Source organism: Ascidiella aspersa, chromosome 8 (genome assembly GCF_963924565.1).
Source record: "Ascidiella aspersa chromosome 8, kaAscAspe10.2, whole genome shotgun sequence".
NCBI lineage: Eukaryota > Metazoa > Chordata > Ascidiacea > Phlebobranchia > Ascidiidae > Ascidiella > Ascidiella aspersa.
This window is the reverse complement of record NC_139454.1, coordinates 19,288,503-19,416,572: the sequence shown is the minus strand read 5'-3', so window position 1 is coordinate 19,416,572 and position 128,070 is coordinate 19,288,503. Positions and strand designations below refer to the sequence as shown.

The 128,070-nt window shown below is 37.9% G+C and overlaps 1 protein-coding gene across 3 annotated transcripts; it reads left to right on the top strand.

The window, feature by feature from the left end:
* The first annotated feature begins 31,715 nt into the window (after positions 1 to 31,715).
* Positions 31,716 to 90,296, top strand: LOC146136728 (uncharacterized). 3 transcript variants are annotated; one of them, XM_083395046.1, is made up of 16 exons: positions 31,716 to 31,935; positions 32,994 to 33,084; positions 49,636 to 49,723; positions 50,724 to 50,836; positions 51,544 to 51,660; positions 59,492 to 59,575; positions 65,573 to 65,675; positions 66,183 to 66,286; positions 72,656 to 72,809; positions 76,381 to 76,507; positions 78,418 to 78,522; positions 80,786 to 80,911; positions 83,722 to 83,844; positions 85,571 to 85,747; positions 86,375 to 86,502; positions 87,553 to 90,296. In XM_083395046.1, the coding sequence occupies exons 1-16, from the start codon at positions 31,863 to 31,865 to the stop codon at positions 87,742 to 87,744; spliced, it is 1,905 nt and encodes a 634-aa protein (XP_083251172.1). In that variant the 5' UTR covers positions 31,716 to 31,862; the 3' UTR covers positions 87,745 to 90,296. The 3 variants fall into 3 exon arrangements, with proteins under 3 accessions (XP_083251172.1, XP_083251171.1, XP_083251170.1); XM_083395045.1 differs by having other exon boundaries at positions 78,394 to 78,522; positions 86,375 to 86,487; XM_083395044.1 differs by having other exon boundaries at positions 78,394 to 78,522.
* Positions 90,297 to 128,070: the final 37,774 nt, after the last annotated feature.

Genomic DNA, 128,070 nt, shown 5'->3' with positions numbered 1-128,070 from the left:
ACATGGCTGTGTTGAAGCGCAAATCATGGCTTAAAAGCCCATACCAAATCAATATCAGACAAGTACCGATACTACAACTTGACATCGGGCTTCGACTCAAACTCATATTATCGGGCGATACTACAACTTGGTATCGGGTATCGGGTATCGTCTCCGATCCGATATTATCGTACATTCCTAACATTTTTTTATTTTTTTTTTATTTTTTATTTTTTGTTTTTTTGTTTTTGCTAGCTAAAAGAAAGCAAAGAAAGTAAAGGCAAAGTAAAAGGTAAAGGGGTAGTGGCTTCTTCTTCCCATTGGCCAAAAAGGAGGCCGGGAATGTCTGAAATGTCAATAATGGTTCAGGCCCTCCTCCGGACAACCATTCCCAAAGGGAGATGGTGCCGCCACAGGGAGGTAGGCCCGAGTTATAACTGCGCATTGGCAGAAGGTCAACTTTCCGCCTTTTTGTTTCGGTGTAGGTAAAGTGTAATATAAATATAGTATCAGTAGTAGTAATAATTTTTAATATTTTACTGGCCAAAAAAAAACCCGGTTTTACCCAGGAAAAAAATGCCAGGACACAAACCCCACAGTGATACGGTTAAAGACCACCGTCAGTTGGCATAGGGTATCGTCTCTGATTCGATACAGTCGGACATCCCTAACAATTACCGAAATGTGGTGAGCTGAGTCGAATTAAGCCGAGCACAGTTGAAGGTAGAACCAAGGCGCCCACCAAAAGGTCGGAAACAGCCAGGCAGAATTGGTAGATGAACTGGCTGTGCTGTAGCGAGGGACGCAGGGCTATCACGAGGATCACGAGCAGGTTCACGAGGGTGATCGTGATGGCGAGGATCACGCAGACCGCCATGATGATGTTAACGTTGGTTTTGCACCTTTTAAGCAGAAACATTAAATGCAAATCTTGAATAACAAACTGGATGTGTGAATCAAGAAGATATCTCCTCGCCCTTGTAAGTGACGAAGAACAACTGCTGGTTTAATTCTTTAGTTACAGAGGCCACTATGGATTACAATTTATCATCTAAATACGCACAAACATGGCAAACTAAATGAGTAAAATTAAAAGATATATCTTTGCCTTTACACGTAAATGATGATATGAATCCAAATGGGAGCAAATATTCTATCGACTTTCCTGTCTTGGTCAAAGTCAGTCATTAATAAGTTCTAGAATTTAGTCCAATGACAAACTAAAAGTGTAAAATATGAAGATATCCCCTCGCCCTTTCATTTAAATGACGACAATGGCTTCAAGTGAGAGCAAAGATTCAGATTATCATATCTTTTCAGTGTTTTATAATAGAAATATGTTTTGCCACAAACTAATGCATTATTAGTCTCTAGAAAAACAACAGCAAAACCATGAAAACACGTAAACTGGTTGGTAGCAATTAAAACTAAAACCAAACCTGACAGCACAATCAAAAGCAAATACGTCACTAGGACAATTAATAACTGACTTTGATCAATACAGAGCCACCAATGTAGCTCTTGGCTCTACTGTCATTTTAACTTTTAATCTGATGATGCCTTTTTTTTACAACTGAAGGTTTTTTGTCGCTTCTTAACATAAAAGCACGTTTTAGCTTAATGACCTAAAAAATAATTACTAATTAACGTTCAAATTTCAATTATTTGGCTTGTTTAAACATAATAATGACGTCATTCAGTATTGGATCGGATCGCGATACTTTTGTCCGGAGTACCGTTATCGGAATAAAATATCCAGTATCAGACATCCCTAACAAGTTCTGTCTTAACGAGTTGCTACAGCGCTGTGTCAAAACTTAAGTAAATTGGATACAGTGAAATACTATTGAAATTGAAAGAGAGTGAGATAAATTGAAAGAGAGTGAGATAAATTGAAAGAGAGTGAGATAAATTGAAAGAGAGTGAGATAAATTGAAAGGGAGTGAGATAAATTGAAAGGGAGTGAGATAAATTGAAAGGGAGTAAGATAAATTGAAAGAGAGTGAGATAAATTGAAAGAGAGTGGAATAAATTGAAAGAGAGTGAGATAAATTGAAAGAGAGTGAGATAAATTAAAAAAGAGTGGGATAAATTGAAAGGGAGTAAGATAAATTGAAAGAGAGTGAGGTAAATTAAAAAAGAGTGAGATAAGTTGAACGAGAGTGGGATAATTGAAAGAGAGTGGAACCAAAGTCGTTAAAGCGCTGTGTCTTACCTCGGAGACATACAAGTCCACGCCGAAATGTCCTTGTGGTTGGTGACCGAAGTATCAAAGCCGCACCAAACAACTTCACAAAACGGAATGTCGGTGAACACAAGCTCATGATAGTTCTCTGAATCCGTGGGGTCAAACTGCGCCATCTGTACACAAGGTTCCGAGGCCCATTTTCCAGGCAACTTCTTCATTCTTAGTTGGCCGGAAAGCTTAATCCATTCCTCCAAGGCTGCTACATGCTCGGTTCTGTTTGTATTTCGAGATCTGAGGCGCTTAAATGTCGGTCGATGGAAGTCTACCTCTCCGGAGCCTTCGTCGGCATCTTTAATAGCTTCCTTCGCCTTTAAGGTGCACTTCTCTAAGAGAGCTTCCGTCTCACAGAACAGGTCGTATACCAGAGAGGGGAATTCGCCGACTGCGAAGTGCCTCTCCTGACATTCAGTGTGGAGCTCTGGACAACTAAGAACACTGACGGTTGCCAGATGACTGGTAAGGTCAGCCCAGCCACTGGACCAGTCCTTGTGATACCTGTAGAAAACGTAAATATACCAGGAAACGTTAAAAAAATGGTTTCTATTCGATAATGTTCAGTGCAACTGACTGTATCTGGCTTGCGCAAAGTGTACAGCTTTTTAGAGCAAAAAAAGTGACTTTCCAGAAAGTTCTAAACTTGAAAAGGTTCATGTTAGAACTATAGTTAACTTTGTAAATGAACTTAAAACGTTTGATACAAGTTATATCTTTACTTGATGATAAGTGGTAAATACTCGTCCGATACTCGGGAGGTAGCGGTGCCCATTTTTTTAGAACATATACATTTTCCTAAATTTTTTTAGAAGATTTACGATAACCAGTTTCAAATAACTCAACTTGACTTAAGTCTTTCGGGCGAATGACTTGGGTTCATTTTAAGTATTATTTTACGAATAACTTGACATAGACTTTATTTCAAAAATGACTTGTTATTTCAAACGGACTCGTTTACAACAGTAGTATTTTGTTACCGGCACAGGAAATACGTAATTAGGTATCGGAATGAAACGCGTTTCGGACAACATTAAAACGCCGTCAGTACCTCGTTGGGATTTACTTGTTTCACAAATGACTTTACTAGGACTTAGTCTATTTGAAAATGTCTTGCTTACAACAGCAGTATTTTGTCACAGCAATGAACAGAATATATATTGGAATAAACACGAAGTTTCGAGCATCAATAAAACGCCAGCAGTCCATCGTTTTAATTTAGTTATTTCACAAATGACTTGACTTCAACTTTATTTCAAAGTGACTAGCTTACTAAGTACTTTATTACAGTAAGACGGATTTATATATTTGGATAAACACGAAGTACCGAGCATTACTAAAATGCCGGCAGTCGATCGTTTAAAATTAAGTATTATACAAATTACTTGACTTGGACATATCACAACAAAACACAAAGTAGAGAATATCCCCCAAACGCCGAAAGTACCTCGTTTCAATTTCCACACAGCACTCCTGGTCGCTTTGGAAGTCGTGTGGTTCCAAATCGAGCAGATCCTGGCACAATCGGGCGCCTGTGATTTCTATGTTCTCGCTTTCGCTACGGTTGAGTGACCAGTGCTCCGCGGCGTTCCACTCGACCGATTCGCACGTGACCAGCCAAGCGAAAAACACCGCGATAACGCACCTGGATCCCGACGTTTTATACATGCCTTGGATTTACTAAAAATTTCAAAATTTCAGGTTGCCTTTATTTTCCCTAAAACAATAAAATACAAAATTTAAAAGCTTTAATCCGTTTTTACTACGTTTTTGTCCGTTTTAAGAAAATCTTTTCAGCCAAAGGCGCTATGCATTTTATAGCGTACTTACAAATTCCTCTTTTTATCAATTACTGCTAAATTGTATTTTAAACGCTGTTATTTCGAGGGATTATTTTCAAAATTTTAAGTAGTTTTTATTAGTTGTTTTGTGACATTGCGGTTTGACGTAACTTTGTGACGTCGCTTTTGAAACCATAAGATTCATTCGACTTAGGAAAAACAATTACCATTTTATGGCGAAACATATTTATTTTAATGATGAATTGCAAAGCTAAAAAGGTTGAGTAGATTAACATCATCTTGATTATTGAGACGTTTCGATACGAGCTTGTATCATCTTCAGCTAATGTGACTGAGAATTTAGGTAAATATTTATTTTTAGTTTATTATAAAATGGCTGGTTTCAGTCTTGATTTTCTACTTTAATCTTCTGAGTCCGAGTTTTGTTTATAAAAAACAACGAAAATTCGACTTAGGAGCAAACACTACTATTTATAATTTCACCATAGTTAAGGGCGACCAACTAACTTAGGATATTATTTTGTCGGTCGGTCACAAAAATAACTTTAATTTGCATTCCTTGAACTTTATAATATCACATCGCCAGATTAAAAAGTTATTGCCGACTATTTTAATAGTAAAACTGGGTTTCTGCAGAAAACTCTGAAAAAGCCCTATTCTTTAATTTAGCAAATTGTATTCCTGAAAGTACAATAAGTATTTCTTTTCTTTTTCTCTTTACTTCCAATCTAACTGAAATTGCAGTTACGTTTATTTTAATAATTTTAAACATATTCAACTTATGTAACCTCAAGTAATGGCAACTAGTCTTGCATCTGAAGCAATCTTATGACGACAATCCTTCAGACGCCGCTTTAATTTTCCTAATATCTTTTCATGACAACATTGACTAGCGTCACGTTATGTAGGAAAAGGAATATAAAGAAGCGCTAAATTAGGAAACATGTTCTGTCTTGTCTTACGAGCATACGAGCCCTTACTCATCTTTGCTACTGTACTGCATATATACTCCGTGTCTGCTTTTAAATACCCATTAAAACGGATGCATAGTACATCGAGGCAGTTGCGAATCTTTTAATACTTTAGTTCGGCCGAATTTAAATCTTAAGTTACATAAGTTAAACCAGAACACGTGTTTTAACCACAGCGCTATAAACGTCGTTTACTAATTGAATTAGGCTTTTAAATGAAATGACCACGACAAACAATTTAGTGCTGACTTATTCGTGTCCCCTTTCTGCAGAAAACATGATCATAATGCCTAGCGATGTAAAATACCTGACTTTGTATTTCGATACCGATATCCAATATTTTTGACAAAAAATTTCGCGATTTGTTTCGATGCCAAATGACGATATAACTATTCTCAAAAAGGCCATTTGGATGAGATAGAAACCTTCAAAGGCAAAGTTTTTCAACGTTTTTAGGCCTAAATTTTTTTTAGATTTAAAAGTTTGGTTTGGTTGTTTCGACACCGGTACCACTGTGGTGTCGGACGAGTACCGATACTACCACTCAGGATCGGGTATCGCCTCCAATACGACATTATCGGACATTCCTAATTACGTCTATGATGCTTTACGTTACATTTTTCAAAATATATTTTTTTAATTTATCAATAATAATGTGATATTAATTTGAGCTAAACTTTTCACCGCTAATTCACACATTTTTACGTAATAATCTGGAAAACAAAAGCAGTACAACAGCAGTTCGGCATCTCGACTTTATTCAAATGCTAAATAACACAAAAATATGATTCATTGGTACACTATACGCTGTAATGAAGCTTGATAATGAATTGCATAGCCAAAAAGGTCGAGTAGGTCGACATCATCTTGATTAAGAAAATTGACAATTGCTTCCCACTTTTGTGAAGTGATGCTTTGATTTACTTCTCAGTCACATTGACTGAAGATGATACAAGTTTGTATCGAAACGTCTTAATTAAGATGATGTTGATTTTCTTAACTTTTTGGCTTTGCAATTCATTATCAAGATATCAAAACGTCTTTATAAAGATGATGTCGATTTACCCGACCTTTTTGGGCAAATGTGCTAAATCAAGTCTACATACCTACGTTTTATCTAGAGCGAAACAAGCCCTCTGGCCACACGATTTGCTCAAATCAAAAAAATTGCATTTAATCAGTTTTTTAATTCGGTAAAAAAATATAACTAATTTGGTGTAATTTAAAAAAAAATGCTTTGATTTTCACGTCTAGTGATGTATCACGGGATACTTTTTATACCATTACCTAATTTAAAAAAAATTAAGACGATTTAAATCTTCATCTTTCCTCATCTTTGTTTCTCGCATCTCACAATCCTCCTCAGAGTCTCGCGAAACAATTGGCTCCTGGCGTTATAGATGAAGAAGTTCCAGAGGCTGTTGCAAGCCAGGAAGAGGAGCAACACGACCTCGGCAAGAGCGAATCCCAGTGCTCTTCCAACATTCAGCTCCTCCGGGAGCGAATAAACGATACCGCTCACAACCATCTCGGAGGCGAGGAGGCAGATAGCTGGAAGCATACTCAGTGTGAATGCGCTCGTCATGAGAAACAGCGTCTTCGCGAGGCGTCCATCCACCGAGATCTTCCCATCAGGAGCGGAAGAGCTCCTCCTGATTCTCGGATCCGCTCCGGAGTTTGTTGTGTAGTAGAAAGTGGCAGCATTCGCCGCCCAAGTGATGCAGAGTGGAAGAATAAAGATGACGCAATACATCACCAGGACCGCCGCTCCTCCAGGACTTGCGTAGAAGGAGGCGATCACGATGTACTCAAGAGGAGTTGGAAGCAATGGCAGGGCTGAGAGGAGAGCGGAGAGCGCCCATACGACCAGAGCGTACTTCACAGCCCGGCTCTTGGCTTGATGGTGCTCGTAGATGAGCGGACTCCTTGTGGCGTAAACCCGGTCAAATCCGGCCACTGCTAAAGTGTAGACCGAAGTTGCGATGGAAAGGGTCGTAATGAAGCCGACAGAGTTGATGTAATGACTTTGCAGTGACCGCTCCTTGATTTCTTCTAAGTTTTGCGCAGTGTACAATCCATTTACAGATAAGCCTCCTTCGGGAAATGGGATGTTCGTTTCCATGATGATTGTAACCGCGAATGTTGGGAATACAACAACTCCGACAAGCAGATCTGCAAAGGCAAGGGATAGCCTGTAGATTCCCTGGCTGTGTCGCAGTCTCCGGTTTGCGAACAGTACAATTATAACGAGACTGTTGACAGTTGTTGTGATCAAGCCGAGAAGAACGCACACCGAAGCCAACGCTATCACTTTCGCTTTGCAGCTGCAAAGAAAAGGCCCAATTGTAAACAACATGGAAACATAATGGTTGGAGATTGTAGTATGACGTAGTAAGAATTTTAAAGCCCATACAGAAGTAGGAAGCATTTTGAACGATTCGGATAATTCTTTAAAGAGTACTTCTGGGCTTTGATATTCTTACAACGTAAAACATTGTTTTATGGAGTTTAGGATAGGTACAAGAAAGGCGTATGTATAACGATGTCCGATACTTGACACTTTCTTCCGATATCGATACTCGATATTTTGAAAAAAGGCATCGTGATCCGATCCGATATTAAATGACGTCATTGCTATGCACAAGTTATTAACAGTTGTTACTAAGTTTTGAGAAAAATTACATTTTAAGAAGAATCGAAAATTATGGCTGGAACTACTTTAATAATTCTGTTTGGCACGGATAGCACCCCAGTATCGGACGAGTACCGATACTACAACTTCGGGCTTCGACTCAAACTCATATTATCGGACGATACTACAACGTGGCATCGGTTATCGTCTCCGATCCGATATTATCGGACATCCCTGATTACGTGTATGATGTTTTACGTATAGGTTTTCAAAGAAATTTTATCTACATACGTAAGTTTTTTCAAATAGTGTGTTAACAGATTGAGATGAACTTAGTACCACTAAAGCACACATTTTTTAGGTAATAATCTGAAAAAAAAATACATTTAAACGTTTCATTCCTATATTATTTGACACCACTAGCCGTAGGGACCTCTGACTTCCTACCTTTTCGAAATGCAGTCCCACATGGTAGTCCGTAGTGCTCCTATGGTGGTCGTGTCCAGTCCACACCAAGGAACCTCGTGGCAGAACGAAAGCGGGTCTGTGTGAAGCTCAACAAACGAGCTGTCGTCTGATCTTGCCGCATACAAAGCAAGCTGAATACAGGGTTCTGCTGCCTGGGGCTTCGTAACACCTTGTTCATTCAGTTTTACGGCAGTTTTTAACCAAATTTCAATTAAAATCGGTTTAAATTTTCCGTGGAAAACTCCGCATTGGGTAGACCGGTTGATACTTGCTTCTCCACCTCTAAAGTTTACAATCGCGTTCACCATGGGGTAGCATTTTTCCACTGCGCAGTCAGGGTTACAGAGGTAGTCGTACACAAGCATTGGAAAGGCGCTGAAGGCGAAAGTTCTCGTCTTGCATTGGTCTTCAAACTGGGGACAGTTGAGCGCCTTAAGGGTGCTGAGGTACTTTGAGATGGACATGCTCCGGTAAAACCACTTGTGGCTGAACTGCTTTATAATTTCGTCGCAAACAGATTGGTTTTCGAGTTTTGTGCTTAGTTTTCTTGTGGCCGTGTCTTGTGTGGAAATTGTGACTGCAAAATTCTCAGGAATGAACGCTTTGGTCTTGTTTGTTTCGTTAGAGTTCGCGCGGTAAACGGACACGAACAACAGAATGAAGAGCAGTAAACGGGATTTCCTGTCCATGCTATCGTCGATGGAAACCTATTATCCGTAACCTGTGTGTAAGCATCGAAAGTAATAATGTCAATTAGTAACACTTGTAAATTTAACTTACTGCCCAACAATAGTCTATTCACAGTTTCAAATCATCCTCGACTTTATGCTAGCTTTGGTAACTGTGATTTTTTGTTGCACTTAAATTGTACTATTTTTAAATACCAAATCCCAACGACACACTCAAGGCAAGCATATTTCTTTATACTCAAAACACACTCAAGACAAGTATATTTCTTTATACTTAAAACACACGCAAGACAAGTATATTTCTTTACATTTACGACAAGCATATTTCTTTATACTCAAAACACACTCAAAGCAAGTAGGCCTATATTTCTTTATACTTAAAACACACTCAACTCAAGTATATATATTTTTATATAGTCAAGACAAGCGTAATACTGTGCCTTTTGACTACAGGGCGCGAAGCCAGATTTTAATTTTTAATGAGAATAAAGCCTAATTGGTCCTTCTATATTCAGCAGCACGCGCCTTCGCCAAGATTTCACTCAACCTGTCTGCATATGTTTACCTTTCAAGGTCTTTGCAACACGATTTTCAAACGTGTCACCATGCCCGGTGTAGCCCCATTTCACAAAACGTGCTCAAAAATAAAAAGTCGGCCATTTGTTGAGGCACTTGTTTCTAATGAAGTAGAAAAAAGCGTTATTTTTGTGGTTCATGCGCAATAACCCCCCCTTTTCTGACAAAAATGAACTATAAAGATTAACAGTGTTGTAAACAATATAATTTATCTTTATTGAGTGCCACCTGATTAGGCCTACCCTATTTGTTGTAAACACGTCAAACCGACAAAATCTTTCGATTATGAGCAATTTAACTTATTTCAAACATAGTTCCTGTATTAACCGGGTTTGTCATCTGTTAAGACTAAAAACCAAGCTCGTTAAAATTTTGGTGACGTAATAGTATACCTCCCCTAATAATTTAATGTAAGCCTTCAGATAATTTATCTGGCGAAGTTCTTTGTTTGACAAAAATCCCGAACTGCCTACCTATAGGTTTTAAATAAGGCTTTACACTACAGTCATTATTACACAGAATCAAGAAAAACAGTTAACGACCTTCATCAAACTAACCACTGTAGTCACTGTATGCACACAACTCGTAAATAAGCACGTTTTTCAGCAATAAGTAATATTGACACTGTACTGAAAATAGGCACTAATCTTTGAAATAAGTACCGAATGGTAACCCTAATAAAAACTACCGTATTGTTCAACACTCACAATGCCGTTTTTATACCTCCACTATAATATTTTACTTTTCGGCCCCAAATTTATCGAACCCTTTCAAAACATTGTTTGTAAATCGGCGTATTTGTCTAATTCTAACAAGTAAAACTCATAGTTAAAAACATGAGTAAAAACAGGATCAGACGTTTTGTTTAAAGGAAATTTTTTTCCTTTAAACAAAACGTCTTCCTTTAAACAAAACGTCTGATCCTGTTTTTACTCATGTTTTTAACTATGAGTTTTACTTGTTAATATACGCGTCAGCGGAGCAGTGATCGACTGGCTAAAACCTGCCGCCGATGGTTTTCGATTCTATAAAGATACACCCTATTGTCTAATTCTAAATAGGGCATTTAGGTGGCACTATATATAAAGACAAATGGTATTGAATTCTCGCCAAGCTTTCTCACAACCGTGCTTTCATCAGGCAAAGTAAAGCTTTTCTACTTTACCCTGATGACGCACGGATGTGTGAAAGTATAATACAATTTTTGTTATATAGTCTCACCTCATTACCCTTGCAAAACATTGATGAACCCTATAAATAACAATTCGACTATTACCGCAACACAAACATCGTCCCATACGCTCAATATACGACAACAAATGTTTGCCCTAAGGCCCCGTACCAAGCCTAGTTTTAGCTATTACGAACATGATTACTAGCTAACCACCGTGGCCTGTAATGCACCTCTTTGGTTTCACGAGTCACTGAGTGTTAGAGGGTGAAGTAAGGGCGTGATTCGGAAAAAACGTGATCTTGATAAAAAACGTGAATTTTTTAAATCGCCATACGCTAAAAGTACCATATTTTTGACAAACACCTTCTTAATGGATATAAAGTTGCTGTCGCGCATTGAATTACAATGACCATCAGTGATTATTTTAACAAACATTTTTAGTATACATGAATATTAAACCGTTGCTGCCAGGCATTGTATAGAACAGGGGTCGGCAACCTACGACCCGCGGGCCGGATCCGGCCCGTCGGTGCAATTCATCCGGCCCGCTGCCTCTTTGACAAATTAGATACGAGTCCACATACTTTTTGACTATTTTAACTACGTAAGTGCAAAAAATTTTCGCGCTCCGCGCAAATCAGCGTTCTATATATACGGTTTGTTTACGATTTGATGCGGTGTTTACACCTAGATCAGCGCTTCTTTACCGTTGCGCCGTGGAAGGCAGCCAAGTGCGTCACGGAAAAACGGAAAACGTGTGCAAAATATTGGACATATATTTTTTAACATTTTTTTTATTTTCGGCATTGTAATAAAAACTTGCAAGAAATTGAAAATAAATATCGGTATACCCCCAAAAAATCGCGTGATTCGTACATTTTTATGTTTTGGTTAAAGTTAAGGTGTAGGTCAAAGAAAAAGCCATTTTGCGCCTTTTATTGCGATTAATACTAATTTCCAGAAAATTTAACACTAATTTCCAGATATTTCGTACATTTTAATAGGTTTTATTTCTACTTGACCTGATAAAGCACGGTTGTGCGAAAAGCTTGTCAAGATTTTAATAGGATTTGTCGTTCAAAAGTTCCACCTGATTTCGACATAAGGTTTTGTTTTGTTGCAATATACAAGGGATTTCCAACCTGTGAGCCATAAGCCTTTTCCAAGGGGCCATGAAAAAACTGTACGGTAGCCTACTGTATAAACCATTTTTAAAAATTAAAATGACGTTTCTTAATTTTTTCAAAATGTTGAAACAAGTAGAGGGGGGCCATTGGTTTCTCAAAATTTTTAAAGGGGGACACGGTGTAAAAAAAGTTGGGAACCCCTGCAATATACCAAGTAACATATTTTTACTTTGCCTTAATACTTTTATTTAGGGTGGCGGTAGCACTTCGGTTGACTCTATTCCACGAAAAATCTTTGACGCCTCAGGCCCGTCTATAGGAGGTGAGATTAATTGCGCAAAGCAACGGAACTCACGTCACTACAGTGGCTTACAGAATGTGGTAGAACTCTGACCCTTCCTTACAGCTAATGCTAAGAGGCGTGAGTATACGACAGAAAATTACCATTCTTGAAGTTACCAAGGATATAAGCGTATGTGAGTTGTAAAGTCTTTAGGGCAGTAATTCTTAAACTGTTTGACTTAAGAGATTTCTAAGTTTGCAGGGAAAATCTTCTTATTTAGGAAAAAACAACTATGTTGCTCTTGGGCACGCAAACAAATTCCGGCATACCAAAGCCTTGTAGGTTACATATTTGGGCCACGTTTGTTGGAGATATGTCATCTTTCATAAATGATTATATAGAATGCATTATGATGCGTTTGTAACTTTCTAGATTCTTATAGATGCAGCTATGAAACCGTCCCACAAAACTGCTTGTAATGGTGTGAGTTACATAACGAGTTGTTCCGAGTATCAAAACTAAGCTGTTTCTATATGCTATGTTTATGCATGAAAGATATAGTATACGTTAATACCAATAGATGTTACTATATAGATGGGATGCAACACAGTATATAGAAAACATGTAGTAAATATCACTTTGCTCACGAACAAAGGCAAGTATAGTAGGAATATCAAAGCCCATGTTATAGAAGTTTACCTACGTATTTGTCGATGGGCTTTGATATTCCAACTCTCCGTCTAAATAAAACAACCAGCCATTATGTTCTAAAGTAAGCCATGTGAGAACAGAAGTGTTTCGCTTATAAGAGTTGTTCGTTGACAAAGGTCGTTCATTCTGCGACAGTGCTACTTTTCGATGACTTAAAGCAAAAAAAGGCCCCAAGAAAACCATATTGAGCTACATTAACGCTTTCCTTTATTTAAAAAAAAGGAATAGCTGATAAAAAAGTGACCAAAAACCAAGTGTTAGATTTCGTTATTTTATTTTTTTGTTTTAAATGATTTTTGTTATGCTATTTTTATAGATTTGAACCCCCAGGAATATTAGAGTCTTTTACCAATGGGTAAACTGAACGATAAGTTGAAACGCTAGTGTTCAGGATATATGCAAACAACGTTAACAAAGTACGAGCTATAAGCTGTTTTCACCTCGATAAAACAACTTTCTGTATTCAGCAAACTGTATTTCTTTCGAGGGCGGAAATTTTAACACAGTTATTGGTCTTTTATCAGTCGGGTGTCCAAGATGTTAGATTGGTGCTTTGATGCAATCTAACTAAAAGCCTACAATAAAAATCGGCACAACTGCCTTTATTGGTTGTCTACGTTCGTTGGACTGGTTGCATTCCTTTTAATATCGCATTTATAACTTTAAATTACTCTTCCGCTTTCTAAAATCTGGATTTTTCAGTAGTCTTTGTAGCAATTATAGTTAGAACATCTGAAAGTATATGCATTTCATCTAACATCTAATTCTAACAGAACAAAGATAGGCGCCGTTGAATTCTATTAACTGTCAACCAAGTATTTTAGGAACAAAAATGATACATGCTGGTCTTAAGCATTAAAAATCCACATTTTCGAGCTCAGTTTTAAAATGCAAGCATGGCAAGTAGTGTTGTTGCTTGCTTTCACAGCATTTTGCCGCCAAAGCGTCAAGGCCGAACGGGGCGCTTTTATCCAAGCGATCCGGAACCTTTTGCACAGGCACGAAACAGCAGAAGAGCGACAATTCAACTTCAGCGCCACCGCAAACCGCAGTGACGTATGCAATGACGTCATCAGCGCCTTCGAGAACAAGTGGTCGCGCTACCGGGTCTCGATCGCAAAGCTGCTGTCCACCCTTAAGGCTTTAAACTGCAGCGAATTTCAAGCGCAGTGTCAAAAGCGAAGCTTCGCAGTCAGCCAGTACCCGGCTCTGGTGTACGATTACTTCTGTCAGCCGGAATGTGCGTTTGCAAAGTGCTATCGTAGGTTGGAAACCCTGATTTCCAGTCGCCAGCAAAACGGGCCTCGAAACAACTCCCGCACTCCTGCCGTTCCATCGTCGCAACAAAACGACTCCTGCACTCGCGCGCTTCCCGCGTTTAAAAGCGCTTGCCCCCTGAATAACTCCATCTCTATTGACAAGCACCTAAACAGCTGCTGGGACCGCCTAGCCGCCCGGGTTAAAGGTCAAACACTGGACAGAGACCAGGTGACCGATCCTTGTGTCCAGTTGGCCGCCTTTTCAACGCGTACAATCGGTTCTGTCCACGTGGAAGGCCACTCTTCCGATTTTCCGATTTGCTTTGAGGTGCCCTGGTGTGGACTGGAAAGCTCGCATATCAGAGGACTGACGTTGTGGGATTGCATGTCAACGAGGTTTGACTCCGTAGTTCTTAACTTAACGGGCTTAAGGTCCCAACCTTTTATTCGCGATGGACATGGGCGGTTTTTAGATGGGTCATGTAGAAATGCCCCCAAAACTGTATATTTTGCCTATCTTAACTGCATATGTTTAAATACCATTTCAATCGCTTAAATCAATATCTAAACACTGGCCCCACAGCAAGTTTTAATGTTATTGATAATAATATTTGTATAATTGTTGTGAAGGAACGTCAGTTTGTAAATGTCCGTATTTGTCCAATACTAAATAGGATAATTAGGTGATCCTATAACCAGGTCAATATGAAGAATCAACACGATTTCTCTTAATATAGTGCCACCTGATTATTCAGTTTCAATTATTATCAAAGAACGCTAAAAGTGATTAATTGGCGGAAAGATCAATAGAAATTAAAGGCTGGAAATCGTGAAACATGTGACTGGGCTATAAACCAATGGTTATCAACTCCTAAGGATGATAGTAGTGATGTCCGATAATGACGGATCGGGGCCGATACCCGATGCCGAGTGGTAGTATCGGTAGTCGTCCGATACTAAGGTGGTATCGGCGCCGATCCGATACCAAATTAAATTTGTGCATTTTTGTGCTTATTATTTTTCAGTTTGGCTAACGTGTCACAATAATGACGTCATTTGGTATCAGCTGTTATTGGCCGTATAGTTTTCGCCTAAAATATCCCTAAATGTTTCAAGAAAAGCGGCAAGTGTAATAAAACAAATTCAAAAAATAAATATACAATAAACGTGCTCTGTAGAATAATTCTGAAGTGCGTATAAATGTAAAAATCTTGTACAAAACTCTCAACCTTGTTATAACAAGAAAACAGCTTTATCTTGATAATGAATTGCAAAGCCAAAAGAAGTCAAGAATGACATTAACTGAAGATGACACAAGCTCATATCGAAACGTTTCAATCGAGATGATGTCGATTAACTTTTTAACTTTGCAATTCATTATCAAGCTACATTACAGATCCGTAAATAGCGTACCCAAAACTTTATCTGTATTGACAAATTTGCGTCCTATAAGAATGAAAAGATCATAGCTGAAAACTGCACTAAAACAGAAAAGTTTTGTTTTTTCAGCTGTCGCAAGTCGGTGACGATTTTACGGGCGGTCTGTGTCTTCCTGGGCCTGCTCACGACCACAGTTAACGGCCTGGTCATCCTTGTGCTGGCCAAAAACCCGAAGCTACGTCACAGCCAGGGGATTTACCGGCTCTCGTTGGGCGTGGCCGATCTCCTCGTGGGCGTGGTCGTGTTCCCGAGCTACGCTGCAAACCTCAGCCTGGCAGCGGCCAGTCAATTCCTGCCGCAAGACCTTGGCAGCAGCTTGACTTACGAAAACGCGACGACCGACGTGTACACCCCTGGTGTCTTACAGTCGCTCAGGCGTCAAAATTTGAACAGTCTCCGGCCTTACCTTGACTTTGTGGGCTTCCTAACCAACCTAGTGCTCTTCATATCTGGTATCACGCTCACAGTGGCTGGATTCGACCGGCTTTCAGCCACCAGAAAGCCGCTACTCTACCAGCAGCACACCGCCAAGCAACACGCCGTGAAGATATGCCTCCTGCTGTGGCTCGTTTTCGCAGCTGTAGCCTTGCTACCAGTCGTAGTACCTCTCAGCACACGCTACACCTCAACATCATCCTTCTACATTTCAGCACAAGACGAGTTACTGCTGCTTCCGTTTGTCACAACAGCAGCGGTTGGCGTGGCTATCGTGCTGAACTTATTCGTGAACTTGGCCACTTTCTGGCACATGCGGCGCTCGCAAAAGTGCGCCGAGGGCGTCAGCGACCGCGAGAAGTTTGAGCGGCGACTTTGGATCACCCTCTTCCTTATGACACTCGCCTACACGACCAGTAACCTTCCGATCGTGGTCGTGTCCTTTATCGAGCTGTTCGAGCCCGGAATCGACCTGAAAAAGCCCGACGAGCTGGACTTGGCCAAAGCTCATCGCCTCCACGCCTTAGAGGTGGCTGCCATATGCCTGGTGACTTGCAACAGCCTCTGGAACTTTTTCATCTACAACGTGCGCAGCCATATGTTTCGGAAGACTCTGCATAGTTTGCTAAAAAGTCTCTGTCGTTGTTTGTGGTCTGACAAAGAGAAAACTGAAAATAGGGCCTGAGTTAAACAAAGGCCTGTAAGTAATTTAGCAAACCTACTCTAACTTTTTTCTTCTCTGTGGTATCCAATCGGCGTTGTTAATGAAGTTGGTTTAACTGTGTTTACGAAACTAATTTACGGTCTGCTAGCTTATCGTGTTGCTGCATTTAAATCATGAAGTTTGTTTTAAAGTTGGCCATGTACTAAAAATTTATCTTAAAGCATTTCAATTTGAATGCAAATTATTTATTCGACTGATAATGACAACAATCGTCATAAGATCTGTCTTAAACTTTTTTAACGGGCCCCTAAAAACTATTTTTGGTTTGCGGGACCATCGAATTTGTCAAAATAGACGTTATAAATAAGTATAGACCCATGAAACCTGCTGTTTTCGACCCAACAAAATAAAAAACTGAAATGAAGTCTAATTACATTCAATGAGAAGGCGGCAAAACGTTTTTTGTTATTTAACATTATTCATTAACAAATTAATACAATTTTCAGGTAATAGTGTTCTACAGATTTTAATTAGGCATTTAAAGACTCCCTAAAGCAGGGGTGGGCAATTATTTTCAACCGCGAGCTGTATGACAAAATTCAAACTTGTAGCGGGCCGGGCCAATAACCAGATCTCAAATACACGCAAATATGCTAACGATCTGGTTATTGCGTTAGGAGTTGTGCGTAAATATGCAATTTAAGTCGAATTTAAAAGAAAGAAAAAATGGCTATTTGTTTTAAAAAGTAAACTTTTCTAGACATAGAGGGGGGTGACGCATTGAGTACAAATAAAAAGACCGGCTTGTGCTTTAAACCTGTTTATATTAAACAAAGCATTCGGCTGATTTCAAAAAGTAAAATTATTATTTATGATTGTCTGCGGAAGATTCCTTAATGAACGACAGAGTTTCAGCTAAATAATGATTCAACAGAATTTCATTTTAGTTTTGTTGTATGCATGTGTACGAGTAATGGCAATTAATTTAACACTTTTGGATCCTTTGATAAAAGCATATACATTATACAGGCTTTTATGGTACACTTTCCTAAAAGATTTTGTGACGTATTATTTAAAAAAAAAGAACAAAACAACAAAGCAAGTTCTGTAAAAAAGAACAAAGTAATAGAATAAAACATTGCCAGAAGTATAGGTAACATGTTATGAACGTTTCTAAATAATCCTAATTTATTTTCAAACGTTCATATTTCAAGTTCATCTAAAAGTTCAGCATTTTATGTCGACTAAAAACTACAACCTCAAGCCATTATTACCTTATATTAATTCGAAACGCTAAAAATGCTACCTACTGATGTATGATCTACAATATTCGCCGCACGTCTAACTACACTTACAGCCTCATTTTCCCCGTAATCAGTTAATTGTTATGTAATTTTTAAAACAATATACTTTTAAACACCTCCAAAACAAATAAAAAACCCTTTTCAAAATCGAATTAGACTATCAAACAATCACAGACGCCTACATGATACGTGAAAATCTGACATTTTGTCATAACAGGAACTGCAGTGACGAGGCTAAAACATACTCTCGAGAAATTAGTCACTAGCACTGTTCGGGTAACAGACTACTAGCCAGCTGTACTACGTAGTCAGCCGAGATATTAAAGACTTTAAATACGGAAAGCTTTTAAACAGAGGCTTTTAGTGAAGTCACGAAAAATACAACTGTGCCTTGGTTTAAAGAAAGTATAGTCCTTTATTGACAGCGATTGCGTTTTTAAATTTATTTCACGTTTAAATATTTCGACACTTTGAATAAAGTTTTAAAGCGATTTCAGTAATTTGTTGTGTTTTGTTGATTGTTAGTGACGTTTTTGTGATACAGTTTACTCTTTGCCCTTGAACAAACCTCAAAACTAGAATATATAGGCTACGGTACAACAATGCTTCTTAGTTGATCAGCTTCAACAATTTTAACTGTGTGTGTTTATGTAGGCCAAGGTTTTTATAGCATTTTACTGTCGAACACCAATTTACTTGCAAATTTTCTAAATTATAAGATCGAGCGTCGCTTCAATCATGTAACGAATCTATCAATATTTTATTTGAATTAAAAAAGTACTCCGACAATGCTTTTTATATCCTCAAAACAGTTATCTTTCATGTTGTACTGCAAGTCACTCGCTTAAGTTAACTGGGTTTGACATCATTCAACAAAAGCAATATTTAAAACATTGCCTGTGCTTAGCATCCAATCTAATTTTCTTTAAATTGAACTATAAATGCCGTTATTTGGAGCAATTTGCGAACCTCTGTTATGTGCCGGATGTGCCCCACGTATTCTTTTCAATTAAATTTTTTTGCTAATTTCATGAAATAGATGCTATATTTTTTCATGCATCGCGCATTTAAACTGGTTTTGAGCTGCATGTTTGTACACTGTTTCGCTTAAAAACAGCTTATCTATGTAACACTGTCAGAGTAAGAAAAGCAGATATGTGCCCCCGCAAGTTGAACTTTCACATTTCTCTCATGTATTTGAAAATATTTGGGGCCTTTGGCGCACCTCTGAGTTATAATTTTTGCCTACCCATGGCAGAATATGCTCCGATTCCACATTATTTAGAGCAAAGATTTTTAACTGAGTGATCAACAAATCTCAGAAAATGTACGATAATTTTTAAGAGTTTTGTAATAACTTCACTCAATTACGTGACTTAAGTGCCCCAATTACGTGACTTAAGTGCCCTTAAGTAACTGATTTTGAATAATTTAACATAACTTAGGAATTTTGGGCAAAATTATTTGTCTTGATTTTCAGCACTGTATATAGGTAAATGTTGTTCTTTCTTTTAAGATGTCCGTTTTCAGGTCGTCTACTCTACTAATGTTACAACAAACCAACCGAAAAGTAAACGCAAAGCATTAAGCAACATTGTGACAACTGGTAATTTGCAAAAAAGTGTTGTCTTTGTAATTGGACTTACATCATTTCAATCCAGCAAACTGGGCTTTCGCTGGACAACTTTTTTAAGCAAGAAAAAATGTGGTCTCGTTACAAAAAAGAATGGCAAACACTCAACTTTGTTGGTATTTGTTAAATATCTGTACGAAAAGCCCACATAAAATGTCGCCGCAAAATCTCGCCGTCTGTTTGGTGTTAACAGCCGCGGCAACGTCTAAGATGGCATTTTGTCGCAAAAACGAAGCGACGTCGTGGGCCGAAGGACTCCGAATTTCAAGCGCGCCCATGCGTGACGAAACGGCAGGAAACGTCACAAAGTTTTGCTCCTACGTCGACCAAGAGTTCAAGTCAAAATGGACGACGTACAGATTCTCAATTTCAAAGTTTCTCGCCACTTTAAAGGCGCATAACTGCCCGGAGTTCGACCAGCACTGCAAAAAACGAACGTTCGCATTCGAAGGCTACCCAGCGCTGATCTACGATTACTTTTGCAGGCCAGAATGTGCCGTTCATTCGTGCTATCCAATCCTGAGCAGGAAATACCTAAAAATACAATCTAACCTTACAATGGTCAACAGCATGCTCGGAAACGACGTTTGTGGAAAAACCAAAAGCAATTTTCACCGCGAGTTACAGCACGCTTGGCACAGTTTAGCCAGCAAAGTGTCAAACAGCTCAGACATGCTTACCAGAGCGCAGCTCCATGATCACTGCGTGCAACTTGCAATGTACACTTTAGCACAGGCCAGAAACAACTCAGATTACGTAGAACTCCACTCTAGAGGCTTTCCTATATGCCTGGAGTCGCCCTGGTGTGGTTTGGACTCTGCGAACATTGAACGGTTGGCTCTAACCATGTGGGATTGCATTTCATCAAGGTAAGGGTTATTTCGAGGCGTATTTCAGCCTTGAGCAGAATAAGTGTAAGATGTTTCGTCGCTATATTTTTTGTCGACACCTGACACTACACGCAAAAATACGGGCGTCCAACAACGAAAAATACGCTTTTGAATTTATATGTTTTTTAGGCTAACAAACTTTGAAAAAATTTTTGTTTTCAGAGCGAAGTAAAAGTATAAGGCTGAAAGATATTTCGCTACCTTATACGAAAAACACGTTCCAAAACCTAACAATTCAGTCAAATTTCTAGTTTTAAACACGAAAAAAAAATCGAATGCGTATAAATTTTTATCCCTTTGTATTGGTTCGTATTCTAGAGTTTCCATCTATTGCAGTCGTTGGACAAAACTAATGCATTCTGAGTTTTACAAAATAACGGTTAATATATATTTAACAACCGTGTGTTGCAATCGCAAAAAATCACTTCATACTGACAGCACAATAAACTAAGCCTTGTTCCTTGCAGTTGCAAAGCGAAGGTGATAGCCCTAGCTTCGGTCTGCATTTTCCTGGCCTTGGTCACAACAGCACTCAACAGTCTCGTACTTCTAGTACTGCTGCTGAATCCCAGGCTACTGCACAGCCAGGGTGTCTATCGCTTTTCGCTGGCCCTTGCGGACCTGCTGGTCGGCGTATTGGTCTTCCCATCGCACGCAGTTATTCTCCTGATAACTGCCAACGCGCCTTACGCCCCACACAACCTCGGTAGCACTGTAAGTTTGCGCTGGAACTCAACCAAAGGCGCCTATTACACTCGAGAAATTTTAGGCTCGTTACAATCCCAGTTCCCCTCGCAACATCTTGTCAATTTGTGCGGGATCTCGGCGACTCTTGTCCTGGGCTGCTCGGCCTACTGTCTCACCGCTGCTGGTTTTGACCGGCTCTACGCACTCGGGTTCCCGCTGCGCTACGAAAGGCACCGCGCCATAAAACTGGCCAAGCTCTCATGTCTCGTTATTCTGCTAGCGATGTGCCTCATTGCCAGTTTTCCGCTATTTATACCGGGCTGGAAGTACACGGTCAAGTCAGCGTTTTACGTGTCGGGAGAAAGCGACGACCTGCTCTCCCTGTACCTGTACATCATCTGCCTCGGCGTTCCGCTTATGATCATTCTACCGGTCAACCTAGCAACGTTTCTTCATATAGTGCGATCCAGGCTGAACAACTGCGACGTCCCAAACGCGGCAGAACGTCTTCAAACGGAGCGCGAGCTTGCGAGGACCCTTTTTCTTATCACAGCAGCCTTCGGACTTAGCGTTTTGCCTGTCCTGGTCATACTTATTGTCCAACTGGCAGATAGGGACACTTTCGTAAGCAGAAACCATATGCGATCCAACGCAGCGCGTATTCTTTCAGTAGAGATGGTTGAGGTTATCAGTTTGGTCGTGCTGTCCAGTAACAGCCTCTGGAACTTTTTCATCTACAACCTGAGATCGGAAATGTTTCGCAACACGCTTAAGCGGCTGCTGAAAGAAAGGTTGACTTTTAAAAAAGGCACGCTCAGTGGTTCTTAAGCTGTCGAAAGTCATACCAGGGCAGTGGTATAACCAGGATGGGGGTGCAAGACCGTGGACCTCTCCAATTTATGTTTTTCCTATTTTACCAGCATAAACGCAAACTTTTTTGAAGCGGGACAAGAATATTTTGTAACTTTTATGATGTCATCACGTTGTGACGTCATTTAGAAAGACTTCCCCTACCCCCTACAACGCAAAAATTCTTGAACCGCCCTTGACCCATGGATATCTCCAAACTTTTTGCCCACTTTACGCAAACTTTTTTGTGCTGGAACGGAAAGGGTCTTCAGGTTCATGTATGATGTCATCGCGTTGTGACGTCATCTAGGAAAAAATGTCCTTATCCCTTACAACACAAAAATTCTAGATCCGCCCCTGTCCAAGGATTCTTATTTTTTCCATCTTCGGCCGCCCCTTTAAATGACAGAAAAAGGGGGGGTTCAGCTTCTCGATTAAAGTTTAATATTAAACTTATTAATTTTTTATATTTAAAAAAGGTATTGATCAGGAAAAATGTATGTTTTGTTTTGGTATTCAATTACGGTTCAAGTGTAAATTTTCGGTCTTGGTCAGTAGTATTTTTGCCATTAAAGGTGAAGCAATACAATCTGTCACAACTTCAAAATTCGTACTTGTAACAAAATAGCAACTATATATGCGTAATTAACTGTTGAAAGCACTTAACTTTGTGTCGATGTGCTGTTTTTTTTAAATAGAGCAAATTGGCGTAAAATACAATATTTTATATTTTTAGAATTTGTTTGATGAAAAACCTCAATTGTTAAGCAATTCTAATCACACTTGTTCCAATGTTCGCATTTGCTACCTCCGTTCGTATCAGACTTGAAACCAGGACTGCGGATTCGGTTAAATATAACCCGAGTCCGAGTCCGACTCTAACCAAATGTGCGATTTCGTCGAGTCTCGAGTCCGGCTCTGACTCTACAACCAGCATTTCACCCATTTACGTGACTAAAATAGTGTGGATAATGACCAATCCACTCGTAGAGGTGTAATATAACAAATTTACCCACACTACACGTGTGGAAAATATTTCATCTTATGCTTATTCACCTTTACAAAGACTCCGACTCCGTCGAGTCCCGAGGCCGATTCCGCAGCCCTGCCTAAAACTATGGATAATGCTATTTCTTTAGTTCGACCTACAAGGAACTTATTCTAGCAATTCGACTAAATCTTGTTGGAATCTAATTTCCATTTTTTAAATCGTACTTTGGCCAACGGCGCTTTCAGTTTCTCAACCGAAATAATTTTTAAAAGACTGGTTAATACTCTAAATACAGTTTAAAATTTGCCCATCGAGCAATGTGCCACGAAATGAACCTTCTTGCAATGTATTTTGCTAGCATTTTTTGTTTTTTAAGTTTTGTTTTTTGTTATTATAAAGTTCGGCTTATTTAGTTTGTAGAACTAACAATAAACGTCGATGAAACAAATGTTGTGTGCATAAATGGGGACTAAATTTCAAAATCGCAGCTTCTTTTTGTGTCTAGATGGCATGTAACTTAGCTATAAGTATAGCAGTTTTGTAATGACTTAAGCCATCGACTTGACTTACGTGCACTTAAGTCACTGTTTTTAAATGACTTGTCTTTTCAGCAAACTATCTTAACTTGACTCAAGTCTTTTCGAACGAATGATTTTCAAGTCTTTCGAAGGAATGTAGGGTTGAAATAAATTGCATTTTATTTATCAAATTTTTATGTACAATTGGGTTTTTATCTTAAGTATTGCATAGAAAACAATTTGCTTGCTATATGATGCGTTTTGGGTATTTTTTGATTGAGTGATTGGCAATCACTGATTGCTCATAATCGGACGAGTTTACCTATTTGAATAGTTTACGTTTGACACGGACTTGATTTGAGGTTGCCTTGCTCTTCTTAAGACTGACTTGACTTGTCATTTTAAAAAAAAAGTGATTTTAACTTAAGTTATTTTTCAAATTACTTGACTTGGACTTGTGTCATTTAAAAATGTCTTGCTTATAACACTGGTGCTATTCAATCAACGTCTGATTACCTTTAGCAGGGAACGAATCGGCAATTTTGCACCTGCCGGTAAAAGGCCAGCTGCTGTTGAAGGTTAGATGCTCTGGCAACCGATGCTCGCTCATTTCCGTCGCCCGTGTTTTGCGTCCGCTTTGGTTTTGACGTGTGACTCATTGCCTTTATCGATTTCGGTTGCGTAATTTTTAAGGTTGCGCAGCCGTTTCTTCCCCGGATTAGTGTGGTGCAGGCGGAACACGTCAAACAGAGCCACTTTTCTTTTGTTTTTTATCGTCAATCGAACGCGGGTTGGTGAAACTTGCCGATTTTGGAGACTGCGAAAAAAAGCCTCGTGCTAATTGCGTGAGGACTGATGGCCGACTTGAAGCGTCATCGGACGAGAAAAGTACAAATAGCGGCGAACGGATGAGATCTGTGTATTTCTGTTGTCAGGATTGCGAATCGGATTTAATCCATATTAACGATTTCGGCCTAAAAGGCGAATTAAGTAGATAGTAATCAGAAAGAAACAGCTAATAGCTAAGAAAATGGCTAATGGTATAGCAAATCGTAACTGCTAAATATGTATATGAAATCAAATTTAAGGTTGCTACAACCTGGACTAGTTATACAGGGTCGCTAAAGGCCTAGTAAAAATCTTAGTGTGTTATTTTAAAATGGTATAAATAGTTCAAATAGTGTTTAATAGAAAAAACGCTTTGTCGCCATCTCCTTTAATGTATTTCGACTTTATTTTTTTATTTTAGTTTCATATTTGGTTGACTCAAAACATATATCAGAGTTCAAATTTCCTACATTTAAAATTTTTTGGGTACTTTGTCGAGGAAATAAATACCGGTCTTGTTGCTGACTTTTAGTTTGTTCTTCAGGGTTGTCACAAAGTCTATAAAGTTTTAATAGTTTTTTTTTAAAGAAAAGCTTTGTCCATCGGGTTAGCATGGCTGTTAAGGGGTTAATAATATATTCATTGACATGTACAAATATAGTCTAAAAGATAGGTCGAGTATTAATATTTTTCATCCAGAGTTGAAATTTGTACAAAAAAATGTTTGCGTGTTTTAGAAATAGCTGGTCAGGGCCTTCAATGAAAAACCTAGACGAAAAAACGCTGGAACATGATTGATATTTATTCCAGGGTAGGAATTGGTACAATAAAACAATGGGTTGTAGATGAGTTCGGTCTAACTATTTTTAAGTTTGGAAAATAATGAATGATGTGAGTTTTCTAATAAAGTGAAAACAACTAGTCATATTCTTTATGCCAGGATTGCAATTTGTGCTATAGAATCCAGTAGTTATCGCTAAACTCGTATGGGATTTCAATCCGAAGTTGTGTTGCAATTTTCAATCGATTGTTTGAAAAGTTTGAATATAGTATACTTAGATACGCGTATACCGCCAAGAATCCGAACCGGATCTTTTCGGAACTGGTTTTAGACTAATTTTACCCGAACCTGAAACTTTTGGGTATGCAATAAGAAAAGGTTAATTGGAACTGAAACCAATATTTTTGGTTTACCAAATTTTATTAGTTTATGATTGGACTAGTATACCATTTTTTTTATAAAGACTAGACTTAAAATTTACTTGCAATAATAAAGACTTCACTGGGACTTTATTTTTAAATGAATTGTTTATAACATTGCACTTAAGTTGCAAAATGACTTGACTTGCATCTTTTGGAAAAAATTACTTGATTTGACTTGAGTCTTTTATTAACTTTGCACACATAAAACAATTCGCTTATTATTGGTTTGCACCGTGTAACAATCTGCGAGCAGCCGGGATTTTCTGAGCGAACGTCCCGCGGGATGTTTCGAGAACCACTTGGGAAAATTCGCGCGACATGGACTTAAAAGAATTGATGGTGCCGCTGATAATGCGGTCCGCTGCGGGCCCGGTAAATTCGCCCGGCCCTCTTATCTTCCGCTAAGGCTTAAGGGCGGTTGATTACGTTTGGGCTCAACTCAAGGGTATAGTGGCACTTAGGTTTGTCCGATAATATCGGATCGGAGCCGATACCCGATGTATAGTATTTGTAATCAACATCAGCTATTTTACTTTGATTCTACTCGTATTTTTTCTTTATAGTAGGCTAACAGCTGTTGCTATAGGCATATTTGTGCTTAGCAAATTGTAGCCTAAAATCCTTGAAAACATTCTTTGAACGTTGAAATTGTATGTTGTTTTCTTGTTTGAGTATATTAATGACGACATTAAGTATCGGATCGCGTTACTTTTTGACCAAAATATCGGGTATCGGTTTATATTCGTGGGGTCGCAATGTGTTTCAGATATCATTTTTCCCGCCAAAATGGCATCAGAGATAACTGCGTGTTGTCCATAAACGACAAGGTCGATCTCAGGGCGTTTTTTCGCGCTTGCTAATTCGTTTGGCAGATGTCAAGATATTGATTTTCATTCAGGGCCAAAAACAGCAAGTTGTTTCAACCAAGATTCCCAACGGGCGGAATGAGATTTGTGGCAAACTGACAAGACTTCCAGCAAACTTGCTTTTACCTAGTAAATAAGGCCGTCGTGTTTTGTGTTATTAAAGAAACATGATTCTACTGTTTAAATAGAAAAAATTATATATTATTGGATGCGACATGTTTTACGTTTTAGAACAGTCCCTTGCTAAGGTTAAACATTTTCACGACAAATGACGTCACGTTATGAAAAATAAATGTCTTGAGTCTGCCGCCCATTTAGCCCATAGATATTTTATTAAATCAAATAAAGATTAATCCGCACGATTGGGCTAGAGAAAGCTAAAAATCCGCTCTATCCGCGAAGTGAGTCAACAACAATGTGATTGAGATAAATAAAACAAACTTATTAATGATTACCAGTCGTACGCTATTAAATTGATTTTTGGCAACTGTTCTGAAAAAAATGAACTTTTCGATTTTTTCTTGAAAAATTCGCATTTTGAAACGTCAATCTTGTGTATGCAATAATTAAATATTATGTTAGTTTTAGGCTGACGGTATTTTTAATTGGCTGAAGTTAGCCGAGGTTACTGTTTTCCAAAAAAATATTTTGTGCCATTTTACCAAATAACTCTTAGTAGGGACATTCAATATTAACGGATCGTGGCGGATACCCGATGCCGAGTGGTAGTATCGGTAGTCGTCCGATACTAAGGTGGTATCGGTGCTGATCCGATGCCAAATTAAATTATCTATTTTAGCCATGATTTGTCACCAAACGTTTGAAATTAGCAATGACGTCGTTGGTATCGGATTGCGATACTTTTTATATAAACTATCGGGTATTAGTATCGGATTAGAACAGGGGTTTTTAAACTTTTTTTACCGCAGACCCCTAATTTTTTATTTTTTGCTTTGCATGGACCCCGGTAGACAAGAAATGCTCCAAAATGACGTCATAAATTGATGTCACAAATCACAATACAAATAGACTTCATGACTCTGTTATTTCGGTCCGAAAAGTGTGAAGTTAAATGGAGTCTAACTATACATTTAGTACAAAACCGTTTAATTTTCAATTAAAGTGTTTTCTTTTAAAAATTAACAACTTTAAGTATACCGTACACTAGTTCTTTAGTTAGGCCTTCATGGACCCCTAAAACTAGTTCACGGACCCCCAAGGGGTCCATGGACGCCAGTTTAAGAACCCCTGCTGGATTAGAACGTCAAGTATCGGACATCCCTGTTAGGTGCTTTGCTGAAATTGCTTTAAATTGAATGAGTTTGGCTTGAATATGTTTTAAAGCGCTTAACTTGGATTTAATAATTTGTTGTTGAGTTGGATTGTTCTGTAAACAATGACTGAAATTAGAGGTACCTATTTTGCTATTTGTTAATTATAGATGACATCTATTTGGACCTTAAAACAAAAAAAAGTAATTCCACTTGTGTCATAAACGAAGTTCAATTGGTATAAACTGAAGGGCTTCTTTTTATTATAACTTTTTGGTAAAATTGGACTATTCATCACAATTTTTGCGCGTCAAACAGTTTGCTGACTGTATGATACGTTTTTATTGCTTGACATTTGAATAATTGCTCAGGTTTGAGCGATTTTCCCCATATTAGTGTTTTAAAAGTTCAATTTGGTGCTAAAGACTTAATTAACGTTGTATGACAGTGTCTTGGACTAGGTAAATTGTTCAAAATAAAACACTTCATTAATTTAATCAAAATTAAGTTAATTTCTTTTACTTACGAAAAGCTCAACAATACAAGATTTTGCTTTGGGTTGTATTTTATAAGTTTCTATTAATAAAAAAAAACATCCTGTCCATTTGGAAAATCAGAGTCGCAGGCCATGCAATCGTGAGTTAACAAGCAGCCAGTAGGCTACATTGAAAATCTTAAAAGGAAAAGGCAAATAACCGCGTTACTTTAATGGACAAAGTCACCATTTGACCAAGTTTTTTTTTATAAATTACTCGGCTTGGAATTGGATTGATTTTAAACGTCTTTTTTTCAACACTGGCAACGATAAGTACGTGATCGTTGGGCGGCAAAATGCCTCGCAAACAAATACCAGCACCAGGTAACTTTAAAAGCGACGTATGACTCACAACTGGCAAAGGCCTTGCGTCAGTAAAGCAAAGTATCCAAGTCACGTTATTTCAACACGAGCGCCTGGCGTTTCTGGCTTTCCTGTTTGCACGTCCACTTCAGCGAGTTATTTTTACTCGCCATGTTTGCTTGTGGTCAACTGGTGGTATGTAGTGAACGGTCATGAAACTGTTACAAACGCAGCAGAACAAGTTCGACAATTCGAACTGGCCTACTGTCGTAATGACTTTAGTCAATAAAGGCACTAAGTAAGTCACTGTTCTCAAATAACTTGACTTGAGTCGTTTTGGTAAAATGACTTGACTTGACTTGAGTATTTTGACCAAATGACTTAACTTAGACTTAATTCATTCAGTCAAGTGAATTGGGTTGAAATTAAGTGTTTTCATTCAACGTTTTATAAATTATTATTATCTCAAAGTTTTGCACGTAAAAACGATTAGATTGCTACATTTGTTTTTCTTTTTTACCTCAGTTATTGTTCATAATCGGACGAGTTTACCAATTTTATTTGATCATCGTTTTATTTTTATATCAGTGATTTGACTTGGAGATGAATTGCATAATGACTGCCTACTGTTGAGTGTTGACGGTGTACCAAAATAGTCTGTATATAACTTTCTCTGACAAAGCAGAAGGACATAAGTAGGCCTATGAGTTTCCTTATGATGATAATAAATCGATCATGGCATCAAAGCCCAAGCACACTTCTATTTTGGTCGAAGCTTTTGCCAAATATTTATGTTACCTTTGAGGCAGTGGTGAAAGTAGAATTTTTTTTCTTATTAGACCGCTGAAAAATTATCTTCTGCACAAGATGTTACAAAGTTACATCGTAACCTAAAGGGACATCTAAAACTTGTAAACTTAGGAAACCCGAGGGTATCGTTCGAACTAATTACACAAATAAGAAACTAAAATGTAAGTTCAACTAGTTTACAAGGAGATGATGGGATAGCCTGGTAAAAAAGAACATTTTCTTACCCGTATGAAAAATACTTTACCGTTCCTTTTTGGCAACATTGTTGTACGTTTCGAATATTCATCAAAAAGTTTTCTTCGAATATGAAATCAAAAGTTACCTACTACTGTATGGGCTTTGAATCAGTAGTTCGATCGGAAACAGAGTTAGTTCTACGCGGGCTGGATTAGAGCGAAAACAATCAGCCAACGAAACGAAACTCTCCGTTGTCCCTTCACCTATATTCGAGCGCCGACCAACTAGCACATTCAGCACCAACGTCAGCATCCAGCAGTTGCCTTTTTCTCACCAGGCGAGCTTGCGTGCTTGCGAAAGAAGAAGGCCGTTCGTCCGCCCGCGGTCAACCCACCGACGCCAGGCCTTTTGCGTGGGGTGTGCGCCGCACGTCGTGCCTTGCGTTGCGTGTGTGTGCCAAACGCAGGCGGCGTAGCGGCAGGCTGCGAGCGTGGGCGGCCAGTCGCGTCATTTAGCGGGCGCGCAGTTCCGCAAAACGCTACGTTTTTCTTTGCCTGCTTGTGTACGGTCAACGTGAGAGACGGTACACTGCTGGAAATGGCTCGTTTTTGAACGTTCTAACACCGCCGTATTTATTGTGCTTGGACTTGAATCTTTTTCCGATTACTTAAGATTATCAGCTAGAGCAGCGTCCACTTTAAAGAGTGGTATTTAATTCAGCAACGCTCAATTTAGGGCGATGACGTCTGGAGTTTTAACAACAGCGTTACAGAGTTGGTAGAGAGTTAAGCCTAATCAGATTACTTTAGCTTTCTCGATACTACAGGCAGACCACCATTTGGTTTATGGTAGGTTTATCAGTTCAAATGGGCAAATTTTTATGGTTTTATGCGAGTTTGGATAACCTGCTGTACTGATAGCAGTAATAATGTATGCGGGTATATTTTGCTGAGATTTTTTAATAAAACCTAACAACTCCTAGTATTTTTTTACACTAAACTGTAAGGGTCAAAGTCGAAAATTTAAGTACAACAGTGAATTTCATGACATGCTTAAATAAACACAGACGTTTAACAGGGTATTTCAAGGCCGTTAAAAAAGTAGAATATTTCGGCCTTCAGTCTTAAACCTTGTCTGGAAATAATTAAAAAAAAGAAAACACAGCATTGTTAACTTTTGGTATACTACGTTGTGTTTTTTGGGGTGGCTTTTACGCCTAAATAAGACGAAAAGTGATATCAAACATGTCCGTCTCTGTTTTAAGCAGCGCGTTTTACAGCCGAAATACGTCATATCTGCCTACAGTGCCTCAAGTTAATGACATTACTCAACAAATTTGCCTTTAACATAGCCGCGAGAAGTAAATAAATGAAAAATCCCGCTCCGTCCCTTCGAAATGGTTTGCGTGGCAGATTAAAGGGGTTAATCAACTGGAATAGCATCGCATTTTTCGCGAATTGACCCTGATTATTCCGCATGTTCTCGTCTGTATTTTTCCTGTAGCCAGCAATGCCAAGAGCCAGATGTTTTGCCGCCTGTTTTTTTATGTCTTTCGTGCCGCTTTTTAATACTTTGAGGCACAGCCGTTTCCTAGACGTTGTAAATTCGTAGACAGCGGAAGCATGTTTTACCGCCACAAGATTCCAGGCCTGCAAGTTTGCTAGATGTAGTGGGCTTATGCAAATGTGCGCGGATATCATCTGGCGTACAGTTATACAGACATAAAAAAAGAATTCGTATTGTTTGCATTTGGACGTAGTAGGAAGTAAGAAATATTAAACCCATTTTTAACTAGGTAACCATTTATTTTTAGAATGTTTTTTTTTAGATCTGCTGTTAAAAATGAATAAAGAGTTACTGTATACAAAATGTACATACAAACGTTACATACTCGCTGTCCAAATAAGACCTCAAACCATTTATTCTCCAAATTTAACGACTTGTTTTTTTACCTTTGTATGTTTGACAATAATGGTAACTATTGCTGTGTTTCTCTTATAATTACAAAGACTACCATTAATGTATGGAAATCCATTACATCTAAAAATATGTATTTGGTAAATTAGACTAGTTTTGTATTGCACTGCAAAAACAAAAAATAGCCCAAATAGGACTGTTGTCTTAACTTGCTGCTTGTATAAAACAACACAAAATGTGTCAAATCAGTTTTTTACTGTTATTATAAAATTAACTAAATACTTACTAAATATTACAAAATTATTTAATTGATAATTGCAGAATTTATTTTGTTGAAAATTCTAAGTTTAAACTTTTTTTTTCAGGTTTCTGAATTGAATACAGATCTAGTTAAGCATTGAAGAGTATTATTTGAGTATTATATACCACTGTTTAGTTAAATGTCACAGGGTTTTCAAGATTTTGGAAATGTTTTTGTAGCAGGGTTTTAGCCTGTTGTAGGTCAGTTTGTTTCAAGCAAACCATCAGACCCTGGGATATATTTTATTTGCTTTGTTTGTGTGATCCGACACTATTAATGGAATAAAAAGCGGAAAAAGAAAAAAAGTAACAAAAAGTCTGTGAAACAATCATGGACAATTCTTCAAGTTCGCCAACTAATATCGTTGCTACGGCAATGTCTTCTGCAAATCTTGTATCGCCAGGTAAAAAAAAACTGTATTCGTTTTATGTATATTATAGATAAAGGCAACTTACTGTTTCTGTTGTGCATATATTATGTATGCAGAAAATTTGGGTATTTATACTTTAAATTGTTCTTGACAATATATCATGTATTTTTATTAACCCTTTTCATAAGTAGCTCAAAGGTTTAAAGTGATTTACATTTCTGTCATATACCTTGGTTCAAGTAGCAATAAGTCTACACACTTAAAGTTTACAATACTGATTGATATAGTATTATATCATGTACCTATTTTAAAATACTTACTTTGATATTTTCTGTACAGTAACGATAATGTGCTTCTAGTCTTAGGTTAAGTCAATCGGAATTACCCGAAAAATTTTTATTTGCATATTAGAATAGTGTTCCTTAAGGTTTCACAATTAAACTTGACATGATAGTTGATAGTTGTTCTTAGTTTTATGTTTGCGATCTATTTGTTTAAAGGAGTTTAAAGTCAGTGTATGTTTAATGTTTGTTTATAAACCCCCCTGATTTTTTTTTGAAAGGGAAAACCTTGTTTAAACATACCAAAAAATCTGTGCTTGAATAAACCATTTGTTATAACACCTAAAAATGAATCTTGAAATGATACTGGGTGACTAGGCATATCCGAAAATTAGTATTTGGAATACGGATAACCAATATTTTGGACAAAAAGTATCGTGATCTGTTCCATTACCAAATGATGTCACAACTATGGCCAAATAGGCAAAATTGATCAGATCAATAAGGACAATGGTACTGATTTCCATGGTATGTTTCGTTAGAAAGGCTGTTTATTTTTAATTTTTTTTTTGTAATATCTTTAAAATTTACCTTTTAAAGTAGAAAACTCTAGGTTAGATCTCAAAACGTGACTGTAATGCACAAGTTTATTTGGTATCGGTTGGGCACAGATACTACCCAAGTATCTGACGAGTACACAGATACTACCATTTGGCCTAGGGTATCAATAGCTACAATCTGAACGTATTCACATCTCTAATCCAGGCATTAATACTACCAATAAATTTTAAACGCTGTTACTTTTTTAAGAATCACCTCAAGTATCTGTAGCAAGTGCAGTTTCCGAAGTCAGTCAACGGATTACCATGTCTGGTTCTTCCTCACCACAGCATACAAGAATGTAAGACTTGAAAGTTAAATACGATATGGCACCTTTTAAGTTATTTTGGTGCAAACTAGGGATGATAACATAAATACACGTGTTGTCATTTTGCTAAGTCCAAAAAAGTTAGGTTGCAGCCGCGAATGCGTTCACCAATTCACTAAATAATTTTTGTTACAAGTGTGTCATAATGTTCACATGCAAACAGAACCATGTAGAGGATGTTTTAACAGACTTTCAGACAGACTAAGACCAGATAATGTTGAACAACTGTTTTTAAATCGAGGTTTACATTTATGGTGCAATTTGTAATAGTTAGTCCTGTTTAAAACATAGCATGTTCACTGTTCAGTTTTACTCAATTCCGACATTGTGGCACATTCGGGCTTTCCATAAGCCCATGACTATTAATTATGAATGAGGTTGATTTCTATTAGTGTTGTTTGACGTTGTCGCTGTCGAATGAAAAGCACATCATTTCCAGGAAGATTTTTCCTTTAATAGTACTTTGCTTGTCTGCTGTGTAGCCAATAGAAAAACTCAGCTGACTGTGAAAGGCTGAAAATTGCCATAGGAGCGCTGGGTTATTGATTATGTATTGTGGACTCAAGGCGTGTCTGGCCATTTGCTTTAGTTTCTTTGGTACCTACAGAGGGTTTTGAACTAATTTTTAAATTTAAATATAAATATATATATATATTCTGTTTACTTTGTTAAATTATTTTTTTACCTGTAGGACCTAGATTATATTTCACCAGAGCCTAGATTATACTGCACACAAACCACGGAACAGAGTTTTTTAATCCTGATAAAAGTGATTTGCTTTACTACATAAAAACTGTTGCTGCCAGGCATTTTTCAATAAATCTCTTTTGGTAATTTTTTTCTTGTCGAACATTTTGAAAAAAACGCATACGGTTTACGTTTTCATTCACCTTTAAGAAGGCAAACTATGTGAGCTGTCCAAGTGTTGAAGAACACAAATAATTACCCCACAGCATTTATTCGAGTATCACATAACATCCAGGTGTATTCTTAAAAGGGTCAGACCATAAGTAAATAGTTTACTTTGTAACTAACCATGTGCTCAGTTAACTATACACTATCATTTTTTATCTTGTTTCATTTAAAAGTGTTATTGTTACTTAGTGGTAAATATATAAAAACGTATATGATGATTGAAAAGTTGTATATACAATGTCCTATTGGTGTGCTACTCTTTTTGCTTTTTTAAGTAGTCTGTTGTTATTTGAAAACCACAAATTCTGTTATCGAAATAGTTGTGGCTATAACCTATCGGAAAATAACTTGCAAAATTTACTTATAAACACTTACAGCAGTGTTGGGCAAGCATAACCTGAGGGCTTGATCAAGCCCACCAATGAATATCATTAGGCCCGCCATCTCATTTACCAAATGTCTAAGAGGCCATTTCTCATATTTTGGGGCTATTTTAGCTAGTTAAATGCTATCTTTTTTCAGGCTAAAGGCGTAATGTCTACCCTGGATTGGAAATATCAACAATATGGAAGTTTTGCCAACTCATTGTATCTATGATAATTGTTAGTTAAAATGTATTACGGCCCTCAGAGACGTTTCTAAGATTAGTATTGGCCCGCGACTAGGAAAAGGTTTGCCATACCTGACCTACAGGTATATCAGTGCATTTTTTCTTGAACCAAATCCCCCCAAATGATTTTCAGCCAATCTATATTTCATCTCAGCCGTATTCCGTAAAGTTCCCAACAAGTAATTAGCCTACTCGGCAAAGTTTTTCACTCACTTATTCCCCCGTATTTACAACATTTAAAAAACGCGCTCGCATAAAGTTGCACGTGTGTCCTAAGGCCATACACTATACGTCTATATCCGTCCGCAGGCGGCATTCGCATCCTCGTGAAAAACCGACCCCAGTTCCAATTAAAACAAAATTAATGATCAAAAGTCCATACAGAAAACGAGCAAACAGACAAGATTTGGCCTACGTCGTTTGTGTAGAGAGCTATCAACACCTGCGGAATATTATATATAATGTATACAAGCGGCGAAAGCGACCCGAGAGGCGATCTTATCACGCAAAACGCTTGCAGTAAGACGTACAAACAACACCAAAGGGAAAGTCTTTTTTTTATAAAAGTCTGATGGCTGGATAACATACGCCGTATTAATTAATTTGTGGAAACTTTAAAAGAAAATCTTTGCTATCACTCGAGTTACGAAACTTTTGCGATTTAGCCCAATTTGAAATGTTCGGCAGTTGTGAATTTTTGAACGAATATTACCACCCATCCCCGAATAACTGTCGAGTCGTAGGTTCACCCTATGTAAGTCACTTTGGACAGTCTTACATTTTAAGGCCAAATATGACTGTTTTGGTATGTTTTTGTTTTTGATAAAAGTCTGATTGCTGGCTAACTTAGATTACTTTGATTATTGTGTACAAATTTCTTATCGGTATCTTGTTTACTACCGGAGATATGACATGGTGAAATTTCAAGATGCGTGCTTTTCTTTGGCCAAACAACAGGGTCGCATAGTACTGCTAAAACCGTTCGCAACCGAATCCCCTTGAGGAAATGAAACCTTGCAGCGATTAAGCTTGCGCATTTTGCGGAAAGGCCTTTCTATTCAAGCGATTGTCCCTTGAAGGGAATATAAAGACCTTTTCGCAAAATGCCGCAGCCCAATGCTGCTGTACCAGTGTCTCTTCACCTTTATTCGCGGTGACCGAAGTTCGGGCGACCCTATTCTATTCACTAACCTTTTTTTCCTGAGGCTATTCACCCGACGAACAAATTAATTTAAATCGATTTCCGAAAAAAAACATTGAACTTATGCAAAACTAGGAAAATTAAATCTGATGATACCACCACCCAAACCCAAACGCTAACTCAAAACTTAACTCAAGTCAATGAACAATCCTATATTGGTGCAAGCGTAAAAGGGCGATCCGGTTAAATAGCCACTGCCATAAATTTAATTATGCGAATTGCAGTCGGCGATCCAACCATATCCAAAGGCGACTTAATTTTGGGCCGCGACACATAGGTTGAGAAACACTGCACTATACCAAAGAAAATACCATACAATCCCTAATCAACAACACCTTTAACACTAAAAATTAATTGTTTTGGAACGTTTAGCTTTTAATCTTCCGATGAACCTATTTAACTCTGCAGCTTCGTGGCTTAAGGTTCTAATGTAGGCCGTATCATAACCAGCAATCCCTATACAGGACTTAGTAGCGTTTTGGTTACGAATAAATCTTAAGATAGATACTGAAAGTTGTAGATAGACTTAAAAAGGAATAATAAAGCCCATACAGAAGTAGCGTTTTGTGAAGGTTTCGATTTTTTTTTAACTTCTGCTTCCTACTTTTGACTTTAAATTCGGTGAAAAGTTTGAAAATGCAACTCATATAAACGAAACCACACACATACACACACGCGCACGCATACACACGCGCACGCGCACTCGCACACAGTGTTTCGTGCTGATTTCATCGAACGTAAAGCGCATAAGATTGAGCGTTAACGCTCCAACGCACTAACACCACGAATGGTTTCGTTTAACGCCGTGACTCACAAAAAGACAACGTCCCTCCACAAAAAAACCCAACGTCACGCCATTTGTGCGCTTGGCAGGCGGAGACGGCCAGTTCGATTCATTGCACGCAACTCAGTTTGTCACCAGAGCTGAAAAACTGGATAAAAATGTTACTTGTTAAAGAATTGGAGAGATTTGCCTAATTCTAATCTAATTTCCGAGCCCCGATATAAAAGTACATAACTTTTTGAGCGTTTCGGATATCTCGATATTATTTTTCAACGTCTATAAAAAAATGTTACTTCTTTTATATGGGCTTTGATATTCCTACTTCCTCTAACCAAAACGTCCAACCATTATGCTTCCCTCCGTTTTAAACAAAAACGCTTCTTTTCCGACGGCATTTTTCAGTTTGTCCGTCCAAACAAATTTTCAGCTGTTCAAGTATTTGGCCTGTGAAGTGCCAGTCCAGGTTGTCTAATCTTCAAAACCTTCATATATGTTAGAAGAAAATGGTAGAATTATTAAAAGTTAATTGTAAAAAGGGGCCAAACATGCAGATTCGAATAGGGCGGCTATTTTGCGGTTCCATCCAATTTTATAGCATTTCCACTTCCCTAACTTCAACCCTTGATTCAGCCCTAATTATAGAAAAATTGATTAAGTCTTTTTTCTCTTGTCCTTCAAAATCTTGCCCTGCAAATTTTGGCTGCCACTGCTTTTGCGTTTGTCCTATTTTTTTTGTCAAAACCTTGTTTCCACAATTTTTTTTCTCCAAATTTCATTCCTAGTTCAGAGTCAATGAAACATGCATAGACAATACTCATAGTACAACAACTGTGATAATATGGCCCTTAAGTCGTCTTTTGACCAACTATAACGACCCGTGGTTAATAGTATAACTACGCCCTGGAGCGTTTAATAGGTTACTAACCGAATCAGTACTTCGATTAGGCTATTTTAAAAGCGAATCTTGATTTTTTGGCGAATTTCGAGTTCATTGAATAGTGCCATTGGAGAATTTCCCTTTTTGTTTTGAATGGCTAGCTGTCGTTATCGGCTGATTTGGAACCAATGAAATTGGACCATAAATAGAATTACGAAGCCATTTTGCCTTAACCACATTCGAAAAGTCCCAGGCTTGTCTTACTGCATTTTTTCGTTTCAATTTCGACTAAAATAACTGTAAAAAAATGATTTCTAATCGCCAAAAAATTAGGTGTCCCTTTTGACTTAATGCTAACACTTTGAATGAATTTTCTTTGTATAGCCAAACAAAAAAAATAAATAAAAAAAAAATAAAAAAAAGTTTAGGGCTTTACAAAAAATACTACACAATAAAACGTTCACCGTATTTCCGGCTTCAGCTATATAAAAGACAGTATTTCAGCTATATAAAAGACAGTATTTCAGCTATATGAAATACAGTATTTCAGCTATATAAAAATCCGTGTCGGTACCGGGTATCTGTTGGCGAAAACGTTAAAAATCGGGAATCGGTAAAAAGTTATATCGACCGATCTCTAAAAATTTGGCCCGAAAAATGGGCCGAAAAATTGGAGCCGGCTCGGTGCCTGGAAATGGGCCAGAACATTGTGAATGTTGCCGGCGGGTCTTGCGAACCTTTGCACTTTTTCCTGTCGGGCGTGGGACAATCTTACTTCTGACGGACAATTTCCCGCGTCGCCATAGGTCGCCTAAAGCCAAGTTTAAGTTCGACAGACACTCGGGGACCGGCTGGGCGTTTTTTTCGGTTCTATATGTTGTTGGATTGGAAACATCACACATCGGTTGTCGACAGATTTACAACTGTATTATGGAGCACAATGGTTAGAGGTTGTAGTTGGACGTGGAATGAATATCAAAGCCCATACAAAAGTAGGTAGCATTTTGTGGATAATAACTCGTCAACAGATGTTGAAAATAAATAAAGACTTTTTTTTATCTTATGGCACCCCGGTTGGAAATCACTGACCTAACGCCATGTTTTTCAACATGTCCTGCTGTGGCACACCAGAGATTTTCAATTGTGCCGTAGAACAATTTTTTTATTTACAGGAATACATTCGTGTTGTAAAATGAAACACAAAAATGTTGCTCTTAGATGCACACTACCGGCTCAAAACTATTCATATCATGGGATTTCCAACACTGTTTGTCAAGGGTGGTTTCCAACATAGAGAAGTTGCGCACTGTGCAGTGTTTGTATACCTAATGCGCTGCTGGCAAAAAGTTTTGAGAATTATGGCCTCAGAAGACTGTAGTCAAACATAAATTTTGCGTAAGATATTTTTAGGGTTGAAAATGCAAAATCAACTAATATTTACGTTACGTCATGGTGTTAAAATAGACGTTGAAGAAATATACTAAACGCACCCGGGTGTGTAATTATGTTCGCGTATTTTCGATTCAAGGTTTAATTTTTTTAATAAATTTTCGTTTTTGATTTTTCTTGTACTTTTTTAGGACAGCGTACCCATCATGATATTTTCTTAATTTTTAAACTTTTATATTTAACGTCTCGTATTTTTGCTTCCATTATAGGGTTGCACACTCTTGCAACAAGTAAAATATCTTTCTGCATTTTTGTACTTCAAAGTAACGCAATTGATCCTTGGCAAATTTCCGAGAATAACATCCATTCTAATAGAATCTACTGTTGTTTTTTTGGGACACCATGGCATAGCTAAATTTGGAAGGCCGCAATTTTCTCCTTAATTTTTCGGGTCCTTGCAAAAAGGAATACATCGATCTTTCCTCGCGATAACAGTTAAATTTGTCCGACGTTGAGATTTTCCGTTTTGAAGCTATATTTAAACGCATGTAAACATTGTCGCTTTATGGCAAAACCGGATCTTCAATTGCGTGTGATTTTTTCCAATGGCATTTTTATCGTGCTTGTAAATGACGTATTTTAGCTTTTAAAACAAAACAGCTATTTTTACCTTGGTTAAAAAAAAAAAATTAGAGGGGAGTATGTTTGAGAGGGGATTAATTATGTTTGCCATGGAAATACATTATGTAAGCATTTTATTACCGCAATAGAGTTTAAATGCAAAACGGAATCATTGTGCGACACCATTTTGCTCCAATTCATTGCATTTTCTCCAATTTATTGCATTTTGCCCTAATTCATGCAGTTTTCTCAATTCATTGAATTTTTGCTCTAATTCATTGCATTAGAAAACTAGAATAACCTAGTTGTCCAAGTCTCTTGTGATAGGGCCACGTTGAAACGTGTCACTTCGCTTCCAAAAATACCTGGGCGCGAGAAAGACTAAAAGCAACGGAGGAAGGAAATTTGCCGAAGCGAGTAAACTTTTTGCGTCTTGAATTTCGCAGTCCGTATCTATAAAGGGAAACTTGGAGAGTTGGGTAATCTTAAAAAGAATCCTATGAAAGCCCCAAACGCACTAATGGGTTGCTAAAGCACTATTTTCAAAAAGTTTACGCGAATTTTGCATTTTCCTGAATGTATTTTTTTTTTGTCAACCACGCTTAGTGCGCAATACTGCTATACTCACTCTGTTAGTAAGGGAAAACCGAAGTTATTTAAGGTGTAGTTTATTTTGTTAAGGTGTAGTTTCTTTTTAAAAGGTCTGTGTTGGAAATTACGATTTCTTTATCGTTTATCTAACTTCACTAAAGAAGCTTGGATAAGGCTGTTATACTCGATATAATTAGTGTATTTAAAAAAAACGCAAACCATGCTATTGTTTGTATGCGTGAAAATCTAGAGCTAAGAGAAGTTTTCAAAACAGTAGAAAACTAAACTAAAAAAACAAAGATTCTACCTAAACATAGCCCAAAACAAGCTCAAAAAGGTAGCAAATTTAAATCAAAAGTAGCCCCTTGATTTTTTAAGTGTCAATAACTTTATCTGTAAAGCAAAAAAACATAAGGTATCTTTTGCTAAAACTCATTAAGACAGCTTTCCGTTGTGAAATTCACTCGCCCAAGTTCGGATTTAACCGTTTTTGCTGCCGTTTTGTGACCCGATGCGTGTCTTGAATAATTAACTCGGCGCCCCTGTCGCAATTTACCTCCCGCACGTCAACATACCAAGCTTGTAAATGGATTTCGAATTGGAATTGAAAACGTTTGACGCACTACTAAAGCCTTAAGCGGCGCTTGGCAGATCGCCACGAGAAATTTATCACCAAATGGGCTGCGGACTGTGGATTGACGTTTTTTCTGCGTCTCGCGCAAAACAATTAAGTGCTTCTGTTTGTCTCTTTAGTGAGAAACGCACTTTCGGATCGCTTTTTAACCACCCCTGGCGAAATTTCGCTAAACCGAACGTCGAAATTGCGTTCGATAAATCAATCTTATTTAGGTGTCGCGAAAACACAGTCAATTCACGCAAAAAATTATAGAATTCAACGAATAAACATTCTATCTGTTTTTAACATGATGTATGGAGGTTGCATTGAGGCGTAAAATGAATATCAAAGCCCGTACAGAACTAGGTTGCATTTTGTTGACGTTTCAAATAAATCTTTGGTTTGTGAGTATGACTGGAGGTTGTAGTTAAATGCTCACACTAAAGTGGAAAGCATTTTGTGAACGTTTCGAATAAATCTTTAGATAATGTTTGGAGAATGTAGTTCTACGTAGAATAAATATCAAAGTTCATACAGAAGCAAGTTGTATTTTGTGAATGTTTCAAATAACTATTTATCGTTTAAATTGAATAAAAATGTATTGGAAACGGCCACAAAATGCCACCTACTTCCGTATAAGATTCGATATTCATTCCAAGTCTAGCATCCGTATTGTTTTTACCAGTGCAGCGCGGCACATACAATTAAACCTGATTGTAGTAGGGTTCTTTCAGCGAGTGGGAACGTTATTTAGTTGCAGCTGCCATTCCAATACGTCCTACGTGCTATGTGCAAGTGCCGTTCTCAATTCAATACAGCGAAACGACTTGGCGCTCACGCTTTCTCTTGATTTCTCTCGCGCGTGTCTTTGTTTGTGCGTGCCCAAGACAGAGAGTTGCTGTTGTTGCCACGCACCACGCACAATACGACAACGTGTAAGGCCTGGACGAGATAAATCCAATTTTTTGCCGAAATACTATTGCAAATTTGAAGAGTTCTTAAGGCAATAGCTGGATGTTGTAGTTAGACGTGCGAATGAATATATCAAAGCCCATACAGAAGTAAGTAGCATTTTGTAAACGTTTCAAACAAATCTTAAGATTATACTTGGAGGTGGTAGTTAGACATGAAAAAATATCAAAAACAATACAGAAGAAGGTACCAAATTTTGAACTGTTCGACTAAATCTATATTCATCTTTATACTTTTTTAAGGAAAATCATAAGTCAAATACGCCACAACTACTTCTATAATAACTTTATTATTTATTAGACTACGAAAACAACATGTGTCCAAAAAAAAAAATTTTTTTTTCGTGCCACATAAAAACATTATCCGAAACTACTAAAGGAACGTTAACAGCCCGAAACTTGTCAGGTCGGGAGCACACCAGACTTCGCCCTCACACCTTGCCCAGCACATACACACACACGCACACACACTCATACATGCGCGCGCGCGTGTGTACGTGCACGTGTTAGATGTACAGGCGGGCGTGCGTAACACCAGCCTTCGATCAATACTATCGACAGGCAGCGATGTCCTTGCTTGCGCTCAACTCACACCCGGTCAAACGGCGTCGGGTCGGCCTTGACGTAAGCACCGCCATTCAGGGCGCCCATATTCGGTCAGGTGACCTTTCCAGGGGGGTTTGGCCGCCTTTGGGGAGGCTCGGACCGCCCCTGCATTATTTATGTCAATTCCCTGGCGACGCGCTTCGCCTAAGGTGCCTGTCGATTACTACGGACAGAGCTTGCGAGCCGCACTCAGTTCAGTTCGGCTGGTCGGTTTGCATAACAGGCGCGTTAAAAAGCAGGCCTCTGGCACTTTTTCGGCCAAAGTGTTGCGCCTATTTTTCTGGCCGCTTTTAAACGTGACACTTTATTTTTTTTGCTAAACTAAAGTTTTCGCCTTTTTGAAGCAAGCCGCTTTTTTACCTTTTTTTCTCACTCAAGCAAGGCCTTCAAATATTATGGTTTTTGTGCTTTTTTGGTTATATCGCCAATTCGCCACTGTCCTCATCTCATTCTTAAACATGTGTTATTTTAACACTCCGGCTTCATTTTAGTTGACCAGTTAAAATTACTAGGTACTTTTTCAGTACCAAGTCCTTGTGTCTATTTCTTAAACGGGTCGCTGTCTCAAACTCTTTTTTAATCATGTCTTATTTTTAACACTTTTGATTTTAGTTGATCAGTTGTACATACTTCTTAAACGGCAGCGTTGTATAGCGTCTTTTTAACCTAACCCCTTCTTTCATTTGTGCATGATTTTGGACTTGCTTAATTTGTCACCTTTTGATCGAAGTCTCCGAATCTACTTAGCCAGATTACTAGGACGCCTAATTCATAAGTTGGCCATCTTTCATCGCCAGCTTTTTGTGTCTATATGCTCAGCTATACATTTGCCCCTCCCTTTCTTTGCCTAACCAAGTGCGGCTTTTGTGTTTTCTCACTGGGCGTAAAACCGTTACCTTTGGCACAGTGTAGCGCGCCGTTTCATGCCCTTATCGCTTTCACGGTAGGAATTTTACCAAGGGAGTTGTACAAGCTTGCAGTTGGCCAAAACAACAACAAAAACTGCAAACCCAATCAAACGCTGGCCAGGGTCACTTTGCCTGTAAAAAACACATTTTTTGAGGTCGTTTTTTCAGCCTTACAGTTTTAGCTATTTTTTCCCCAAGTTGCTTCTAAAACCGATTTTTAAATCAACGCCTTGGTTTTGCAGTTGTTGTTTAAGATCAGGGGTCACCAAACCGAAGTTTCGTATAAAAAAATGTGTAGAACTTTTAAATAATTTTTTTATACGCACAGGACCCTAAGATACTTTACAAAGTATGCAGCAAAATTAGTAGAATTGTAAGTTTAAATCTAAATAAAATTTTACCATTTTTTATCTGTTTATAAACTATTTATCCGTGTTTTAAAGAGAGTCCTTGAACCATGCTGTAGTGACTGCTGTTCTAAATAAATATTTTTTTTCGTCACGGTTTAATTAAACATTATCTGGTTATTTTTGCAGATTCATAATATTTGGTTGATAAAAATGACATGGGGCACAACAAAGCTCGTTTACACTTTACTAAATAAAATTAGATACGTTTTTGTGTCATTAAAGTAATAGCATCGAATAAGTATTTCGAGTGTCGAAAATACAATCGCTAAATACTTAACGAGCGTTAGGCCTAAGGCTGAAAAAGAAACAAGTGCCCAGTTTTCCCACTCTTAATGTTTTCGTGCTTATCCTGTACATTTTTACGGCGTGTGGATTTTCAAAAAAAAAGCTTTCTCGCTTCTCCGTTATAAAAAAGACAGGAAAGAAATGAGTTGAACCAGCTGTGAGTTCGCCAAGGTTGCCGCCTTCTCGCCTTGAAAGTTTAACGAGAAAGCTCGTATTCGGGCAGAAATAACAACACGGTCTTGTCGGGTTGAAATCGCGAAAAACACACTCCCGCGCAAAAAACGACGCGAAACCGCACGAGGCATGAGAAAAAGGCGAAAGCGCCCGACAAACTTTATTTTCAACGTTTAATTTTGTTGAGAAGTTCCGAATTTACTTTTACAGCAGAAATGTGTCACTCTCCCAGGCAATTGTTCAGCCGATGCGATAAAATTGAGGGACAGCTTCAAGCTGGGTTAAAATCTTCCCAATATCGGCCTTCAAGCCGAGCAGTAGATATCTGCTGTTAAACTGGAAAATAACTTGAAACACTCAAAAAAATTTTTGATGGCTTCAAGCTGGGTTAAAATCTTTCTTCTTTAGCTGACCACGTTGAAAATGGATAAGTAGTTACTCCAGGCGTTTGAAATTTTACCTACTTGTGTTTGTATGGGCTTATATTCTTACTACTTCTTTAGCATTTATTTACAAAATGATTATGACTTACTGATTGATTGCAAAGGCACAGGTTTCGAAAACTTTGGTTAAACTCGTAAGAAATGGGTCTATGGAACCCCAATTTAAACCTCTGTAGCTCTACCATATCTTATAAAGAATTTAAGAAAAAATGTCTTTTTTAATTTAAGCGAACAATGGTTTGCTTGTTGGAACCAGGTGTTACGCATTCAGAGCGTTTAAAAAAACACTGGCATAGTAACGAGTTTAAGGGGTGGCGAATAAGTCCTATAATTTTTATACAAGTGTTACTGAATAAAATGGTTATTTTCGCCAAAACGTAATGTAATGCGAAACAAAATCCTTGAAATGCACATTACTTCAACAAATGCGTGCCAAAGCAGACAACGAGAAATGGTATGTTTTAAACTGTTAAATCTAGGGGCCGCGAAAAGTTTTATTATTTTTTTTTAACTATTTTTTTTAAATTAAAAGGGGTTGCAGACTGAAAGGTTTGTGAAGCCCTGGCATGCCGGATTATAAACATTATAGACTGCTAACAGTCCTCGCGCCCCTTTCAACGCCAGAGCAGACTCGGAGAATGCGGGGCAGCGCCGCGACGCCTATTATGACGTAACAGCGCGTCTGTTGTTGCGTGCCCGGGCCGGAGGTGCTGGCGTGCAGCGGCCGATGCTTCTCGCGGCTCTCTGTTTATCGACGCGCGCGCGCTTTGACGTAACAAGAGCGAGTGGCCCTGCGTCACAATAGAACAAGCAAGATGGAACAAGCCAACAGAGAGAGAGAGAGAGAGAGAAAAAAGATAAAAAAGTCGCGGCCTTTTTTTTCTCTCTCTCTGTTGTGTCTGTGTGTGTTTGCCCAGCGACCTCGAGCCAGTTCGGCTTTGTGTGTCTCCGGCGCCGTTTCAACGTTGCGTGGCAAGACCACGGGCGCTTAGAGGGGGGGGGGGCAAACATCGGCGTTTTTTCCTTTTCGCGCTGACGACTTTGCGCACACGAAAGCGCCAAAAGACGTCGCGCACTCCGAAACCCTTCCGAGAAATTGCCCAGCGCGTGCGCACACACACACGTGTACGGCGCGCGTGCGCACCGGTTCAGGTTTTTGGCGCGACGAGATCGGGAAACTTGTGCGGTCAGCTGCTTCTTGTTGTTGGCGTCTCTAATTTGCCTGACGTTTCTCGCGCCCAACCTGCTCTTGCTTTTCGCCTTCTGAAACCTTGCGCCAGCCGTGACGTCGTTGGTCTTGGAAACTAGTCCCTTTATTTTGAAATCGCTAAATTCCAGTGTTGTTAGCAAGTCATTTTGAAATGACTTCAGTCCAAGTCATTTTTTCTTCAGTCCAAGTCATTTTTTTCAAAGTATTTTGAAAGAATAACAAGTCGAGTTCCATTTTTAGAGCAAATCAATTCCAATTCAAGTCCTTGTCATAAAAATGTAACCCGCAACTATTAAAATTGGCAGACTTGTCCGATTATGGGTAATAACTCAACTAAATTAAATTGTTTTATATGTATAAGAAAATTAAGATAAATAACCTAATTTTACAAATAAAAATGCCTAATTAAACATATCATTTCAACCAAACAGACTTAAGTCAAGTCAGGTCATTTAAGTGTACTTAAGCCAAAAATAAAGTCATTACTAGAATCCCCCGGTCATATCGTTTAATAACCATTTTTTTGGTCATGTCAATTTCAACCATTTCACAGTCGCCATTGCAGTTCACTTCCACAGTAATTTGCATCAAACTAAAATGTAAAATTATTAGGATTGGTAAACTAGACCCATCTTGAGTTTAATTTTAATTAAGAAATAACAAAAAAACGTAACATTTAACTGGTGAAATATTAAAAAAAAAAATAATAAATGTATATAAAAGTATTCATTGCAAACTTAAGTCCAAGTAAAGTTTTTTGCCGCAGTTACTCAAATTCAAGTCAAAATAAAAATGTTAAGTCTATTTTAGAACCCTTACTTCGCTTGATTAAAAACGAAAAATGTTTTTGTGAATACCTTGAATACGAAAAACAGGCGAGACAGTTACTAGTTCGATGGTTCAAAGGGACGATTTGGAATTGTTTAGGCTTATTTAGACAATGATAAAATTTAGCTGAAAGTTAAACCAGCTTTTTTTAAATCTTTACATTTTCGCTGAAAAGTCGAATGCAAATCCGGTCGGCGATTCTATGCTGCATTTTTTTCTTGTTGGTAAGAAGGGAACAGAAAATACAACGAAAAAGTAAATTTTGCAACGCAAAGTAAAAAAGACCCAAGGATTTCTAATGACACAGCGCTGAACGACTTACGAAGAAATATTACAGGGTATTATCGAGTAGAACGTGGAATATTAAGCCTTATACTAATGCGTATGCTGACGATAGCGAAGGCGGTATTGTATTAGTACGACGTCGTGTACAGGCGGTTACATTGCCTTTATCCATAGATTGTGTAACTGTGATGGAAGTATGTAGGCAGCACTTTACTACCTCGAGACAAGTATGGGCGATATATATGTACAGTAAGATATCATTCTAATGTTACATGTCCATGGTCGACGGCCGTGAGTATATCCTACATACAAAAAAAGGGTAATAAATATCTTTAATGTCTTCTAAAGGTGTAGCGACGCCAGAAAGGTTAAGCGGGCCGCTGTAGAGGTGGCCCAGCGCCTCCGCCCAGTAAAACTAGCACGTTAACATCACCTACAAAGCCACCAGCTAATTTACGAGCGCCAATTCGCCGTACGACCGCGCTCTGTCCAGTCACCAAAGAGATAAGCTAACCCGGCTATTTAAGGCGTCCAAACAAGACCTATTCGCTGTTTCTTGGAGGAGTTATGCAACTCCACTGTTTGCTCGCGTTTAGAGACAACGCCTTGAGTTCCTCGTGACCCGTCGTGTGCGAACAAATACACGCCGGAGTCCGTAAACATCCCCTTCACCGAATAGCGAGTGTGCGTTTGTGTGTGGCGCGCGCGTGCGTGTGTGTGTTTGAGTGTCTTGGGCAAGTTTATTTAAACAAACATGCTTTAATATTTTTTTCTGCTTGTATGTTGTGACAACCTTGCCTAAAAATAATCTTTGCAAATCAAGTTATTTGTCTAAATGTAAATAGGGTTATCAGGTGGCACTATATAAAGACAAACTAGAAATACTTTTTATAGTGCCACCTGAATACCAAACTTCTTAAAATGGTTTATCTTCCAGTCACGCCTTTTGCTCTGCTTAAAACCTTAGGGTTCGATTTTTTTCTTATATTTTCGTTCAGTTTTCTACAACATCGAATTTGTCCTTTTTGGGATGTTTTAGGGTCGCCGAAACTTTGTCGGTGTCGAATTTTTAGATTTTGCTGAAACTACCAACAGGCCGATAAATGGCTTCGAATCAGAACCCGGAAAGTTGAGTCTGTCGCTTTAATGTGGCAATACGTAGTAAGAATATCAAAGGTCAAACTTAAGTAAGTATCACTTTGAACGGCTCAAATAAATCATACTTCATTCTCAACTTAGTGAGACGGTAGTCGAATTATAAGTGAACGGTATTTTACAGCTTTGGGCTTCAGAGGTTGAAAATGAACGAAGAGTTTCGAAACGTTCAAAATACTTTCCACTTCTGTATGAGATTTGATATTCATTCTACGCCTATCTATACAACCTCCAGCCATTATCTTAGTTTTTCGAAACGTTCACAAATTGCTTATTGCTTACCATTTTGTATGGGCTTTGATATTCTTACTACGTCTTACTACAACTGCCAACCGTTATGCTCCAATGTAGCAATACATATTGCCCTCGTTTTAAGGTTTGTCTTTGATGACGACTAGAAAAGTGTATGAGAACGTAACTATTTCAAAAGGAAGAGGATATTCACCCCTACATCAAAATGTAAAATTACAATACGAATTATTGCTAAAGCCGTTTACCGTTCTTTAAATTTCCACTACTGTAAACGACTTTAGCAATGAATCGTATTCTAATTATGCGGATCCGGTTACAGTAGTGCGGATTTTGAAATTCGGTAAATGAGCGGACCGGGCAAATAGCCTCTTACTTTAAATTAGGTATGTAGAAACTAAAGTAGCTGTAGTTACCAAAGTATAAGTGGAATATTGCGACAACGTAGGGTTTGTGGATACGTTTCGGTCTAAAAATGCTCAAAAAACACTGTGTACAGAATTTAATGATGCTATTTGGTATGGCACCTTATTAGGACGGAGCTCAGCAATGGTAAATAGCGATTTTCATGCTTCACATTTATCGACGTTTTGCGATGCTAAAAGAATTGGCGCGCGCGCGCGTGTGTGTGTGTGCGTGCAAGTGTATGTATATGTGTGTGTGTGCGTGCAAGTGTGTGTGTGTGCGTGTGTCCTGTCACTTTCCCTTCTCTTTGACGTGACAATACATCGTTGTCTCGCGCTTGAGTCATCTTCGGGCGTTTGCGCCGTTGTGACGACATAATAGACGCCGCGGGTCGCAGGCAAACATTTGCAGGAAACACACACAGCCGTGATCTATCGACAGGGGCCTGTCTATAGAAGGGGGTAAAGCAAGGGGGACAGGGCTAAAGACATCATTCGAGCCAAGTGGACCACCCACAAAAAAAGTTGTAAAAAAGTTGATTGTGGAGTTTTTTTAATAAAAAGTTGATTTTGGACGTAAAAAGTTGAAAAAAAGTTGATTGTGGACGTTTTTAGTGTCAACGAAATAGACTTGGTGGAAATGAATCACCCGATAAAAAGTGGATTTGAGACCTGCAGTCAGGTATTCGATAAACAGCACCTGATTGGCAATTTACTAATTCACATAAAAGAGAACAATATACGCGAAATCGGTTCTGTCATTTCGTGTTTCGGTTTATTATTTGGAGACGGCGTGATACTTTCGCAAAAGTTAGCTCCCCACGCCGTAATTCAGGGAACTATCGCACAGTGTTACTGAGGGCACATTTAGCTTTATCTTCAAGTTTTCTCGCATGCAACTTGGTCAAACTCGAGGGCGTCAAAAAACGATCTGCACACCCACGTTCGGCGCCAATACTCTTGCTCAAAATCTTTTCCTCTTGTTTTTGCAGCCAGCAAAGCGAATCGCGTTCAGACTCGATGGAGGTTTCCGAAACACCTTCTTCATCCAGAGGAGTTTTGCACAAGCAACCATCCCGGGTAAGTCGCGCGTGAAATTAAAGCCCCGGGTTCAAACCCCGCCCCTGCCTTCACTTACTAGAATAAAGGAAGGATGTTTTAGTTAGACGTAGTAGAGATATTAAAGCCCATATAGCAGTAGTTAACATTTTTGTACGCTACGAATAACCACATTATTCTTTTTCAACACTAGTTATTCGAAAGATATACAAATTTTACTGGATACTTGTTGTACATTTATTGCTTTGCGATTTTTTGTATTTACACATTAAAATACAGTGCCTTTTTACTGATATTAAATTAAGGTATTGATGGCTTTTTATTAAACGTTTTTATGTTTTTTGACAGTGCTTTAACGTCAGGTTGTTTAATTGTACATTTTGTTTTTTTATTTACGTATTATTGTTCATCGATATTTGCCATAACTGGGTTCATCCAATATTCAAAGTCTTTTAAACTTGTCTAATAACGCTTGTTCATTCAAAGCCGTTCGCGTTTCCCTGTTATTTCCGATAAGACTTACGCCGGTTAAATACCCATTTTGTTGTCTTGTCCATTTGCAGTCATGTCTTTGCATTAACGTTCAAAATAATTTCCAAATTCCAAATATGTTATGTCAAATATTTATATTTTGTTTTATCGAATATGCCACGCTTTTGGTTTTTCTCTTAAAGTCCAATTGTTGTCGTTATTCCGTTCTTTAAAAAAGTCTTATTATATATGTCACTCTTTATTTTTTCGCTTGAAGTCGAATCGTAGTCATGCCAGTCTCTCTTATTTCTTACTGTGTCATTACAGGACACCGATTCTCCTTTAAGAGTCATACTAAATATGCCAAGTTTTTGAATTTTCCCTTGAAGTCCATTCGTAGTCATGTCATTTTCTCTTATTCCTTACTGTGTCATTACTGGACACCGATTAGTTATATTAAGCATATCAAGCTTTTGAATTTAACCTTGGAAGTCCAATCGTAGTCATGCGAGTCTATCTTATTCCTTACTGTGTCACTGTGTCATTACAGGACACCGACTCCCCGCTGCACCAGCGCCAAATGGACACAGGTTCGGCGGTTGGTAGTCCTTATCAAAGTGAAGACCATGATCCGAAGACTATGGTAATACACAGCGAACCAAGGTAATTTGAAATGGTGTACCATTTGTTCAGAACCATTTCTTTCGTGTAGAAAATGACTAAATGTTATACCGATGCCTGATATTTTGGACAAAACATATCGCTATCCGAACTTATACCAAATGACGTCATTACTCTCCTCGGATAACCAAAATTAATAAATTTAAAACGTTAAGGCATTTTTTACAGGTTTTTCGGCGAACATTTTGTTGTTTTAAGAGGTCAGTTATACTTCCAGTTGTTAGTTATATTTTTTTTTGACAAATTGACGTTTTACGATAGAAATCACTGTGTGGTATCGCAAATTATGATTTAAATGCCTAAACCAGGGGTGTCCAACTCAATTTTTATTTTATACCTTCTTCCCGTGCCAAAGTTAAAAAAATGAAAACAGTATAATGTTATAATATCAGAAGTAATTGTTTGCTGTCCCAATTGCTGGGATTGTTTTGTATTGTGAATAAACAATGACAATTCACTGTATAACCAAAAGTTAGATTTTTTGACAATTGGCTGTATTTTTGGGGGGCTTGCGTGCAATTTTTTTTTTAGGTCGCGGGCCACATTTGGCACGCGTGCCTTATGTTGGACACCCCTGGCCTAAACCGATATCATCGTAGTATCGGACGAGTACCGATACTTCCATATCTTGTATCGGTTCCGATCCGATATTATCGGACGCCCCTATTAATGCCCCATGTTTTTTGCAGAAACGACGGCAAGGAGCACCACCTAGTGACGATAACACCCCCGACTTCTTTCCAGCAATCCATAAACGGGGATTCCCGGATGGCAGGTCTCATGTTGTACGCGCCGCCCGACGCAAGGTTAGTGAAACGAGGGAATTAATTTAAAATGAATTTGGCAAACTTTATTTATTAATAAGCAATAATTTAACTGAAACGCAAACAAATTGTCCAAAATTTAAAATAAATGCCCCAATTTTATTAAAAAAATGTTTAATGAACGTACTCGGTTTTAACCCAAGTTAAAGTTGACAAACATTTGTGCAAAAGACTCCCAGTCAAGTTATTTTTGTCACAGGGCTAATGTGAAGTCAAGTTTTAAAAACAGTTACTTAAGTGCACGCAAGCCAAGTCATTAACTAAGGCATCGCAACACTGGATTTTGCTGTACACTGCAACCGCACGCAAGACTGCGTGAGAATTCACTTAAACGTCACGAAAGTCACAGGACCGCGTTCACAAATTTAAATCACGCATTTTGACCGTCATTAAACGCTTCACTGCGCAAAACGACGCGCCTTTCACGCTTCGGTGAACGCACCCCATCACGCCTTGTCGAACGTGCGTGTACGCGGTGTGGCCACGGCGCCCTGCAGTCCCAACGTCACAACTTCCGCTGCGTTTCCACGAACATAGATGCGTGACGTTTTTACAAGCATCCCGCTAATTTCTACTGTTTTTTTAGCTTGATATTTTCACTAGCATATACGTTCCGGCTTTTTTGATTTTACTTGGGTCACTTTTTTCATATTTAAGATGGAAAAATCATAATCAATCAAAAAAGTTTTATATTAAAAGTGTCAACTGTTAAGAATATAATCGAACCAAATTATAGGAAAGGTTTAATATTTACACGATTCAAAACCCTCGTAAACACGAATCCTGTTCAGAGCCTTTATTCTCATCGCCTTCTTTTGTTTAACGTGGCGTCTGTAACCCACATATTAATAAAAAAACAAAAAGCAGAAGTCACAAAATCATTATAGACATAGATTTTTGGTGTACACTATGCACGGATCTGTAATGTAGCTTGATAATGAATTGCAAAGCCAAAAAGGTCGAGTAGATCGACATCATCTTAAATAAGACGTTTCGGTACGAGCTTGTATCATCTTCAGTTAAAGTGACTGAGAAGCAATTCAAGCATTAATTATAAAAGGTGGGACGCAATTGTTATCAGTGTGAGTTCCTATAGTTAGAGCATAGATTTTTGGATGTTAAGAAACCATTCGATTTTGTTATGTTTCATTCGCATTTAACAAAACAGCTTAACAAATGCAAAGACATTGACCTTCTGTTGTTTACATGACGAAACAAGGATTTTTTTACTGACAGTCAACGAAACCGCCACAAATACTTTATATACAAACAGTTTTTTGGAAGTTACGAAATTATTATTTTATGGAGCGATTTTTGCTTCCAGTTACCGAAACAGCTGTACAGCAATGCAAAGACATTGATGTTCTGTTATGTACATTACAAAACTAGTAAAATTTTGTTTTCACCTGCCAGTCAAAGGAAACCGCTGCAAATTATATTAAAATAATGAGCAAAAAAATGAAATTGAAAAGGAAATGCAGCAGCTGCTGCCAAGAATGCCTTTCATTTGAACCCGTTGTGTTCGTCCCCGTATTGAACCCTCGTCTTAACCGTTAATCACGCGTTTCTTATCGAATCGCGGGGCAAATAACATCGATGTTAGGCCGTAATTTTCTATGCAAATCGTCCGCGACGCAAAATCGTTAAGGCTCGGTAATTACCAAGTTGTTCTGGCTTCGGAAGCGATTAGACCAACGATTAAAACAAATTAATTCAGAAACTCTGGAAAAAAAACAATTTGGAATGGCTTACGCAACTTGGGATAATCGCAATTGCTTTCCGCTCCGGCTAAACATAGTTCATTCTGCATTTTATACAACGAAATGCTGACTTTATTCAAACGCCATTGACGATTGATATAATCTGGTTGAAGCTAGGCATCTAAAACTTTTCCCAGAATTTTTTTTTATTAAACTGTTTTCAGGTTATTTATTTATAATTTAAATATTTAAATGCACTTACCCAGTGCCCACACATAGGTATATTTGATAATATCGGATCGGAGGTGATACCCGATGTCAAGAGCTAGTATCGGCACTTTTCCGATAATACGCTGGTATCGGGGTTAATTTAATACAAAATTTCACCTGAATTAAAGTCAGGTTTTGTCTTTGTCCACCTTACAAAGAAGTATTTTCAGTAATATTCAATTATTAATAAAATCAAACTTTGCTTTGCCTCGTAAAAACCTTTACGTTGGTGATTTCATGAATTTTGTTGTTTTGTAGCAATAACAACGTAATTTGGTATCGGGTCGGAGCCGATACTAGGGTGTTATCTGTACCGTTTTGATACTAAATGATAATAAGTGTTTCAACTATAATTTGCGATCTATATCGATTTAAACCTCGAAAGGTAATAGTATAGTTAATAGTAGGTTAACAACTGGAGGTCACTGAACTCCTTAACACTAAAGAATATTTTGGCCGAATTCATTATTAGTGGTTTTCGCATTGCCAAAATGGGCAAGCCATCGAAATTAGCGTTATTAAAATAGGTTTGGGCCAACATAAATCGTCGATTAAACGAGCCTGTATACATTACGCGATTGGCAGTCTTTCACGTTTGACGGCAGTTTAATATTCCGTGCCACTATTTTCGTCATGCAAATCGCTTACTGACATATAACGCATAACATGCCCATTCGCTATTAATGCACTCTCTTAACCGACGGCTGTTTGTTTGCATTGTTCGGCATGGCGCAAAGCCGCGTTTTTTCGGGAAATGGACATAACAATTAAAATGTGTGATTCTGATTTGTCGTTTTGTGGTTTCAACGAAAGCGTTGGAAAGTGGTTAGCTACATCTAACTAAGAAATGGGTTATTAAACTTTTTTTTCGCGAAACCCTAAAAACTAATGAAGTTTTTTAGAAATGATGTCATAATATCTAGGTAGTCTTAAGACATCAGCTGTTTTCGATCGTACTTATTCTCAATTATTATACTTAAGTTGAGTCTAAATTCACTCGCTATCTGGTCGTTTACCAAACAGCAATCGAGATGAATTTTTCAATTTTAAACAGAGTTTAAAATAAAAGCACTTAATTTAAATATATTTAACTCAAATAACTAAAACCAAGTAAAGTCATTTGTCCAAAACACTTAAGTGAAGTCAAGTGATTTGTTGTAACATTAGCTTAAATGCACTTTTCAATGCCAAGTGGTATAGTATCGGTATTTGTACGATACTAGGCTTGTATCGGCACCGGTCCGATACCTAGTTTATTTGTGCAATCATGTTTTTTTCTCTAAAATGTAAATCTAGAAAAAATATTATAAGAAAAACCGAAGACAAATAGACTTCCTCACCCAAACTAAAATTTCGTCATAATACCCAAAAAATCATTATACTCACAATTATCAATTCGACCAACTTTGCTTACATGACCATACTAACGATCATTTAATATCGAATCGCTGTATTTTTGCACAAAATATCGGGTGTAAAGTATTTTTTGGACTTCCGTATTATTGAAAAACATAATTCTCGTTTGCTTTTTACGTTAAAGCTAAATGAAAACCACCCCGTCGTTATTTTAAATCCGGTGCTCTCATAGGCGCGTGCTCTGAACATCAAAAAGAAACAAAAAAACTCGCTTTTTTTTTGCCCTTTTTTTGTTGTCCTTTGCCGCGAGCGCCCTTCTAACCGCGCAGCCCGAAATAGAAGCGCAACTATGCGTGCTGTGACGTCATAGTGGACCGCGGCGCGCCGGAGTTAAACCGCCGCAACCTTTTCGAGGCTCGCGCAAATAACAGGCGCTCAGAAGTGGCGTAAAGTGGGTTTTTTCGACGCGCTGCGTTTTAAAAGTGTAGGTGCGCCTCGGTGGGATTCGAATCAGCGACCTTGGGGAAATGCGAAACAGCCTGTTTTGCCGCGAAGTTTAATTGAATGACTTCTTGTTTAGTAAACTCATCAGAGTTAGCTATTTTAAACAGTCAATAAAATACGCCGGCGTAAAGTATTGGAATTCCTGGAACCACCTGTTGATTATTAGCTCGACTGCCACGCCCTTTTTATCAACCACGCCCATTTTTTCTGTTTACTTGAAACGGCTATATGTCAGGTAAATGCGCTGACCCCGAGCCGGGGTCAAACTTGACATTACGTCACACAGCGAAAAAATAGGGATGTCCGATAATATTGGATCGAGCCGATACCCGATTCTCCAAGTGGTAGTATCGGTACTCTTTCCAAAACTAGGGGGTATCGGTGCCGATCCGATTTCAATCTATTATGGGCATTTCAGCTATGATTTGCAACTAAAAGTAAAGTTTTCTATTTTTAAATATGTTTTTTTATCTCAAAATGGTAAGTTAGCAACTCGAACTATTCCATCTAACGCAAAAGTGACCTTTAAACTTATGATGACAAAAAACGATATATTTTGCCCAAAATATCGGGTATCGGAATATGGTGTCAAGTATAAGGATGGTCGATACTTGACATTTCATTCCGTTTCCGATACCGATACCGATATCCGATATTTTAAACAAAAAGTATCGCTAACCGATCCCATACTAATTGACGTATATGCTCAAACAAGCAAATTAATTAAATTGAAAGTTCAAGGCGTTTTTTTTTCAGGTTTTTAGACCAAAATTTGCTTGAGCTATAACCGTTGGGTTTTCTGTCCAGTTGTCAACCTTTTCTGTTTGATAAATTACCCGTTCAAAATACGAATCTCCTCCTTGAACCTACATCAACCTTAGTATCAGAAAAAGTTCCGATATGCATCGGGTATCGGCCCCGATACGATATTATCGGACACCCCCCAAAAAGCCACAATGTCGTCCACGCCTAGCTAAACTCCGGAAGTCAGTCACGTATATAGAGGGAGATACGCCCGACGAAAAACCACTCACGCGGAGCATACAGGATGTTCACCGGCCATTCCGGCACTTGGCCTGCGTAGCTTAGATGCTTCTACACTGATTTCACGCTTGTTTTAAATCAGGGTTTCTTAAACTGGGGTACGTGGGCCGTCAAGGGTACATGGAATAGCTTTAGAGCAGGGGTTCCCAACCGGGGGTACTCGGTTTGGGGGTACGAAGAATCCTCTGGTCTGACAAAGGGGTACGAGCAGCAAAAAGGTTGGGAACCCCTGCTTTAGAGGGTTAATGTAAGCCTGATTATAATATTAGCAGCAGAATAATCTAGCAAACTAATACTGTTCGACCTGAATTACTAGCTTTGCTAGACTTTTCTTCTGTTACTAATCAGGAATTAAGGTCGGCATTTATCTTGTAAGGGTCAAGGTGATTTCCAATATCTCTTGTTCAGTGCAACATTAAAAGTGTATTATTCAAAAAGTGATAAAATTTTCAAACGAAAAGAGTTTAACAACAATAAAAAAAAAAAAAACGTTTTAGCACTGAGCGTAATCAGAATTCATTTTGGTTTCACATTTTTTGGCCTGAAAACAGCAGTTTTCCAAGGTTCACTTGTTTTATGACGTAAGCTTTAAAAAGTTTTATATCCACCCTGGCCCACGCAAAAACTTTTTTTCAAGGGAGCCGCGTTACCCCTTCTGGCTTATTTTGTAGGGTGTTTCCCATCTGACAAAGGCCTAGAGAAATATGTTTTACACTTTGGGTGATTTGGGGTAATTGTGTCAATGCTATGAGAAACTAGGTTTAAACCCTAAATAGCAAAAAGTATTATCAGCCCTATTTTACTAATTTGTTAGTCATCATTTTGTAGGCCATGCTGTTATTATTTTAAGGCGCATTTGACATACACGTTGCTATTTCAATGTCTTTGATGATTTTTACGTGTGAATTTCACTGCAGACCACGTTGTTTTGTTTACGTGATGTTTTTTGTTACAAACGAGCCTTTTTTGTGTAGTGACGTGTACCGCAATATTGGTGGTTGTGATACCACGAGTGACACATAAATAAAATAGCTTACATTTCGAACCCAAACAAAACTGTAGAATGTGGATCATAGATGCGAAACACTAAAGCAAGAGGTCGATTTTGTCCTGGTTGTTGTGGATTTTGAGTTTTTTTGAACCATTTCCTCTTTTAAAAGTGACCATTTCAAGGTGACCATTTTTAGAACCGGCCATTTTAAACTGACTTCTACGAAACGACCTTCATAAAGCAACGAATTGGGCTTACCGCCTTATACTGGCAATTTATGAATTTACCATGTAAACTGACCATTTTTAACCACAAACTTATGCGAACCGTCCATTCCCCAATCACAAGTACCAATTCATGTAAACCGACCATTTTACCTTAGCCACATCAACTTTGCATTAAAAATGAGACGCGCGAAAGAAACAGCATTCAAGCAACCTCGCAACATTGCTTTCCGGCAATCGCGCATCGCGCCCTGTATGCAAATACTTAAGCCTAGGGGGGGGAGCTTTGTATTTGTTGCCGCGGTCCGGGAGGATGCGCATACCACCGTGACGTCACTGTTGCGGTTTCTGTGACGCAACACTTGCCCCGATGCCCGAAGCGCGCTCGTGTGTTTGTGTGTGTCGTCTAATGTTACCGCATCCCGAGAGACGCTAAGACCGCTTTGTTGTTGACGTTGAAAACGCCTGATATGTTCTTGGAGCGGAAATACGGCAGAGTGCGAAGTTTTTTCGGTTTTTACAGCAAACAAGGCGTTTTTCTGAGACCATAGCATTGTTTTTTTCTTTTGAATTTTCGCTCTTTTCTGGTGTGGCAATTCACATGTGCACTTGAGTGAGAAAGCTGCTTTCTTTCCAAACCTAAAATCGGAGTATAATCGAAATAAGGATTCACTACAGACCTATAAATAGGCGTAATTACCTATGATACCACAGTATTAGGATCAACGTAGCTGCGAAAACTGGCATTTAGAGCGTGCTGAATCTGCCTAAAAACTTGGCCAGAAATGGAACCGGCCACTGGTGTGTACGGCCACATTCGTTGGCTAGTTGTAGCGGTTGCATAACGCCGGTTCCGCCCGTTAAATCAACACCGGATTACTTGGTGTCGCACTTAACGTCGTAAAACTGGAATTCTCGTCGCCTCTTTGTGTCAAGTCGCCTCTCTCTTCTATTTGTCCGAAAAAAGAAAGCGCCCTAGTCGAGTAATTTCTCCGTGAAACTGAAAAAAAGGCGCCTGTTATACGGTCAACGGACAAATATAGGCATTTCGCGTCGGCAACTTTTGAGTGTGGATTTTTCACGACGTGCTTTTTTGACCTTTTTCTCATTCATTTTGTTCAAAAGTTTTAACTGCATAATTTTTTAACGTATATTTCAACTTTTTTTGTTCTGACCCATTTTGTTCCCGCGAAAAAATAATGAGTCTACGAAATAAGCCTCATATACAGAGTAACGTTAAATTACCGTCGCAAGGTACTTATTTGTTTTTTGAGAAGTATATAGAAATTATATATCTTCAAATACAAAATTAGGCAGTGCCGCGTAAACGGTATTTACGCATGACTAATGCTTATCTGTGTATAAAAGCGTTCGTGACTTCAACGTTCTATGTTTGGCTTACATTTCGCACTTGATACCACTTCAATTAGTTTCGGCGCATCTAAACGTGTGTGTGATATTTTGAGCTCTTTCCGAAGCGCTGTGCTTCTCAATTTAAGTAAAAAAATTGACTGAAAAACAAGCCACTTCAAAATTGTAAAGTCATAAAAATTACGTCTATTATCTTGGAACAGCGAAATAATCTAGCAAAGCTAGCAATTCAGGTCAGACACATTAACCAGATCTTAAAAGATATATATATATTTTGCCAACTAAGACATCTTCAGTATATCTTATTCAAATAGATTCTATTTGAATACTCATCCGATTTTTGTTTGTATTAGGCAAGATCCAATGATCGGAGCGGGCATGAACATCCACCTGATGCCAAAGGATTACAAAAGTGACAGCCACACAGAACTCGAAAAGTAAGTACTTTCAACCAGGGTTGCAAAATAAAGTCGAGTACGAGGCCCGCGTCCAACTCTGTCCAGCAAAATAAAGTCGAGTCCAGAGTCCGACTCAAGCAAAACTCGAATCTGTCGAATCTGCAGCAAAATAAATAAACCGATTACGCCCTGCTTTGAACGCACATAAGTCACAAAAAATCTCTTAAACAAAATACTTGTTTAACCGTTTGTGTAAATCTTTGTAAATATCCGTATTTGTCTATTTGTCTAATTCTGAATAGGGTAATCAGGTGGCGCAATATAAAGACAAATTGTATTAAAATTTCGAGAAGCTTTCGCACAACCGTGCTTCATCAGGTCAAAGTAAAAAAACAAAGATAATAAAAAAAATGCTGCTTTGACCTGATGAAGCACGTTTGTGCGAAAGCTTGTCAAGAGTCAAGTCAATTTGTCTTTATAAAGTGATTACCCTGTTTGTGTTAAGATATCGCCTTGCCCGGTTTTTCTTTTCAATTATTTTCAAAATCCCGACTCCGATTACGCAGCTTTGCTGTTGTCATATGTATTTTTTGGAATTTCTACGAAAAGGATTTCTACGAACCTGTTTTTATGTTTCATCCTTTTTATGATTTTTTTGGAGACTGGTGATGCCAGTATAGTCAAGTATATTTGTCTTTTTCATTCAAGTATATTTGTCTTTTTCATTCAATAAAATAACTGAAATTTTTGCCAGACATTCTAAACAATGTTTCTTTTAAAGGTCAACTAATTTTCTTTGCATAGTCGAGCGTTTTGCAAAATGCCGTGCAAAAATGTATTTTAAGCTTTGCTTAATCTTCATGAATTTTTGCCTGCGGGCAAGTCGCTATCACTTACAGCTATAAATATATATATATTGAACGGCAAATAAGGCATATGTTTTTTATTTTTTCTTAAAACTAGTTCAAACTGGTCACAACTGGTGGAGCTTTATTCATTTTTATCTATAAAAACTCCCCCGTTTTAAAAGGCCCGCACAGAAGTAAATATTACACCATGTGAAAGATTGAATCCGTCCGTTTGTGTTCGATCACGTTAATTAGCGTTCACTTACGTCCGTTAGCGTCCGTTTACGCTCGTTTGCGTCCGTTCGCATTGGCTAGGTTCGTTTGCGTCCGTTCGCATTGGCTAGGTTCGTTTGCCTCCGTTCGCCTTGGCTTAGGTCCGGTCGCGTCCGTTTACGCCCGTTACCGTTCATTAACGTTCGTTTGCGTTCGTTTTGGTCCGTTTGCTTCCATTCGCGTCCGTTTGCGTAGGCTTAGATCAGTTTGCGTCCGTTTATCTCCGTCTGCTTCCAAAAGCTTACGTTTCTATGGGCTTTTTCCTATGTTCGCATTCTACTGTTAGTTTGCGTCTGTTTTTCTTTTTCTTTTACACTCGTAATACAATACAGCAAAAAATCAGCACAATACTAATTTTACACATCACGTATATCTTATAATTATTAAACTGAACTTTTTAACGTATCTCACATCCTAACGCAAATTAAAAAGATTATAGACAATTTAAGTCTAACGAATGCATTGCAGATTTGCCAGTAGCGTCTTTTGTATAAATAACTCACGCTATTGACAATGACCACACTAATCAGGTTCACAAGCGTCCGTGAAGTACGAATGACGTCAAGTGCGGTTGATAATGTAAACGCCCGGCTTTCGCTTCCTTGCGTGGAAAAGTAATTTTCTAGCTATCACCTAGAGCAGGGATGGCGAACCTTTTCATCGCGCGGGTCACAAACACGATCTCCACAAAATGCAACAGTGGGTCATATATTCAATTATATGCTAATTTTAGGCGAAACTTTGCTACTGTTTTGAGTTTAATTTTCTGTGTTGGTAATTTAAGGTTTTTAGACGATTTCCAAACTCTGATTCCCAAGAACCTAAATAGTTAGCAAATGCTGCAGTATGTTTTGAGGGGATTACAGAAATTCAGCAGAATGGTTTGCAGCAGGGTTTGTTTAACCAGGGTTTTTCCAATTTTCTGCGAGCTCTTAATTTCCCTTAAGGGGTCGCAACCCTTCACATTTTACAGCGATAAACAAAAAAACATTTCGGTATTTCTAGAGAGACAACTGGGTCATTCAAAATCTGAGGTGGGTTACTTTGTGACCCGCGGGTCAGTGGTTCGCCATCCCTGATCTAGAGCGCCAGTTAATTTATCACTCTGCAAAACGTTTAGCAGCAAAAGTAATTGCCAACCACCACAGTAAAGACGTTGGTGCAAACCGACTTGTACAAAAAACGATCATTCCTAATGACTTGGACAGGAAAGGCTGGGGCGACAAAAGGACTTGGGAGCAAAAAATACTCGTGGTCGACTGACTTTGGCATTAAAATACTGTTGTGAAAGACTTGCGTAAAAAGGATTTATGGAGTTTTGGCCGAAAAGACTTGCTAACAAAATGACTAAGAGCCAAAAAGAATTCAGAAAATAAAATACTTGTGGTCGGACATTGGCACCAAAACACTTAAAATATAATATGTTCCCGCAAAAAGCCGAATAGAGTTTCCAACAAAAAATGTTGCACAAAGGGACTTCGCTACGAACGAATTAACCTAAAAACTTAACGACTTGTGGTCGATATGACTTGTGGTCGATATGACTTGTGGTCGATATGACTTGTGGTCGATATGACTTGTGGTCAGTATGACTTGTGGTCAGTATGACTTGTGGTCGATATGACTTGTGGTCAATATCACATCACTTGTGGTCAACATCACTTGTGGTCAACATCACTTGTGGTCAACATCACTTGTGGTCAGTATGACTTGTGGTCAGTATGACTTGTGGTCGATATGACTTGTGGTCGATATGACTTGTGGTCAACATCACTTGTAGTCGATATGACTTGTGGTCAACATCACTTGTGGTCAACATCACTTGTGGTCAGTATGACTTGTGGTCAGTATGACTTGTGGTCAATATCACTTGTGGTCAATATGACTTGTGGTCAACATCACTTGTGTTCAACATTACTTGTGGTCAATATCACTTGTGGTCAGTATGACTTGTGGTCAGTATGACTTGTGGTCAATATCACTTGTGGTCAATATGACTTGTGGTCAACATCACTTGTGTTCAATATGACTTGTGGTCAATATCACTTGTGGTCAATATCACATCACTTGTGGTCAACATCACTTGTGGTCAACATCACTTGTGGTCAGTATGACTTGTGGTCAGTATGACTTGTGGTCAATATCACTTGTGGTCAATATGACTTGTGGTCAACATCACTTGTGGTCAATATCACATCACTTGTGGTCAACATCACTTGTGGTCAACATCACTTGTGGTCAGTATGACTTGTGGTCAGTATGACTTGTGGTCAGTATGACTTGTGGTCAATATCACTTGTGGTCAGTATGACTTGTGTTCAACATTACTTGTGGTCAACATCACTTGTGGTCAGTATGACTTGTGGTCAACATCACTTGTGTTCAATATCACTTGTGGTCAATATCACTTGTGGTCAATATCACATCACTTGTGGTCAACATCACTTGTGGTCAACATCACTTGTGGTCAGTATGACTTGTGGTCAGTATGACTTGTGGTCAATATCACTTGTGGTCAGTATGACTTGTGGTCAACATCACTTGTGTTCAATATCACTTGTGGTCAATATCACTTGTGGTCAATATCACATCACTTGTGGTCAGTATGACTTGTGGTCAGTATGACTTGTGGTCAACATCACTTGTGGTCAGTATGACTTGTGGTCAACATCACTTGTGGTCAGTATGACTTGTGGTCAGTATGACTTGTGGTCAATATCACTTGTGGTCAGTATGACTTGTGGTCAACATCACTTGTGGTCAACATCACTTGTGTTCAACATTACTTGTGGTCAACATCACTTGTGGTCAACATCACTTGTGGTCAACATCACTTGTGGTCAGTATGACTTGTGGTCAACATCACTTGTGGTCAACATCACTTGTGGTCAGTATGACTTGTGGTCAGTATGACTTGTGGTCAATATCACTTGTGGTCAATATGACTTGTGGTCAAAAGGACTTAAAGAACACTATGACCAAGGATGATTTATCCACAAACCGGGTTTTATATCCCAAACTGGAACAAGTCACGGTAACGCACACCAGCCAACTCCCAACGAAACTTGAAGCTGTGTTTGTCTGACGTCGCACGCCAACGCTCGGTTTCCTGCGTTCATTGTTTGTTCTCTGGCGGCGTTTGGACGTCTCGTTTGCCGCGAACAAACGTCGGAATCCCCCTCCCCCCCTTATTTGCGCTTGAACGCTAAAGAGCACCAACTGACGCGCTTTCTGTGTGCTCGACGCTCTTTCGAGTGGGGAGTTTTTTTGCGGCGTAAAATCTGTCGCCCCCCCCCCTTTTTTTTTCTTCGGGAGTTTTACCGTACTTTTCCCAATGTTTTTTTTTCTGTTCACCGAGTCAGCTTCGTTAGTTTGCAACACTTCCTTTCCTTGTTTACTTTTACCGCATCAACTAGTCATTGGTTTCGATTTGTTGATCATTCTTATAATAATGTATGAACGTAATTTAAATTTAGAAGTTCAGGTATTTTTGTAAAATACGGTCACACCAAAACTGCTTTATTCCAGTTACCGAGATTTAAAACGGAAACAGGAACACGCAATAAGACCTAAAAAGCAACAATACGTAAAGTAGAATATCTTTAATGCCAGATTAAATACCATAGTAAGAACTTAATCGTCTGAATGAGAAATAAACCGTTCGGAATATGTCCTAAATTCATCAAAAAGGCCTAAATGACCAAAATACCGCCTGAAACTGTAGGAAGAGGGTATAGGATGATCGGCGACCGTCCGTCTGGCATCGGCCGTTTTGGTGTCGACGTTTGGGCGCCCTAGTTTGAACGGCGCCGTTAGGGTGCCGCTGTTTTGGCACCGGTTTTTAGGCCCTGTTTGGGGTTATTTGTGGTTAATTGGTAGAGTTCAAAAATAGGTTAGGGTTGAATTTTAGGCTAGTTGGTTTTAGTTATGTACTGAGGGGTTGGGCTTAAGTAAAATATTGTATTGGCCTGATTCCGGGGTTTAAGACTTATCCGAACTGTGTTTTATTCCGACGTTGATGTTGTTCTTATTTTTGTGTTATGGCTCGAGTCCTTTCAAACCAAACTTTAGCTTCCCATTTTTAGGCCGCAAAATTCACAGGTGGCTTTTCCAAGGAGCCCTTGCTTCGCCCGACCTTTACAGGCAAGAAACCGCACGTGCCTAAGAAACCGCATGTATCACGATAACCTTCCTGTCTTTCCCGTGCACCTTTCAACGCCTATTGTACCTTTTTCGTATATCCCTGAACAGGAAACTGCAGCCTTGTTGTTTTGGGAGTGAATATTTTTGCCGTCAAACCACGTTATTTGTGTATACAGGACTTTGACGTTTGTTGTGAGGCGCCGCTTGCTTCCGTTACGGTGTTTTCTTTGAATTCTTGCACAAGAAACTGTAGCCCTGTTGTTTTAAATGATTATTTTGCCGCCAAGCTCCCTCATTTGTGCAAAGGTCGTGTGTTGTGAGTTCTCGTTTGCTTGCGCCGAAGAAATGGAAAACCCGTAAATAGTGTCACTGTCAAGTTTATTTTTTAGGCAATTATAGAAGTAAAAGTCAAGCTAGCAAAAGTTATGATTAGGGACGCCCGATACTTGACATTTGATTCCGATACCGATACCCGATATTTTGGACGTAAAGTGTCGCGATTCGATACTAAATGACGTCATTACTATGCTGAAACAAGCAAAAAAGATAAAATCTAAAACGTTACAAGCAAAAAAAAGATCTAGAATGTATTTTTTTCGGTTGTTATCTCAAAATTTGCTTTGTCGTTGAGATGTTTACAAAACTCATCCGTCGAAAGAAAAGCGAGTTGATTTCACTTTACCCTCAAAATTAAAAAAATAACTTTTTTTAAATATTTCGTTTAATAAAAAAAAATAAATAAATAAAACTGAAAGCTTTTTTTCTGTTTTAGGCCTAGCGAAGACACGTGTTACTCGATAACTTGTGGCAACAACAAGGCAGACCTGGTCTGGAAAAAGTTCATCTGTCCCGGCATCAACGCTAAATGCGTCAAGGTAATTTTGACGTCACTATGGTCGTCGCGCGACCCGCTTGCTGGCGCTTCGATTAAGCTGAATAAATTTCGTAATGTTTCTCTTTTTTGTGAATGAATTGATTTTCAAATTATAAGTAATTTTACTCGAGGAGTTTTGTGTGAAATATTATTTCGCGTGTGTTGATTTCTAGCTAACAAGTTCTTCTGCTTGTTAGAGTTGAAAATTTAGTTGTCTGAAGAAATCTTAGAGTTATTTCTTGAAAAAATAAACTTTTTAAGTATAGTGCGTCTTTCTATTTAAATAATGCCCGCAAGAAGTGTTTTTTTTTTAATTTAAAATCCGCCGTTAAAAGTTTGTAAAGGCTTTTCAACAAATCTATATCTTAAAGGGAATTGATTTGTAGCATTTGCGAAGAAAAGTCCACGTACTACACGATATTCATTTATTTTTGGTAATTTACCAAACAACAATAAATAAGGTGGCTCTTTGATAATACTTAGGTCTAACTTTTTTTTTTTTGTCAAGTGTGGAGAGTCGTGGTTCACTCCGAAGGAATTCGTCAACCATGCTGGAAAATCGACACTCAAAGACTGGAAGAGAGCTATTCGCATTAATGGGACTATGCTAAGGTAGATAAGAAACTTTTAATGTGGTGCCTAAAGGCTATGTATATGGCACTATTAGCAGTGTTTTGCATTACATGCTTCTGTATGGGCTTTTTGCTCTTCAGTCCTCGTCTACCTACATTTACAACCTTCAGCCTTTGTGTTAGGAATTATTAGCAACGTTTACAAAATGCTACCTGCTTCTGTATGGCCTTAATCTAGCTGATTCTCTGTGGGGAAAATTTTAGAGATTAAAGTATTCACTTGACAACGTCAACTTGAATTGCGCTTTTCCCAATCGACACATAACGCGTACTACACAACATATTTTTATTGAAGAAAAAAAAATTCATAAAATGTGCCCCATTCGCTGAAAAATCATCCTACCGAATATGCAAGTCCAAGTCAAGTCTTTGGGCAAAAATAAAAAGTCAGGGCTCAGCCCAGAGTTATCAGTTGCCCAATTCAAGTACGCAATATGCATCAAGCAAATTGTTGTATGTGCAAAAATTGGGATGAACAACTCCTTATTTGACACAATGCCTTAAGTGCAAGTCAAGGTATTTGTCCAAAAGACTTTAAGTAAAACAGTGATCTAAGTCAGCACAACATTGCCAATAATTGTTGGAGAATATAAGAATTGCTTCATATTGGGCTTTTAATATAACGTTAAACTGGTGTTTCCAAGAAAGTGTTTTAATCAAGAGAAGTTTTCTTTGCGTTTGGTAAATATCAAGCCCTTACAGAAAATCATTGTTCGCTCATTCCAATCGGACAATGTCTATTGTTGACGTCATAAGGGCTTGGCGTCAATGTGGAACGTGGCAACAATGTCATGAGCGTACAAACGTTTAAGGTTCCAACAAAACGTGAATTGTCATCGCCGTAGGGTTTGGAGTAAGAGTTTGAGTAAATGTCAAACCCCATACACAGGAGTGAGTTGGCTTTGTCTGAACGTTTTAAGCTAATGCTTCTGACATTCAATTATAGTATATTTGAACAATGTTGCTTCCACGTGTGCTGTAATTGTTAAAACACTAGTGTAGGTCATATGCTGGTTTTAATGTGTATTCTATGCACACTCTATAGTACTATTTCAGCGCCAATCATAATGTAAATATCGGTTTTGAAACTTCTAAAACTAGTGACACCTATCCTGAATGACATTTTCAAATATACAAAATCAAATATGCTCTAATGGTTAGCACTTTGCCACTATGGCCGTATGTGTAGCCTTAATAAATAATTAAAACACATGCTTTACGCAAAAATGTGTGTTAAGTGCAATTCGTTGTCATAACAAACGATAAAAGTTTTTCCGTTTATCTTTTTATTCCAAAAGATTTGTGAATGGATCAATAGTTCGATGTTTAAGTGCTGATTTTTTAAAATCTGTAATAGGGTTTGAAAATTTAAATTAACCCATTATTCCTTTATATTTCACACAACATAGGCGACCGCAAATTGAAGGAACGTTTCTAAAAGCAAACAATAAAAGTGATGCTTTTATATATTTATTTCGGCCGATTTGTTTTAATTCCAAAGACTTTTATGACTATAGGTCGGTGTTGACGTTTTTTTTTTTTAATTTATTAAAATATTTAATCGGGATTTTTAAACTAGTTACGATTTCATCCCAACTCAGAGTTTTCCAAAAAGGCCGAACGTTGCCCGAGCGCAGAGTGGCTTTTTGGCCTTTCGCCTGAAAGCGACTCGCGACACGCGTCATTCATTGTGTGTCGCGCGCGACAAGCGACATGAGTCACCAGGTCGCCGATCAAATGCACAGGATAAGGTCGAACGGTGTCGGACACAAATTCAATAGGCGTCGTTTGGCCATTTTCCAGGGTCGTTCCGAATAGCAGCCGGCTCCATTTTTTGCCAACTTTCATGGCCGATTAAAATCTTCCGTATATACTCCTTTTTTGCTAATCAGTGCAAAAAAGTCGTGCCGGGGTGAGAAAACGGGGCCGCCTAAATTTAGTGTTCTGTAAACTAGGTAACTTTGCCCAGTTGAGCTCCGCGTTTGGATCGCGCGCCCATTGTCTTGGCCATTGTTTCGAATTTTTACCAAAGCATGACGTCCATTTGTTAATGTAGAATTTAGGCGTAATGTATTCCACTGTTTTTTTTCTGTGTTATTCGCCGGGTCCGATATTTCGCGTTTTATCTCGATTCCTGATACTTTAGGGAAAAAACTTAACCGTCCGACCTTACACTATAATTATAATACATAGTAATCATGAGATATCGGCTAAATATGTAAAACTTTAACCCACACAGCTTTGACCAGCTTTGAAATGCATTATTTAGTCTGTAATTAAAACGGTAACGTTGATAAACAATACTACAACATGTTCATAAAATAATAATATTGTTATTATTTTTATTGTTTATATGGATTCAAGCCTGTTCCAACACTTTTAGTTGTTAATCTTTTATCTATATCGTAAGATCTAAATTCTAAACAGAACTACAAAAGGCATAAAAAATTCAAAATGAGCAGAATACTATAGTTATACGCAAAATGCGTAAGCAGTTACGCTTAAAAAATTGATTGAAAATAAAGTTTTGTTTTTTTACCCTTTGTGGTTTCTGTTTGGATCTTACTATAAGAAGATACGGAATACCGATATGTACGCACATCTGCCATCATTTTTTGTGCAAAGATAAAGTTTTTAAGGATTGTTTGGACAAATAGTAAGAGACCCAAAAACCCTACATGTCTGACAAATAAAAATCAACAAAAGTTTTAGACACGAATGGTATTGAATAACGACCTCAATTTTCCTCTTATACTGAGTTTTTACCAAAATGAAGATCACATTCAATTTAAAAGAAAAATCTTTCCTGGGAAACAAAAAGAAATATTTTCTCCTTACAGCCGAAAAATTGTATTCTGGTCCAATTTTTTTTCACGCATCCATAAATAATTCAAGAAATATGCGCCGGCAGCTAATTTTTTTTCCACGTGGTTCAAGGTCACTACAAGGTTTTTCATTAGTTTTTTTGACTCACTCTTAGCACCTAATCAAAAAAACACTCCTAACATCAATAAATATTGCATTAACTCTAAATTCGTACATTAAAACATATTGCATTAACTCTTTTTTAAATATTAACAACATCTCTTGGGCTTGACTCAGCTCGACTCGATGAAGGGGCAGCTCGACTCGATGACCGAATGGTCCTTTCGCTGTCCTTGTGTTATTATTTATGTTATTTTGTTTTTTCGATGTTTGCAAACATGCACAAAAATAAATTGAATCTGAATCTGAATCTTGCGATGTAGTCAAAAATTTCTGATGTTAAAAGATGTAAAAAATAACAGGCATACACCTAACTATTTCATAGGTGTGTCAATACGGTAAAAAACCCAAACTTTTAAACTTTCGATATTATTTTTGAAACTCTGACTCTTTTAAAGAATAATTTAAGATGCAAAATTTTGTAATTTTAAACATTTTTTGAAATATATGAAACTACAAAACCTTGTTATGTGGCCCGAAAAAAAAAAAATTTTTTTTGTTTTTTTTTGTCCGAATTATGTGGCCCGAAAAAAAAATTTTTTTTTTTTGGACACATGTTGTTTTTGTCTGAATTATTTTTTTTTTTTCAGTCAATTTTTTGTGGCATACTTTTGACAAGGAAAAAAACATAGTTGGAACATGAAAATTTCACAACTGTTAAATACCTTCCCAAAGTTGTTTCTAATATAAAACTTTTGTGCACAAGATCTAAGGGGAGGTTTTTAGGGGGGGCAAAACTGTCATTTTGTGTTAATTTTGGTTTTAAGCACTTTTCAGAGATAAAAAATGTAAAAAAATCTGATATATTTCTGGATCATGGATACATGACATATACAATGCTAAGTAACAAAATTTTAAACCTTACCCCTGAACTTTTCATCCGGGGGGTCAAAATGCACAACACTTTAGGAAATTTTAATGATATATTTACATTAGAAAAAAATGACATAAAAATCTGAAAATTTCACAAATGTTAGAGAACCATTTAAAGCTGATGTTAAAATAAACATTTTACCTCTTGAAAAAGGGAGTATTTTAGGGGGTAAAATTAAAATGCGGCCGTTTTTGTGTTTAGAGGTGTCTAAAAAACTAAAGAAAACATTGTTAATTAGTTTTCAATTATAAAGTCAAATTATAGGTTGCTTCACAGCAAAATTTTGACCGTCAACTCAAAATAATTAACCCATGGGGGAAGATAATTAACCAAAAATATAGACATTAAAGTGATTTTTTGATGGAATAAAAATTGCAAACATGCCTTTTCATTTAAACTTGCGGCGGTAAAATATGTTGTTTTGTAAGAGCAATAAGTTAATATACTAAGAGAAGCCTCTTTCTAAAAGGCAAGTCGCTCGCGCTTAGTTTCACTGAGACGAGACACTTTGCACGATGAATGTTGCACGCGCTGGACAAAATAAGCACAGCAGGGAACCAGCCGCTTCGCGGCCAGAATAAGGCAAGCGATATGAACAAATTCTGTATTGAAGATTTTCTGCCGCTAGATTGGAGTAGATAGCTGTTAAGAACTAAATCGTTTACGTCACACTACTAACTTTTGTCCCCATTGAGAGGCGTATAGGGGTGCAAGAAAAAAATGTCAAATATTTTTTAATTATAAAGACAAGTTATAGGTTTGCTTCGCAGCCAAATTTATATTAAGACCACTGGCAATCAATCTTGTAAAAGTGCACCATGTCCAACCTATACCACGCAACTTCGGGCCACATCCGCTTTTGCCTGCTAAAGCACCGAAACTGGAAGCACTACATTGGGAGTATATGGACACTGACAGATAAGACCCGTTGAAAGAATATAGAATAACCAAGGAATAACACCCTGGTAAAGTATAGTGGAACTGCGCTATATCCCCCCTGGTATAATATAATAGAACCGCGCTATAACCCCCTAGCAAAATATACAAAAACCGCACACCCTGTCTAGTTTAAAATTATTTTCGTTTGTTCCGGTGTTTGGGTTTTGGGTTGTGAAACATTTTGCATTGTTGTCATAATTTATTTTATACATACACTAATATTTGTTTTGCGTCTCTTAGATTACTATAGATACTTTCACAAACGCGGCGCATATTTATACAAATAATAATAAGTATTTTAACCCTTATTTATCCCTAAAAGTTATGCCATCCTGCCAGAGAAAATTGTTTGTTTTTTTTTCGATTTTTTTTTTCAATCAGTGATGCATGCTATACCGTGTCATGAGTAATGTCATTGGTATCTATTAAGCTGTCAGGATTTGAAATTCCACGAAATTCCTGTCTTAACAATTGAATACCGCCATTGATTATTTCGTCTAGCCTTTTTAAATCGATGCGCCGTTCCTTCAGCTTTTGGCGACTAACGTTATCGCGACCCTTTTAACAAAAAAAAAAAAATGATTTTATAGAAAATAGTCTCCAGGGCGACTGGATTACCATTTTAGAAACCTTGCCACTTCAGTCTAAACCCTTTTATTTTGGTTGTAGTGTTAATGTAGCCAGCCTTTGTAATTCTTGTACCATTTTCCCAGGGTGTTATACTGAATCACTATTTAGCCTTTATAAGTTTGTATTTTAAAGACGCCCTCAATAGCCTCTCCTCCTGCCGCTATATTATAAAAAAACGTAGAAAAAACCTAAATTGTTATTTAAGTCCACGTTTGAAAACTATACGCTTTCAAAAAAAACAAACGTGCTTCCAAATAAAGAAATAATTTTCGCCGTAGTTATACTTAAGAATGGAGTTACAGTTTACCTCTGCACTTGTTAAGTTTGCATTGAGATGTCCGGTACTTCGTTTTCAATTTCGACAAAATTTTACCATTGTTTCGTTTTATTCAAAGAATTTAATTGAGTTTAATAGGTTTAGTTTAATGTCGAAAACGCTGCATTGGGTCACAGACAATTGTTCAAACAGTTTTGGCATTCATTCAAGAAGTTTCGCCTGGGAGCAACAGGTGTTTTGAGATTATTTATTTTTTATGACGTAACGTTGGGACGTAAATTTTTGACGTCATCCTTGAAATTTTTGTAACCCCTGGAACAACCCACCCCCACCCCCCCAAAAAAAAATTCTTGCGCTTTAAAATTAGGGCTGCCATACTTTCGGATTTTCCCAGACATTTTTGGAACTTTAATGTGATATATTTGGCCAAGAGGTATTTTTACTTCGACCAATTCAGTTAAGTGGCAAAAATGTGCTGTTTTTTGGGAACAGTGCTATTTTTAATAAATTCAAGCAAAATATACATGCATAGTGCATTATAAGAGCCTAGACAGTTGGTTACCCGAACTGTGGTGAACGTGTCCGTGACTTTTGGAAAAAATACCAACCCCGTCTTAAATAGGTTGTCGCCGATTTTTGTACAGAAAGCTGATCGAAAACGGCGAGTTAAATTACTACGACCACGAGAACAACTGCTCGAACCAGTGTAGAAGCAACAAGAGTTCTTCATTCGACAGCTCGAACGACAAAACCTACTCGTTCGAAAACGACCCGAGAGAAATGGGCGCCCCGAGAGAGGTGAGCAACGCGCTGTAGTCTAGGATTTATTGTGCTTTCAAAAGCATACCCTGACTTTATTTTATCACTGTTTAAAAGTGTTTTAAAAGGCTAGCGCCAATTCAATTATTTTTATCGTACACGAATTTTCGAGAGAGGTGAGCGCCATAACGACACGTTGTAGTCGAGGATTTAATGTACTTTTGAAACACTTTTAAACAGCTTAAAATAATTTAAACAGTGTTTTAAAAGCTGTAGCGTCGATTAAATTATTTTTACCTTATTTATACCAAAACACGGATTTCGTTTAAAAAAACAGCCGTTTTAAAAAGAGTGAATCGAGTTTACTTATATTGATAATAATGAATAAAGAAATATTCTGAACGTTCAAAATGTTACCTACTTCTGTATGGGCTTTCTTATTCTTATTATACTCCCTTAAACGTCCCTTTTTTAAACCTCACAATTACTATACCTGCAGGCTGCAACGATCAATTGCAAATCGTTTTTTGTCGTTTTTTTAGTCTTAATTTACCCTTGTTCACATTGTACACGTTCGATTTTGAATTGTTTACGCTTGACATGTAAAACGGCCGTTGTTCTCTTGTTCTGACGTGACAATGGCCTTGTTATTGTTGCGTCATACCTGCAGCATCTGTATCTCGACGTTTTCCCTTGCCTATATTTGTTCAATAGGTTTTCTATTTCGAGACGAAAATCTGTGGGTAAATTTAATCAGTTTTAAATTTACAGTATAGCTACAAGTAATGTTTGACTTGCATCTAAGTTTGTTTAACGCACCGATGCTTTAATGACGACTACAAAACCATATTTTATCGAAAATTTTCGTCTAAAAACAGATTTATAAAAAACGTGCCAATGTGATAATTTAACTTTTTATGTTTATATACAGTAGAGCAGTTAAATTCAATTATCACAATGTGCACAATATAGTTTACAGGTCAATCAATTAATGATATGGAGTTTATAGCCAGGGGTTGTCAGACTGAGTTTCCTTTAAGGCATGTGCAATGAGTTTAGTTTAGAGCGTACATAAAGGCTGAAATCTTAGTGTAGTATTTAAAAAATGAAGTGCATTTTTATAGGAAAAATAGTTTAGTTGGGATCCGTAATGAGCTTGATAATGAAAAGCCCAAAAAACTCGAGTAAATGGACATCATCGACGTCAAGTTTAGTTAATAAAACGATTATTTTAAAGACCTTATGCGACAAGGTCGTTAAAAAGCTGTAAATTGTATTTTGAAAAAGTCTTACAACGTTTTCGAATAGTTTTTTTAAAAACGGCGACAGCCCTGCTGAGCAGCATTAAAGCCTAACTGAACGGTAGGAGAAAAAAAACGCTCGATATTAGGTGAAAAAAGCGACGCAGTGGTCCCTAATTACGCTCGCTCGCCTCTTATTGTTATTTAAGCGCTCGGCAGACGCGGAATGCTTTCTCCCAAACGTTTTGTGGCCCAGAAAAGCTTTTTATCGACTCATTTCAGCCTGTGGCGTTCAAATTCAGGTCAGGCGCTCTGCTCAGCTCAGCTTTTTTCCGGCCCGTTCTCCGTTAAATGAGTATCTTAGCCCGAACACAAGTTAGAAGTATACACAAGTAGGTAGCGTTCATTCAACGTTTCCAAAGCCTTATCGTTGAAATGGTTTAAATTGAATCAAGATTTTTCGAAACTTCTGTATTGGCTTTGATTTTCATTCTACGCCAAATCCGACCTCAAGCCATTATCATGAGATTTGTTTCAAAATAATTACAAAAAAATACCTGTGGGCTTTGATATTAATTCTACGTCTTCCTACAACCTCCAGCCGTTTTCTTAAATATTTATTTGAGACGTTCCAAAAATGCTACCTACTTCTGTATAGGTTTGATATTCATTCTACATCTAACTACAACCTCCAACCATTAACTAAGATTTATTCGAAACGTTCAAAATGCTACCTACTTCTGTGTGGGTTCGATATTCATACTTTGCAAAAATGCTACACAAAGTCTATTTCACCACCTTCGGTTGTATCTTTCACAAGCTCAAAACCAGAATAAACAGACGAAAGCAGCAAGCATTACTCATCGGCTATTTTTTTTTTTTAGTTGGCCTGCAGTTAGTTTTAAGTCGCCAAATTATCTCCACTCAAAACAAGGCACTCGCGTAATTGCACCAGCAGCCGTAGTACAACAACAACACAACATGTTCCTGAGTTTGCGAAGCCCAAGTACTCAGTGTTCTAATTATATTTTATTGCTTGTGCTTCTTTCGTGTTATTTCCCTTAAAAGGCGTTTTGGTGGTTTGTTTTGCGATAGTTTTGTTAATTATATGTAATGCAATATGCATACGCCGAATAATAAATGGTTCTGTAGAATCCAGCATTTTTTGTAATTTTGTTTGTTTAAACTGCAATTTATTCGCCATTCCAGTGATGTATATTCGTTAAAATTATTTGCAGCTTATGTTTTTCAAAAAAAAAAAACGGTTTAAGAGTTCATAAGCTGGTAATTAAATCCCATATTATGATTGTTAAGAGTAACGACCCAAATTGGATTAGAACCACTGGATTTAACCGAAAAAAAAAACAATAAACCGTCTTAAAACAGTATTAGCAGCAGTTGCCCAGACTAGCAAAAAATCAAAAAAAACAAAAAAATTAGAGATAACAACCAACATTAGATCTCGCGATTTTTGCGACGCAAGTGCGCGCGCACAGGGGTCACGGCTCTTAAGAGGGTTTCACGACCCCAGGGGGGGGTCGGTTCCGATTGACGCAGTTGGGCTGACTGGGGCGGCGCCGGTGACGACTTTCGGTCTCGCGTCTTCTATTTTCGGAACGGGCAATTTTCGCGGCGCTCGCCAATTTGCCTTGGCTCGGCCGATCGCCCTTTAACGGTAAACAGAACAATTTAAACTATTTTTACCCATTTCTTGCTCTAGGCTTGCGTCAAAGCCGCTCTTCCTCTGTTTATTCTGGCTATTTTAAGTCCAGCCTCTTTCGGCTTCGCGCGTCGGACGAAAGTATCGGACGTGATTGCGATTTTAACGGCGCTTCTTTTTCGAAGATAAATTTGTTTCGGTAAAACTTGACCTGTTTTTTTTTTAGTTTCGGGAGGAAACGCTGCGTTTTGCATTTTTGAATTATGGTTTTTAATAATTTATGTTTTTTCTATTTATGTTTCGATTCTCGAATCCCTGTACACTGTGAATTCAGTTTCCTTTAATTTCAATGTTACTTCACCTAAAAGTACTGAACAATAAAACAGCAGCACTTATACGTACTACTTGCTATTAGAGACTAAAATATTCCGTAGTAACAATTTAGGAAAATCGCCTTTTATCATTATCTTAATAAAAAATAGGTCGTTTTTCTGTACCCTATACTTGCTTCTCCTTGTTTAGAGTGTAAAAAATTCTGTAGTAACGATTTACGAAAATCGCCGTTTATCATTTTCTTAATCAAAAATATATCGATTTTGCGTAGCGCTTCATACGAACACCACACCATAATTTTTCGTGAGAAAAATGCAGATTTAAATTTGTTTTAAAGTTTGAATTTTTTTTCAGCGAATTTTTATTTTTTTCACAGAATCCTTACCGCGTGATGTCGCAGCAGTCTGGCGAGGGAATTCCCCCTAACCGATCGAGCTCCGAGGACCTCCCCTACCACGCTCCCTCCGCAAGCAAACGGCCCATTCTACACAAGTCCCAAGAAAGTAAGACTTTTAACCTGAGGAACAAATTCTAGGTGGGCGCTTTAACTCTGTAACACCACGAGTAGGAAATGCAAAACCAAAGAAAGAATGATTGTTACTGTGATGGGTTCACTTTTTGATTATCACTAAAACGTATTCAATTTTTAAAATTAATTTTTTTAAACAATAAAATATTATGTTTATTAGATTTTATGCCTATCCGAAAGCGTTTCTATGTTTTCGCAGTTTTCAGATTTATGTTTTTTTTTTTTTTTTGCTTTTTGTAATCGTAGCGTTACAGAGTTGTTAAAGTGTCCATCATAAAAATAAGCCCAATTTTTTGCTTTTTGTCTGGCTTTTGCGCTGTTCGCTACGGCACCTTTATCTGTGGTATTTGGCGACAACTAATTTTCCTTTTTTGTTGTTGAATTTTTTTTACTTTTTTATGTTTTCTTTCGTGGCTGCTCCGCCACTCAGCGATTTTTGCAGTTAACCTTCTTTTAACTAACTCGAAAAAGACTCATTCGGCGAATTTTGGAAACCTTTTGTTTAACTTTTGCTTGTCAGTGGTTTGGGTATGTTTCTGAAGTGTTAAATTTGAAATTTAAGTTTTGGTAATTCCAATACTACAATGTCGCGATTACGTCAGTTTGTCATCCAACGTGTCCAAATAAAATACTTTACATTTTTAAGTAACAATTTCACTTAACTAACCTTACCAGAACGACGCATGGCACACCTTATTTATTTGCCTAGTTTCGTTAGGCTCAAACCAAGCATTAATTTCACCGTTTAATGTTTGCAAGACCACGCTTTACCTTACATGCTGTCAGATTTTCACTTTGGATGTCGGAATAGTTGGTATTTAATTCCAAAACCCCGGCATATTTTATAATCGCGATCTGACTCGATAGCCGAAATACGTCATTACGTTGGTCCAATAAGTAAAAAACTATAAAATACAAACGTTTCGAGGTAATTTTTCGGGTTGTAACCCAAAATTTTCGATTCTGCGTTATTAAGTAAGAGTTCAATTGTCAGTCACTTTGTATATTAACTTGCTACTTTCGTTTTTACCAAGATAAATCCAAAGCATAGCTAAAATGTTAATATTTTATTATACCAGCACCGATACCAACCTAGTATCGGACGAGCTCCTATACTACCACTTGACCTGATATTATTGGACACCGCTAATTTTAACATAAAAAATCCCTTAATTGAACTCGCAAAGTAGAAAGGAAATTAAAATTAAAAACAGTCCAGGTCAGGTTCTACGTGTATTTCAACTGATAATTACATGCATGTGGAGGGCAAATGTGGCATTTTCCATGCTAGAGTTAGATTTAACTAAGAATTCGTAATTAGGTTTACGTTTTCCATATCTGCAGCAGTTTTCAACGTACAATTTAAACCGGTGGTTCTCAAACTTTTCTCGCCTGTGACACACCCAAAAAAAATAATTCAAATTTGAGTTTTATCACCCTTACTATTAAGTTTACACGGTAAATATAATATTATCAGTCATCCAATTAAAAAGATATAAAATTTAATAAAAATTTTAATATGGTGTTTAACAAAAAATATTATTTTTTAAATTAAAGAAGTTTTATTAATCACAAACTGCACCCATCACGATAACAACCTTTCTTGTTTTTTTGGCTCTTTTACTCGTACCGTTTTATAGTTAAAATGCCCACCCAATTCTTTATTTTCCAAAAAACGCGGCGCACTTGAGAATTTCTAAAGTCACACTCAATTTGCGAACCACTGATTTCAAACCTAACAAGTTCGCCCACAGTTTACCTATAACAAACTGCTTGCTTATCGCCCCACTAACCAAGCCACCACTACTAAACCACGCATCTCAGCTGCTAGCGCTTTTTTTTCTCGTTTCTGTTTTCCAGGTAACACAAGCCTGTCGATTACAGGGTCCCTGGAGCGTTCCAGTTCCGAGGATTCCGGCCTTGCCCCCTCACCCCACGTCGACACAATCATTATGCGGGAGACCGTCGCCACCGCCGAGAAATTACAAGGTAACTGCGACTTTTTATGTTTTTTGGGGAGTGTTTGGAGGTGTAGTTTGATGTAGAATGAATACCAAAATCCATACAAAAGTAAGTAACTTTTTAAACGTTTCGAATATGTCTTAAGATAATGGTTGTAGTTTGATGTAGAATGAATATCAAAGCCCATACAAAAGTAGGTGGCGGTTTGTGAACATTTCGAATGAAAATTAAGATAATGGCTAGAGGTTGTGGTTAGAGGCATGAAAGCCCATTGGGTTTTTGGGGGTCAGTTTGACATTGGCACTTTGTCTGTAGATTTATTTAAACACTTGTTATGAAAGTAAATTTTCATTGCATTTAGGACTGTTCAGTAATCGATTTACCTAATCGCTGTTTTTAAAATTGATGTAAGATATGTTTTGGCCACGTGTGTTTGATGTGCACTCTGGGAGTGATTTTGTTTGTCGAATATGAAACCGCCCGGCGCCTGTGTTGTTTCATACAAGAGGGCTTGGAATTTACACCTTTAACCAAAAAAACACGAAACTGAACAACGTTGTTGTGTCCTCGCGAAAACAACGAACCTAGTAAATTCCGAACTGTCCTCAGCCTGCTTTAATAGCTCGTTCGACGCATGCGTAAAGGTGCTTTTCTTGCGGTTTGCGTGCGCTTACGTGCGTAAAAAAGGTTATCCGTCCACTCTTTCACGCACTGGTTAAGCTGTGACGTTCGGCGTGTCTAAATGGGGATTCCTACATTCCATTGCGGTTTTCTCTGTTTCGCAGAGGGGGTTAGGGGCTAGGATAATCAGCTTTGGGGAAAACATTTGCTAGTTTTGAATGTTTCTCTGAAGTTTCTGTTTTTTCAAGTCCCTCTGAATATATTTTCTACCTTGTAACATGCAGCTCTTCGTTTTGCTTTCGATAAATGTGAGATCGATGAAGAATCACGAGATTCCTTTTTTGACCCTGGACGTATATGGAATTCAGGTTACAGCGCAGACGTTGGCAAACTAAGGCCCGCGAAGCAATTTAATCCGGCCAGCTAACTTTTTATAAAAAAACAAATTAAACTTGTAAAGCATCCCTCGCCTATTCCTACTCTCACCAGCTTGTCAAAACAAGGATATTTAACGATTGTTTAAAGTCAATCGCACTTAATATTATGAGTAGAGATCGACCGATGTAACTTTTTTGGACCGATACCCGATTTTTTACAATTTTGTTAACCGATACCCGATAGCGATTTTTTTTTATATACTTGGGAAATGTTCAAAACTTGAATTAATTGAAAATAAATTCCAAATATCGTTTTAGTTTATATACCTTAATTAATTATTAAACTATTATTTTGCATATTAACTTGGCGTGATGCTAAAACCCAATTGTTTCTGATCAAAAATGGGAAAGTTGTTTTTTGTGCAGGAAAAATTACATCATATTTTCATACTAAAATATCGGCCAAAGTATCGGCCTACATTCACCGATACCGATATATCGGTAGAAGCCAAATATCACCCGATATCGGTAAATCAATATATCGGTCTATCTCTAATTATGTGTATTTTAGATCCACTTTTTAATTCGCCCGGCCAAGACATTTTTTGTCTTTCATGCGGCTCTTTTTCAAAAATAATAATTGCTCACCCCTATCATAGCGAAACAATTCTTGCCTTTTTATTTGTTTTCGTGTGTAAAGTTTTCCTCCAAACCCCCAATGAATGTATCCTGAAAACGTTTTAACATGCTGCATTCGTTCGTTTATTAAATCCCTTCTACATTTTTTTAAAACGTTTGCAAAAAAACACTAAACACAAAGAAGTATTTTTATTTTTTAGGTTAATTTAACATTTTAGAAGAATTTGTTAGTTAAGAGATTACGGTATAATTTTACAAAAGGGGTAAATCGAATGGTAACAAGATGAACCGCTGACATAAACGACCTGGTCTTGATATAACTTCTTTCCAGTGCACACTATTGGTGTATTATGTGTTGTTACTGAGAACCGTTGGTTACTTGTTTAATTGGGGTCACGACAAAAGGTTTTCTTCAGTCGTACGACTGACACCTGATTGTCGTTAAATCATTTTTTTTTTAGTTTAATTATAAGAAAGCTAACCTCCCGTCTCCAAGTTACAACCTAACACATTTTAAGTTAAATATTCCTCTATCTTATGTCGGCTGTATTTGGACTTACAAATGTCAAAAAAAAACATGAGTTAGCAAAAAAAAGCTTTTTAAAAAATATGCGCTCCCGCCGCCACCTAACGGGCGATTTTTGTTTGTCCAGACCTGCAAAACTTCTGGAACGGAATCATCCGCTCGGATCTCTTCGATGACATCGTGCGTGACGTAGTGAGCCAGATTACGTCACTCCACAGCAAGACCAAGCACACCAACGTCGTTTCTGTGGAAGGTACGTAACTAGAGGTGTGATGTCATCACTATACGGCTTAAAACGATGTTTTTGAACCCATGAGTCGCGAATCCTAAATTGCGATTCTGACAATATTGAATAAATGGAAAACACATTTAGGCCCCTTTAAACACAAAACTGATCACAACTGATTTTTATCTTAGTGCTTATTTAAATCTTTTCGAATTTCAACCCATTGTTAATTTCTAGTATTGCGGTATACTTTTAGTCTTATAGCAGTAGTCCATAAGTGTGTCGCAAAAATGCACTTGCAGCAATGTTTCTTAATCCTTGGTTAGCCGTTTGATTTGCTTGGATCGCCGCACAGTAGTTTGTATTGTTAGATTTGTTGAGATTTCTCCGAAAAATTAAGAAAACTGCCGAAGCAAAACGAACACATTATATATCATGTCAATTAAATTCTGTTTTTTTTTACTTTGTTATATAATGTTACCGACCAGTATTTTTTCCAGTAAAACCAACCAGTAAGACCGAAAGTGCGTTATTTGCGAAATATATTTTTTAACGTCTTATAAAACGACTGACTTTAAATACCCAGAAGAGTTTAAAGAGTTAGTAAGAATAGCAAAGCCCATACAGAAGTAGGTAGCATTTTGAACGTTTCGAATAACTCTTTATTCATTTCAACCATTAAAAAAAGATTTATTCGAAGATAGAAATAATTCTGTATGGGGCTTTGATATTCTTACTACAACCTAAAGAACATAAGAATTAAGTAAAGCTAAAAAAAGCGTAACCAGTCGAACGACCCTGTCCCTTTACACATACAACCGCCCTATCCAGTATATTCTAGTGAGGTTTTACGCCTTTCAAGTTTCACGTGTTTTCCGAGCAAGATTGCGTGGGAGCAAGATTGCGTTTTTCGGCGACCCGAAAAAAAAAAACGAACGACGAGCAACAACGCGGCGCAATATTTGTCTCGTGTTACTTGGAACTGCAACCTGATCGCGCGGAAAAACACCGCATGTCGCTGACTTTAAACGGCTAATTTCGTTGTCTGCCTTGTCGGCCTGTTTTCGGGCTCCCGGGACCCGGCGCAGCGAAATGCCAATCGGGTCACTGCGGTCTGGTCGCCCTCGAAACCCCCTCCCTCCCCTTGGCGCAGTTCCTACTCCGTTTTATTTTTCTTTTGTTTTTGCCTGTTTGCGAAAATACCCCGATGCGACCTTTTTGCTGTCTTTGCGCTTGTTTCTGTTTGCGCTAGACGTGTGCGGATTCTAATGGCTGGAAATGACTTGTTTGTGGCACAAATTACTTAAATGGTAGTAGGAATATCGAAGCCCGTATAAGACTAGGTAAGATTTTTTGTTCATTTCCAGTAACGTTTGAGTTATTAGAACCTATTAAGTTTGTTTGCAAACTGCACCTTTTGGAAAAATATTTAAAAGCATACGAATTAAACCTCTCTTAGCCATTGGAAGGCAGTGTTGTAAACATAGGTCCCAGTCAAGTTATTTGTAGAGTAACTTAAGTCAAAGTTGAGTCTTTTTAAATAGATAAACAAGTCTCGTTGCAATCCAAGTCGAATCATAACCATTAAAATAAAACGTTGTCTAATTAAAATGGTAAAGTTGTCTAATTATGAGCAATAACTCAAATAAAAAATCATCAAACGAAACACATAACAAGCGATTTGGTATATGTGCCAATTTTAACAAAATACTTAAGTCAAGTCAAGTCGTTTTACTCAAAAGACTTAAGTCAAGTCAAGTTATTTAAATATAGGTACATTGCACCAAAGCCATTAATTCAAGTCGTTGAGTAACTGACTTTAGTCATTACAACACTGTCAGAAGGCTCTAACAACGACCAAGTTAAACAAAACTAGCCATGCTTAACAATTCGAAGTTGAACTTTGATCAGTCCTCTACAAAAGAGTGATCATGGATGCATTTGGCGGCAAGGGCGATGACATGCGTTTGGATCAGATCAATCCACAGCGGCGCGCTAATAGGTGGTTTTGCATGGAGCGCGCCTGACCTACTTGCTAGTGCCTTTAAAGGTGCCAATCCCATTACATATAACGCGAGACAGCGATGGGCTACAATTGGATGCGGCGCCTAGTCAGTCAACAGGGGATCCCTGACTGAAGCACTCACGCATATTGCTTCAAAGCAAGTCGGCCCTTGTACTGATTAAATTAGGCGTATAGTCGCAATGCAGTGGCGTACCAATATAGGCTACACGCGCGAGCACTGTCGCATACTACGTAACTGTGCCAATTACTGCGCGGTCCTTTGTCGTTTAGTCGACTGTTGGCAGCGTTGAGGCAATGTTCTGTCGGTTAATATAACTTGAAGCAAAAACGTCGCAAAATCAAAAGCGCTGATCGTTTGTTGTAAAAGTAACTGTCACCTATACACCTATTAGCCCGAACCCCCGATTTTACATGGCCTTTAGGGCTAGCATCAAAAAATAAATTGTAAAAAAATGTTAAATAAACCTCATATTAGTTCTTGTTTTGAGAAATAACATGATGCCTTGACAATTGGGCTTCCTGTACAAAAAAAACATATATAAAATGCCAAAAAATTGTTAAAATGTAATACACATATATAAGATCGCCTATAAACTTATAAAACACATACATAGGTCAGAGGCAAAAACAACAATATAGCAAATGGCGACAAACTGAAAAAAAAAACGAGAAAAAAAGAAAAGAAAGCAGGAGCAAAGAACTGAATAAAAAGTTATTTGAAACGTTCAAAATGCTACCTACTTCTGTATGGGCTTTGATATTCGTATTACGTCTTGACACAAGATTTATCTTATGTTTTTACTTTATTTAGATGCGGCCACCCTAACCAACCTCGTGAACTCGCTGGAAATGATTCCGACCATTCTGCAGAAGCTCTCTGTGTACAAGCAAAGCATGGAAAAGCAAGCTGAGGAATCGAACCAGCAGATACTAGGTATGTTACTTACACAAAGTGTTGTAATGACTTAAGTTGTTAAGAAACAGAATTAAATACACATGGCATGACCATTTAAGGTCTTGTCGTTTTTTTTACATACATAAAGATTTTGGCACACGTTTCTATTTGCGGCTGTGTCATTAAAAACCTACTTTTTTATTGGTAAATCATTGTACCTTTAACTTTCCCTTAATTGGTCGTGGCTTTTTAACCTTATCATTTGGATGTGCCCTCTTTAAATACCGACCTATATAAGAACTTATCACGTCCATTTGTAGTCGTGTCATTTAACAAACAAAATCGTTTCCGGTCAGTTTTCTTCCTGTAGCGCGCGTGTTCCATTTGTGGTCGTGTCGTGTCTGTGCTGTCGCGGTCGCCTTTCTAAAACGGCGCTGCGATCGCGAAAAGTGACAAGCGACCCGGTCGTGTAGCGAGCCAGCGCATAATTAATTTATGCTCCTTGTAAATATGACCTCTCCCCGACCGCTTTGTTCCCCTTTATCGATGCATTAGCTCGCAGTTGTGCACACTTGCTGCACCTTCAACCTCATCTATCGATTTTACCGTTTCTCTGCCTCATAATGTGCAAACAGGATAAGACTTGATGGCGCCCGTTGATCTTTCAGTAACCCATTGCTGCGCTGTAGCCATCGATTTTGTCGCTATAACTACGCTTTTGCGGTTTTGCGGACTTTCAAACTCTTATTTTTCGGTTTTTAACGAGTCGATAGAGACTTGCAGACCTGGGATCATAATCCGGGGTTAATTGGGTGTTTTGACATCAGAATAAACTTACTCGAAGCATAAACGCACTGACTTCGCATCGACCGTAAATGGAAACTTGCGCTGTCAGAAAACGTTGACATCCACGGGACTAAAGCCCCTGTTTTGCTTAAGTCCGTGTAAGATTTATACTTATATGTTGTGTTTTTGTTTTCAATAAACTTTTGCCGGAAGAACTTTTTTACAAACTAATAAAGAGTTAGTTTTTAACGTTTAAAATGCTACTTACTTCTGTATAGATGTCTAACTACAACTTTCAGCCATTATGCTTCAAACTTTAAACCTAACTCAAATTTTTCAGTTTAATAACCAACTATAACTATAACGTTTAGTTTTGGTTAAGTATAGCATACCATCCGTTTCTTTTTGTGGCGTCATGGACACATTTTTCTTGATATCTGTTATGGCTTTTAAAGAAAAAGTAAGCAACATCTTTTAATTCTATTTATACAATTCACTGAATACTTTTGCGAAAGCCAAACGTTAAAAACCGTGAGTCTTCCAGCACTTGAGTTAAGCAAACGCTTGAAATGTCCGACTGAACTCACACTCGAATCAAGTCATAAGCTGGGCTCATTGCACAAAATGTAAGTCAGGCGTTTGAAAAACGGTGGCCAAATTGCACTCAAGTCCCTCAAGTGAATTGCACTCAAGTCAATGCTTCATCAGGTCAAAGCAGAAATACGATTTTTTTAAAGGATGATTTTCTACTTTGACCTGATGAAGCACTGTTCTGAAAAAGCATGTCAAGAACACAACACAATTTGTCTTTATATAGTGCCACCTGATTACCCTGAAGAATCAGACAAATACGGCCACTTACAAAAGCGTCTGCCGTTTTAGGCGAAATACATGGCCCTATATTATATTCACAAATACAGCCATTTACAAAGAAAGGTAAAATAAGGTCTCGTTCCAAACCCAATCCTTCTTGTTTCAGAGCTAGAAAAGAAACTTGCCGAGCAGAAGAAGTACGAACAGGACCTGAAGCGAAAGTCGCAGCATTTGGACAGCGTAATGTCGCTCACACCAACCGAGAAACGACAAAAGCGCGCCATCATGCGGTTTGTCAGACAAAAAGCGGTCGACACAAGGATACCGCCCGGAGTTATACCAGGTCAGCGTTTGTTTAGTCGTTTTTTTTTTTTTTTTTTTTTTTTTGTTTGTTTCGTTCGTTTTTGTTTGTTTGGTTGTATCTTGGTGTGTTATTAATAACGTACTGTCAGTTGTATATATTTTCGGTATAAGTTCTAAAAAATAATCCTAAAGGTTTAAAAAGATAGCAGAACTGATGATGCCATTTTTAATGTACCTACAATATTCTGTGTTTTGAAATAAAGCCGTATTCGATTTTTGCCAACCTTAAAAGGTTCTGAATTCTTTGTTTTTCATGTTTTGCCAAATCCTGTGTTATAAAGTTACGCTAGAGCTAGATGGTATTTAATAATCAGTTTTATTTTTGTTGTAGCTTAATTGGTGATACCACCTGATCACTTCCTAAAGTCATTGTTAATCGTTAGTTCTGATATTTTTTTTTTGTTATGCTATTAAAGTTTCCTTGTATCGAAAAAGGTTTTTTTCTAACCTCGTTTCCTTGCACGAAAAACCCTAATTCACCATCCGACTTCGGTTAACCCTTCTTAAGGCTTCCCCTGTACTTTTACATAAATTTTGTACACGCGAGCTCGCCAGGCTTGTTATAACACGACAAAACTAACTCTACCTTGCTTGGAATTCGAACCAGGGACCTCCACATCTCCGGTGCCGTGCGCTCGAATGAGTGAAGTGATGCTGGCCGCCCAGGCCGCCGCTGGAAGGGGGGTTTCCCAACGGGAGCTCTGGCCCCAAGCTCTCCAGGTAATGTACGAAGATGTAAGTGACTTGTACTTCTTTACACTTCCCATAGATATCGTCTGATTTGGCCCTTATGTTAGCTTTGTGCTTAATTCTAAATAGGGTAATGGTAATCAGGTGGCTGGAGTATTTTAAGACAACTAGTATGGAATTCTCCACAAGCTTTCGCACAACCTTGCTTCATCAGGTTAAAGTATTATTAATGAAGCACGGTTGTGTACAAGCTTGTCGAGGATCAATACTATTTGTCTTTCTATAAAGTCACCTGATTACTCAATTTAAAATTAAACAAATACGGCCACCGGTCATTTACAAAGATTCTAAAGCAGGGGTTCTCCAACATTTTTTTCTTAACAAAGACCCCCTAGAACTTGTTTTGATTCTCGTGGACCAGCGCTTTTGAGGTGACGTCTTAAGCGCAGAATAATAACGTCAGATTTTTTTCGAGGTGACGTCATAAAACAAGTAAACTTTGCAAACAGCTGTTTTCGGTTCAACAAATGTGAAACTTAAACAAAGTCTAATAACATTTAACAAGAATACCCCAAAGCGCATTTTTCAATCAAACACTTTTTTTACAAAATTTATTTCATTTTTGAAAACTATTCCATAAGATTTCATTTAGGACTTCATAGACCAAATAAAATTAGTCCACGTACCTCATTTTGAGAACCCCTGTTCTAAAGCTTTAGAAGTCTTTGGACTGATTAGCGTATTAAAAAGCCTGTGAAAAAAAAAAGTGTTTGGTAGTCTTTGATTTATTTTATGTCCAGTCTAAGATATGTTTTAAAAAGTGCTATTAAAAAAATAATTTTTCACCTTGGAGCAAAATGGCTGGAGGTTTCAGTTAACTACGAAGGAGTGTAAAAGCCCATACAGAAATAGGTAACATTTTTGTACGTTTCGATTAACTCTTTATTCTTTTTCAACATCTTTATTCGAAATGTTCAAAATTCTCCCTACTTCTGTACGGGCTTTGATGTTTTACTACGTCCAACTACAAACTCCGACCATTATGCTCCAAACCCGACCACAAACATAGCAAGCTGTAATTCTTCTTGTCCACAGGCCGCATCATCACAGATGGCTCGGATGAACGTATCCGGTTGTGGGTCCTCGGGAATACCCGCGATAGGCCCCATGTTCCTGGCCCATAACGCCAACGAGGCCTTCACCGCCTCGTCCTTGTCCCAGGCCTTCATGGTCTCTCAGCAGCCCCACCATGCGACACGCGAAAGCACCCAGTCGCCCAAGAAGTGACCGCTTCAGCCCACCAACCAACCTTCCCCCAGTTTCTTTCCTATGCGGACGATTTTTTATTGATGAGAGAAAGAGAGCGACACGTTTTTTGTGTCGCGTGTCGCTCGGTCCGTGTCGCGCCTTCAGTACCCCGAACATCGCACGTTCGATCTTGCGACGTGTCGTGGTCAATATTTGTCGCGTTTTGCTTGTCGCGAGCGAGCGTCGTTTGTCGCTACTGACAACACTTGTCGTGGTCAATATATGTCGCGTGGCGCGTGGCGTTTGTCGCGCCTTGGGTATTCCATACAGCGCACGTTGTTTTTTAACATTGTCACGACGTCGCGTGTCGCTATCGATATTTGTCGCACCTTTGGAATTCCAAACAGCGTAAGTGGCTTTAAAAACACAGACGACGCGTGACGCTGTAGGCTTGTGTCGCGTGTCGCGGCCGGCGGCATTTTATTCTTCTCCCCCTATTACCGCCAGTCTGGTACATCCAGCTATTTCTTTTTACCCCTTTTCGTTGTCGAAATTTATTTTTTCCGAGCCTTTTTATTTTTTCTCTTGGGCAAACGTATAGCTTGAACTAGATTTTTAGACGAATTAACAAATGCTGGTTAGTTCAGTGGTCGTTAGTTTAAAAACGCTGGTAATTTCAACCCTTTGTAAATGGCACTTTCTCGGTATAACACAGTAGAAACAGCCACACCTTTGGCTGGTGCTACTAGGATTTTTTTCCCGATGTTAATAAAAGACCTTGTTTGTCACAACCTCTTTAATTTATGTGGCTTTCACACTTACTTTTTGTCGAACAGCAAATCGCGCCATTTCCTCACTGTCTGTTTTTAGGAAATAGGAAAAAACTAACGCTGCGAAAAACTGAAAAGCCGTCGAGAAACCAACAACTGCTTAACGACCTGCCATATATTTTTTATTCTTTTAAAAGGTCCGTGTTTGGTCGTGTCAGAACGCAGTTAAACCATAAAGGGTCGTGTCAATTCGCAGTGGTGTGTAATTTACATCTCGTAAACACATTAAAACAATGATGTTTCCCCCATTTTCAACATATAGCTGTAATTTCAATTTTTTACTCGCTTTTTATGGAGTTTTTCAACGAAATATCTGGCTGAGGCTGTGTTAGCAAAAAAATATCGACCCATGAAAAACGAACTTTTTAGTAAAGCGCTGACCCAAAAGAGTGTTTAGTTATTGAACTTGTACAACTGTGACACGAACTGAGCTACAGCTTTTTAAAGCAAATTATTCTATAGATGGTTGCTTGGCTTTTTAAACCAAACGGTAAAATGTATAAATTTAAAACCGAAATGTAACGTCAAAACAACGATTTAGATACGAAACGGCCGGCTTTTACAAATAAATTTCGCGCGATGGCGTTTCTTACGCTGTCCACTAGAGGCGCACGTCCAACGGTATTTTTTTGCTGACTGAGCAAAAACACCCCTCAAAAAAGGTTGACGGCAGCGTTTGATTTCTTGATTTTGAAACTGGCCGCATGGAAATCGATTTTACTTTTTTCTTTCTGAATTCCCCTGGCCTCCCGTCCCAGGATTTCGAACCATTATGTCGTGACAATGACTTCTCGTTTGTACAAACTGCAGTATTGAATGGAAAGCTATCGCGATTTCAACGATAATAGTAAAGTGTGTGTTTTGTACTTATTTTTTTACGATGAAAAATAACAACACAACCGTTCTTTCACAGTATCCAAGCTTTTTAGTCGCAAACTTTATTTTTACCGCCCCCCCTGCTTTTTAACCCGGGCCCCCCCTAGTCAATATGAGCCATTGTGATGTAACAATAGTTGATGGATAGTCCAGTTTGATGTTGTCTAAGCTTGCACCCCCTCTCACGTTTTTTTTTTGTTTCTTTGCGTAACGCCCCACTTTTTATAACAGCACCACCCGCAGTTCTCTGTAAAACGCGCTCATTTCATTCTCTCCGTCGTAGCCCTTTCTTTTAATTGCTGTCGTGTCGCCCCTCTTTCTGTTTTATATTAAAAATCTCCTTTTTTCTCCTCTTTTTTTTACTCGCAGGCAATTCTCGAAGCGCTTAAACGTCGTATCCTTTCTTTTCGTTCGTTCGCATACTTTCGCGCAGTTTCGCGTTCTTTCGCGCAATTTCGCGCCTTCTTCGTAACCGAGTTTTCGTCGTGGTTCCATTTTTTCGTCACCTGATGTAAAATATCAACGTGCGCCTTCCTCCATTCTCTATGGTTGGGCTGTTACGTCACATTGCGCTTTTTGTTCTTTCTCACGTGACTTCACCGTTGCATTTGACCTTACCGTGACCTTTTGCACCCTTTTAAGTTCAGCCACGTGTTTGCAGTACCCCCCTCCCCCACACAATTTTACCCCTATTTTCCCCCAAAAAACAAAAAAACACCACTGTTTCGTTTTCGTGTCCCCGCAAAATGAGGTATGATGATAATGATGTCATTTTTAAACCGGGTTTTATTTCACGTCATGCTTTTCCTCGTGCCGTGACGTCATTGTTGCGTGGGGGAGTGAAGGACAATGGTCTGTTGTGAGCAAATAAACCCTGTTACTGCAGGAATTGTGTGGATAAAAGTTGAGCTGACATCTAAGAAGACCAAATTAAGTTCGCCGTCAGTCGAATAGAAAGCTGCTTAACAAAGACACTGATATTGAAACTTCAAATTAATGATTAAAACTTCAATTTAATGAGCGATTTGTCTAGCGATTTAGGCTTTTCACATATACCTGGTGTTAAAGTTTAAGACTAAAACGAGTTGTAGCGTACTTTTAAGTCAAGCTTTTAACATCTTGCGTTTTGCAATTGAGATATAAAATTGTAATATATTTGGCGGACCGGCAGGAAAGTTGACGCGGACCGGCCGTTGAGAACCACGAAGTTCGAGTGTATTTTTAAATTAGGTCTAGGGCTCTAGGGCTTATGGAAGTTATGGTAATTATGCCCTTCTCTAGTAAATTAGGTCCTTCTCAAGTAAATTAGGTCCTTCTCAAGTAAACAGCCTTAGGCCTATGCAGTGACGTGCGGTAAGGTTCCTAGATGGTGAGGCACAACTTTTTTCAAGTCACGTTTTTTCTTTAACAACCACAAAAACAGTATCGTACTAATAAAACAAAAAACAGTTTGAACTTTTTTTGTTTAGCTTTTGCCATTGTATGAACTGCGCATCGAACAAAACTAAATATGCTAGCAAACCGTTTCAAACGGCAACAGACTGAGATTTAACGCAATACTCAAAAACCATTCAGAGAGCAAAAACAAATGACTAAAAAGTAGTAAAACTACATTAATGTATAGCTAACGTAATAATGACTACATTGTTTATGACGTAATAGTGTATGACAATTGAAGGTGTGGCATGCCTGTGATCGACTGTTGTGGTAGGCTACTGTTCATAAAAGCTACAAAACAAATGGTCCTTTTTTTGCCAATCTCTTTGAAAGTTGCGTGTTATTTTTTTGTCCAGTCTTCTCATGCAAAACTTTTAAATTTGCAACAGGTCTGCCTTTATTTATGACTTTAACTTTAGAGCTTTACACTACAAGAAGTCGTACACGCACTATGCGGGTATTCAAGCTGGACTAAAAAAAGGTTTCATAGCGTTGACCTTACAATTGAGGAACGCCTCAAATCATATTCATCATGTTTTCCGAGAGAATTTGCGAAAGAAAAGGCACGCACAATGCAGTGTATGGAACTTTTGTGATCTAAAGCAGGGTGGTCCAAACCCACAGGCCCGCGATCCCCATGTGGCCCGCGACATCATTGTTCATGGCCCGCGAAGCACTGTGGAATTATTGCAATGCGTACCTTTAAAGCGTTTAATCAAATAAATCTTAGTGACCAACCAACAGTAAGCATACTGCAATTGCTTGGTTATGATCACATTTTTATAGTTATATCATGAAATAAACCAGTTTCCTCTCGCTCACCGAATTCGGATCCAGCCACCAGCCCAGGGAGTGGCAAGAACGCCTAACTTTTGGTATGTGTTAGACCGGGTTGAAAGTATATTATGGTTTATAGCTGTTTTGCGAACTTAGAAGTTATATTTGCGCTTTAAAGTAAATGTACGATAAAATATATCGCGCTGATAGAAAGTATTGTTTAACAGGATTTCACTGCGATTTTTAGCCTAAACGCCCTGACCCTTTCCAAGATGCAATTTCAGCCAAATTGATCTGGTTAATAAAACCTTTTTGCGCGAAACGAGACGTCTTTGTAATTTGGATTGTGTAGAATGCAACATCTCTCTTAAATTTTAGTAAGATACGCGCGCAGTTTTCGCGAACATTCTACCCTTATAAAATGCAGTCAGTTTTGTCAAATACGCAAATTTTTCGCACTTCACCATTCTTCACCAACGCACCATTTCCCCCAGTCTCATAACACTCGATTTCATTTGCGCAAAAGTGCGACGATAGCAGCAAGTTTCTGGAGCTTATATGTCTTTAACGATGCTTTGTGGCGTCGTTTTTAAACATTTCATGCCCCGACCAAACGAAAATCATTGATCCGCCCCTGGAACTATGTAGCACTTTATGTGGCCCGCTAAGTATATGCAAGAAATATTGCGGCCCGCGATGTAGTCAAACTTGGACCACCCTGATCTAAAGAGAGGCACGGCTTGGCGCTGCCTCTCTTCGCGTATTTCAATGATTTTGACTGCGCGAACGCTTTATATCAGGGGTCGGCAACCTTTTTGTAGTCGCGGGCCAAAACCAACCTCAGAAAGGTCTCTGCGGGCCGCACAAAATGTTAACTAAGAATTGTTAAAATGTTAAAACTACCGGCGGACCTCGGATCTTTTTTGCGCCTAAAAACGTGTTTAATTACATTTAAGGAGGCAATAATAAAGTATTGGGGCAAAGCGCGAATAAAATGCGTTTGTTTGGTTTAAAATCCGAGTCCACACATCGTCATCCATATTCCATACTACTAATGAAAAGTGTAATAAAACTACTTTGAGGAAACGCAATAACATTAGTTAATCTAGTTGAGTGTTTGTCAACGTTTTAAAGTCCGGGCACACCTGGCGAGCGAAGCGAGCGCGATTTTATTTTGGTATAACGCCATTCCTTGCAAGTTTTCATTAGCCTACATTGCCGACAATAAAAAATAAAAAAGGCTAAAAAATGTATGTCTAATATTTGTGAATACGTTTTCCGTTTGTCCGCGACGCACTTGGCAGACTTCCACGGCACAACGGTAAAGAAGCGCTGATCTATATATCAAAAGGCAGCGCCAAAACGTAAACAAACCGAATGGAGAAGGATCATTCGTGCGAAGCGCGAAAATTTTTCGCACTTACGTAGTTAAAATAGTTAAAAAGTATTTGAAATGGAATCGTGCCCAGTTTGTCAAAGAGGCGGCGGGCCGGATCAATTTAATCGGCGGGCCGTAGGTTCCGACCCCTGCTTTATATGAATAACGCAACAGAAATAAAATAAACAAATAAAGCACGCTTTACGTATAGAAATGTGAAATTTGCGGTGTAGAGATATAACTAATATAACTTTTGCTTGATATATATTTTGCTTTGCCAGATGTTGGCAGGTGAGGCACTGCCTCACCTGCCTCCCCTGACTGCACGTCCCTGGGCCTATGGTACCCTTAATCCGGCCCTGGTCGCATGTGATTGTCAGTGTCCGTCCACTCACATTACGTGTCCATATTCTGCTATCCACCTTTTCAATTTACAGCTGGCGGCCTTGTTGGTTTCAACTGGCGGTTTTTGTTGGTTTCGTGCGCACGTCGGACTTAGGATTCGGTTAGTTTTACGTTGTCTTACTCGACTGACCGACTTTAGCCCGGACTTCGCAAAACAACCGATCCTTGACTACAACAAACATTTTGGGAATCACTGGTCTAGTTATTCCATATATTTAATGTGGGCGCCGTTTGCAAAATATGAAAAAAATTAAGACGATTAACGACAAAAACATAAATCGTGTTAGTTGAATGAATTTTACCCATGCTGAGCAATTGTAGGCTATAAAGCAATAAAATTGTTTTTTTGCTAGTAATAGCGGAAAAGTTTAACATTGAGACAATAAAGTACATCTCCAGTAACTTTACAGAGATGACGTCACAAAGAGAAATTTACAAAGATGGCATCACAACGGGATAAAGAAAAAAAATTAACCTTAGAAAACTGAGATTATCGTTCAGTGTTGTGCACAAATAAGCAACTGAATTAATATTAGTTTTTATACATTTAAGGAGATGGCCCAATGTGAAAAGGACATGCCCTGATAAAAGTTGGGCGTTTTGTTTTTATCGGTATACCTAAAAAATATTTTAATGGAACGCTCTTTCGGCAGCAATTGTTTTACCGAAACGACGTTGCCCGTTACGGCTTACTTTCACCACTGGATATAGGCCGAGAAACCACCAAGATATTTCAACTCTATTTACAACCTGATTTACCAGGGCAGCAAAAAACCTGTTTTACCAGGACTGCGAACCTTACGTATTTTGGACAAATGACTTTGGTAAAAAAATTAAGCGTTTTCATCAGGTTCGCTACTGGTTAGGCGGCACATAGAGTCGTAAAGGTGAAACCACATATTCTACAATATTTTCCGTCCATGTATAATGGATGGGCGAGTTATAAGACAGAACTATGAGTGGGATACCGGAATGTGAAAAGGTGGGAGACAGTCGCTGTGTCGAATTCGAATTATTTTGAGCCGACTCCGCAGCCCTGGTTCGAACATAAAATTCGTTTAGTAGAAGAATCTATTTTATAAAGTGTTTCAGATATAGGGTATTTTGTTGAAATGAGTTTGATTTGTTATTTGTGCTGATGTTTTACCCAAATCGAGTTCAAGCGAATTCATTTGGGAAAAATACCAGTTCAAGAAAACTATCCAAATTTAATCGAAATATTTTTAATAAAATTTTAGTTGAGTCATTCAACCGAAAGACTTAGGCTAAGTCAAATCATTGAATAACAGGGACATATGTACGTCATATAATTAAGTCGTTATAAAAATGTTGCTAATCAAACTAGCCTACTTTATTTCAGTCATCCTGGTATAACATATTTTATTGAATCTGTTACACCGTTGGCTAGGACATTGTTCGGGGACCAACGGCCTTATACTCTCCACGTATTCGCCCTTATGTCTAATTGTCCAATTAATAACGTAATAACCCTCGAAAGAACATTTGCTAATGTTTTTCCGCTGCAAAGCGCTGTTGCTCTTCCTGTCACTAAACTGCCGCCAACTTTCGCGCCAAAACTCAGCGATTCGAAACCACGTGACCTGAGGTTCTGTCGGGATGATAAAAATGAAGTTAAAAACAATTTTATTGGATATTTTGAATAAGAGTTCGGAAATTAACTTAGTTTTATTAAATCAGCATTTAAAAGCAGTTGCAATGACCATGTATTTTTATGTAGGTTTGAACTTGAATTTCAAACAATGCTGACAGCGTTTGTTATGTAATTTCTTGCAGCTTGGCGCTTGTCAAATCATGTCGTGAAGTTTGTACCCAGGCCCTAAATCTGGGAAAAGTGTTAACCGGTTCTTGTAAAAAACATGACGGTTGTATAGGCACCAAATACAATTTTTTCGCTAGCTATTTTTCGATAAGTGTAAGTTTTGATAAGTGTACGTTTAGAAATTATAATTTTGCAATATCCCAAAGAAAAATGGATTTATCCGCCATTTTATGCCAAGATGAAAAATATATTGGTTTGTCATAGAGAAAACAAAATCTTTCGCAGGCAAAAAATTAACATTTATGCATTTAAATAGTTTACTGCTAAGAATATCACATAATACAATCAGAAGCTAAACAAATATATATGAGGACTTAAATATATTAGTGGCATTGTTGTTTTGTAGCCATTCCCTTTAAAGGACCAATTAACCTACACCAAAATGTTTATTTATGTTTAAATCAAGTAAAAAAAATGATTTAGCATTTAGATAGGTGATTTGATAAGTTGATAAGCTAATTAAAATAGTTTTCATGAAATATCAGGTTTTTAAATACCAGATTTTGATTTGTCATCAAATTATTGATTTAACACTTACTTGAATATGCTGCATTAAGGGTATATAATTTAATTTTGAACCTATTGGTTTTAGGTTGTGGTTAGATTTAGAAGAAATTTTAAAGTGCAAACAGGATTGGGTTCAAATCTTTACACAGTATTACCTACTCATTTAATATTTATTTTTTGGATTTCAATACATACCTACGGTAATCTGAACTAAGTAGTGTCATACCAACTATTACTGTTTGAATGATGACAGTTTTGGTATTGTTTTAATATTATACCCAGATATATGATTGTACAGTTTTTATTCCTGGTCATTTCGAAATACAGTGATATTTATAATTATAATAATCAAACTTTCATCCATGTGAATCTGTTTTTGGCTGAACAAAATTTTATTTATTTGTTAAATTTCAGGTTTTACTTTATTGTGTACTTCGGCTAATTTAATTTACATAACTTAGTCTCATTGTAAACTTGTAGTTTATCTAATGAGCTGCCACTTAACTTGAAAACAATGTTTGTTTTCAAGAAAACAAACGTTGTTGTAATTTGTTGGTGATACTATTTAAAATAAAATTCATAGCTACTTGTTTTAAAACTGTATTTACATATTACTGTGAAATGCAACTTAACACTAACTTTTGTACAGTGCGAAGGTGTTTGAAAACGATGTTAATATTTACTGTGCCCAACATTGCTAAATGTTATATAGTCGGATATCTGTTTGTAGATGTTATTCAGAATATGTGTGTTGCTTGTTTATTTCAATATGTTGTGTTTCTGCTATGATGTTTAACATTTTTTTGAGTAGTTTTCTTTAGTAAAAATGGTATGGGTTTTTTGATGTTTTCATATATATTACATTTTGTTTATTTGTCGATCTTTGTTTTTTGAAATGTAGAATTAAAAACATAATTTTTGCTTTGTCAACAGAGGAAGTGGTACTTCTGTTTTAAGCTGTGATTGACGTTTTGGTATCATTTTTTCTGACTTAGGGAAACAAAAACCTGTCTTTCTACAATGTATAATAAGGTACAGTCCAATTGGATTAGTTTATTGCCCAACTCAGGATTTTAAAACCAGCGGCATTGATTGGAAAACCTGTGCACCTCAAAGAGAATGGATTTACGAAAATAACATATTAATGTTATAAATATGCCAGTAGGCATATGTGCAAGACTTAACACTCTATACAGTTAAAAAACTGACAGTGTTTTGGGTATTTACCTATTGGCTTGTGGTGTATTAGGTGCAATTGTCAATTCATGGTAAAACTGTTTTGCAAAAAGTGTGCTGCAATTTTTTTTATTTTACAGTATCCTGCCCGATAAAACATGCAAAAACGCTGTTCTAACAAAATAAACTTTTAACAGAAAAGCTTTGACATCTGTTTTGTGGATCATTTCGTGTTTTTTGTGGATCATTTAATAATTTTTTTGTTTTTCGGGTTTTTTATTAAATGGCATTTCTATTTTGACCTTATAATGCACGGTTGTGTGAAAGCTTGTCAAGATTTCATTACAATTTGTCATTTTTTTTATATAGTGCCACCTGATTACATTATTTCAAAAATAAGTTAGTTAAAAGGTAGATGTTAAGCAGTTTTTTAGTCCCTTAAAACACAGTGGCTTTGTCAGCGGTTAATTTGCGCCAGTGAAACGACTAGCAAAGTTATTTGTCAATTAATTTGGGCCTGTGACATACATTTGCACGTTGCTTAGTGCGCCGCCATTTCTCGCTCGTCTGTAAAGGTCAGCGCATGATTAAAACTGCCGTAATGGAAAGGTGTACGTTGTCGTTGCGTGTTAGGTTTGGAGTCTTAATTCGCCCAAAACTACTGCTGTTTTTGTTGTTGTTTTTACAGCTGACAATTTGCAACATAAAATTTATTTAAGTTGGTACCTTTGTAAAAACATCAGACAATTTTAGGTGGTATATATATTTTATATTTCGTTTTTATTTCTCATGCATAAAGGGTGTGTCTTTATGGAATCCAAAACCATTGGCAGCAGGTTTCTGCTTGTCGATCACTGTTCCGCTGACGCGTACATAAACAATAAAACTTGTTTAAAAATCCGAGTAAAACCAGGATCAGACATTTTTTAAACGAATATATATTTCGCCTGTACTGACATCGTCAGTTCTTTAATTCAAATGCACATTTCTCATGTTTATCCCTATTAAATGTCTGCATTTGATTAATGCCATATTAACCCCACTAATAATAATAGGTTCGTAACATTCGTTTATTGCTGTGTAGCGAAACTCTGTAGTCGGGTTATCTGAGAGCGTGCAGTTCTGTGAAAAGCGACCGACTTCGAATCCTTTTGTGCTCACGGCGCTGTCGTGAGAGTGCCATGATCTGTCTGTGAGTCGCTCACGAAAGCACACGCGCAAAGCTCGTCGCCGAGACGAAGTTCGATTTTGACGCTCGTCAGCAAAATCGAGCGTTCTCGAGCATTGCTCCCGTTTGATTTATTTGTCTGCTATCTAATTCGTTACCTATGCGTTTTGCAAACGTTTATTGTGTTACTGTTGGGTAGGCTTCGTTTTTGTTTTGCGCTTGTCTGGGCGCTATGACGTGAGCTGTGGAAAGCAACATCGTTATATTAAGTTTGTTTGTTTTGTTTATTTAAACCTCGCAAATCCACTTATAAAGCACCATGTAAAGTCCGTTGAATTCCTTTCATTTATGTTTTGTTGCCACAGGCTAGTACAGCGGTTCTCAAACGTTTTTTTAATATTAATTTAGCGCTACCTTGGCTAGTACAGTGGTGTTCAAACCCTTTGTCTTTGCAATTTCCAATTCCAAATTTGTTGGATATTATGACGCACCCAGCATAAGAACTTTAATTTTTACTTAGATTTTCACACTAAAGCCAGTATATTCGTTTGTTTATTTTAGTACACCATGGTTAATTGCTGCAGTTTTCTCGTAAAAATAGGTTAAAATGCATTGTATCAGTGGGTAACAATTTAAGTAGGATCTTAATGCCGCAATCAACTTTATATAATTACGCAACGCTCTTGGAAAATTAGAAAGACACACCAGGGCGTCGTGACGCACAGTTTTAGCACGTCTTGGCTGGTAGCCAACCCGCCCTGTGATAAACTATAAACACGAGGCAAACGTCAATTTTTCAATGTAATTTTACTTCTTAACCCAATAAAAAGATAAATGGGCGGCACACCACTCCAGGAATGGCAGCTTGATGTATAAACACTAGCAGCGCTTGTTACTTGCGTTGTTAAGATTACTTTTTAAAAATCAGCTAAATTAACGTAAAAAATGTATATCTCATCAATTAGGCAGTTACTTTGACCTTTTTTAATGACTAAACAGTCAATAAATAGTCTCTTTGCTGTTTTATCAAGTATGTTTGGATGCTGTTTATGAGTTTATGACATGCAATAGTAGGCCTACTCGCAAGCAGCCTGTAGCTATAATAACCGAACTCTCACCGACAGTGTGTAAAACTTCGGCAGCTCCGCTCGGTTTAATTGATATGATGATATTGTTATGCGTAATGATTTTTCATATCGCTTTTACCTCAGTTTACCTTTTAAGTAAACAGGGTGCATGAGTTCGTTACAACCGGTTTAAGGGTTCACCAAACCAAAAAGGTTGAATAGCACCGGCCTAGAATATTTGCTGATGTTGTCTATTGTAGATCGACATATATTTCATAGGTGTTTTGCCAAATTGATTTAGCTCCTTTGGTGTGTCACAAGTGCAAAAAAATATTCTTGAGCTCTGTTCTTGGGTCGTAGGTTACTTCTGCACCCGGCGCTTTTTGCAGAGAGCCCTAGGCTGTTTCCTCTCGGAGGCCTGGGCGTTGCTTCTCTCTTTACAAGCGAGAAACCCAACACTCGCCTGCCGAACTACAACGTCCGGTGTTTGCACAGCAGCACAGCAAAACCTCGCTGCATTGCTTGCCTATTTTGAGCTTGGAGGGCTTTTGCGACCGACTGGGCCGATTGTACGTTATTTCAGTTCACCCTTGTAGCAGTTTGAACCAGCTGAATAGGATTTATGTAGAGATATAATCAGCGATAAAGTGTGTTAACACTGAAAATAGGTTCTTCTGGTATTTCTTTGTTTGTCCAATGGACTGTAATACACCACGCCAAACAACACACTAAGTAAAAACGCCCAAAATAAGTAGAACTTTTTTCAGTGTATAATATGCCTGGTAGCAACAGCATATTTTTTTATGTTTTTACTACGTCTTACTACAACCTCCAGCCAGTAGGCTTCTTAATATTTTCAGTTTGTTAACGATTAGTGTCGTTTCAAGTTTTGCATGTTTTCCTATGTGTTATGTGCTTACACGTAATACTGGTATTTTTTTATTAAATAAGTCAGGCTGGTCAGGGTTTTAGTTCAATCCAGGCCCGGCTATAAAAACAACTAGCCTGCGGTGAGGTTCGAACTTACGATCTATGGCCATACCGAGACACATTTGTGTATTGGAAATTTTCGGTTGCTATATAGAAGTGGGTAACATTTTGGACGTTTTAAATATCAACAGAAAAAAAGCTCTAAAAAGCCATGTTTTTCATCTGATGCCTGTTGTTTTGAAATTTTACCTAGTCTGTACTACTTTCATATATTTTTGACTTTTTTATGAATTTTATTATTACTTTCTATATGTATTTTACTTTACCTATAGGAACTGACGATGTCAGTTTAGGCGAAATATATATATATACCTTAAAAACGTCTGATCCTGCGTTTACCCTGGCTTTTATACTTTTTCATTGTTAACAATGAGTTTTATTGTTAACAAAAAAGGACACACTTTAGAATCTCGCACTAACGTGTCAACAAACACACAAAAAAACAACACTGGTATACTCGATTGGCCAGCGTAAAAAACACAATGTAACTTTATCAAACAGCGAAATATTTCCGTTTTGTACGCCGAGCTTAGGCGCGTCAGTCCGTCTTTCTGCCAATGCGCGCCAATGATTTATTCACCAGCTTATGCTGCACGCCACGCGAGCGAATAAACAAGTACCCCAGCTGGTTTTAGGACAGTTTTCAACCGTTGCACAAAGTGGTGAGAAGTCAATGAAAGTGAGATTCGCTCATAAAAGACTAAGCACTGTCGATAGACCGATATTCCACTCTTACCGATATATAGGTATCGATAAATTTATGCCAAAATGTATACCGACACTGCACCATGAAATTATTGTTTACCGTCTACTTATAAATACCCGAAATTACCTAATTTTTTAACTTGCAATTTTGTCCTTTCATTTCATTTTGATGGTTAAAGTGATTTATTTAACACAGTGTTTGGTTTGCTGTGTTCGGCATCTCACAAAGTTAACATGCAAAATAAGAGTTGTTTGATTAAATGGATTCCTCTATTTAGAATTAGACAAATACGGCCATATACAAAGATTGATTAAATGGATAGATAAATTAGACACCGAAATAGCCGAATTTGACGTAAAAACAACTGCAAGAGCTTCCCCAGATTTCGAGCTGGGAACCATTTCTGTCTACTGATGTTTTTTTCTCCACAAACCTTTGATTTCCGTTTCTTTGCCTCCATCAAGGCAGCTGTTGAAGTTGTCGCATGGCCTTGGCGTTGACCTTGAGCGCTGCTCGGAGTCTGGCTAATTTTATCCCGGGGCGTGCGACCACAGGGCGTGTTGGCAGCGGTCGAGCTGGCACCGCTCTATCGACTTTATCACCGCGTGGTTTTATTTTGGCGTTTTGACGCCGCAGTGAATAATGGATGAGCTGGCTTAGTTGCCGCCGGCGGCCCAATATAGAATAGAGCTTCCACGTGTCTATCCTTGTGCAGCAAGCAGTGTTGCTCAACCCATGGGTCGCGACCCCGAAATTGTGTGGCTGTTTGATTTGGTTGAGTCACTAATTGCAATGGTTTTAAATGGTTAGATTTATTGAGATTGGTTCTGAGAAAGATTTCTCCAAATTTTTGAGAAAATTGCGAAAGCAATAGGAATACATGGCTTATAATAATTAAATTTGTACTTTTTTGTGATACTCTCTTATTGATGTTCTGTCTTTATTGACGTTTTTTTGTCCACTTAAAGCAGTGGTCGGCAAACTTTTTTTGTCGCGGCCCTAAGTACTCTTTTCAGAGCTGAAGGCCCACTACGAAAACAGGGGCGGATTCAGGATATTTGATTTTAAGGTGAAATATTACACGGCGCCTTATTGGCCAAAACAATGCTATACCATAATATATATAACATAGTATGAAACGAAGAATATATGCGCGAAAATTTCGAAAATTTTTTCAATTAAATAAAGTTAAAGTTAAAAAAACATATATATATATTTGACAGGCTCTCAGGACCACATTTGGCACGTGGGCCTCCAAGCTGAGCCAATTTAAAAATTATATGTCACAACTTAAAAAATAAAGTGCAATGATTGTATCACGCGGCACAGAACTAGATGTGACACTAAACTATTCAAAAGTAACTCGCGGCCCACTAAAAATGGCTCTGCGGCCCACAGTTTGCCGACCACTGACTTAAAGCTTTCAAAAGGTTCAGTGAATGATTTGATTCGCCAAAGCTTCGCTGTTGTACTTACGCTCAGCAATTTAGTCGCCGCAAATAAAGGTTAAAGGACGTAGTAAGAATATCAAAGCCCATATAAAGCATTTTGAACGTTTAGAATAACACTTTGTTCATTTTCAACATAGTCATGGACTTTGATATTATTACTACGCTTACTACAACAAATCAAGCCATTACGCTCCAAAGGTTAAGGAGTTAAATATAATTCGAAATGCGACCCTGCAGTCGTCTACTGACCAACTTATTTGGCGAATTTTGTAGGTTGTCGAAACGTTTGTTGTATTTTTGTATTTATATTTTTTTGGTATCTGAAAAAGTAGAACTTTTCATGACAGTGGGTTATTGTTAATTAATGAACGGAATGTACAAGCAGAGTACGGATGGCTAAATATTGTGCCTAGAGGTTGGGTGAGCGCCGTTGGTCTATGCTGCTGCTCTAATGCTAACAACCGCTCCTTATATTTCTTCGTGGGTGGTGCCTTTACACTAAGATTCTAATTATTCCTTCATGGACCCCGTAACATAAGTCCACCCACTCACACGTGGGGTTAAAGAACCCCTGTTCTATATACACATTGTATTAGTTTGCGTTTTGTAAGGCAATTTCGTAATTCGCGCTAAAATTCAAGCCAGAAAAGTGTTTACAAAAAGCTTTTGCCCATCACTTGTCAAAAGTTAAGAGATTTTTGTTAGCATATGACACCTGCTCTTTTAAATACTGCTTTTTATGACCTATAACCAGGTAAGCCCGATAATATCGGATCGTAGCCGATACCCGATGCCAAGTGGTAGTATCGGTACTCGTCCAATACTAGGGTGGTAACTGGTAACGGTGTCGATCCCATAACAAATTGATATAGGAATTTCGGCCATGATTTGCCATACAACACAGACATTTTTACTTTTAAACTTCTTAAAAAAAAAATTGACAACTGGTGGGCCTTTTAGCGCTCAGAAAAATTCGGCCATAATAACCTAAAAAATACTTTTAAAGGTTTCAGTTTTCGTCAAGTAATGACGTCATTTGGTATTGAATCGGATCGCGGCACTTGTTATCTAAAATATCGTATTAAAAAGTATCGGACATTCCTAGTACACTATAACTATCCACGTTGCATTTTTTGTTGTTTGGATTATGGGGATTTCGTTTCTCATATTCCCAGCGCAATAGCTGGTCTGAAGAGCACGCTAATGCGGCCACCCACCTCATAAATATGTCTAGGGGCAAAAATGTAGCGGGTAAATGGGCACCCTTTGTCGAAATCGCAGCGGAGAATAACGGATGATAGTAGTTCGCCACAATTGTTGGAATTCCTCAATTTCCCAGGGTTGCCACAAAGTCCTTGTATCTTTACAAGTCTGTGAATGTCTTTGGATTAATTTACGTATTGAAAAGTCTCTGAAAAGCTTAATATTTTTTGCGAATTTTTTTCAAATTTTATTGAAATTTATTTTCTGTGCAGTTTAAGTTTAGTGTTTAGAAAGTGCTAATAAAAAAACATTTTTTAACCATTTCAAATTGTGTTTTCTATGGCATTTATACTTTTTGTTTTTGAATTATATTTAGGTAAACGCAAAAACGCCAAGTGATACAATTTTAAGCTTTTGACAAACCTACAAATTATCTTTGAAAAGTCTTTTAATGTCTCTGGAAAGATTTACATATTGAAAAATACCCTATGTTTTTTTCGAGATTCTTTAAATAGTGTTTGTAGTTATTTTATGATACAAATTACTCGAAGTTTTCGGCTTCGTTTTTAATTATTTGACAGTTTATTGTTGAAAAAGAATTCTTTTTTTTTAATATTCATTAAAACTCCCGTTGAACGCATTTAAACTCGACTTCATATTCATTTTGTCGCATGATCTGGAGCAAAAAGGCAGGTTTCCGAAGTCTACTTGTTATGACGTCATTGAAAACAATTCAACCGGACCCTGATTCACGCAAAACATTTTCATTTCTTAAGGGACCGCTTTAAAAAACTGTTTTAGTGAAAGGATGCTCGCCAGACTTCAAAAACTTGTGACTCAGTCAAACGGACTGTGTTTTCTCGTTCACGCCACTTACCATTACTTACTTGCTTTTACTTACTTACTTTTTTTTTTTTATTTACCTGTTTTCTTGTTTTGACTCACAAAAGAACGATGGTTTTTAAAGTCTGATTAATCTGAGCTAGGGATGTCCGATACTTGACATTTTAATCCGATACCGATACCCGATATTTTGGACAAAAAGTATCGCGATCCGACCCGATAGCAACTGACGTCATTAATATGCTTAAAAAAAAACCCACAAATCGTTTAAAAATATCATGTTTTCCAGGTTAATATGTCAAAATCTTCTTTAGTGTTATAACTTAGTGGGTTTATTACTTTATTTGTTAACCTATAATATTATCTAGCAAATTTGTGTTTTAAGATAAAAATCACTGGTTGAATCGCAAAGCCAGACTGATATTTCCGTAAATTTTTTTTATTATCCTACATCCCTAATCTGAACAGAGACAAAAAGCTTTTACCCCGCGCAAGAAAAGATCAGCCAGACATGGGCCGCCGTTTTTTATGTCGCCTTCAGCAGATTTAAACTGAACCTCCCACCACGAAATTGGGCTTAAGCGGTTAAATGGCCCGAGCAAAAAAAAACGCGCGGTTTGCCAACTTTCGGCTTTTTCCCACCGACGTTTCGTTCCCAGAATCCGGCTCTTTATGGCCACCGACCGCCCGGACTGCACAGAAACTGATCAGGGATGACCGATAATATCGGATCGGAGCCGATACCCGATGTCAAGTGGTAGTATTCGTCCAGTACTATTACTAGGGTGGTATCGGTGCCGATCCGATAAAAAATTACGGAATATCAGTCTGGCTTTGCGATTCAACCAGCGATTTTTATCTTAAAACACAAATTTGCTAGATAATTTTATAGGATAACAAATAAAGTAATAAACCCACTAAGTTATAACACTAAAGAAGATTTTGACATATTAACCTGGAAAACATGATATTTTTAAACGATTTATGTTTTTTTTTTCGCTTTTTGAGCATAGTAATGACGTAATTGGAAACGGATTTGCCATGCATTGCAGAGTTTTCAACTTTGAAAGCGAAATTTATCAATAAATAACGTTAAAAGTCGAAAGATAAATAGGCTTCGCAACCTAAAGCAAATTTCGGCCAAATAACCAGAAAGGCTGAAAATAAGTTCCATTACACTTTTGTCATTAATCTATTTTGCTTTTGTGAGCATAGTAATGACGTCATTTGTTATCGGATCGGATCACGAAACTTTATGCCAAAATATCGGGTATCGGTATAATATACCCTAGTGGCTGTCCGATACTAAGATGATTTATTTGTGCTTTTTCTCGGTGAATTTAAATTGTGCCTTTGTTTTGCGAACCAAGGAAAGGTTTAATTAAAATACAAAATTTCTCAGAAAACTATCAAATAACAGTCGATAGATCAGTGATTCTCAACCGCGGCTCCCAACTGTACATTTTGCGGCTCTCACTAACGGAGTGAAAAATTAGTTAGTAGTAGCAGACTTGCAACTAAGGAAGAAAATAAATCAAGAATTATTGAATTGTATCAGCAAGGATCCCGAGTTCGAAGTACTAATGTTACTCCCGGGTACGAAGTAGGCCTACTAAAGTTACCGGGTTACTTCCGTCCTGCTGTTTAAAATAATTTTGTGGTTTGTGACGTCATAATATATTTAGTCCTGATCGACAAGCTATGGCAATAAGAAATAGCTGTTTCAACAGTGTTAATTAGTTAGCCTAGGCTGGCGTAATGTATATTTGTTGTTTTCTCGTTGCTTTCTTAAGGTTTTTTAATTATATGCCCACTGTTGTTTTTATGCGGTTCCTTGCAAACCTTAGGTTTGAAATGCGGCCCTGGCGCTAAAAAGGTTGAGAGTCACTGCGATAGAGAGTGACCTAATAATTTACGTTCAAGCAAATTTTGGTTTAAAACCTTGAAATATCGCGTAGTTCGGTATCGAATCGCTGCTTTTCGTCCAAACATATATCGGGTATCGGAATAAAACTCCGAAGTATCGCGCGTCGATAAACATCACAAGCGACGTCTGCCAAGGCCTAAATCGCCTGGCGCCGTTTTTCGCCTTAAAGCCTATTAAATTGCTTCGCTTGCCAATGGGAGCTAAATTGACCCCTCACCTTTCAAAAAGGCGTTACTTTGCCGAGAATAATTCGCTCAAATCGTGATTGATTCTCGCTCGCCTACTGGCGTGTTTATTTACCGGGTAGCACTTGAAATCGAGCGGCCTAATTTATTTCCCAGTAGTTTGTTTATATATACTTTCTACTCGCAAAAGAAAAATTTTCCGCAGATAAGGATGGGATAAAGTAAACGTAAGTAGCATTTTGTTCACGTTTTAACTTTCAATCAAATATTAAGATAATGGCCGAAGGTTGTAATTGGTCCTAGAATTAATAAAAGGTCACATAAGAGATAGGTAGCAGTGTATGTGAACATTTTAAATAAATCTTTAGATAATGGCTGGAGGTTGTAGTTAGACGTTTAAAATGATTATCAAATCCCATACAGAAGTAGGTAGCACTTTGTTCACGTTTCAATCAAATATTAAGACAATAGCTGAAGGTTGTAGATAGTCGTAGAATTATTAATAAGTCATAAAAGAAATAGGTAGCAGTTTGTGAACATTTTGAATAAATTTTAAGATAATGGCTTGAGGTTGCAAGACGTAGTAACAATATCAAATCGCATACAGAAGTAGGAAGCATTTTGTGAACGCTTCAATTGGAAAAACGCATTGGAATTGTCGAACTGCTATTAACGAGAAAAAAACGTCCCTCACTAAATCATGGCCCGACCAAAACCGCGCGCACACTTCGATGACTCACGCCCGGCGAACGTCGGTCATCTGTGACGTAACAGAGGCACGCGCGTGCGCCGCGAATGCCGCGAAGAACGGCGTCGCGCATTTGTGTGGAGATGAGCCGAATTCCGTGCTCGAGTCGCCGTTTATTACGTCATAAACGTGACGCGACGCGCGAAGGTGTTGTCCCATGTTCGTCGTTCAAAATCGTCGTTTTTTAATTTTTTTTTTAATTTATCGTTGAATTTCGCCGTTTTTAAGTTTTGCGAATGGAAAAAGTTTGGTTTAATGAGAGAGGGAATAATAAGGAAAAAGGAAATTTTACCCATAAAACAGTCCGGTACAGAAAGCAATATCATGGAAGAGCTGTCAAAAACGTCAAAAAACATTACTTTAAAAATACCGTAGTGAAATTTTTTGATAACAGCGAACACCCACTGACTATGGAAATGTACTGTTTCGAAACTTTAATAAAATGCTACCTACTTTAGTTTAGTATTTCTCGTTCGTTTCACATGTTCGCTCTATTTTATAATTTCCTGATCTATTTTGGTTTCATGATATATTTGTGCGTTAAGCGTCATTTTTACACGAATTTATGAATTTGATCCAAATTGAATGTATTTTGTTTTATTTCACCAAAATCGACGTGTCGTAAGAAAAAAACTATCAGCTTGTTGAAATCATTGAAGCATAATGGTCGGAGGCAAGACGTAATAAGAATATCAAAGCGCATACAGAAGTAGGAAGTATTTTTAATGTTTCTAATAATTTATTTTCAACAATTTGATACCTACTTCTGTATGGGCTTTGAAATTGTTAAAATCACTTTGCAAATTTATCAAACCCTTGTTAGCGCAATAAATCAGGACGATTAAATTCGGCGCATTACAGCTTGGCATAGTTCCGACTATCCGTCATCGATTTTTTCAGTTCTTACGCCCTACGCCGCCGCGCCTCAGTGATATTGGGCCGCCGAGTATTTCTAGTGTAATATCTTCGAAAGTTGTGCGGCTAAAAAGTTGAAATTTCCACACATTTATTGTATTGGTTTTGGTAATCCAGCAAAGACACTTCTAGAGAATAATATTATTAAATTATTCATATTGATAAATCTTAATATCAATATTCCGCCATATTCAGCCGTAACTGTCGAGCTAAGAAATTCAAAATTTGACGATATAAACTTGCATTATCTTCAAAATGAGCCATAAATCATGTTCATGTTATTCATTCGGAAGAGGTGCTTAATGTTCCTTCGAAAATTCATAACTGCCCAAGTTAAAAAAATGCCCTTTCACACGAGCCTTTTATTTCCTTGAGCTATCCAGCAAACACACTTATAGCGGAAAAATATTGCTAAAATACGCCGCGCGACCATTTAATGACTTTGTCGCACCAACGGAAACCCCGCGGGGATTTGAGACGCGAAACCCCGCAGAACGCGGCTCAGCGGGTCGAGGTCAAAAAACAGCTTGAGGCCGGAAACCGTTCGGGTTGGCGACCGTTGTTTGGGCTACTTGAGGCGCGCGGCAAAAGCGTGAAGCTCCGGACTGCCCTGTGTCTGCGAGTTGAGCCTAAACGCGTTCTTGTGGCGCCTGAATCTTTCGCCGATTTCGCAGAAAAAGTTGGCTGCAGGCCTAACAAAAACTTGGTGGTTTTGGTTAGACGCACTAGGACTGCCTAAGCCCGTAGAAGAAGGGAATATTTTGAAGGTTTCAATTATCATTTTTTCAAACGGACAAATTGTAACCTACTTTTATATGGGATTTCATGATTCTAGGTTCTCAGTTAAACAATGTATGCTGGGAGACCCATTTTCAATTAAATTTGTGAATTGTTTGTGCTAAATCCTCATTGAAATCCCATGATACCGATTATTTTTAGTTATTCGAATTCCGATGAGAAATTCTTAAAAATGATTGTGAATTGATTAAAGGTAATTCTGTTTCACATTTTGGTGTATTTTCTAGTTTTCATAATTCGGCCGTTTTAATCTTATTTAGGAGAACGAAATGCGCTAATTCTGACTGTTAATTTTGGAGCAAAAATTTAGGTTACTCATAGACGTAAAATTAATATCAAAGTCCAAACCGAAGTAATACGTTTTTTGTGAACGTTTTAAGTTAATCTAAAGATAGTGGTTGCAGTAAGACGCAGTAAGACGCAGTAGGAAGCCCCTAAATAAGTAGGTAGCCTATTCGAAAATGAATTCGATGCTTAATGGAAACGTTCACAAAATGAAACATACTCTTTTGTATGGGCTTTAATTAATGTTCCTCCTACGTCAAACTACAACCGCCAGTCATTATCCGTAGATTTATCCTACTTTTGTTAGGCGGTAAAGCTTTACGATAATCGAATTTAAAAAACTGAAAAAACCATCTAATTTCCCACTCTGGTTGCACTCTTGAGCGAAGCGCAGGTCAGGCGTGCATTGTGTGAATACGCCACCGCACATCACCATTGTGCAAACAGACACTATCGCTTCGGTGTAAAAATAGAAGGTCCATGATCGGGTCAAATGGAGGATTTGTTTCACTGTTCTATGTTGAAAATTTGGTGAATTTTTTATCCGCTTTGAAGCTGAATGATTGATTTTGTGATGTGTAAATAGCAAATGGCCGCTGGCACTTTGCTTGTATGGACGCTTCGGACAAAACGTTTTTTGTTAAAAAAAAAATGAGTAAATATTTGAATTAAAATGTGCCCAATTTCATCAATGTGCTTTGAAATCTATTCTACAGCATCCGTTTTTTATCAAAATTATTGTTAGAAATTAATCAGCCCATGGTTTTTCTTGTCGTTTCGATTTTTTGTGTAACGTAAATTAGAGGCGGGCCAATAAATTTATACTTGTTTTTGCCTTGAAAAATGTCGTAAATTGAAATTTTCCCGCAGTCGTTTAAGCCTTGTAGTTGTAAACTTAGTAAGATTATCAAACCCCATTTTGAAGTAGGTATCATCTTTATTTGCGTTTTTAACTCTTTATTGATTTAATGTTGAAAATGATTTTCGAGTTATTCGAAATGTAAATTAAAAATTACCTGCTTCTATACGGGCTTTGATATTCCTGCTACGTCCAACTAAAACCTACAACCGTTATGCTTAAAAAACACAACTTTTAAAAGTTCATGTTTTCTCTTGCAGGGTTATTAGGCTTTTTTAGTATCACTAAGATTATTCTGTTGATTTGTCACCAATAACACTCACCGCTGATTGAATGGACCAGTTCTAAAAGTTCTAAAAAAGTTTTGTGTTGTGTAAATGAAGCAATCAGAAAAAAAACTCCCTAACAAGGTAAACAGCACACAGGTCGACCGATTTTGTTCTGTCCATGTCAACTTTGGTGAGTTTATCAATGCACTCTTTTTAAATTACTTTTTAACAATAATTCACCCAAAAATTATTTTTAATATTAAAAAAAGGAGACACTGATGTGCAAAATTGCTTCTGTTACGTTAACTTGCACGTACATCTTGTATTTTAAAAGAGATTGGTTGCCTTAAATTATTTTTTTATATATTTTTGTTGGCAATTGAATTGGTTTGCAAATAGTAAAGTTGTTGAAAATATTTAGGTTTTTGCAAAATGCTTTAAATTGCCTTGTATGTCCAGCTGAACTTATGTGTTTCGAAAGTGTCGCAGTAAAAACACATTTGTAAACTAAGTTTTCATTTCTACTTTGACCTGATAAAGCATGTTTGTGCAAAACAATGTCGAGAAATACAATATGTCTTTATATAGTGCAACCTGATCACCCTGTTTAAACTACGTGTTATTGTCTTGACCATGACATTTGTAGTTGGTACTGTTTTTTTTTCGAATTATCAAGTGATGGAACTTCAGGTCTTCTTTTAGGAAAAATGTGCAGTTTATTATAAAGTCCTTGAATTTTTCATCCAGATAAAGTGCAGTTATTTTGTTGTATTTTGAAATTTGCTGACATTGCTCGTGTAAAACTATCGCATGACATCACGTATAGGAAAGCCAATAAGTCGATAAAAAAAATGTAGCATACGTTACCAAACACAACAATTAAATTTCACAACCTATCATCCTAACTTTACGACAAGGTAGTACGTAAATACCACGATGTTATCAGTTAGGTAACGCAGTGCTTCAGTGGGCATTCTATGGTGTCTTATTTAGCGCAATTTTCAGAACCCCCGTCAAAAACAAAAGTCGGCGTCTGTGCAAAGATTATCTATACAAACATCTCGAGATCATTCTACTGCTTAGAACAAGCGGAATCATCAGAACGTCGCAAAAACGCAGTAAAAAAACGCCGGAAATTGTTGCTTTACGCGGCGGAAGCTAGACGCCCAGGGCCTATATAATCCACATAAGTGCTGTATTCACTGGATATCTTAGGTTAATTTGACATCAGGGAAAAATCCTTGTTTTCTTTGGTCATACAGTTGAGTTGTTAATATTGTTTGAGTATTTAACGACGGTTTCCGATTTATACGAGAAAAATAAATCTAAATATTCAGCCATACTATTGACTAATTGTCGAGCTTCGCTGATTTTTTCTAAAAAACACAGTCGCATATTTTGATTTCAGTCGGACGCGATTAAGCTGTTAATACAGCGAGGCGTGTATGTTGCCTGAACAGAACCGACGGCCCAACGTCCGTGTTGGCAACATTGCTGTTCCGGCCGCGCGATATTTGCCGCGATAAAGCCTTTATCGGGGCCCGATTGATTTATCGATCTGTGCACAACGCTACTGCGCGGCCCGACAAATTGTCGCAGCTAGGTCGGGGCTAAATATATTGCTGCTGCTAGCTGCAATACGCGTTCCAAATGTAGCGAACCAACCGGACTGCTTCGCGCTGTGCTTTGGCGATTTTTAATACCGTAATAGCATTATGTTGTACGTTGTATTTCTTTAAGATATTGGTAGGGCCGAAACGGTCAGTTTAGCCAACCGTCCCAAAAATAGCCTATTTTCGTAACTGCTGCAGAGAACTAGCTTTTTTTTACTTCCCAACGGTCACCGAAGCCACCCTTTTTAAAATAAAAAATGCAATTATAAGTATAAGTATAATATAGCTAACATTGGACTCATTCAAAAACGAACCTAGACCCTTGCTAAGTAGGAAAAATTAAAACTGGTCATACTTTATAAAAGAACCAAAAAGATAGGCTACATATTATGATGAAATTAAATTGTTAAAATAACATATAATTTTACGTAATCAAATAACAGATCACATTTAGAACAGCACCGATTTTGTTAAACCTAAAATCAGCATTTCTTTGGGAAAGTTACTGAATTGTGCGTATACTACGGAAACACTGTTTACCTTAGAAAATTTAAGCCCGCACAGTTACGAATGAAGATAATACAACCAAAAAATAAGAAGGTTAATGCAAAACACAGTTAACGTGTGGCTATTTTGACCATAATTAAAATTGTACTATTTTTTTTTAGTCTAGTTAATACCCATACTGTTCGACCGAAAATATCGCAAACGTTGTAATATTTTTTTGAGCAAGTACATATTGAAACATTCGGTTTCGTATAGTCTAACCCTGAACCACGGTAGCACTTTTGTCGTCCATTAAGCCGTGTGCTCCAGTGCGGATCGCTTGTTTATTTAACTCTCAAGGCCCCGGCTAGAATGTCACCTAACCCGCCAAGCCTTGCTTCGATAAAAACAGGTCAAAGTCCCGTGGCCCCACTTGTCCTTCTTTGTGTTCGTCAAGTTGCTAAAGGACTAACGCACACACAAGGCCAGAAATAACCGTTGATATTATAGCGTTTGTTTAACGAGCGTCAGGTCGATTTTTCGCCCTTCGCATTTTAAACCAAGCAATTTGGGCTGTTGCACCAAAACCTAGTTGTGATCACAACGCTAAAACACCAACCTGGTGTGCCTATGCTGTGTGATGAATAGCTGCAACGTTTGCAAAACACAAAGTAGGTGCTTCAATGAATTGACTCAATGACTTGACTCAATCAATGACTTGACTCAATGACTTTGAAAACACTTCCATAGACTTCACTTGAGTATTTTGACCAAAATGACTTGGTCGTTTAGACAGATTACTTTTTGACTTGACCTTAAGTCTTTTGACAAAAAAACCTTGTTAGTTTTGCAAAATACTTAACTTTGGCTTAAGTAATTTTTAAAAAAAACTGGGTTGGGTCTGAGGTAATTTAAAAATGACTTGACCTAATGCGCTTAAGTCACTGTTTTTAAAGGACTTTTGGGCAAATCACTTGGCCTTAAGTAATTTTGTCAAACAACTTGGTTTAAAATTTAGTGTTTTAGTAAATATTTGTTAATTAAAATTATGGTTATTTATATTAATTTTTTGCAATTTCACTTGTTGTAAATTGCGTTTTTTCTTGCTGGGGATTTGTTATTTTTGTGTTTACAACGTTGCGCAAAGTTGAATCAAATTTAAAAAAACCGGAAAAGATGTCGCGCAAAAACAAATCAATTCATTTTCTTTCAATTTGTAACTACACTCAACGTGGAAAGCTTAACGGTACTTCTGTATCTTTGTTTAAATGAAAACCAAGTCAAAAAAAGTCAAAAATTGGTGTATAACTTCGCTGAGATCACATTCCAAAACTAATCTTCCTTTCTTGGACTATTAGTGCTTTGTTTACCCCTTGAGGGACGCTTGCTTTGTAGTCGGGTCGTTTCTCCCTGCCAAAACCAGGCCTCACTGTTTGTCCAACTTTAGCAAATAAGACCACACACCTATGCATATTGTGAAAAGGACTTTATCCCGGTCCAAAGCGTTGTCGTTCTGATGAGCAGTGTATAAAACGTTTTGTGGGAAATAAAGCATTTTGTTGGAAAATGCGTTTCCAAAACAATTGCTGTCAATTTAATTTTTTTTTTTTTTGAAAAAATACGAAGATGAATGAAGACACGTTAGCATTGTTTGCGTTTACCACGTAATTAAATAATTATAATAACAATACATTTTGTTTTTCAATGGTGCCACCTAATTACTATATAATTTAGAGACCAAATCCGTATAAAAATGTATAAAATTATGCCTACGAACTATCATACAGCATTTGGAAGTGCTGTAAACCATAATTTTTTTTTCATTTTAAATATATTTTCAAATTACTTGAATCCAGGCAAATTTAATTCATATTCATCGGCAAATGATAAGCAGTTTCACCATTTTGCGTACCGCCAACATTTTACCGCCCTGCTCTAAATACAAATTAATCTTTTCTTTTAACATTGCCACCAATTTTATTTATCTTTGATGGTCAGCTTGACTCGACGACCCTAACGTATTTTGCCTTCATGTGCTATTTTGGTGTTTTTTCCGTTTTTTCTATGTTCTTAAGTTGCACAAAAAACAAAAAATAAACTGTAAACTTTGAAGCCCAATGGTTGGAGCTAGTGGTAAGACGTAATAAGAAAACCAAAGCCCATACAGAACTATAAATTGTAATAGCCTTTGGTCAAGACTGAAGTAAGTGCAACACTGACTTTTGGTAAGCAATTTTGTCATTTTTTTATTTTTTCCAACATTTTACCGGCCCGCCCCGCTCTAAAAACAAACACTTCCCCTTCAATCGACGAAATTCACTCCAATCGTCGAGTTTCGGCGCTGAGTCATAAAAACCTCCTCCCGCCCGTAAAATTCCACTTTCGACGGCATTTGGCGAGCCCTAGACCCGCCGAAATGGAGCTGGCGGCGACTTTTGCTCCCCGCGAGACTTACTTCCGTTCGGCGCACGAGGCATGGCAATTTCTTTGTTCTGGTTCTGGCTGCGGCTAAAGCTACTCTAGTGCTGTTGGAGCTGCTCGTGGTTTATCGCCGCTACTGCTACTGCTTTTCGTTCTACCTTTGTGGCGCTATTTTTTTGTGTTTTTTAGTTTAAACGAAGGTTAATTAAGTGGAGCGTTTGTTTGTTGGCGGTCTCTTTTGATAAAGGTAATATTATAAATTCTACTAGCTTTGTTGCTCATTGCTTGCGCTTAAATGTTGGTGTTTTTTTTAGTTAAAAAAAGAGATAATCGAGTCGTTTGAAGTGTCTTTAGAAACAAAGGAAACTTAACTTCGTAGATTTCACTGCTTTTGTTGCAAATTTCTGGCGCTTGAATTTTCTGTATAGTGTTTTAATTTGAAAGAGGGTAATAAAGTGTAGCCTTGTGTTTGTTAAAAGGCTAACAACGTAGATTGTACTAGGTTTGTTGCTGATTTCTTGGACTTGGGTAGTTATTGCGAATTTTTGTACAGTATTTTAGTTGGAAATATTTTTATTTAACTAGAGCGCGCGATGATTTAAATGTGGAGCTTTCTTGGGTATTTTTTATTAACCGTTGGACAGAAATCAGTAGAGTGTTTTGCTTAGCAGTGTTCCTCTGAGAATTTTCGTATCCTATTAAATGTTTACCTTATTAAACATGAACATTTTAGGACAAATATTCATTTATAACTTTCTTGTCATTTAAAAGAGAAATATATTGTGCCACAAAATAAGGTATCATCAGTCTCTAAATTAGAATGAGATAAATGACCGACTTTGATCAAAACAGAAAAGTCTAAAATAGTAACGATAGGAAAAAACCTTTCGTCTTAATGTGTGTTCTTGTTTGTTCAGAATCACAAAATAAAAATAAAAACTTGAACCAACAATGGCTTAGAAATCGACTTTGTGTGCTGTAAATGCTGTTATCGAAACGAATAATGAGGTTGATTTCCGGCCCATTTTAAGATACACACCGACCGCAGTTCAGGCTGCCTTGCTCAGTCTTTTTGTCGTGTTTTGTTTTTTTTTTGTTTGGCCGTCGTTTTTTTTTGCAAGGAAAGACCTGCACGTCCAGTCGCCCAGTCTAGTTATGATTTTTCGAAGGAACATTAGTTCCGAATGAAATTGAACATGATCTTTGGCTCTTTTTGAAGGTGTTGCCTCCTAGTTAACATCGTTAAAGTTTGAACTTGTTGGCTCGACAGTTAAGGGTGAATATCGATGAATATTAATATTCATAGTAAAAATATTAAAGCCCTTACAGATGTAGGTAGCTCTTTATTCATTTTTAACGTATTTTGTTTGGCTTTGATATTCTTACTTCTTCTTACTACAACCTCCAACCATTATGCTCCAAAATTATAATTATTACTTTTAAATTTTTTTTTTTTGGCCAAAAGTGTGTTTGCTGAATAAACGGCCAAAACAAGGTTTGTATAAAAAATCCACCTTATTAGCTTAACAACTTTCAGAGATATTGGCTTTAAAAATCTCGGCGCGCTCAGTTCGCTGAGGTTCTAGTGACATAAAGGGCTAGGCACGATTTTGTTGGCAGCCCTTCCCAACTAGGCAAAGGATCGCACCAATGCGAAGAAAAGCATTCTTCTTCGTCATATCCGTAAGGCTGCTTTGCACCACGATATCCAACCACATAGGCTATTGTTGCAATAAGCACTTCGATCATGCGATGCGTATTTCATTGTGGCTAATGTCTTTTTATTAAGGGCTATGTTGGGTTTTGCGAAGGGCTGCGATATGTGTTTTCAGTGGAAAAATGGCCCCTTTCGTAGGTTTTAACATTTGTGCCCACTATTCGGGAATAAAAATAACTATATCTCTGTGTTTGAACAGTGTTTTCTAACCTTTTTTACGGCTACCCAAATACTAAACGTAAGTAAAACAGCGTTTTTTTCGTGCAATTTTGTATTTTTTAAGAAAAGTTTGGTCAGAATTAATCAATTTTTGGTCGCGACCCAGAGGTTGAACAATATGCACGACTCATGGAATCAATATTTTCAGATAAAATTTGATGAACAAATCGCTGTCGAATCATTTTCAATAATCGTTGTCGTCCATGTTGGCGAACGTTTAAAGTTCAGTGAAGGTAATTGGTCCGCTAAAGCTTCGTTGTTATACCTACGCTTAGAATTTGATTTGCGTTGACAAAAGGGTTGGGAAACACCGCCTTAAATAATACTTTTCTGGCCCCAGCAGAATTTATTTCTTCTTCGTTCAATTTAAGCTTACAAAACGTTCAGTGAAGATAATTGGGTCGCCAAAGCGTCTTTGTTATACTTACGCTTAGAATTTGGGTCGGGGGGCTCACAAAAAGGTTGAGAGACACTGCCTTGAATAATAATTTTCTGCCCCCAGCAGAAAGTTGGCGTGCGGATGTTTTCTGTTTATGTATGGCTTTGTGAACTAGGAACAATGTTGCACGTCTACCACGTTTATCGAGAACGAACTGCCGCGACTTGAAATGTGCGCGCTTGACATGCTCACCTCATCATGCTGTATTCTGATTTTGAATCCAGGGCAACAAAAAACCTGGTAGCTGATAATGTTGTTGTCTGGATTTTGTCTGTTTTTCAATTCTGAGCAACCAAAAAAACTTGCAGTTTCATTCAGTTTCAGTGCTGTTTGTTATTTTTATTTTAATACATCGGAACTTTGATCTCTTTCAAAAATAACGAACAAAATTAAGTTAGTTATACAACATAGCTTTTGAAACTGGGGTCCGCGCAACTAGTTTTTTACGAGAAGAGCCCGATTAATTTTTATACATATGTCAAAAAAAGAATTTTAGTGCAAGCAAGGCAAGGCTGGGAAAATGCAGCCTGCGGTTAGGTTAGTTTGTTATTCAACATCAGATTCAACATCAGCAGGCAAAACGAGAAATAACTGCCAAACCTAAGAACAAGATAATTTTTTAAAAGGGGCCACAGCCCGCAGGTTTTAAACTCTAAATAGCCACGACCACGAGTAACGAGATATTTTCCTGGAAACCTAAAAAATGCAAAGTTTATTTTGTAAAAATTAAAAAGTGTTTTTAGGAAATCGCTATGTATAATCTAACAATCCAACACCAGCAATAATATCGCAAAAGTTGTTAAAGAGTCTCTATCTTAAGAAATACTATTGTGTTATACGACATGTGTAAGAAAGGCGGTGTAGGAATACTACATTAAAGCAAGGTTGAGACACAGGGTGAAAATTTAAAATTAGTGTTTCGTCTGTATCTTTTAACGCGTTTTCGGCAACTTGAAAACATCCCATACACCGGATATGTCTGGTCCGCGCAAAAACGAACAATATATTAGCCTTGCCGTCGTTAGAAACCTTATCCTTTTGATGTGGGCCGTGCGTTTTTTGAAGTCCGACTAATTACCGTTCTCTGTACCGCGACGGACGCCGAAGCTCTTGCGGCAAAACGCTAGACGCAATTTTTACACTTGTGTTGTTCGTCTGCTCTTTGAAGGCCAGGTACTGCTGGCACTTTGTTGTAAGTGAACTTATCTAAAACTAGGCATTTTCGACACTGAACAACTTATTTCGATACCGATACCTGATATTATCGGACAAAAAGTATCGCGATCTGAAACCAAATTATGTCGTTAAGGCTTTTCAACAAGCAAAACTGGTGTAATTTCAACGTTTATTGCTTTTTCAGTTCATTCTGCACAATTTCCTTATGTGTTAAGAAGGTATGGTACCACGATTTATAAACCTTCTATTGTAAATTTCCTTTTCTAGGGCGAAATAGCTGTGTCGGATCGCAAAATTGTCTGAAATTGTTTTTTTAAATTTGGTATCGGATCGGCACCGATACCACTTTAGTGTCAGACGAGCACCGATACTACTATACTTGGCATCGGCTATCGGCTTCGATCCAATATTATCGGACATGGGACTAAATTGAAAAGTATATTTCCTCCAAATCTTTTGAACAATCAAAACAGTCTACACTCTTTGCTTTTATTTGGATACATTGTGTTGGTTTAGTTCCAAGAAAGGTGCGTTATGTTGAAGAGACTATATACTGAAAGTTAAGCAGAAAATTGCCCTGAAAGTGCCTTCTTACGCCCAAGTTGAACATTAGCACAAGTCAAATAAAAGCGGCCTTTGGTAAATATGGATATTTGCTAAAGTTGGGGTCGTTAAAGAGATGCTTCGTATATTGGCATGTTTATCTAAAGTTTCGTCAATATAAACTGTTCGTCCTACAAAGATTTTTATTTTACGTCCTAACTAGGGATGTCGTTTTTTTTTAAGTAGGTTTAACAACTGGAGGTAACAAAAATTAACGCTAAAGATGATTTGAGCTTAGGACAAGATACATTTAGCTGTTATTAATTACTGCACAAAAAGTAAAGTGTTAATCCTCACTATTTTAGTTTAAGCGTTACAAAAAATACTTCGTTCATGTGTCGCTCTCTGATGCAAGCTTGAAACGTGTTTAAATATTTTTTAAATAAAAAAAACAGCTTAAAAATCCTCAACATTTCGCGGGTGTGAATATTTGCGAAACGCTTAAAAATGGTTGTTTTATGATTAGAAATGTTTTTTTTATTAGTTGGTTGCTCTAACAAACCAATATACAAAAGAAACTTGATTAACCGGTAACCTTAAATTGATTTCATAGCTCGACTAGTTTAACACCAAACGTTTTAATCGTATTCGACGTTTTTCGTTTCGCAGTAGCCTTTCAAGTAACTAATAATCGCCTTAAAACTCGCCGCCGCGTCGAGTTCTTAATCTTTTCAAATCCTTTCCTGCTTTGCGAATTTAACGTGAACACCACAGTTGCGTTTCAGCCACGAAATAACACCAGAAAACCGGCAATTAACGCGCCTCCCAGTCGGAAAAGGACACAATAGCTGATTGCCGGCGAAACGTCGCCAGTTCTTTTATAACGTGGTTGACGCGCCATTTGGTTTTCTATGGTAGGTTATTCAGTCTCCCGGGTTGCCCGTTTTAATGCGGTCTTGGCATTTAAACGGTCTTGAGGGCTGCCTGTCTTTCAGCAAACGTCTGAGTGTGCCTGTTATGACTGAGCGACGTATTTTTTTCGATATTTTTTGTTCTTACAGGTTACATTTGCTGACAGAATGCGGAGCTTTTTTATATAACGATTCAGACAGCTATTCCAGGCTTTCCACTAATCTTTAAATTTTTAAATGTGAATTTGATTTATGTGCAGCTTAAGTTGTCAGTTTAGAAATAGTGTCGTGTTAAATTTTTTTTAAACTAATTGGTTTTGTGTAGACCATTTTATTTTCTCAAAGTTCGAGATCACTATAATACATTCTTGTGTTGAAAAATACGAAAAGAAAATGTTTTTTCGGGAATGATGGTGGCATTAAGACTTAAAACAAGAATATCTCTGGCGAAATTTTCTATAATGCCTATTTATTGTGCAATAACTCATTTTCAAAATTACAAGTAGTTCGCCGCTCACACAACGATCTCTCGAGGTCCACTATTGTGACGTTTTTAGGGATCACTTCTGTAGAACCAAAGCGCGAGTTTTTTTACTGTGGCAAAAGATATCGCCTCGGCATTACCCTTGCAAGTAAATGGCGACGTAGACTTCAAATTGAAAGCAAGTATTTTCCTAGGCATTTAAACGGCAGCTTGGTCTTTTGTTTTTGTAAAAATATAAATAAAAAATAATTTTTAATGGGGGTATACATATGTAAATAAATGTACATGAGCCATGAGTGTATAATTAAAATACAATTTTTTGGAGCATAATGGTTGGAGGTGGTAGTAAGACGTAATAAGAATATCAAAGCCCATACAGAAGTATAGATATCATTTTGAACGTTTCGAATAACTCTTTATTCATTTTCAACATCAAGAATACAAATGAATTATAAAAGTTTCACGGCATACTTAACAATCTTTTAAGGCACACTAGTTTGACAATCACTTCTGCATATCCCAAAGAGGGCGCCTTTCTTTCGTGGTTTTTAATTTAACATCGTCGGATTTGGTGGCTGGCATATGGTAAGCAGGCTCCCTGGTGTACGCCACACCACCGCTGTTACTAGTAATAGATTGGCCGCACTCCTAATGGAGCAACGAGTGTTGGTGCTGCGCCTAAAATCTGCCGCCATCTTCTTTCCAAGCCTGGCCCTTGCTCCGAGTAGTAACTGATAAGTGATATTGATATTTATCAGCTGAAAACATCGTTTTTTTTGGTTTGATAGACGTAGGGTTGCCACAAAATCTTTAATTCATTTACGTATTAAAAGGTCCCTGAAAAAAAAAATGATTTTTTTTTTTTTTTAGAAGTCTTTTATTATTCTTTGAATTAATTTGATGCACAGCTTAAGGTACGTGCTCAGAAGTTATCCGTAGAATGAATTTATATCAAAGCCTATACAGAAGTAGTTAACAGCTTGTGAACGTTTTAATAAATTATATAATGTCTGGAGAACGGAGCTTGTAGTTAGACGTAAAATGAATGTGAAAACTAAACAGGAGTGGGTAGCTTTTGTGAACGTTTAAGATTAAATTTTAAGATAATGCCGTTTGTCGTTAAACGTAAAAAGATTACTTATTGTCAAAGCCGCCTACACAGAAGTTGGTGTCATTTTGTAAACGATTCGATTAAATTTTAAAACGACGAATGGGGGTTACAGGAATATCGAAGCCCATACAAAACTATAGCTAGCATTTTGTGACCGATTCTAATAAATCTTAAGATAATGGTTGGAGGTTGTAGTTAGACGAAGAATGAATTAAAAAGAAATACAAAAGTAGGAAACACATTTTGAACGAAAACTAAAATCGTCTTCGTGTCGAAAATGAATGGTGTGGCGACCCTGCATTAGCGCGCGACCGTTTCTCATGTCGCAAAAGTAAGCCTGCCCTCGCGTGCCGCGGTTTTTGTGACGTCATAAAAGATCGCGTCGGCCGGCCCTCGTGGCCAGTCAAGCGTGAAGCCCGAGAGAAAGAAATGTGGATCGCCGCCGACGGAAGAGCGACTTTGAGCGCGCTCGAGTTCCAACTGGTTGGTGTTATTTAGCAGCATTTGAGTTATGAATTTACAAGCGTGGTTTAATATTTTAGATTTTTTGGTTCTCTGTTTTTCGAGGTTTGTTTGTGTTTTTGACGTAAAACCGTTTTTTTACAGTTGACCGCTTTTAAGCGAGAATTTTTGTTTTTTTGAAACCACAAAAATTATAAAAAGCAAGGGATATTTGGTTTGCTTGAATGTCGACAAAAATGTAAGTGCGCCAAGTACAAACGTGTAATTCTTTAGTGAAAAAAGCATGTAAAGAAAAACAAAAAAGCGGTTTTTGATAGGCGGTTGAGTTTTGATGTGTTATGAACTTATGACCATACCACAGCCCTGAAATACCACCTTTAGTGAATAATTAGCCATCGGTAGCTAGTATGCCCGGTCTGTTTAGTGTCAGCCTACCAGTGGAATGTTACCTTGATTTATTTCTAACTCTTGTGGACTTATTTGAAAAAGGTTGAGAATAATAAAGTGATTACATTTTTTTCGCGTTTTTAAAGAGTCTAGAAACGTTGTGAATTTGCCGCAAATTTAATTTGGCACTGGATGCTGGTGTGTGTGAGAAAATTGCAACCTGCGCCCATAAGTGATGTCGCAAACGCAAAGCAGCTAAATATTTCAACCGGCGTTTCGTGTACATTTTTAAATACAAATTTAAGCCAGATTTTCTTACACAGATTCAAAAACCTTTAAAGCAAGTAAGTTTTGCGCTGGCATTGGGACATGCAGGGATCTGTAATGAATGAAGCTTAATAATCAACGTAGAAGACAAAAGGGTCGAGTAAATCGACATCGTTTATAAAAAGGCGCCTATATTTTAAACTATAAAACACTGGGCAAAAAAATCGCTTTCAAAGTCGCAAGTTAATGCCTGAAATCGCCATCCAACCAAATTCATGAAACCGCCCGGGCTGGTTTTCTTTGTGACGACACAAGTGTGTGCATTGTGACGTAGCACAGACGCTCTTTGTTCACCATGGCGTGGCTGCACCAAAGCATGTCGTCGGTCGTTTCCAAAACGCGTGGCCGCAAAGTTTCGGCATACTTACTGAATTTTCGCGGGCGTTACAATGTTTTTGTTGGTCGAAGTGAAATTCTTCGAAGGGGAATTTTTTTTCACAATTTTTTTCTGTTTGAAAGTTGAATATTTTCAAAAGCTGCTAAGCGTTGGCGCACTGTGGACAGATCTGTAATGTAGCCTAACAATTAATTTTTAAACAGTAAAGGTCAAGTAAATCGACACCGTTTTGATAAATACGTTTTTCAATTTCAATAAAATACTTGAAGACATTATGAATATGCTGTTGCTGCCGGGCATTGTTTCAATTGTACAATTGTTCTTCCGGCAAAAAGCCACTATATTCGATAAAATCGACATTTTGCTGTTTGCAAACGTTTCGGCAATACCTCATGCCATCATCAGTGTAAAAAGTGAAGATAAAAATGATAACACGTAAATTTCAAATTGAAAGTTCAATATTTTCAAAAGCCGCTAAACAGTTTGGTACGCTATGCACGGACGGTAAATCGGAAATCCAGCTTAAAAATGAATATCAAAGCCGAAAAGGTCAAATAAATAATTCATCATCTTGAATAAGACGTTTCGATTCGCACTTATTATCATTATCAGTTAATTTGCTGAACATTGTATTATAGTATTTTATAGATTTTGTCACTGGTAGTCACTACTACAACGAAGTAATGCATGTTATATTATTTTTTGTACTACCAGAATGTGCATTCGCGTTATTAATGCATTTAGTGCAGATAAATGTACAATGTTTAAAAGCAGATAGTTAGTCCGTATATTTCAATTGAAACCCGATACCATTCAGAATTTACTAACTTTATACCCATATCGTATTTCAACTATATGTGGTAGTTACCTAAACTGCGTTATCATTCTTGTTTTTGGGTCAGATAATATTTGAGACTGTTTGTTTTTTTCTAAAAACCTAAAATCATTTTCTAAAATTTTATAATAATTTTTATTTCGCTGTATAAATAGGCAATGTGTTTTAGGCAAATTTTTGTTACATAAGCAGCTGCATACTACAGTGCATAGCCTCATTTTGGACTCCAAGCCGAAAACCTGGAAGGAAAATCGGCGCGCCTTTTGCAGGCGGCTCGCGGTTTACCAACTGCTCTCGGCAAAGACGCACTTCTGTACAACAACAATAAACAGTAGTTGCGTAACCGGCTACCAGAAGAAATGCACTTTGTGCCTTGCCAATGGCTGCCGCGGCCCTCGGGAAACTTTAAAATGGAAATTGTTCGCCAATCTCCGCAAAACGCTTTTGCGTATTTGCTAAACTGTCACGCGATTTTTTCCTTTTCTTTTTTGCGATATGCAAACAAGCTACCTAGTATTTTGGAACTGCAGGCTGTAGTTAGATGTAGAATGAATATCAAAGCCCATACAGAAGTAGGTGGCATTTTGTGCAGTTTCCGATCAAAAGATAATGCTGAGGTTGTAGTTAGATGTAGAATCCTGCAGAAGTAGCAAGCGTGTTATGTAAATAAATCCAGAAAGATGTAGAATCCTGCAGAAGTAGCAAGCGTGTTATGTAAATATACAGAATTGTTTAAAAAGTGTTCACATAATTCTACCTAGAGTTTTACATCAAATCCATTAAGCTCACGGCTTTCCGCATACAATTTTTCGTGTCAAGGTTTAGAACAAAATTTGGACAAACGGAATCTAGTCTTTGGAGCACAGTGGTTGGAGGTTAAGTTAGACGTAGAATGAATAGCAAAGCCCATACGAAAGTAGGTAGCATTTTGAACGTTTTTAATAAATCTTAAGTTAATTGTTGGAGGTTGTAGTTAGACGTAACATTAATATAAAAGCACATACAGAAGTAGAAGCATTTTGAACGTTTTAAATAACTCTAATGAATAAAGAGTACTTCGAAACGTTTAAAATGATACCCACATCTCGTCTGTTGTGTTGAGTTTGGCTTGTTTAGTTAAGCAGAGGGGCCTTTTATTTCCTGAGCGACACACGAATCCCTTGTTGTTATTCATTAGCATTGTTTCTGGCTTTAAGCGTCGCCTCCCCTCTCTATTACAATTGACGAAAACGCTTCGATTCCAAAACCTTGCTTAGCCTTGGTTTAAACTGCTACCAAACTACAGCCCGTGGTGTATTGCCCTTAATGAAGAAGAAAACTCGAATGTTGTCGGTTGCTACTTCAAACTAAATTTTGGTAAAACTTTAAAGTGAACCACAATTTCGTAAACACTGCAATTTTTGGAGCATAATGGTTGGAGGTTGTAGTCAGACGTAGCAAGAATATCAAATCCCATACAGGAGTAGGCAGCACTTTGAACGTTTCGAATATCTCTTTATTCGTTTTTAACACTAACGTCGAATCCCTTATTTAAACAGTAAAAAGTAAAAAAAATAACACAGTAAAAATTTTTGCGGATTCGTATCTCCCATATAAGTTAGCCTTGTAGAAGTTGTTCGAATTCCATAATATAGTAATGCTGATTATTTTCCATCTGTGGCTCAAATTCGTCAAATGTCGCGGGTTTTTTAATAACCATAAAGTTTGAATTCAAATGTCAGGGGATAATTATATTTACAAGCATTTTATGACCGCAATAGAGATTAGATACGAAACAAAAACAACGTGCGACGCCCTTGGAAAATAAAAAAGAGCGCAGGGTTTGTAGACCACTGAGTTAAGCGATCGGAGCCGCAAAGCTGCCAATGTGACACTTGGTGATAGGAGCTCTGATAAACGACAATACTTGAACAAATCTCAGTCCTAGTCTTAAGGCACGCAACTCATGAGTTTACAGAATCGAAAGCCTGAAGCTTAGACCAGTGTTTCTCAACCTGAGGGTCGCCACTCAAAATTGCTGGGTCGCCGACTGCAGTAGTTTTGTATGGTTATGTTAGGACTAGTTCTGAGCAAGATTTCTTGAAAATTTGAAAAATTATGGAAGCACTACGAATACGTAGCTCATAGTAATAAAATTTTAACTTTTAATGTCAATTTATTGTGTTTTGTTTGCTTACAAAAGGTTCAGTGAAATGAATTAATTCGCCAAAGCGTTGCTATTATTCTCACGCTTAGTATTTGGGTGCCTCGTAAAAAGTTTGACACACATTTTGCGCGGCGCAAAAATTCCTCTCTGCCTTTTTTCGTTGGAAAATTGAGTTTCAGCAATTCAACACTATGAACTGACTTATGTTCGCGTTTGTTTTTTGTTAACAAAGTACATTTTCACATTTTGTCGGCTTTGTTTTATCACTAAAAATAGGAAACCGTTTCAAATTTTGCCCCAATATTACAAGTTACCCAGTTTGTTTAAGAAAGTTTTTTTGATGCGTTATTTGCAAAGCTTTTGCTTGCTACCTTGCATTTGTTGACTTTTACCCCCGCCTTCTTTTAAACTGCCACGTTATGAACATATAATAAATGGTGTAACTTTCGTTCATTTTTACCGGTTTTCGTACGAGGTACTGGAAATCCATACTTTGTTCAACAAAGAGAATTTCTAGCTCGTTTTCAGCAATTTTAACCTTTTTTGACAAAAAGTACCTTTAGTTCAATATTTATTAATTGAGGGTACTTTAACCGGCCTGTTTGTCTTGGAGTTTTTTTTACCTTTTATTTTGTAACCGGGTTTCGACTTTCCGTTTTTGAGCGATGCGACCATTTCTCGGTGCATTCGCGATAAATCCGTCCAGACCGGATCCCTCGCGCGCACACACACGCACACACGCACGCACACACGCACGCACACGCACACGCACACACACACACACACACACACACACACGACCACACCTCACACACACACACTCGCTCACGCTTCTGCTGCGTAACCCGCCGCCGCCCTCGTTTCGCGTGTGTGCGTGTCGTGCGCGCGCGCCCGTGTGTGTGCGTTGCTCGTGCGCGCGTGACGCACACGCGCCCTTTTCCTGGTCTGTTGCGCTACGGCCGCCAACGCCGCTGCCGGGCGAATAGGCGAACAGATGGCACGGCAAGAGGCCGGTCTTTGTCGCGCTACAGTTCAGCAGAGCAGCGGTGCCTTTTGCTTGCCCCTGTGCCTTATAAATCGAAATCTAGCGTCCTTAGTTTTAAACCGTGTTAGAAAACGGCTCGATTTCGTTTTTTGTCGTTTCCAGTCGTTTTTTTTTTCGAGTGTTTAAAACCGATTTGATTGTGGTCGCTTTTTGTGCTGTTTTTTTGCCCCGAAGCTGAAAGAAATGGCCGGGTATCTATGGACGACGCCGGCGTTTTTGTTTCGCGCACGCGCTAACACGAAAGAAGTATAGTTCGTTTCCATGTTTAGTGAGTTGTTTTTATACAACAGGACTTTTCTCTGGTATTTGTAAGAGAGCATCAAGTTTAAATGTTCGATCAATTGCACAAGAACCACCATTGCACTTTGCTGTTATATAATTGAATTTCGTATTGTTTTATTCTTAGAAAAAAGTGAATATCTTGGGCAGGTTTTCTGAAGATAAGTTGGTTTTTAAACCAAGTAGGATTGATTAAAATCCAAATATATCGTTAGAGTGAGAAAACTATAGTAAAACCAGGCCGAGCTGCCCAGCATAAAATCTCTAAACCCGCTCACTTTTACTAATCGTAGCTGCTAAAACAAATCAATCACTTTAAACGAATTTTAGAGAAATAGACCCTCCCGGTATCTTCTAAAACACATCAAAAAGCAGTGCAGAAATTCTCCCAACCAGGACTCGCTTTTGCTATTTTTGTCCCGAAATGGTTGATTTGAACCCGGGTCGTTGCTTGATTCCAACGAGTGTGTAGCGGTACACGGCCGTAGTGTAGCCACTTCCCTTCCGTTTTACGAGCAAATGGAATGTAGCTGCTCGCTTTATTGGCGGCTTTGCGATGGCGGGCCATAATAATGGAAATAGAAGTAGGATTGCGAATATGGCTTGGTACCAGTCGAGTTTTGCGCGTCGTGTAGTTTGTGATTTAGATGATCAGTTGTGTTTTACGGTAGCAACTGGAACGGTTTATGTTTCAATGCTGTGTGACTTTGGTGTTTAAATGACTGTAAAATCTGCTGGCGTTGAATAGAAGCAAAAAAGAGAAAATGGCAGCTCTCTGTAATAGGCA

What these genes read in the sequence shown, in the direction of transcription:
- LOC146136728 (XM_083395044.1), top strand. Translation starts at nt 31,863, where the DNA reads ATGGACAATTCTTCAAGTTCGCCAACTAATATCGTTGCTACGGCAATG. An exon ending in AGCCACACAGAACTCGAAAA is followed by an intron (nt 59,576 to 65,572) that starts GTAAGTACTTTC and finishes TTTCTGTTTTAG; the next exon opens with GCCTAGCGAAGACACGTGTT. An exon ending in CAACGTCGTTTCTGTGGAAG is followed by an intron (nt 80,912 to 83,721) that starts GTACGTAACTAG and finishes TACTTTATTTAG; the next exon opens with ATGCGGCCACCCTAACCAAC.